Source organism: Gorilla gorilla, chromosome 2 (assembly GCF_029281585.2).
Source record: "Gorilla gorilla gorilla isolate KB3781 chromosome 2, NHGRI_mGorGor1-v2.1_pri, whole genome shotgun sequence".
NCBI lineage: Eukaryota > Metazoa > Chordata > Mammalia > Primates > Hominidae > Gorilla > Gorilla gorilla.
In genome coordinates this window covers 54,516,085-54,648,484 of record NC_086017.1, presented here as the reverse complement: position 1 = coordinate 54,648,484, position 132,400 = coordinate 54,516,085, and the positions used below count along the sequence as shown (strand labels likewise).

Genomic DNA, 132,400 nt, shown 5'->3' with positions numbered 1-132,400 from the left:
ACTATAGTAGTCCTCCCTTATCCATGGGGAATACATTCCAAGACCTCCAGTGGATGCCTGAAACCACAGGTAATACTAAACTTTATATGTAGTATGTTTTTTCCTATATGTACATACCTATGGTAAAGTTTATAAATTAGGCACAGTAGAGATTAACAATAATAATACAGTAGAACAATTATAACAATATACTATAATAAAAGTTATGTGAATGTGGTTTTGCTCACTCTCTCAAAATATCTTGTTGTACTGTAACTTGGGTATAAACCACAGAAGAAAAACCATGGAAGACTACTATAGTTTTATTAGAACTATAATAAAAAATGAAATGGGCCAGGTGCAGTGGCTCACACCTATAATCCCAGCACTTTGGGAGGATGAGGTGGGGCAATAGCTTGGGGCCAGGAGTTTGAGACCAGCCTAGTCAACATGTTGAAACTCCATCTCTACTGAAAATACAAAAATCAGCTGGGCACAGTGGCTCTTCCCCATAATTCCAGCTATTCAAGAGGCTGAGGCAAGAGAATCACTTGAACCCAGGAGGCAGGGGTTGCAGTGAGCCAAGATCACACCACTGCACTCCAGCCTGGATGACAGGGTAAGACTGTCTCAAAAAAAAAAAAGATGAAAAATGTAAACAAGGAATATGAAAAACGTTTAAAAGTTCTTAAATCTTGAAACACATCATATTGGTGAAGGCTTTACTGCAGGTGATATTTCTAGCAATGTAAACATAAAAGGTATCAGCCAGGAAGCACATCTTGTTATGAAAGACAAAGACCAAGACACGGTGGCACCTGAGATGTGCTTAGCATCCTTAGGGAAACTGCTTCCTAAGAACAGTGGGTTCTGTTAACTGCAAGATCTATTTTGCTAAGAGTGGTGAGTTTGGAGTCAAGAGAAGAGAGGCTCAAAGAAGAAAGACGAGGCCTGTTTCCTCATGCTGCTTCTAAGCAATGTTGAACATGTATTTGAAGCTCCAGAGTAAAAATAGTAAATTTTGGTGATGTCCACCTGCTAATTCTGCAGGCTTGCAGGAAAAAAAAAAAAAATGTGGATGTTTGCCAGCCTCCACCAAAATTTCAAAAGATGGCTGCCCAGGCAGAGACTTGTTGCAGGGGTGGAGCCGCCCCCAAAGAGAGCGCCCCCAGTAGAGCAACACCGAGCAGAGATGTGGAGCTGGAGCTACTGCAGAAAGTCCCAACCAGGGCAATGCATCGTGAAGCAAGGCCACTACTGAGAGTCCTCACTAGGGCCATGCATAGTGGAGCCATGGGAACAGAACCATCACCAAGAGCTACAGAATCACAGGCAGTATGCAGCACCTGCTGGGGAAAGCTGCAGGCACCAGATTCCATCCTGTAGGAGTAGCCATGTGGGCTGCACCCAGCAATGCCATAGGGGTGGGCTTGCCTGAGGCTTTGGCTGCCCAATCCCCACCCCAGTGTGTCCAGGAGGAAGCACATGGAGGCAAAAGGGATTATTCTCCAGCTTTAAGATTTGGCCAGGTGCAGTGTCTCATGCCTGTAATCCCAGCACTTTAGGAGGCCAAGGTAGGAGGATCACTTGAGGTCAGGAGTTAGAGACCAGCCTGCCCAACATGGTGAAACCCTATCTCTAATAAAAATACAAAAATTAGCTGGGTGTTGCTGGTACATGCCTGTAGTCCCAGCTACTCCGGAGGCTGAGGCAGCAGCGGCAAAATCACTTGAACCCTGGAAGCGGATGTTGCAGTGAGTTGAGATCGCACCACTGCATTCCAGCCTGGGCAATACAGTGAGACTCCGCCTAAAAAAAAAATAATGATGTCTACCCTCCTGGGTTTCAGACTTCCTTAGGGCCTGTTACTCCTTTCTTTTTGCCTATTTCTCACTTTTAGAATGGGAATCTGTCTTTTTCCCGTACCACCAATGTATCTTGAAAGTAAATAACTTGTTTTGATTTTATAGGCTCATAGATGAGACTCTGGACTTTGGACTTTTGAGTTGATGCTGGTTGTTAAGACTTTTGGAGTTACAGGGTTGTACGTGAGAAAGACGTGAGTTTGGGGAGGCCAAGGATGAAATGCTATGGTTCGAATATTTGTACCCTCCAAAATCATGTTGAAATTTAATCCCCAATGTGGCCTTTAAGAGGGTATTAGGTCATGAGGGCTCTGCCCTCATGAATTGATTAATTCATTCATGCATTAATGGGTAAATAGGTTCATGGATTAGTGGGCTCTCATGGGAGTGGGGCTAGTGGCTTCATAAGAAGAGGAAGAGAGACCTGAACTAGCATAATCAGTCCCCTCACCATATGATACACTGCATCAGGACTCCAGAGAGTCTCCACCAGCAAGAAGACCCTCACCAGATGTGGCCCCTCTACCTTGGACTTCTTAGCATCCAAAACTGTTAAGAAGTAAATCCCTCAGACCAGGTGTGGTGGCTCACACCTGCAATACTAACATTTTGTGGGGCTGAGACAGGTGAATTGCTTGAGCCAGGAGTTTTGAGACCAGCCGGGGCAACATGACGAGACCCTATCTCTACAAAAATGAAAGCATTAGCTAGGCACAGTGATGTGTGCCTGTGGTCACAGCTGCTTGGGAGGCTGAAGTGGAAGGATCACTTGAGTCCAGGAGGTCAAGGCTGTAGTGAGCCATGTTTGCACCGCTGAACTCCAGCCTGGGCAACAGAGCAAAACCCTGTCTCAAAAATAAATAAATTCCTCTTTTAAAATAAATTACCCAGTTTCAGGTATTCTAAGTAACAAAAAATGGATTAAGACAAGCTTGAACTGCTCATTATAAACTTTCTTTTCAACCTTTAACCTAATAGTTGGACATCCAGTTCTTTTTTATAAAACTCCTTATGTGATTCTCATGTATAGCTAGGTGTGAGAAACAGAGCCACTAATACCCAAACCACACCAACATTAATTAAATTGGAAACTCTGGTGGTGGAACCAGTAGTTCTGAAAGCTCCCAGTGATTTCAAATTGCAGCCAAGAGTGTGAACCACTGCCCTACAACCTAGGAGACTCTCACTTTTAAGAGGAAAGATGCTCTTTGCTAAGCATGAGGCAGGCAAGCCAAAGGCTAGGCAGGGAGGCAACTTTAGGAAATCCCATGAGAACTGGGCCATGTTAGTGTACAGTATTTCCCTTTTTTTGTGGCCTTCAAACTGGTAAAAACTTATCAAATGTGACAGTCAAGATTTAGCTAGTCTTTGGGAATTAAAGGTAGTAGCAAGGTCCTAGGTTGGGGTTGGAATTGGATAGGAGAGATATGAGCTCCCAGTGTTTCTAACACTGATGGTGGCGGCATTGCTTAGAGAGTTTCTGAAGATCATTCTCCAAAAAGAAACTAGGGTTCCTTGGAGAAATAGTTGATTCTGAGGGCTAAAGTGGAGATAGTAAAAATTGATCCTGGAACCTCTTGTGCCAAAAAATTAGGAGGTGTTTAAAAAATGATGAACGGCTGGGAGAGGTGGCTTACGCCTATAATCCCAGCAATTTGGGAGGCCAAGGCAGGTGGATCACTTGAGCCCAGGGGGTCAAGACCAGCTTGGGCAACATGGCAAAACCCCATCTCTATAAAAAGTACAAAAATTAGCAGTATCTAGTGGCGCACACCTGTAGTCCCTGCTACTTGGGAGGCTAAGGTGGGAGGATTGCTTGATCCCAGGAGGTTGAGGCTGCAGTGAGCTGTGATCACAACACTACACTCCAGTCTGGGAGACAGAATGAAATCCTGTCTCAAAAATATAAAAATGATGAAGGCATGTCAAAAGGATACAGGAGCCAACTAGCAGGAGTTACCAATGGCCAAATCTGGGGCAATTTGGACAAGGAATTAATGATAGTAGATAACAACTCATAAAATTCTTATTGATATAAACAATATATATATTTAACACATGAGAAGGGCTAGGTCTTCCTTATAGTAGAATTTTAATAAAGTTAGGAGGAATTATGGAAATAGAAACAGTATTTGGTAAATTCCACAGTAAAAAATTTTAGTGGGCTGAATGATGGTCCCTAAAGACAACAGGTCTTGATCCTGGAACTTGTGAATGGTAACTTATGTGGTAGTTTTTGCAAAGGTGATTAAATTAACAATCTTGAGATAAGTGGATTATCCTGGATTATATAAGTGGGTCCTAAATGCCATTACACTCACACCTTTCCTTATAAACGACAGATAGAGGGAGATTAGGCACAATAGGAAATGTGAAGATGGAGGCAGAGACTGGAGTGATGTGGCTATAAGCTGAGGAATACTGGCTGCACCAGAAGCTGGAAGAGACAAGCAATGGATTCTCCCCTAAAGCCTTTGAAGAGAACATGGCCCTGCCAACACCTTGATTTGAGCAGAGTAGCTGATTTGAAACTTCTGGCATCCAGAATTCTGAGAGAATAAATTTCTGTTGTTCTAAGCCACCAAGTTTGTGATAATTTTTTATAGCGGCCATAGGAAACTAATACACAAGTGCTGTTGGAAAGACTCATCAAAGGATGCCAAAATTAGTGGCCAAAATTATGCTCAAAACCAGAGTATTTTCACAGTCTCAAAGTATCTCCCCACAAGACACTAATTACAAAAGAAAAACTAGTGACCAGGCGTGATGGCTCATGCCTGTAATCCCAGCACTTTAGGAGGCCGAGGCAGGCGGATCACAAGGTCAGGAGATCGAGACCATCCTGTGAATGGTGAAACCCCATCTCTACTAAAAATACAAAAAATTAGCCGGGCGTGGTGGCAGGCGCCTGTAGTCCCAGCTACTTGGGAGGCTGAGGCAGGAGAATGGCGTGAACCCGGGAGGTGGAGCTTGCAGTGATCCAAGACTGCACCACTGCACTCCAGCCTGGGCGACAGAGTGAGACTCCGTCTCAAAAAAAAAAAAGAAAAGAAAAAAGAAAAGCTAGTAACATTACAGTGGAGAAACTAGGCAAACGTCACCTTAACTGCCTGATCAAAGTTAATATTACCAGTAATAAGTCATACTGATGCCAGACTCACGCCTGTAATCCCAGCATTTTGGGAGGCCAAGGCAGGTGGATCACCTGAGGTCGGGAGTTTGAGACCAGCCTGACCAACATGGAGAAACCCCATCTCTACTAAAAATACAAAATTAGCCGGGCATGGTGGCACATGCCTGTAATCCCAGCTACTTGGGAGGCTGAGGCAGGAGAATCGCTTGAACCTGGGAGGCAGAGGTTGCGATGAGCCTTTGCAGTCCAGCCTGGGCAACAAGAGCAACAGTCCATCTCAAAAAAAAAAAAAATGTCATACTGACATCATGACCTACTGATATGCACTGAGAAGGACACCTCACTCCCAAAGGCCACGAAGATCCTGCTAGGGCCTTCCTGATGTCCTTTTCAAGGATAGGGCACAAGGGCAACCGATGTCCAGTACTAAAGAGGTCAGAATCCTAGGGTATGGCAATGGCACATGAATGCCAATACAGACTCCAGGGCTTGTCTGGGGTCAAAAGGGTCAGTGTAAAGGTGTCAAATTATCCTCTCTTCTGATCGAGTCCTTTATTCTGAGATTATATCTTTCTTGTTTCTTTGAAGTTAAAATATACTTTATTTTATGAAATAATGATTTTGACAGGTGGTAGTTTATTGTACTTACTTTGCCAAAAGGTTTAAAAATCTATACCAGCGTCCAAAAAATATGTTGAAATTTACTGTCTGGGAATTCCAAACATCAAGTCCAAGTGTTGTCCAACAGAACATTCTGCCCTAGCCACCTATGGCTATTAAGCACTTGAAATGTGGCTAGAGCAACCAAGGAACTGAATTTTTCCTTCTACTTAATTAATTTAAATTTAAATAGCCACAAATGGGTAGTAGCTACTGTGTTAGCACAGTTCTAGGTATTAGTGGGATTTTTTTTTTTTTAATTGTTAGGAGTCCTGCAGCCCACAAGGGATTCCCTCCCACTTTGTAAAGGTCAGAGGTGTTCTGATGTTTGACACAAAACAGCACAACATACAGTCATATCTGGCTGGATGGCTCAAGACAACCAGGGCCACACAGTCACATTGGGAAGGAAGACACATGTCTGAGTTTCCAGGCGCCTGTTTCTGTGGCCCTTTCCCCACTCCTGGGCCTGCTCTCTCCCTCAGAAAGCAATAAACTCTACTACAGAAACTATCTTTCAACTGACACCTACTCTCACCAACCTATGGCTTCTCCCAGATCATGCATGGAGTCTTTCAGGGAGGAGAAAGAGCAGACAGAAGGCATCTGTCCAGGTTTGATGTTAGGAATCCTCCCCATTGGCCCCACAGTCATTCTTAGGCTAATGGCAGCTCTAGGTTTAATATGACTTAGGCATATATGGTCCTAGAAGCTGGGATAGAAGGGACCATTTAGTATCATCAATTTGAATGTTGTCTTAGAAAGTGGCAATGGCTAAGACAAGCCTGGTCCCTGGAGCTGTTGAGGGACAGCTGACTAGGTTCTTTAGCTACAGGATGAGACCCTGAACTTTATATTTTTAATCAGTTTCCCCAAATTCTCCCATGCATAGCCATAACTTTTCTCGCTACTCAGTTGATCATAGCCTCCATTTTCTCCAGAGCCTAGATCCTTCTTAATCTGCGGTGTAGGGTCCTAGAATGCAAACCATCTTCCCAGTTGCTCTGAGACTCTCAATCCTTACCAACCTTCTCCATTCTGCACCAATCCAGCTGGACCAGTCCACTTTTCCCCTCACACCCTGTGCAGATGGTGGCTTGGCATCAGTTTTCCCTTTGCCCTTGCTTCTCCCTGAGTCATCAAGTCAACCTGAGTCTCTGGCACAAATGCAGCAGGACCGTCTGCCTCTCAGAGGAGATTCTCTGTAACCCCATGAGCAACGGAAGCTGGACTTGGCAGAATGGAAGTGGTGATGGGCAAGGCAACAACGGAGCTATGGCCTGGGCTTTGGGGCAGGTAAAGGGTTTAGGGAATCCCAGCTGCAGGGGTATAAGCTTGGTGTCTTGACTTCTCCCTGTCACCTCATGTATCTAGTTACTGCTGTGCCTCTTTTGCAACTCAACATGTTCCCTGTCTGGCCTTGCAACTTCTACCTTTCTCTTCCCAAATATCATCCTATTTTACTGACCTGGCAAATCATCAGCCAAAGTTCTAGCTTTCTTTAGTAGCCGCTCCCATACAGTGAGAGGGTCTACAACAAATGACAGACATTTGGATTGGTTCCATTTTCTGGCTATAACAAATAAATTTGCTATGAACATTCACGTGCAAGTCTTTTTCTAAACATGTTTTCATTTCTTTCGGGTAAATGCCTAGGAGTTGAATATTGGATTGTATTGCAGGTATATAATCTTTTGAAAAACTGCCAATCTTTTCCAAAGGAATTGTACAATTCATTTTGCTTTCTGCCATCAGTGTATTAAAATTATTACTCTCCAAGTGGAGGCTCCATCTGTGAATAAGTTGTTGAGATTTCAAGTTCCAATACTTACTATCATAGCCTTTTAAATCTATAAGAATATATTTAAACTCATTTAATCCTTAGAAAATGTTCATGGTGAGGCATAATATAAATTATTGCATGTGAATTATAATGATATAATTAACATATGTATCTTTGGTGTTCAGTTTGGTAAGTTTTGACAGTTGTGTTTATCTGTGTAGTCACCAAACAAGAAACTATAGAACATTTCAATCATCCCAGAAAGTTCCCACGCTGAGTGTGTATTGGTAATTTATTTATTGCTGTGTAATACTTCATTATATGAATATAGCATAATTTCTTTTATTTTTGAGATGGAGTCTCACTCTGTTGCCCAGGCTGGAGTACAGTAGCACTATCTCCGCTGACTGCAACCTCCACCTCCCAGGTTCAAGCAATTCTCCTGTCTCAGCCTCCCGAGTAGCTGGGACTACAGGCGCACGCACCACTACACCTGGCTAATTTTTGGATTTTTAGTAGAGACGAGGTTTCACCGTATTGGTCAGGCTGGTCTCGAACTCCTGACCTCAGGTGATCCACCCGCCTTGGCTTCCCAAAGTGCTGGGATTACACGTGAGCCACCATGCCCGGCCATGCATAATTTCTTTATTCACCTATTGATAGACATTTGGGTTGTTTCCAGTTTTTCACTATTAGAATAAGGCTGCTATATACATTCTTCTGAAAGTTTATTGTGAACATGTTTTTATTACTCTTGGGTAATAAAGACTAGAACTGCTGGATCATAGGCTAAATGTATGTTTACCATTTTAAGAAACTACCAAATAGTTCTTCAAAATGATTATACCATTTTATTTTATTTATTTATTTATTATTTGAGACAGGGTCTTGCTCTGTCACCCAGGCTGGAGTGCAGTGGCACGATCTTGGCTAACTGCAGCCTCTGCCTCCCAGGTTCAAGCGATTCTCCTGCCTCAGCCTCCCAAGTAGCTGGGATTACAGCTGTGTGCCACCACACCCAGCTAATTTTTGTATTTTTGGTAGAAACGGGGTTTCACCATGTTGGCCAGGATGGTCTCGAACTCCTGGCCTCAAATGATCTGCCCGCCTTGGCCTCCCAAAGTGTTGGGATTACAGGCATGAGCCGTCATGCCCGGCCAAAATGAGTATACCATTTTAACTCCCATAAATAATGTTTGAGAGTTCCAGTTGCCACACAAATTCACCAATATTTCGGGTTGTTAGTCTTTGTTTTAGGGATTTAAGAATGTATGAAATGTATCTTGTTTTAATTTGCATATCTCCGATGACTAAAGATGCTGTATTATCATGCATGGTTCTCCACAGAAACAGAACCCATAGATGGGGGTAGAAAGAGAGAGAATGATACACATTGATTTTATTTTAAGGAATTGGTTACATGCTTGTGTGGGCTGGTGGCTGGCAAGTCCAAATTCTGCAGGGCAGGCCAGCAGGCTGCAGGCCCAGGGAAGAGTTGTTGCAGCTCAAGTCCCAAGGCAGTCTGGAGACAGTTCTTTCTTCTTCAGGGGACGTCAGTCTTTTCTCTCTTAAGGCCTTTAACTGATTGGCTAAGGCCCATCCATATTATAGAGGGTAATCTGCTTTACTCAAAGCCTACTGATTTAAATGTTAGTCACATCTAAAAACCACCATCTAGACTGATGTTTGACCAAACATCTGGGCACCATAGCTTACTTAGTCAACTTGATACATAAAATTAACCATCACAGACACTGAGCATCATATTCATGTGTTAATGGCTAGTTGTATATCTTTGTTTAAATGTCTCTTCACGTCTTTTGCCCATTTTTAATTGGGTTGTTTATATTTTTATTTTTCCTTAGTAGGAGCTGTTTATAAATCTTGGGTACAAATCCCTTGTTAACATATCTGTTATAAATATTTTCCCCGGCCGGGCGCAGTGGCTCACACCTGTAATCCCAGCACTTTGGGAGGCCGAGGCGGGCAGATCACAAGGTCAGGAGATTGAGACCACGGTGAAACCCCATCTCTACTAAAAATATAAAAAATTAGCCGGGCGTGGTGGTGGGCGCTTGTAGTCCCAGCTACTCGGGAGGCTGAGGCAGGATCGTGTCACTGCACTCCAGCCTGGGCAACAGAGCAAGACTCCGTCTCAAAAAAAAAAAAAAATTTCCCCAGCCTGTGGCTTGTCTGCTAATTTTCTTAAAGGTTTCTCTTAGTGACAGAATATTCTTCATTTTCATTAATTTATTGATTGTATGAAATTATTATATTTTTAATTTTATGGCTAATGTTTTCTCCTGTCCAACAAATCTTTGCCTACCTAATGTTTGCAAAAATAATGTTCTAAAATTTCATTTGGAGTTTTATGGTTCTGGGTTTTATGTATACATCTAGGATTCTTGTGTATTTCTTTTTTACAGAAGTCCTGGAGTATTATTAATAGTATCTCATTTCCATTTTACAAATAAAAGTGGGCAACGTTCAGAACTTTACCTAAGGCCATACTTCTAGGGCTCAAACTCTAGTCTCATTATAGCACATTTTCTGCATTCTCTAATATATGCCATGAAGCTTTCACTAAGCCCCCATCAAACCCAATGCCCTACAGAGTTTTTCTGAGACAGAGTCAGACTGTCACCCAGACTCTAGTGTGGTGGCAAGATCACAGCTCACTACAACCTCGAACTCCTGCACCCAAGCGATCCTCCTACTTCAGCCAGTCAAACACTGGAATTACAGGTGTGCACCACTGCCACCAGCCTACACAGATATTTTCATAATACCACCTTTACTACCCTAAAATGAAAATCCTAGGAAATATAAACCACCTACATATATACATTATTAAAAATTAATAAATCACCTAGCTTAATAGGAAAAAGTCTTAAAAACAACATAATTTATAATAAAAACGATATATATTTCAGTATGTACAGGCTTGGGCATGACTGCAATAGAACACATAGGGAGTAAAATGCTTGATCCTATGCAGAATCACTAAGAATGTGACAACTACATTGCAAATGGATTCAAGTGTGTTATGCTGGTTACTCAGATAACAGGTGGAAATTTTTCATTTTTATTTTTCAATTTTTGTAGGCACATAGTAGGTGTATATATGTATGGAATAAATGAGATATTTTGATACAGGCATAAAATGCATTAAAATCACATCAGGGTAAACAGGTTGTTCGTTTGTTTTTGAGGTCTTGCTTTGTTGCTGAGGCTGGTCTCAAATGCCTGGGCTCAGTTGATCCTCCTTCCTCAGCCTCCTAGCTAACAGGTGGAAATTCTGTCAACAATGTGGGGTGAGTTGGAAATTCAAAAAAATTTTTTTGGTACCAAAGAACTGTTGAGCAATTGTTTATTTGCTTTACTGAGCACACCTCTCATCCATTGTTGGTGAATTAACTAAACATCTGGGAGGTCACACTCTCTATCAAAGCTACCAAGGCACATACTTCTTCTTCTTCTTTTTTTTTTTTAAGACGTAGTCTTGCTCTGTCGCCCAGGCTGGAGTGCAGTGGTGCAATCTCAGCTCATTGCAACCTTCACCTCCCAGGTTCAAGCAATTTCTCCTGCCTCGGCCTCCTGAGTAGCTGGGACTACAGGTGCCCTCCACCATGCCGGCTAATTATTTTTGTATTTTTAGTAGAGGTGGGGTTTCACTATGTTGACCAGGCTGGTCTCGAACTCCTGACCTCAAATGATCCACCCACCTCGGCCTCCCAAAGTGCTGGGATTACAGGCATGAGCCACTGTGCCCAGCCTGGGAATTATCTTATAAATATCTCGCACATGTGCCTAAAGACAAGGATGCTGCATATGCAGTTTTGCTTACAACAGAAAAATAAAAGCCATTAAGTGTCCACCAATAGGGAACTAATAATGGTCTATTAAGACAATGACACACTGGGCAAGGGTGGGGGAAAGATCTTTATTTACTGATACAGAACAATCTGTGAGATGGATTAGTCTTTAAAAAATGGACAACTGTGTATATTATGCTACCATTTCTTTAAAAGAACAAAAAAGAAAAAAAAAGTAAAGAGAAGGAATCAAGGATTGAGAAAATAAGCCACAGCCTGGGAGGAAAATATTTGCAAAAGACCTATCTGATAAAGGTCTGCTATACAAAATATACAAGGAACACTTAAAATTCAACAATAAGAAAATGAGCAATCCAATTAAAAATGGGCAAAACCTCTAACAGATACCTCACCAAAGCTATACAGATGGCAAACATATGAAAAGATGCTAAATTCATATATTATTGGTGAACTGCAGATTAAAACAATTAATACCACTACATACCTATTAGAATAGTTAAAATCCGACCAGATGTGGTGACTCACACCTGTAATCCCAGCACTTTGGGAGGCTGAGGCAGGTGGATCACTTGAGGTCAGGAGTTCGACACCCACCTGGCCACCTGTGTCTGGTTTTCACAGATTTGGCATCTCACACCAACAGGAAGGTTCAATGGTGGGAAATTACCTGTATGTGACTTTGGTATTATATAAACCAGAACTGCAAATCTATAAAGATATAGATTTGAGATTCAATTCCGACATTACCTGCTTGACTTTGAGCAAGTCAAACATCTTCTCTTTTTCCTTGACTCTAGGATGTGAATAGTAACTCCTACCTTTCTTGCAAGGGTGCTTTTAGCGTTAGAGGTGCTTGTTTACATTAAAGAGCTTAGCATAGCCTAAAGCTCCATCAAAAGTATCCTTTGATTTCTTTGCTTTTTCATGGCTTTTAATGAGCCATTAGGCACTCCAACCCATCAGCATCCCCAAGACACTGTTCTCTCCTTCCTTCGACAAGTGGCTAGTTGTTAGTCAGTGGCATCAGTTGCTGGAACCTGGGATCTTAACATCTTCTACCCTCATCTTCCCTTAAGAGACCACATTTGGTGCTGTGCTCCTAGAACTCAAAACAAATACAGCCACATCCTCATCTACATGCTTATATTCTCCTCTATATTCCAGTCCTCTCTACTGTCATATGCCTTCTCCTAATCATCTGCTGCCAACCCTAAACACACACAGAAGTCCCACAACATGAGGTTTTATTCAGTTAATGTCAGGGAGGCTTTCCGTTTAATGGAAAAGTGAAACTTAGAGCTTAAAATCAAATTAGATCTAGTAATAGAAAGTATCAAAATTTAAATGAAGATCTTGAGGGTATCCAGAAATACACCCCACAACGTCCACTCAAATCCCAATCAGTACATTTTTCTCTGATTAAATCTGAAATTTCTCAAGGACAAACCAGTCTTAGATTGTATTATCCTATTTAAACCAAGACATTATAGTTTAAATAGACATCTGTAGATTAATCATAAAATCATAGCCCAATTAGAAAATGTTCTTAAGAAATAATACATTATGAGAACCAAACAACAATGCTGATTTACTTGTCAGATTTTGATATTGTAAATAAACTTTTAGAACAGCTAATTAATTAATGGCAGTTAACTGTCACACAGAACTCATTTTATTCTCAGGACAACCCTAGGAAATATCCACATTTTTCTATTGGGGGGAATGGGGAAACTGAGGCTCAGAAGGGATAAGGTTACACCCACTGAGCAGCAGATAAGGCATCAAACTCCAGACTAGGACACATTAGGACACAACATTTCTTGTTCAAAATACAAAATATTCATACTAGCTACAGATTGAGTCTTACATTCCTAGGAATTTAGGAGAAAAAAAAGGTGCTTCCATACAAATCTTCCCATAGTCATTATATTCCAAATTTTACTCTCCAGCATGAAGCCTCTGATGTCGAAGAAGTGCTGAACTGTGCCTAAAGGATTTCCCACATCCAACACACTCATAAGGTTTTTCTCCAGTATGAATTCTGTAATGCTCACTAAGGTGTGCTTGTTTGCGGAAAGTTTTTTCACACTCACTACACTTATAAAGTTTCTCTCCAGTGTGAGTCCTTTCATGTTCAACAAGGGAAGAGTTCTGAGTGAAGGCTTTACCACATTCAGTGCATGTGTAGGGCTTCTCTCCTGAATGAATTCTCTGATGCTGCATGAGACATGCACTCTGATTAAAGGCTCTCCCACATTCATTACACTTAAAAGGTTTATCTCCAGAATGACTTCTCTGATGACGAGTAAGGCATACGCTCTGACTGAAGGCTTTGCCACATTCTGTACATTTATATGGTTTCTCTCCAGTATGAATTCGCTGGTGTTTAGTAAGGGATGGGCTCTGACAAAAGGCTTTTCCACATTCATCGCATTTATAGGGTTTCTCTCCAGTATGAATTCTCAGATGCTGAACAAGAATTGCTTTTGTTTGAAAGGCTTTCTCACATTCATTACATTTATAAGGTTTCTCTCCGGTATGAATTCTCAGATGTTGAGTAAGATTTGACTGTTTACGGAAACAACTTCCACATTCACTGCACACATAGGGCTTCTCTCCTCTGTGAATCCTCTGGTGCTGGGTAAGAGATGATCTCTGAGTAAAGAACTTTCCACATTCACTACACTTTGAAGGTTTCTTCTCTCCCATGTTTCATTCTGAGTGATATTTGGCTGGAATTCATGCTGCTTGTAACACCAAATTCATACTTACAAGTTTTTTTTCCTCAAAGGTGATTATCATTAGAGTAATACAGTTCTCCTAGGAAAGGTTACTGTGTGTGTGTGCTCACACACATCACACATGCATTGCTGTCCTCTCATTCATCCCTGCAGGATTCCCCTTCCTCTTCCTTGTTCAGCCTGCATTCTCAACTTCTCTGAAAGTGAACCCCTGATGATCAGCCTCTCTGAAGAGATTAAGCAGTGACAGGTATTAGGAATTCTATAAAATTCCATATCACAATTGATTCTGAAACAATCAAATACTAAAAACTAACCCAGGTAATTTGGGATCATCCAGATTTGCACCCACAGTGATAAATAACTGGAAAATATGAAAGGAATAAGTATCCTAGACTTGGGCATATAAGTGTTACGGAAACTTACTGTCCGCTTAGTCTCTACTGCTCAAAAAACAGAGGAATAATAATTCTATTTCTTTAGGTTACCTATAATCATGGCAGGCTAGTCATAGTCAAAGAGTTTCCTTTCTAAAACTTCAAATGTGATCCAGGTTGTAACTTTCACTAGGCCTATCTCACCAATCCTTCCTCATCCAGTCGCCTTTACAGGTGCCTCGCTGGATCTCTCTTTCTCTCCAAAACATTCACCATCTATAGTTCTCTCCCTAGGCCCAAGTGGAAACCTATAGGTTTGAAAACTAGAGTCCTGCTTACTGAAAGAAAGTAAGATATCACTGTTTTGTTTCAGGAAAATTAGAGAAGTGGTCCTTAAAGAAGAAGGTTTAATTGGACAGTAACTTGAGTACAGCATCATGGTCCAGGTGCTGGCCCTCACCTTTGTAGCCAAAGAAATCTGAAATATACTAATCAGATTTATAAGGGGAATGAGAGAGAAAATAAAGTCACTTCATTTATTTACAATGAAAAACTTCTGTGCTTAATATAGAGCTGGTTAACACATTCTCTGGACTTTAGAAAAACAGTATGTGAACCAAATCACTGTCATTAGAGCACTCTCTGGGAAACAAAGAACTGGAGAAAGAACAAAATATTTAATTGATCATAACTAAATGATTATCAAATTTTGAAACCCTGGTGCCCTAAATAAGCCACACAGAATTAAAGAATGAATATTCAGGTGTTGCACGTCAGAGCAATCTCTTCCCTAGTTGGTGCTGGAGACACTAACACATTCTTCTTCTCTGAGGCCCATTTTTGTCTGTTTTCTAATCATGTAAATTACACAACTATATATCCTCACTTTAAAATATTTAGATAATATAGAAGTATATAAGATAGGCCAGGCATGGTGGCTCGCACCTATAATCTCAACACTTTGAGAGGCTGAGGCAGGAGGATCACTTGAGGCCAGGAGTTTTAAGAGCAGCCTGGGCAACATAGTGAGATGCTGTCTCTACAAAAAATAAAAAATTAGCTGGGTGTGGTCATGTGCACCTGTAGTCCCAGCTACTCAGTAGGCTGAGGTGGGAAAATCACTTGAGCCCAGGATGTTGAGGCTGGAGTATGCCATGATCATGCCCCTGCACTCCAGCCTAGGATACAGAGCAAGACCCCTTCTCTAAAAGAAAATTTTTGTTAACAAAATAAGCCTATTCCTTTCCCCAGAGATTATCAAGTTTGAAGTATCTTCCTTCATTCCTTTTTTCTTCATATTTTTCTATACACATATATCACTTGATTCTCTTTAAATAAATGAAATTGTTCTACAGGTTCTGCTCTGCAATTTGCTTTTATTTCCCACTAAAAAATGTGTCTTAGAGATCACTTCATGTTGGTACATATGGATCTATTGGGGCTGAGAGTCAAATGATACATACTGCTATATCTGTACAAATTGTTCACGACTACCTGCTTGGGCAATGCCTGTACCATACTGTTTGTTAAATATGTGGACTATCTTACCTAAACCTATCTTTATCTGATGTATTAACTTACAACATGGATATGCTATATACAAAAACAAACTCCAGTTGGTTTAAGCAAACAGATGTAAAACCAAAACTCTAAGCACATTTTTAATTCCTTTACTCTCATTTTTCCAAAATAAAAAGGTTTTTTTCTTATCATACAAAGAATGCATGCTCATTCTATTAAATGGTCAGCTACTCCGAAGAGGAAATCACTTGAAACCCAGCCACAGAAAATAAGAGTTAGTATTTTAATGGATCTTCTTCTAGGTATCTCTTGATGCATATAAACGTAGATACGTACATAAGTGTACATATATTATGCATACATATTAAACTAGACCAAATTCTTCAGGACACAGTCATATTCTCTTCACAGAGTTCCCATAACCTAAGAATACAATTTACCCAGAATTATTTTACTGAGTTTGACAGACACCCAGGCTCCATGTTGCCTTTTGATAGCCAGTGACAATGTCAGCTGCAATAACTTAAGCTCTTGTTCTAAACACGGCCAGAAGCCCATTCCATATTCTCTGAGGAAATACCTAATCACATTTGCAATGGGTTTTCCAATAATTTACTACCCATATTCCTTGATCCAACCACTACACCATTAAGGCATCATACTGAGCAGTTCAGTAAGTGGTTTAAAGATGTGCTACCAGATGACTGTAGAGTCTTCAGTTCAGGTACTCTGATAAGAACTTAGTGCACTCTAGGACCTGTCTCATAACCAATTATTCCATAGCCGTTTTCACAGTGGGCCACTCTCACTGATTTGAGTAAAATGGTATCCATTTCTGTGTGGTTCTGCATTTTCTGCTGGGTCCACATTTAGTGGACATTGGTGGGTCCCACTATAGGTCTGCCATCACTTCTGATGGCAGTCTCACAACCACCACCATCCTGGGCTCTCTAGTTAGAGTTAACTTACCAAGAGACAGGTTGTTAGGAGCACAGGCAATACTGGCTTTTCTCCTGGGGGCTCTTCTCTTGAAGAAAGGCAGGAATTTGAGGCACTGAGGGAGGAAAAAGAGCCACTCATAAATTGCCAGCCTACTTCCTACACCTTCTGGATTCAGGGTAACTCAAGAACATCCCATCTCTAACCAAATGACCATTTTAAGTTCAAATGAAAGAATATCGTTATTATCCTAGAGGAGTATCTCCAATGACAAAAATTAGTGAGTTGGCAGACTTCAGAGAGATGTGGCAATGTACAAAGAGGGCAGGTCCTTCCTAGGACTAAGCATCTGGGGGTAAAAATTTCTTTATACGACATCAGGTTGGAGCCCAATGGCTCCCCTAAGCCTACTAGAAAAGCCATTGATTTCAAAAGTCAAAGGCTGCAGGGCTACAATAGAGGGCAGTAGGACCAGTAATGGACTCAGTCAAGAGGTGTGGATTCTAGTCTCAGCTCTGCCACCAATTTGTTCAATGACCTAACACAGGTCACTCAGTCTCATCCATTTCTTATTTGTTAAATGAAATTGAAAAGCTAGATAATATTTAAAGCTTCTTGTAATATCAACATTCTACAAAGCTTTGATTCTATATACAGATGGGAAAAGAGCAAAAACCTCAAATCAAGCCCTTCCAGTCCATCTTTGATTGAGTCTGTTTATTCATTTATTTGAAAAGTACTAAATGAGCTAGCAGTGAGGTGAGTGGGTCTTGTTAAGAACGGGCTGAATAAACAGCAGGGAAACTTCCTGTCAGTTATCCTCCTACAATTAGAATTGGGGGAATTTCTCGAAAATAACAAGAGGATTGCCTTTGTGTAAGGAGTATCTGCTGTAAGATGTTAAGGACTCTTCATAAGGGAAAGGTTTCAAGAACCCTCCTAATGCAAAGAACACTGTATTCAAAGGCAGGAACCTGGTTTCCTGTCTAACACATCCCAATCCACTAGCACCTCTTAACTGACACTGAACAAACTGTTTAATTATTTTCAAACGTCTCTTTTATTTCCTCATTTGGTCAAATAAGCCAGCAATTATTTTCAAGCTTGCAGTCAACCTTTAATATTTAGCTCAAATGTGAAACTTCACACCTCTTCCTTGTGGGAAAATTTTGACTTTTCCAAGGCCCTTCCTCGTCTACATTCTCAAAGAATTTTACAAGTTTCTACTGTAGGACTTTCTAGTCTGATTACATTCTGTCTTCCACCAGCAAACTTACAAGTATGGCATGGGCTCCAGGACTAGGACTTTTGAACAAGTTACCTAACCTTTTTTTGCTCCAGTTTTTTCAACTGTTAAATGGAGACGACACCAGTAACTACTTTATAGGGTTGTCGTAATGAATAAGTGGGTTACTACATGGCAACTACTTAGAAGAATGCCAGCTGGTAAGCATTCAATAAATAGTGCCTGCTGTTAAAGTATCGAGTCTACATGTCTTCATACGGTACCCATTTTGTTGTTGTTAGAGAAGAATAAATAATGAAGCGAAGGCACTAATTCTTGCATATACTTACTTCAACCCGCACAACTTTGGGAAACGGCAAGGCAGGAAACAGTATTTACTTCTGGAAATCAGAAAACTAAAGTGCCCAGAAGTTCACTGACATGCTCAAGTATGTATAAATCGAACCCAGGTCCTCCGACTCCCAGCCTAGGGCTCTCGAACAGCCTCTCCTTTCTTCATAGCAAGTTTGCCGTAGGCCTCGGGCCTCCGCTCCAAAGGCCCTCCAGGAAGGAAGACGCCCTGCGTCCCGAGGGAGGCGCTGGAATCGACCCGCGGCAGCCGGGCACAGCAGAAACCGCTCACCATGCGCTTCCCGCGGCGCTCCCCTCTCGCAGCTTGCAACACTCAAGTCCCTGGGTGCTGCCCTGCGAAAGGGAGTTAAGTCCCGGACGCGCCCAGCCGGCGTGACGTCAGCAGTCCGCGCCTCGGCTAATAACAACTACCGTCTCCTCTCTAGGAAGGTGGGAGCGGCTTCCGCTCGGTGGTTCCTTCCCGCACGCAGCTACGGTTTTCGGTGCTGCGCCGGTTAAGCCGGCACCAGAAACAACCTGCGAGCCCACCTGACGTGCGTCTTCCAGCACAGGGAAACGGGATGGAAGTCAGAAGGGTCGCCCACAAGGAGCTCTTACTGTGCATCAGTTCATCCTGCAAGTCCGCCACATTTAGCTTCTTATGTTACTGTCCTTTGGGGATTCTCAAGGCTTTTCACAAAACTGGCTTCCACCTTCCTCACACACATCCTCACCTGCAAGAAAACTGACCTCTTTACAGAAACCCCTGACACCTTACTGACCCAGGATCTTTGTTCAGGTGGCCAAAAGAAAAAGTTCTGCAGGCCAGGCGCGGTGGCTCACTCCTGTAATCCCAGCACTTTGGGAGGCCGAGGCGGGCGGATCACCTGAGGTCAGGAGTTCAAGACCAGCCTGCCCAACATGGAGAAACCCTGTCTCTACTAAAAATACAAAAATCAGCCGGGTGTGCTGGTGGGCGCCTGTAATTCCAGCTACTCCGGAGGCTGAGGCGCGAGAATCACTTGAACCTGGGAGGGGGAGGTTGCAGTGAGCAGAGACTGAGCCACTGCACTCCAGCTTGGGTGATAGAGTGAGACTCTGTGTCAAAAACAAAACAAAACAAACACTGCTTTGGGCTCAAATCCCTGATTCTCAGTGTATGAACTTTGCAACTTTACCTCTCTGTGCCTGCTTCCTCACTTACCAGGTATAATAATGGTACCACAGGGTTGTTGTGAGGATTAAGTGAGGTTAATACGTGTGAATTACTAAGAACATCTAGTATTTTTTAAATCTTCAGTAAATGTTAGGACTATTGTCTGTGTCTCAAATCCCAGCTCCAGTACCTATTGTTCTGCCCTGACTTCACTGACCTTTCAGGGCCTCAAGGTAGCACACCCATCCCTTTCTACAAAACTTCAGATCTTGCTGGCTCTAACTCAGGAAATATTTGCACACATGGGCTCATCTTGACAGGTAAAGTCCAGAGATAAAGGCATGAGTGGAGAGTACCTTATTCACTTCCAAGCATTCCTACTGATCTGCAATCTCAGGACAATGGGGCTGTGTGCACACCATCATATCCCTAGTGTGCAGCATATAGAAGTGAACACTTGCTGTATAAATTAATGAGATGCAGCAGAGAAATTATCCATTCCAAGCCAGGCATGGTGGCTCACACCTGTAATCCCAGCACTTTGGGAGGCCATGGGGGGCGGATCACGAGGTCAGGAGTTTGAGACCAGCCTGACCAACATGGCAAAACCCCGTCTCTACTAAAGATACAAAAATTAGCCAGGCGTGGTGGTGTGCCCCTGTAATCCCAGCTACTCAGGAGGGTGAGGCAGGAGAATCGCTTGAACCTGGGAGGCGGAGTTGCAGTGAGCCGAGACCATGCCACTGCACTCCAGCCTGGGTGACAGAGCCAGACCCCATCTTAAAAAAAAAAAAAAATCCATTCCAATCTTCAGATTGGCTGTTTTCCCAAAATGGAGTCCCTTTTGGACACAAATCAGGAATGGTGGTGCCACAGACTGAGGCCATCGCTATCTTTGGCTAAAAAGTGACCCTTTGTAAAATTCAGTTGACATGCCATGTAACAATAATGTTAAGTTTCCCTCTCCAGGTGTCACATTCTCAGCACTTCTTTGGAATCAGATAGCAAGTTCTTCCCTCCAGCCCTAACATCTCACAGGCCAGAGAGCCTAGGTCTAATTATTCATTCCCCAAACATTAGGCTTCAAAAAGTCTCCGAATCAGCAGGGTGTAGTGTGTGGAGGACATTAAGTCTGGAGGGAGGTACCTGAGGTTACTAGAAACCGTAATCTGGAGTTTAATAGCAGTTTGGGCTGAGCTTCTTTCAATGAGGTGGAAAACGGATGGTAGGGATGGACACCAAAAACATTCCAAAACACTAAAATAACCTTAGCCCTGATGTGGCCACTGGATAAATGAAACTAATGCCACATATCGTCAAGATTAAGTTTCTGCCTTATATAGAAAGTAGGGGTCAAAAGGTATAATCAACTTACTTGTCACCCTCACACTCAGGAAAGTCTGAGATTCTGAGAACAAAAAGCTTCTCAATCTTATACAAGTGAGCTCCTCACATCCTCAGGATAAGGAAAAGATTGGCGCACTAAGTGGTCAATTCTAGGCTGGATGCAGTGGCTCAGGCCTGTAAGGGAGTCCGAGTTAGGAGGATCATCTGAGGGCAAGAGTTAGAGATGAGCCTGGGTAACATAGCAAGAATCTGTCTGTACCAAAAAATAAAATAAAATAACTTTTTTTTGAGACAGACTCTCACTCTGTCACCCACGCTGGAGTGCAGTGGCATGATCTTGGCTTACTGCAACCTCTGCCTCCTGGGTTCAAGCAATTCTCCTGCCTCAGTCTCCTTAGTAGCTGGGATTACAGGCACGCGCCACCATGGCTGGCTAATTTTCGTATTTTTAGTAGAGACGGGGTTTCACCATGTTGGTCAGGCTGGTCTCAAACTCCTGACCTTGTGATCCGCCTGCCTTGGCCTCCCAAAGTGCTGGGATTACAGGCGTCAGCCACCGCACCCGGCCAGAGAATAAACTTTTTAAAAATTAGCCAGGCATGGTAGCTCACGCCTGTAGTCCCAACTACTTGGGAGGCTGAGGTGAGAGAATCGCTTGAGCCTGGGAGGTCTAGGCTACAGTGAGCTAGGATCACGCTACTGCACTCCAGCCTGGGCAACAGACCAAAACCATCTCAGAAACAACAAAAAAGTAGTCAGTTCTATAAAAAATAAAGAGGCATATGGACTAGAGGTATGACCAATACAGGGAAAAGTAAATGAAATGCAAGGACACTGCAGTTTAAACCTCATCTGACACTGGTTGTGTGGTCTTGAGCAACCCCAACCACATCTTTTCTCTTTTGTTCTGAGGATCTGACGTGGCTCCATCCGTGTCCTTCTAAAGTCATGAATTAAATTTCAGTGCACAATAAGCAAGACACTCAAATTCCTTATCATCCCAGGGCCCAAAATCTCAGGAAGTGCTTCCACTTTGGTACTTTTTTTGTTTGTTTTAAGAGAGAGGGTCTCACTCTCTGACACGTAGGCTAGAGTGCAGTGGCATGATGCTAGCTCACTGCAGCTCCCAACACCTGGGCTCAAGCGATCCTTCCACCTCAGGCTCAGCATCCAGAATAGCTAGGACTACAGGCATGCACCACCATACCTGGCTTTTTTTTTTTTTAGACAAGGTCTTGCTATGTTCCACAGGATGCTCTTGAACTCCTGGCCTGAATCAATCCTCCCACCTCAGACTCCTGAGTAGTTGGGATTACAGGTGCAAGCCACCATGCCTGGCCCAGTTTGGGATTTGTAAACTGCAAATGCCCTCCTGCTAGGCCAGCATTACTCTTCAGTTCCTGCTATTTCATAGGTATTCCAGTTGACACAGGTGAGTTTCTGCAGTTGCATGCATTTTCCTCCTCCTGTTGACCCTGACATCAATATAATTGAAAGCGTTTAGTTAAATTGTGATAGGACTTTTAAATCTCTAATTGAAAAATACTGTTTCTTATGGGATCTTCTGTTTAATACAATCTTAGGGAAAGTTTCAGAACTGTTGCTCCTGGCAGACACTTCGTGGACACGCATACTCACCATGCCTCCTTCCTGCTGACAACTGGGGACTTAAGTCACAACCTGCAGACTAGCACAGAGAAATGTCTGACTCTTCAGTTGAGTTCAACAAATGCTTATTGAGCACCTCCTAAGTACCAGGCACTGTTGATACAAAGGTAAAGAAATTTCACATTGTTCCTTCCCTAGCAAAGCTGACAAAGGGAAAGATGTGTGAACAAACCATTATAATGTAACATAATAAAATGATGAAAAATACAAGACAGAATAAAAAATACATGAGGTTAGAGACAGCTTTGAGATATTGCCTGAGCACACTCGTAAGTGAAAAATGGGAGTTTTGCAGGCAAGCAGAAGCAGGGAAAAGGAACTGAGGCAACAGGAACACTATGTGCAGAAGTGCCAAAATACAGTCCAGAGGTGATATTCCAGAATCACAGGAATTTGAACTATGGAATAGAACATGCCAGGCAAGGAATGGCAGCTAAGGATGGCAATTCAGGCATGGGTCAGATGAGGGGCCTCATCTGCCTCTTTAAAGGACTAGTGCTTTATTCTGAAAACAATAAGCAGCCAGTTATGCTTATAAAGATCAAGAAATGTGAAAGATGGCCTAGTGGGGCGAGAAACTGGAAGACTGGTAGATAAATTTTAAAATAGGAAGTCCAGGCACAGTGGCTCATGCCTATAATCCCAGCACTTTGGGTGGCTGAGGCAGGCAGACTGCTTGAGCCCAGGAGTCCGAGACCAGCCTGAGCAACATGGTGAAACCCATCACTACAAAAAAATATAAAAATTAGCCAAGGATAGTGGCACATGCCTGTAGTCCCAGCTACTTGGGAGGCTGAAATGGGAGGATCGCTTGAGCCTGGGAGGTGGGGTTTGCAGTAAGCAGAGACCATGCCATTACATTCCAGCCTGGACAACAGAGTGAGATCCTGTCTCAAAAAAAAAAAAATTAAAACTAAAAATAAAATAGTCTAGAAAATAAATTAGGGAGTAGGGGACTGGACTACAATAACTGCAGTGGAGATGGCTTCCAGAGATAGGAGATAACTTCAACAGGACATAGTGGTTGAATGGATATGAAGATTGAATAAGAGGGAAAACTGAGGGTGAGGGCAATGACTAGGTTTGGGGCCATGCTGGAGAGACTAGGTACATCATGGGCCAGCAACTGAGAGAAAATCGGGAGCACATAAGTCCAAGTGTGAGAGAGAATATGGGGTCAGGGTAGTGGAAAGAACAGTTATTTAACTTTCTGTTTCCCCAGAGGGTAAAAACATGCCATATTTTCTCAGCCTGAGAATTAAAAATTCAGGATCAAGTCTGTTTCACTTGAGAAAATCTTTCCCACAAGAACTTATGGATATCATTTTTTTTTTTTTTTTTTTTTTTTAGAAAAAGTCTCACTCTGTCTCCCAGGCTGGAGTGCACAGGCACAATCTCGGCTGACTGCAGCCTCCACCTCCCAGGTTCAAGTGATTCTTGTGCCTCAGCCTCCTGAGATATCTTTAAAGTTTTCTTGTTTCTTTAAGAAAACTCTCCCTAATCTCCACTCATAATTCTCAAGATGGTGTACAAATATTGCTATAAATAACTATTCATCAGGAAGTTCCAAGAAAGGTTCTGTTGGGCAATAGTTGATATAATTCATGAAATAAATATTTACTGAACATGTATTATGTGCCAGTAATTAATTATGCAGTTTTTATCTAGGAGGTATAAATACATTTTTGCTTTTGGTAAAATAATATTTTCACGAACATACTTAGAAAGCTTTTACAGCATTATTTTTACCCATAGTGTATTAATTTTCTCAATTATGACTTCACTGGTGGTAGGTTTTAAGAACATAATCTTCATAGAAAGTGAAAAAGATATATATTTATACCATACTCCCATTAATGGTAATTCATGGCCCAAACCTATCCTTACAAGGCAACTGCTCTAGAAAAAAAAAAAAAAAAAAAAAAAAAACGAGTTCCAAATAACCAAGCATTCCAGAATCAACTTAGTGTTTTTAATAGCCATACTTTAAAAATGCTATAAGCTTCACAGCTTAGAAATTATTTTAAATACCAATCAAAGGCTATCCTCAATCTTCTGGAGCTCAATTTCTGGGTAGCAGTTAAGAACATGAAAGGAATTTGGGAAATAAAGGGAAAACTATGTCATTTCTCTCAAAAGAATAAAACACTGTCACAGTCAGTAGCAAAATGTGCTATCCTGATTTTCAGGGATTTGAAAAAGATTCTTTTAGAAGTCTTTCCAAAGTCATTCCACGACAAATGTCAACACTTTCTTAAGCGGCCCCAATGTTCAACCAACTGAAAATTCTTTCTTCTTTCATCACTAATGCTTTCTCCTAAAGACCAACAAACTAAGTATCATTTTGTTAGGACACTGTTAGTCCTAGTGTGTCTCTCTCCTCTGGTCTCTGTACACCAACAGCCTAGGCAAACTTACAATAGACAGGTGTACACCTTACTACAGGCAGGGTTATGTAGGTGACTTGCTCAGTCACATGCAGGCTTCCTGTTCTCTTATCACTCTAGCAGACCATTTCTTTCCTGGGTAACCATATTTCCTCTGAGATAGATATTGAGTCTTCCTGGTTCTCTGAACAGGTATGACTGCCTCCCATAAACCAGTATCATGAATTCTAACTTGGTCTCCCATTTCATTCTTAGCTCTGAGTCACCTCAAAGCTTGGAAGAATCAGGAAAAACCAGGAAAGACCTTCACCCTGATAATGAAAGAAAGCCTTCTTTACTGGCAGATCTATAGAGGTCAGCCCAGTTGTTGCTTTATATCTCATTTTTTTAATGAATGGATATGGATTTTTTTTTTTTTTTTTTTTGGCTCTTACTTGTTTCTGTCTCCTTTTCACAGGACCACTTCCACAGGTTGGGAGCCTCCCCCATGGTAGCATGGTCAGGGCTGCCTCAAATCTGGAGGCTAGACTTAGCACTACATCAGAGCTGTGCCACTTCACACTGACAGGCAGTGTTTAAGAAAAACATCTCAACCTGCAGCCAACGAAAATGGGTGACAAGTCAGAATGTGGGGCAGGATGTAGTAAAGTGAACAGAAGTGCTAACAAATGCCTCCTCAAGCTGTAAGAGTCACATGGGGAGACAGTGGCAATGTGTAGGCTTTATCTGAAAAGCAGAAATTTCTTTCTACCCTGTATTCCCAGATGCCCACCTCAAGTAGGCTCTGCATTCCCTAAGCTCCCACCTCCATTTCTGGAAACATTCCTCCCAGAGTACAGTAGCCAAGGCTCCTTCATCCTTCCCTCCAGGAACTCTACCTGCCCCTCTACTCCCAGTCAGATTCATAGTCATCCTCGCTAAAGAAACTGTCATAACCTAAATGGCAGCATTAGTCACCACTGTGAAGTTTCTGATGTCTGAAAAGGACTGAACTATGTCTGAAGAACTTTCCACACTCAATACACTCATAAGGCTTCTCACCAGTGTGAATTCTGTAATGTTCACTAAGGTGTGCATACTTGCGGAAGGTTTTCTCACACTCACTACATTTATAGAGCTTCTCACCAGTGTGAGTTCTATGATGTTCAGTAAGAGATGAGCTATGAGCAAAGGCTTTCCCACATTCTTTACATTTATAGGGCTTCTCTCCAGTATGAATTCTCATATGCTGAGTGAGGCAGGTGTTCTGATTAAAGCCCTTTCCACATTCATTGCATTTATAGGGTTTTTCTCCAGTGTGACTTCTCTGGTGCCGAATAAGGCAAATGCTCTGAATGAAGGCTTTACCACATTCACTGCATTTGTAGGGTCTCTCCCCTGTATGTATTCTCTGATGTTTAGTGAGTGGGGTGCTCTGAGTAAACGCTTTGCCACATTCTTTACACTTATATGGTTTTTCTCCAGTATGAATTCGCTGGTGTTTAATAAGAGATGGGCTCTGACAAAAGGCTTTGCCACATTCTTTACATTTATAGGGTTTCTCTCCAGTATGAATTCTCTGATGCTGAGAGAGGTTTGCCTTTGTTTGGAAAGTTTTCCCACATTCATCACATTTATGGGGTTTTTCCCCAGTGTGAATTCTCTGATGTTGTGTAAGATTTGAGTGTTTTCGAAAAGAAGAGCCACATTCACTGCATATGTAAGGCTTCTCACCAGTGTGAATTCTCTGATGATGAATAAGGTGTGTATTCTGACTGAATGCCTTCCCACACCTATTACATTTATAAGGTTTCTCTCCAGTGTGAATTCTCTGGTGTTCAGTGAGATGTGAGTGATTGCGGAAGGAATTCCCACATTCATTGCATTTATAAGGTTTCTCTCCAGTGTGAATTCTTTGATGCTGAGTAAGAAATGATCGACATCGAAATGTTTTCCCACACTGCTCACATCCATATGGTTTCACTCCAGTGTGGATTCTTTGATGTTGAACAAGGAATGAACTACGACTAAAGGCTTTCCCACATTCCTCACATGCGTAGGGTCTCTCTCCAGTATGAGTTCTCTGATGTTGGGTAAGGGATGAGCTCTGAGTAAAGGTTTTTCCACATTCATTACATTTCCAAGATTTTTTCTGTGTGCAGAGAGTTGGACATTTACTTTGGTCTGAAATATCACTGGTTTGTATATTACTTGTTTCCCACTGATGCAGACTCTCTTCTGTAGAAACCCTGAGACGTGTAACAAGGCTTGAGGTCAAAACCAAGCTTTTCTCAAAATTATATCCTTGACTAATAATTTCAGGGGGTGCTTCTTTGTGGATGAAAGTTATTCTCCCAAAACCTCCTTCCTGGAAAAGGCATGATTCAGCAATCTCCCTAGGAGAGTTTTCCTTCATGCCCTCACATGCATATTTTTCTTCAAATGTAGAATCTTGGTATTCATCCTCTTGGAACCTCTTTACTACTATCCCTGATGAGTCCATTTTACAGACATCCTGCTCTGGAGCAGGCTTGTTCTTGTTTACCCAGCCTAAAAGAAAACAGCAGAATGAATATCTCCTGTACAGGGCAGAGCGAAGGCCCCTGAAACTGTAAGACCTTAACTTTTGGCAGACCTCAGTAATGGCCTATGATGAAGGGCCAGTAACAGCAAGTGTGGCAAGTAAGTTAGAGTTGTAACTGGTAGAGATATGCATTAGGGTAATGTGATCACCATTAACGAGGAACTCCCATGGAAGGGGTAGCTACAGACACCCAAGGAGCAAGAGAATGAGACAATGGAGATAAATGAAAAACAACACCCAACACGCAGGCTGAGATTAGGGCAAGACAGGAAACATGAATGGTTTGTATCCAGAGTGGAGAGTGGGAGAATGTAAACAGGAAAATGCTAGAAATGAGAATGATAAAATTAGTACTGGGGAAAAGTTGGCCCCAGACATGTTCACCCACCCCTGTCCCCAACATCCCTATAAGAGACAGTTATTTTATCTCCTAAGCCTCACCCAGCTTGTCCTCTAAAATTTCCAAAGGCTTCCTGTTGGCTGACTATTTCTCCCACTGCTTGTCCCTTGCTCACTCACCTGGACAAGTCTCTCTTCTAATGTCTCTCTCTTCAGCTCCTTGCATATTCAACATCCACAGATCGTCTCTTCGCTTTGATTGGAAAACACTTCAGGTCTGGAAAACTGGGAACCCTGCTCATGGGGAAAAAAGGTGCAGGGAGGGAGGGAATATTACTGTCCCAGTAAACAGAACAAAAACAAAGAGCTGTTGCCTAGGGACACTATCTAATAACACACACAATAACTCTCAGGATAACAATGTGGAAGCAAAAATCAGCATTGGCTTGTAGCCTCCTAGGTTCACACCCCATTTGCCAGCTGTTCAAGAAGTGGTAACATCAGACTAACATACTATCAAATATTTAAGCACTTGATAAGTAAATCAGAATGTTATCCATTACCTTTTTATAATTATAAAGATTAAACGAATAGGAATATTCACATCAATTGGTACACTCTGGCCATCATACAATAATCTATATGAAAAGCCAGTTAATATAGTTAAAAGTTGTATAGCAAAATGTCCTCATAGCAAAGCTTGTGCATTAAGTCTGATTTACCCACTTCTACCAAATGCCAAGGAGCTGAGATAGTGTTAGGGAATGCTATCTACTTGATACAAACTAGAGACACACTGATTGTCCCTTCTTCAAGATGTCATATCAATTAAACAGTTTTTCTTCAGGTATAGCTCAGTGTCAGAGGACAGGCTGCAGTTAAAAAGAAACAGAAATAAATTTAACTGTGAAATAAGTTTTGACTTACAAAAAAGTTGCAAAAATACCAGTTTCTGTAAATGCTGCTTCTTAAAAATATCAATACCAAAACTGTTCATTCAAAAATATCTCTCCATTTAACCTTGAAGTGAGAAGCAGAACTGGCAGCATTATTCAAGGAAAAAGGGAAGATCCAGATATGATTTTACCAGAGTCAAGAACTTGGAAGACATGAAAGAATAAAATAAGTCTGCTCAAGTACATAATAAGCTTGGTCTTGTGGACTTCTCAGTGAAGTCTGTGCTTCTGCATTGAGTTTTAAAGATTTAAGAAGATCCTTGGCCGGGAGCAGTGGCTTACGCCTGTAATCCCAGCACTTTGGGAGGCCGAGGCAGGTAGATCACCTGAGGTCAGGAGTTTGAGACCAGCCTGGCCAACATGGAGAAACCCTGTCTCTATAAGAATACAAAAATTAGTTGGGCATGATGGCAGGTGCCTGTAATCCCAGCTACTTGGGAGAATGAGGCGGGAGAATCACTTGAACCCAGGAAGCAGATGCTGCAGTAAGCTGAGATTGCGCCATTGCACTCCAGCCTGGGCGACAGAGCAAGACTCCATCTCAAAAAAAAAAAAAAAAAAAAAAAAAGATGATGATCCTACCTGGTTTTCCTGATTCTGATTCTCATTCACAGGAAGAACATAAAGGAACCTGTAAGCTACTATACAATCCTACAGAGACTCAGAGACTCATGCAAGCAGAGTTGCATTTGGGTGACTAATCAGTGCTAGATGCTGGAAAAAGAAGCCAGACACCCTATCTGGCTCCAACTTGTGTCATAGCTGGACAAAGACATTAAATGAATCATTTCAAATATGGGAGTTACAAAACTGCAAGTATGGGGTGCTACAGAATGTAAAGCACAGGGGACCTAATATAGTCTGGGTCCCCTTTAGACGTGTGAAAGGGAAAAGAAGAGAGACAAAATGACCATACAAAAGGAATCAAGCTCAGTACTTTGGAGGAATAAAGGAGACATAGTAATGCCCAAGTATTAAACACCAGAAATGAGACATAAAAGCCTGAGGCAAGCCAGTTCAAACAGAACCCTAAAAAACATTTTAAGGACTTTACCCTAAAGTGAAGAGAAAGCCATAATAAGGATTTGAAACAGTTTGATAGAATACATGACATGATTAGATCCACTGTTTTAAGGAAACATATTCCTCTGTCTACAGCAACAGATAATATGCATAGTGGTGAGGAGTGGGAGGGCAAGGTGAAGGCTTGAAGATCCCTTGTGAGGCTATTTCAGTAGTCCAGTATGGGGACTGGATTAAGAGAAAGGATCAACCAGAATGAATGAATATTGGTGGGAAGGGTGAGAGAGGGAGATGTCAAGGATAATTAGCCAGTTTTGGGAGATGACAGTGATCTTTAGTGACACTGGTACACTGGTCTGGAAAGGAATAAGTTATCTTTAGTCTCAAATATCTAAATAGAAAGTAGAACAGGGCATACACAGCTGAAAGAGAGGAGAGAGGTGTGGCCTGAAGAGTTTTAGACATAAAAAAAGTACTTGAAATTACAGGAGTAACAGATAAAATCTTTAAAGCAATGTGGCTAGGAAAACTCCAACAGTGAGTCTAAACACTTAAAAGATCTCTAATCCCAGCAAGGTGAGGTAGCTCACACTTGTAATCCTAGCACTTTAGGAGGCCAAGGTGGGAAGATCACTTTAGGCCAGAAGTTTGAAACCAGCCTAGGCAACATAGAAAACTTCACCTCTATAAAAAAACAAAAATTAAGTTGGGTGTAGTGGTGTGTACCTATAGTCATAGCTACTAAGGCGGGAGGATCACCTGAGCCCAGGAGTTCGAGGCTGCAGTGAGCTATTAATATGATTGCATTGGCCAGGTGTGGTGGCTCATGCCTGTAATCCCAGCACTTTGGGAGGCTGAGGCAGGTGGATTACCTGAAGTCGGAAGTTCGAGACCAGCCTGACCAACATGGAGAAACCCTGTCTCTACTAAAAATACAAAATTAGCCAGGCATGGTGGCACATGCCTGTAATCCCAGCTACTTGGGAGGCTGAGGCAGAAGAATCCCTTGTACCCGGGAGGCAGGGGTTGTGGTGAGGATGGATCGTGTCACTGCACTCCAGCCTGGGCGACAAGAGCAAAACTCCATCTCAAAAAAAAAAAAAAAAAAAAAAAAGATTGCATCACTTCACTCCAGCCTGGGCAACAAAACAAGATCCTGTCTCAAAAATAAATTAATTAAATAAAATATCTCTAATCCTCTAAGAGATGTAAATAAAAATAATTTAATATATGATAAAAGCAGCATTTCTAATCACAAAAAGATAGATAATTCATAAATCAAGTTGGCACCATTGCTAACTACCTGGAAAAAAAAGTGCGATTACTATATCACGCCACACACCAAAATAAACCCAAACCAATTAAAGGGTTAAATATAAAAAATAAAACCACAAAATAAAGTATGACCAATAATTCATTCTAGGGTTAGCACTTTCAAGCATGATGCAAAATGGATAGGACAAAAATTGATAAATCTGACCACATAAAAACAATACTCTGTATATCCAAAATTCATAGAAAATGAAGAAAAACAAGCTTCAAAAAAGTATTTTTCAGTTATATATCAAGGGATAGACAGACCTAATAAAGACTTCTTACAAATGAGTAAGAAAAAAAGATGAACTGAGAGAAAAATGGAAAATACAAAAAATACACCAAGAATTACAAAAGGCCAATAAACATATCAAAACAATGTTCCATCTTTATGGTAAACAAGTAAATGGAAACTGAAAGAATGAAGAATCAATTTTTACATCAAACTGGAAAATCTATTTTTAATGCTACACTCAAGATTCACAAAGGTGCAGGGAGTTTCTCACATACCGGTGCGAATGTAAGTTGGTACCATCTTTCTGGAGCTAATCTGGCAATATAAATCAGGTGTGAAAGTTGTAGCTTCAGTTATAGTTAGGATGCTGTGATCAACATTTTATGGATACAGGAATTCAGAACAGAATGCTCATTTTGTATATACACCACCTGTAGTGTACCTCAGAGTCATCAGTATGCCATAAAAAATGACTATATTCGGCTGGGCGCAGTGGCTCACACCTGTAATCCCAGCACTTTGGGAGGCCATGGCAGGTGGATCACCTGAGGTCAGGAGTTCGAGACCAGCCTGCCCAACATGGTGAAACCACGTCTCTACTAAAAAATACAAAAAATTAGCCGGGCGCAGTGGCAGGTACCTGTAATCTCAGCTACTCAGGAGGCTGAGGCAAGAGAATTGCTTGAACCCAGGGGGCAGAGGCTACAGTGAGCCGAGATCACGCCACTGCACTCCAGCTTGGGCGACAAGAGCGAAACTCCGTCTCAAAAAAAAAAAAAAAAAAAGACTATATTCTTTGACCTAGTAATTCTACAAATAGAATTTTCTCAGAAAGAAGTAAATTTCCAGAGAGAAGAGAAACAGAATTCTTCTGTTACTTGTAAAAATATCCCCTGAAATGTACATGGAAATAAAAGTTTTTCTACTGGTGGACACTGAGGATTAGCAAATTATGGTACTTCTAGTTGGTGAAAATTATTTAGACATTAAGATAATTAAAAATGAAAATATGTGTTTATTGGGAAAAAATATTTATGCCATATGTTGAAAAAACCCAGTATAGTAAAATTTCAAGTAGTTAAAATATACATGTGTCGTGCTTGTGGTTTCAGCTACTCAGGAGGCTGAGGTGGAAGGATCACTTGAACATGGGAGGTAGAGGTCGCAGCGAGCTGTGATAGCACCATTGCATTCCAACCTGGGTGACAGAGTGAGACCCCTCTCAAAAATTAAAAATTAAAAATACATCTGAATAAGATCAAGAAGGAAAAATAATCATCACTGTGGTAAAATAATGAATTGTGAATAATTTCCTCAAATGTCCTCTATTATCTATATTTTGCTCTACTTTAAAAAAATAACAAATCTATAAGAATATATAACAAATTATTTATTGTGATCATATCTGAAGAATAAAATTATGGTAAACTTTTGCCTTAAGGCCTATCTTTTTGTAATGTTTGAAAATTTTCCCATAGGAATAACTAACTTCTGTAATCAAAGAAAAAGTGAAAAAGCATAATCAGAGATGGCCAGAGATTTATGTACAAAGATCACACTATTACTACAATTGTTAAATAAACAGGCAAATAAACATTGATAGACTAGCAAAGATAGATTATGAAAGTATCAAAAATCATAATTTCAAAGAATATTCATGAGAAAATATAATATGTTAAAACAGGAAGATACAAAACACTAAAAAACAAGAAATATGCACACATATACTGGCATTAAGCACTCAATAAACAGAAACTATTGTTAATAAACAGATAAAACACACACATTTAAAAAAGAGATAAAGAAAACCCACCAAAATATTAACACATTTATCTCTAGGTCAGTTAATGGGTCACTTTAGTTTGTCCTTTATACTCTTCTGTATTTTTACTTCTCCTTCAATAAACATATATTACTTTTATAGGTAGAAAAAGTTACTTTTTAAAAACCCAGAAACAAAAACAAAAACAAAATGCCAGATCCAATGGCTATGGTATTGGCCTCCCATTCACAAGATGATAGTAGACTGGATTGGGACTCAGGAAAGTTTGCTCTGCCAATAGCCCATGTGAGTGGGCCTACATGACAGGCTATTTATCTGAAAAGGGTGACAAATTAGACAATATTTACGGGTCATTCCAGCTCTGATAATCTGTGAATCCTTGATGAGTTAATTCACATAAAGCATTCAAAAAGATATCTACTCGATGGCAGGCACTCAACAGGGGTTAGATGCTATTATGGTTGATACTAAAACCTACGGAGAAAGAAAGACATCTTGGTGATGACCACATCCTTCCAATCATGGATCATCTGAGCTGTCAGCAGTTTGTCAATGTCAAGGGTCAGCAAACATTTTCTGTAACAGGCCAGAAAGCAATTTTTTTTTAGGTTTAATGGGTTAAATGGAAAATATAGTCTCTGTCTCAACTATTCAACTTTGCCTTTGTAGTCTGAAAACAGAAATAGACAATATGTACTGAATGAGCTTGCCTGTGTTTTAATAAAACAGTTTTACCAAAAAAAGTGGCAGACCAAATTTGGTCCATATTTGCTGACTCCTAGGTCTATAAGTTGCCCAGAAAGTAATGTACAGGTGCTTCTACAAATGCCTATTGTGGAATAATCTGGCTGTTAGTGATTTTAAGATGCTAAAAAGATCCCTCTGCAGATCTGGGGAAAGCTGAGTATTATGGTGAAAGGTAAAAAGGAAACAGGCTCTTAATAGCCCTATCCTGCTAACCTGTTAGAGAGCTGGCTTCCTCCCTCTACCTTGTAAGCTTTTCCCCAGATGCCACCTCCTTACCCCTCAATAATTAGCTAAAGGAATCTAGGCAAGCTAGATGAAGTTTTTCAAGAATTTTTAACAATCCCTCCAACGAGACCACATTGAAATGTACTCTCTGAAGCCCTTCTTGGTCTGCATTTTGGCACCAAACAGTGCACTCACCCAAGCTGTGGCAGTACACTTTATCTCTTATGCAGCCTTGGGTCACTTAGCAATGTGATCTGGGACAAGTTTTCTATTCTCTCTGTACCTCAGTTCCCTCACTTAAAAACTACACATAGGCCTGGCGCGGTGTTTCACGCCTATAATCCCAGAACTTTGGGAGGCCAAGGTGGGCGGATCACTTGAGGTTGGGAGTTCGCGACCAGCCTGACCAACACTGTGAAACCCCGTTTCTACTAAAAATACAAAATTAACCAGGTGTGGTGGCGCATGCCTGTAATCCCAGCTACTCGGGAGGCTGAGGCAGGAGAATCGCTTGAACCCGGGAGACAGAGGTTGTGGTGAGCCCAGATCACCCCGTTGCACTCCAGCCTGGGCAACAAGAGTGAAATCCCGTCTCAAAAAAAAAAAAAAAACCAAAAAACAAAACTGTACACGCAATACGCTGTTGTGAAGATTAAATCAATTCGCACAAATGCTTCAAATAGTGCCTGGTATACAGTAAGTGCTAAATAAATGTAGTTTAAAATATTACCACCAAAATCTGCTTATGCCCTTATCGTCCTACACAAGACTGGAAGCATCTTTACATGTGGCAGTCTCCGATGTTACTCTTTTGTAGCCTAGCCACTAAATTCGGGGTAATGTTTGGCATATAATGGATAGTAACCCTTCATTGGGAGGCATTAAGGTTTGCATACATGCTATCACATACAAGCTGTCAACTGAGCTTTGTGAAGAACCAAGGCACAGACTTCTAGACAGTACTTTAGAGATTTCTGTACCCTCCAGAATTGTAACTCAGGTCTCAAGACTCCCAACGAGTGCACTTTACGCTATTTGCCGTCTCCTATAAAAACACGCTCTAAACAAGTTTCGGAGCTACAGGATCAGTCGGGGGAAGAAACTGGTATCTGATCCCCAGGACCTCGTTTCCTGACATGGGTCCTAGGTCTGTCTTGATCATCTATCCATCATTCATTCACTCATTCATTCATTCACTCCGCCATTTTCCTAGGCATCTCCTCTGTGCCAGGCACTGTGCTGGGCCTTGGAGTCTGCAGTGCTGAGGCTACAGGCTGGGCGGGCCGAGCCGCTAGGAGTGCCCTAGGTCCGGGCAGCACGCGTGGGCAGCAACTTGGGGAGGGCCGAGGCCGGGGCTGACTTCCCAGATAACCCTCCAGCCCGCCGCCCCAGCAGTGGCTCGCCGGGGGCCTCTCTTCTCCCCTCCCTGGGTCCCAACTCGCTCACTGTGAGATCCACCGACTCTCCGCGGAGCGGCGCAGGCGCTCCCAGAGGTGGACTAGGGCCAGGACACCAGTCTTAACTTCTGAAACCGGAAGAATGGTGGCGCGGCCGGTAGTGCGTCAGCAGCGAGCTCGCGCATCCATTCTCTGATTCTCTAGGAAGCGGGAGGAACATCTCTATGGGACCCTAGAAGAAGGCGTTCCCTCCAAACCCAGCCTGTAACTCCAGCTTTGTTTCCCGCCAAGCCCAGCCTGTAACTCCAGCCTTGCTTCCCGTCAAGCCCAGTCGCGTTCCTGATATCCCATTAACAACTATCTTGGCCTGAAACACAGTGGCTACCTCAACCCTCAGGAAAACTGTAGAGGGAGACGTTGGGGATGGAAAGGATGCTGGGTAGGAGCCGGAATGGGCCATCTCAACAAGAAACTAGTATATTCTATCTGCTTAAAATAGTCTCTATTAAGAACCTTGAGTGATCCCCTGTTATGTTAGAATAAAGGACAAACTCCCAATCTAGGCCCACACAAACTGACCTCAATATCAACATCTCTTATTTGGCTATCATATACATTCTGCTCTAAAGTTACTGAATTCCCATTGGCCCCCTGAAATCCCTTACCTGTTCCTGACTCTAGATCTTTTTCCCAGGATTTTCCCTTTGGAATACTCTCCCTTCCTTCTACCTGCTCTCCCTAACCTCAGCTATCCAATTTATCCTGGTTCTTCAAATCCCAATGCCAATTCTCACTTGACCACCTAGACTGTTGCCCTTATGGGTCTTTACACTCGCCTATCACTATTAGTTATTCTAGCTCTAGCTAACCTTCTATTCAGTGCCCCCCTAAATGCATACACTTGTACTTCTTTCGTAGGTATTGTTAGGAAGATACACACAAGTAGCATCCCACCCAAGGACAACTGTGAAAGACCCAATCAATTCATTTTTATACAACTCTAATCAGCTATATGGAGCTATTATTTATCATTATATCTCAATGTTTAGCACAATGATTGGTAGAGAAGGCATTCAATAAATACTTGTTGAATTCATTAATCAGAAACAGGTGAAATTTAGATTATTGGCATGTTTGATAAACTGAAAAATGAGGATACCATAGATTAAATCCAGAAAGCAAGCTCTCTGCACATCTGAAAGGATGTACCACCTAGCTGGCATATTCCCATTTCTTCGGCCCACTCTATCCAATTGTTATCTCCCTTGGTAGAATGTAAGCTGTATGAAGGCAGGGGCCTTCTCTGTTTCGTTCATACTATATCCCTAGCACCTAGAGCATGGCTGACATACTAGGCATTCAATCAATATTTGATGAATGACTAGGTCACCATCAACTTCCAACAAGTTACAGGAAATAGTTACTCCACATAGATGTATATTGTTTGTTTGAGAGCTAAAACTGCTGGAAAATTATCTTTCTTCCCCCAGATTACCTAAAGTGTACATTCCAGAGATGAATGTTGCTTCCCTGTGAGAAATAGAAACTCCTTCTAAATCATATTTACCTGACCCCCACCAAAAGAGATTATATGAAGGTATTTTCCATTCTGGGTGGCGGGGTGGGGGACGGGTTGAGAGGAGAGGGCAGGGGAAACTGGTGCAGAGGGGGAGGCACCAGGGAAGGTGGTAGGGGCCTGGTGGGGGCATCTGGTGGAGCTGGGGTACCCAGGCTCAGTCCGGAGGAAGCGAGGCTGCGCTCGCTGGGCAGTCGGAGGGGACGGGACGCACCGGAGGGTGGGTGGACTCGCCCTGTAGGTGACTGCGCCGTCCAGGCCCGTCCTGCCTGGCCTTAGGTGTCCTGGATGAGGCTGCCCCGTGCGCCCCCGATGATTTTATAATCAATGGATAAAGTGGGGAAAATGTGGAATAACTTCAATTACAGGTGTCAGAATCTCTTCGGTCATGAAGGAGGAAGCTGTAGTGAAAATGTTAACATAAACTCCGACAAATGTCTGTCTGTCAAAGAGAAAAACATCAGCATAGGAGACTCAACTCCTCAGCACCAAAGCCGTCCCTTAAGAGAAGATGTTGCCTTACAACTGGGATTAAGCCCTTCAAATAATTCTCCAAAGAGAAATCAAAATTGTGCCACCGAAATTCCTCAAATCGTTGAAATAAGCATCGAAAAGGATAATGATTCTTGTGTTACCCCAGGAACAAGAGTTGCACGAAGAGATTCCTACTCTCGACATGCTCCATGGGGTGCGAGGAAAAAACATTCCTGTTGTACTAAGACCTAGAGTTCATTGGATACTGATCAAATGTTTGGTAGAACTCGAAGTGGACTTCAAAGGAGAGAGAGGCGCTATGGTGTAAGTTCTGTACACGACATGGACAGTGTGTCCAGCAGAACTGTAGGAAGTCGCTCTCTGAGAAAGACGTTGCAGGATACTGTGGGCTAGTGTTTTCCCATGAGAACTTACAGCAAGCAGTCAAAACCTCTCTCTTCCAATAAAAGAAAAATCCATCTTTCTGAATTAATGCTTGAGAAATGCCCTTTTCCTGCTGGCTCAGATTTAGCCCAAAAATGGCATTTGATTAAACAGCATACAGCTCCTGTGAGCCCACACTCAACATTTTTTGATACACTTGATCCATCTTTGGTTTCTACAGAAGGAGAAGAAGATAGGCTTAGAGAGACAAGACGGCTTAGTATTGAAGAAGGGGTTGATCCCCCTCCCAGTGCACAAGTACATACATTTGAAGCTACTGCACAGGTTAATCCATTATATAAACTGGGACCAAAGTTAGCTCCCGGAATGACTGAAATAAGTGGGGACAGTTCTGCAATTCCACAAGTTAATTGTGACTCGGAAGAGTATACAACTACCCTGTGTTTGCAGTCACGGAGGTAGAAGCAGCGTCAGATACCTGGAGACAGCCATACCCATGTTAGCAGACAAGGAGCTTGGAAAGTCCACACGCAGATTGATTACATATAGGTCTCATGCCTGATTTGCTTCAAATTACAGGGAATCCCTGTTACTGGGCGTGGTGGACCGTTATGAAGCAGAAGCCCTTCTTGAAGGGAAACCCGAAGGCACGTTTTTGCTCAGGGACTCTGCACAAGAGGACTACCGGAAACTCTGTGAGTTTCCGCCTCTACAATAGATCCCTGCATGCCCGAGTTGAGCAGTGGAATCACAACTTTAGTTTCGATGCCATGACCCGTGTATATTTCATTCCTCCACTGTAACTGGACTTTTAGAACATTATAAAGATCTCAGTTAGTGCATGTTTTTTTGAACCATTGCTTGCTATACCACTAAATAGGACTTTTCCTTTTAGCCTGCGGTATATCTGTCGCACAGTAATCTGCAGATGCACTACGTGTGATGGAATTGATGGGCTCCCTCTACCCTCAATGTTACAGGACTTTTAAAAAAAGTATCATTATAGAACGGGCGCAGTGGCTCACGCCTGTAATCCCAGCACTTTGGGAGGCCGAGGCGGGCGGATCACGAAGGAAGGAGATCGAGACCATCCTGGCTAACACGGTGAAACCCTACTAAAAATACAAAAAAAAAAAAATTTAGCCAGGTGTGGTGGCGGGGGCCTGTAGTCCCAGCTACTCGGGAGGCTGAGGCAGGAGAATGTTGTGAACCCGGGAGGCGGAGCTTGTAGTGAGCCGAGATTGTGCCACTGCACTCCAGCCTGGGCGACAGAGCGAGACTCCGTCTCAAAAAAAAAAAAAAAAAAAAAAAAAAAAGTATCATTATAAACACAAAGTTAGAGTTTGCTGGTTAGAACGAGAACCAGTCAAGGCAAAGTAAACTCTCCTGTCCCCAAAGGGTGTTAACTAGGTCCGCTTTCATGTGCATCAGGCAGTACACCGACAGCAAACACACGTAGCAGTGTTAGGCTTTTTCATACAGTATGTAAGCTTAGTGTTAGTATCTGTCAGATGCGACCTGCTGTTATTTGTTCAGATAAACATGGTGCCTATTGGAACAACAGAGGATAGAGCTACAGGTGTTCAGTAAGACTACAAACACATTTTGCCAATTTCACTAACAATTTGGTTTTTAATGGCTGTAGTATTTGAGTGAGGCAACACTGGGGCATTTGTTATGAAGAATTCTATTTCTTACTGAGGAACAAATTATTAATATTGAATGAGTATTTCAACAGTGTGACTAATGTTTGAAATTATTTTTTCTAAGAGTTTTTCTACAATCTTCCAAACGTAATGATGTTTGTATTTACTATAAATCAAGCTTTGGAAGTCGAAAAAATAAATAAATAAAAGACTGCCTTCATTTTAGAAAAAAATGCAATTTTCTGGCCACAAGGGCATAGTGCAGTTCACTTAACTGTTGATGTAGTTTATAATCAGACGCCTTTTCTCTTCTGCAAAAGGTACTGTTAAGTAAACCAGATTTTCTAAATAGCCATTCTTAAAATTTCAGACTTACAAAGCTAGTAGTAGAATTTTATTGAAAGGCCCTAGGTTTTTTTTTTTTAATGAGTGCTTTAACTTAAAACAGGCATTTGAAATACCTGCTGCAATGCAGTCTTGCGTGTGATTTTTTTTCAGTTGATGTACAGTCTAATTGTTTCATAAAAGTTGGATCTTTTCCTATGTCCAGGATGATTTTGTGAACTATGAAGTACATGAGACTAGAAGATGCCCAAGCAAGTCAGATAATAGTAACTATAATGGTTGCTGGTTGCTGATATTGAGGTTATTGTTGAACTGTAATTAATAATTTGGATGGCAGTATTTATCTCTTTTTTGTAAACTCTCATACCTGAATTGCTTAAGTATAATTTATAGAATTTCAGTGCAGTTAATTCTTTTTTTTTTTTTTTTTGAGACGGAGTCTCTGTCGCCCAGGCTGGAGTGCAGTGGCGCGATCTCGACTCACTGCAAGCTCTGTCTCCCGGGTTCATGCCATTCTCCTGCCTTAGCTTCCCGAGTAGCTGGGACTACAGGCGCCGGCCACCACGCCCAGCTAATTTTTTGTACTTTTAGTAGAGACGGGGTTTCACCGTGTTGGCCAGTATGGTCTCGGTTTCCTGACCTCGTGATCCACCCGCCTCAGCCTCCCAAAGTGCTGGGATTACAGGCGTGAGCCACTGCGCCCAGCCCAGTGCAGTTAATTCTTAATGGAAAATCAGAAACCTAAATTGCAGATTTAAAAGGTACTGTACAGCCATTATATCTGTAAATAACTTAGCACGTTTTTGTCACTTAGAATAATATGTGCTACTACGTGAGTGAGCTCTTTTGGAAGTTATATCAAGTTCTAGTGTTTGTTTCTTAATAACTGAACTGAATTTGCAGTCCTAGACATTTTGCACTAAAGTAGCCGAATCCATTCTTGTGCCTTTTTGTTAATGTGCTCTGTGTCACTGGTGAGTGCTTCATAGTTTCCTTACCTGCTGCTACAGAATGTTATTTTACATCTTTATGGCTATCGCCAAGGCTGCAAAAAAGAAAAGCTATATTTGAATACAACACTAACCCTTTGACTGCAAATGTACGTTTCTGCTTGCTGTGCCTTGTTATGACTGCTTTTTTGTGCTAATAAAGTATGTTTGGTGTAAAAAAAAAGAGATTATATGAAGAATATGCCATAGGGAGGTCTGCTGTTTTTCTATGCAAGATGTAACTATTAGTAAGTTTGCATTTGCTTATCCAATATCCATTCTCCCTTTCTTTCTAACATTCCATCGCCATCTTACAGACAAGGGTAACAGGCTTATAGAAGTTAACTCAACCAGTGTCACACAGTTTGTACATTTCAGAATCAGGTCAGAAAGCTAGAACTTTGAATTCCAAGCCCAGTGTCCCTTGAAGGCTACCTCTTTCCTTTTCATCATTTCAGTTGTCCTTGTCTAAATTTTCTCCTTTTTCCCCACACCATCTGTAAGCGAGTCAGAACTATATCCATGAATTTTAGATCCACTGGCCACCAGTTTAACAAGGATATCATGGCAAGTACTGCAAGTTGCCCATAAAATATCTATTCTCCTCATCCTCCTTACTAGCCAAACTGAATTTTGTTCAGAGTGGCACTGTGCCCAGATTTCTCAAGTTCTTTCTCAGCTAAAGCTGGCCATATGATACATCTCTAGCCTAGAACATATAAATGGAGGGCCAGGCATGGTGGCTCATGCCTGTAATCCCAGCAGTTTGGGAGGCCGAGGCAGGCAGATCACCTGAGGTCAGGAGTTCAAGACCAGCCTGACCAACGTGGCAAAACCCCATCTCCACTAAAAGCATAAAAATAAGCTGAGCTAACTGTAGTCCTAGTTACTTGGGAGGCTGAGGCAGGAGAATCGCTTGAACCTGGGAGGCAGAGGTTGCAGTGAGCAGAGAATGTGCCACTGCACTCCAGGCTGGGTAACAGAGCAAGACTCTGTCTCAAAAAAAAAAAGAAAAAGAAAAAGAAAAGAAAAGAGGAAAGAAAGAAAAAAGAAAGAAAGAAAGAAAATATAAATGGAGAGCTTATAGCTTATAGATGCGCCCTCCAGGAATGTTGCTTTTTTCCTAATTAGAAAGAACAGACTTAATTGGAAAATGTTTTTTGTCCTTTGCACTTTCTCCTTCTCCTTTTCTGGAACACACTTATGAACCTGCTGATGCAGCAGCCATCTTATAATCCAGAAGTGTCAAGCATGAAACTACTAAACATATTATAAGGTGGCAGGACTTGAGGAAAAAATGAGCCTGGTTCTGGAGCTGCTATAGCAGCCCTCAACTGCCTCCCCTGGGAACCTTGTTAAATAATAAAAAATAACCTTTGGACTATCCACCAAGTTGGATGCTAAATGCTTTCCCACCTGATTACCTCTCCAAAGGGAATATATAAAAAGGGACATTCTACAGACATGAAAGTTGTGACTTTAGGAGAGCTAAAACTGCTAATAATTCATCTTTCCAATCCAACAGATTATAGGAAATACATAGTCCATACGAGTGAATTTCCCTTCTTTTCTTTCTTTCTTTTTTCTCTCTTTTTTTTTTTTTTCTGAGATGGACTCTGGCTCTGTCATCCAGGCTGGAGTCTAGTGTCGTGATCTTGGCTTCTTGCAATCTCTGCCTCCCAGGTTCAAGTGATTCTCCTGCCTCAGCCTCCTGAGTAGTGGGGATTACAGGAGCACATCACCACACCCGGCTAATTCTTGTATTTTTAGGAAAGACGGAGTATCACCATGTTGGCCAGGCTGGTCTCGAACTCCTGCCCTCAAGTGATCCGCCCGCCTTGGCCTCCAAAGTGCTGGGATTACAGGTGTGAACCACTGCACCCAGCCGAATTTCCCTTTTTGGTGAGCTACCACTACTGGAAACTCAGTTTTTCACTCCAGCAGATTACATGAAGAAAAGATTGTTTAGAAATATATATTATTAACCTAAGTGATAAATCCTTACTAATAACTCATCTTTCTTCTCCATGAAGGTAACACAATTTACAGAGGCAGTGCAAGATTAAGATTTTTTGAGGCTCTAAATATGAAAAATGCAGTGAGCCACCTGAACTTCATTACACAATTCAAAAGAAAATAACCATATGTTTAAGGAATTCAATCAAGTTTTGAATTTTCTCCTACTTCAAAGCATTTTTTAAAATACTAAATTCTTTTTGTTTTTGCTTTTTCTTTGGGTTCCTGCTTGGTTTATAGCCAAAAAACATGCTTGATCTACTTTTTTTTGAGCAGTCAAGCACTGAACACAATGCACTAAGAAGAATATTGCTTTTCTGGGTGAAATGTAATTCTTCACAACTTGGCATTTTTCCCATGAAAGTTGTAAGAGTTACACACTCCACAAAGCTATGTCACTTCTCTGCATGAGACAGAAATACACCTAACTTTATTCCCCTCTGCAGATTATGTAAAGAAAGCAAGGCCCAAAGTTGTATGTTTAATCTCTGACAAACAAGTATTTTTATCTTTGTCTTCTTACATCGGGGTACATGTAGTGCCCAATGCACAGTACTGTATTATTACCTTTCTCCAGGAAATACAACTGCTGGTAACTCAGATTTCCTCCCCAAGAAAATTATATGAAATGTAGAATACAAATGTGTACATTGGGTGACACCTGATTGCGTGAACTACACTCTGTACAGCATTGCACATTGCTTCTCTGGTTGATGGATTGGCAAACTGTAGGTCAAATCCAGCCCATTGCTTGTTTTTCAAAAAAAAGTTTTACTGGAACACAACTATGCTCGTTCATTTCCTTTCTTTCTATTGCTACTTCCACACAACAATGGTGGAATTGAGTACTTGTGACAGAGATCACATGACTCTCAAAACCTAAACTAATCACTAGCTTTCTGTAAAGGGCCAACCCCTGCTACTGTGAAATCCAAGGTTTGGTAGCTCAGCTGCCCTCCCAAAGCATACTACAGGACACACTCACTACACAGAAATATATGTTGGTTCCTATGACTAGTCCTTCTAATGGTAACTTTGTTTTCCTTCTTAAAGAAGCAACATAAAGTTTGGTGTAGAGTATATTTAGTGAATTAGTAGTTGCCAAATTCAACAAGCATTTTCTCCCTCTTTTTCTTCCTGTCAAAACCCCATTTTGTTTTGACAAAACATGGCTTCTTCCATGCAGCCATGGTCGTCATGGAAACAACTTAATCCCAACTCCAGAGGGGTCTCTTGATTCACTTAAGAGTAATGCAATTCCCCTTGCCTATGACTGCCTCAGAAATGGGCATATATCAGTTAGCTTTTGCTTCTTAACGAACCACTCCTAAACTTAGTGGCTCAAAATAACAAACATTTATTACTTCTCATAATTCTGTGGGTCATCTAAGTGGTTTTCATATCTGGGCTGGCTCAAAGTCGGTTGTTTAGGACAGCATGGCCTCATTCTCACGTCTTGTTGGTTGGTGAGGGTTGGGGTGGGGGGCAGTGCTCAGCTGGGATGTCTTGTTTCTGCTCCACATGGTCACTTGTCCTCCCTCAATCACAGGCTTCTTAACATGGTAGCCTCAGAGTTCCACAGATCAGCAAAAGATGGCAAGCTCCAATGTACAAACACTTTTTAAGTCTCCGCTTACAACAAATTTACTAATGTTTCACTGGCAAAAACAACTCACATGCTGAGACCATGTTCAAGGGGTAGAGAAATAGACTCTACCACTTAATGGGAAGAGCTGCAAGTGACATTCCAGAGAGGTGGGGGGAAAATGTATAGTGGTTTTTGTCATCTGTCCAGGACGTATGACCCATTTTGGGCTAGGGAGAGAGAAAGGAGGCACCTGAAAAAGATTTTTTGGCATTCTGAGCAAGCATACAGAAACAGTTCTGTCTTGTAGGGGACAAAATTGTGAGTGGCTATCAGAGACAGAACACCATAATCATGTTGCTCTCTGCCTGGGGATGAAGCCAATACCTAGAGGAGGGCAGAGCAAGAAATTCAAAGTGAAACAGAGCCAGAGTTACTGGCCTTAGCTAACCCTGAAGCCCACCCTCCCTTGGTTGTTCAGTAACCCATACCAAACATTTCCTTCTTCATTAAGCCATTTTGAGTTGGGCTTTCCATTTATCAAAGATAGCATTCTCTAAACTTTCCACTTTCAATAGCACTTGCCTAGGACTGCTTTTTCTTAAGAGACAGAGTCTTGCTCTGTCACCTAGACTGGAATGCAGTGGCACAATCATAGCTTACTGCAGCCTCCAGCTCCTGGGCTCAAGGAATCCTCCTGCCTCAGCCTCCTGAGTAGCTGAGACTGCAGGCATGTGCCACCACACCCAGCTAATTAAAAAAAAAATTTGTTTATAGAGGTGGGGGTCTTAATATGTTGCCCAGGCTGGTATCCAACTCCTGGACTTAAGCAATTCCTGGCTCTTAATGAGTTGACAGATGTTACTGATACTGCTCTACTGATCAGTTGTTGATATTCTAGAAGTCAGTGCTGAGTTTGAACTGACTAAAGAATTATCCTTTATGAGTAATACACACATAACAACTGCAGGTAAGAATATTTTCAACGAAGCTGAGAAAACACCAATTCAGTACAACCTAAAGTAGAATCTGCTAAGAGTGATACAAATGACAGTAAAACAAAACAAAAAAAAATGTGTGAAGCAAGAAAGTCTTAGTCAATAAATGCACAAAGCTTGTGAGCATGTAGGTTGTTAAAAACACATGGTTATTCATAACAGATAGTGTGTGGAAATGCCTTAGATATGTTGTTGAACCAGTAATATCAACAGTGAGCTTCATTTGCTCTTGTAGACCAAATCATTGTCAGTTCTGTATATTTTTGTCAGAAATAAAAGCTAGATATCCCAACTTGCCCTACTATATGCTAGTTGAATGACTTAGGAGTGATAAAGTTTTATTATGATTTTTTGAAATCAGAACTAAGATTGAATTTTTTCTAAATAAGAACCATCTTCAACCATTATCAAAACTGAATGGCAGCTGGGCGTGGTGACTCACACCTGTAATCCCAGCACTTTGGGAGGCTGAGGCAGGTGGATCACGAGGTCAGGAAATCGAGACCATCCTGGCTAACACGGTGAAACCCTGTCTCTACTAAAAATATAAAAAAATTAGCTGGGCGTGGTGGTGGGCGCCTGTAGTCCCAGCTACTTGGGAGGCTGAGGCAGGAGAATGGCGTGAACCTGGGAGGCGGAGCTTTCAGTGAGCGGATATTGCGCCACTGCACTCCAGCCTGGGTGACAGAGTGAGACTCTGCCTCAAAACAAACAAAACAAAACAAAACAAAACAAAATGGCTTTGGAAACTGGATTTTTGTTGCAGACTTGATAATGTTTCCCAATGAATTACAAGGCATAACAGTTCTTATATGTGAAACTTATACTGTAGTAAAGTTATTCTGACAACTGACATAGTCTGAATCACAAGCAAAATCAAGCTGCTCTATATGCTTTTTTTGGCTATTGAAAGTTAAAAAAAGAAGTGAGATCTTCACTCCTATCCAAACTGGCTGCAGGCATGTTTTTTGAACCCAAATCACAGTTCCAGAAGTAGTTTTCAGATCACAACTTGATGCAAGTGCAAAGGAAATAAGAAAATTTCCTTCCTCCCTCCCTCCCTTCCTCCTTTCCTTCCTTCCTTCCTTCGTTCCTTCCTTCCTTCCTTCCTCCCTCCCTCCCTCCCTCCCTTCCTTCCTTCCTTCTTTCCTTCTTTCCTCTCTATCTCTTTTTCTTTCTTGCTTTGTGGAGACCAGGTCTTGCCATTTTGCCCAGGCTGGTCTTGAACTCCTAGGCTTAAGTGATTCTCCCTCCTCAGCCTCCCAAAGAGAAATTTTCATATTTACAAATCCATTTAAGAGGCAATTGAAAAAACATTTAAATTTTAATTTTAAAAAAGAGGCAGTGGAGTGGCCGGGTGCGGTGGCTCACGCCTGTAATCCCAGCACTTTGGGAAGCCAAGGGGGGCAGATCACGAGGTCAGGAGATCAAGACCATCCTGGCTAACATGGTGAAACCCCGTCTCTACTAAAAAAATACAAAAAAATTAGCCAGGCATGGTGGTGGATGCCTGCAGTCCCAGCTACTCTGGAGGCTGAGGCAGGAGAATGGCGTGAACCCGGGAGGCACAGCTTGCTATGAGCTCAGACTGAGCCACTGCACTACAGCCTGGGCGACAGAGCGAGACTGCATCTCAAAAAAAAAAAAAAAAAAAGGCAGTGGAAAAGTTTCCACAAACCTTTGTTGGGGAAATATAATTAAAAACAAATCCTTCTTCCAACCCAGAAATTCTCTCTACAAAGGTAGCAGGGAAAGAATACACTATTAAAGAAGCATTAAACTAGAATGTAACACATATCACAGGCGACCTACAAAGAGATTGAAAAGGCAGAAAGAAATCTCGCCTCCTTATATAGCCGAACAGATACAACCCATTACATACATGCTTTCAAGATAAACAATAACTAGTCTTCAAATAAGAGGACTTGGCAGCACCTTTTGTCACATGGTTTTTCCCAACTTTATTGTGGTAATTGGAGTGACCATCTATGTTAGCTAATTGGCTTTATCCAGAGGAAAATCTTCTCAACTTTTTATGGCAGAGGTAGTTTTGCAACTTCAAGCAGGGCACCCACTGAAGCTAAGCTCTAATTTTTGCTATTCAAAGAGATGGCTTTCAGGTCCTCGAGAAAAACATTCCTTGGTCATGGAGCTGAGAAAAGGCCAGTTGGCAAAAGTCCTGCCTAGTCGTCAAAAGGCTATATGTACACATATATTTCAAAGAAAAGAGAAAATACTTACAAGTTTTCTAAGGTAAATGTCCTGAGAAAAAGGAGGGGAGGGAAATCTCTTCTCCTCTTTTCATCAGAGTAAATTGAACCTCTTATTTTTAATTTGCATTTGCCCTTATATTTTCTATGTGAAAAGACATTTTCTTTTCTTTTTTTTTTTTTTTTTTGACGGAGTCTCCCTCAGCCACCCAGGCTGGAGTGCAGTGGCATGATCTTGGCTCACCACAACCACCATCTCCTGGGTTCAAGTGATTCTCCCATCTCAGCCTCCCGAGTAGCTGGGATTACAGGCACCCACCATCATGCCCGGCTAATTTTTGTATTTTAGTAGAGACAGGGTTTCACCTTGTTGACCAGGCTGGTCTTGAACTCCTGACCTCAGGTGATCCATCTGCCTTGGCCTCCCAAAGTGCTGGGATTACAGGCGTGAGCCACCGTGCCCAGCCAAAACACATTTTCTGGTTTGTTTGTTTTTGTAATTTAAGACCAAATAATTTATTTTGGGAAATTTATTGTGAATAGACATTAAAAATAGGTTCATTTGTGCAAAGTAATCTAAACAATGAATGTTTGTGCATATATATATATACTGATATACATATACGCACATATACACATACATAACACAATTCTGTGTGGGAAATTCATTAAACAACGAGTAGAGTCAACAGTTTGAGTCTCTCAATAACTTAGTAAAAAGCAATATTGATCTTTATAAAAATAATTTTAAAACTTTTTTCTGTTTGTGAAAAATAAGATATCAATTTGAAAATTACTGTCAGACCATGAAGGCAAATAAGAAGTAATATAATCTATCTTCATTTATAGATGAGGAAGAAAGTGACTCCAGAAAAGTTAAATAAAACTTTCTTAAAATTATGTAGGCAGTTAAGTGGCAGAGCTGGGTTATTAATCTGTTACTCCTCACTTACAGTTCAGTGGTTTGGTTTTTTTGTTTGTTTGTTTTGTTTTTTCTGCTCCTACTGTTTCCATCTCAGCCTTAACATTTCCTTTTATTCTTCATTTGAGCTAAGCATTCTTTTCTTCTAAAGAAGACCATCGACTTTATTTGAATCATAAGTCACACACACACACACACACGCACTCCTGCAGAACAATCTGGAAAATCTGAACACACTGGATATCTGATGACAATAGGAATGATTATTAAAGATGTGAAAATAGGGCTGGTCGCGGTGGCTCACGCCTGTAATCCCAGCACTTTGGGAGGCCGAGGCGGGCGGATCACGAGGTCAGGAGATCGAGATCATACTGGCTAACACAGTGAAACCCTGTCTCTATTAAAAATACAAAAAATTAGCCGGGCATGGTGGCGGGCACCTGTAGTCCCAGCTACTCAGGAGGCTGAGGCAGAAGAATGGCATGAACCCGGGAGGTGGAGCTTACAGTGAGCCGAGATCGCTCCACTGCACTCCAGCCTGGGCGACAGAGTGAGACTCCATCTCAAAAAAAAAAAAAAAAAAAAAAAAGTGGAAATAGAATTGTGATTTCATTTTTTTCAATAGGTTTTTGGGGAACAGGTGGCATTTGGTTACATGAGTAAGTTCTTTAGTGATGATTTCTGAGATTTTGGTGCACCCATCATCCAAGGAATGTAACGGTGCCCAACGTGTAGTCTTTTTTTTTTTTTTGAGACGGAGTCTCGCTCTGTCGCCCAGGCTGGAGTGCAGTGGCGCGATCTCAGCTCACTGCAAGCTCCGTCTCCCGGGTTCATGCCATTCTCCTGCCTCAGCCTCCTGAGTAGCTGGGACTACAGGCGCCTGCCACCACGCCCGGCTAATTTTTTGTATTTTTGTATTTTAATAGAGACGGGGTTTCACTGTGTTAGCCAGGATGGTCTCGATCTCCTGACCTCGTGATCCGCCCACCTTGGCCTCCCAAAGTGCTGGGATTACAGGCGTGAGCCACCACGCCCGGCCCCAGTGTGTAGTCTTTTATCCCTCACCCCCCTCCCACCCTTTCCCCTAAGTCCCCAAAGTCCATTGGACCATTCTCATTCCTTTGCATCCTCATTGCTTAGCTCCCACTTATGAGTGAGAACATACGATGTTTCATTTTCCATTTCTGAGTTACTTCACTTAGAATAATGGTCTCCAGTTCCATCCAGGTTGCTGCAAATGCCATTATTTCATTCCTTTTCATGTCTGAGTAGTATTCCATGGTATATATATCACATTTTCTTTATCCACTCATTGATGGCATTTGGGCTGGTTCCATATCTTTGCAATTGGAATTGTGCTACTATAAACATGTGTGGGAAGTATCTTTTTCATATAATGACTTCTTTTCCTTTGGATAGATACCCAGGAGTGGGATTCCTGGATGAAATGGTAGATTTACTTTTAGTTCTTTAAGAAATCTCCACGCTGTTTTCTATAGTGGTTGTACTAGTTTACATTCCCACCAACAATATAAAAGTGTTCTCTTTCACCACATCCACGCCAACATGTATTATTTATTATGGCCATTCTTGCAGGAGTAAGGTGGTATCACATTGTGGTTTTGATTTGCATTTCCCTGATAATTAATGATGTTGAGTATTTATCCATGTTTGTTGGGTATTTGTGTATCTTCTTTTGATAATTATGTATTCATGTCCTTAGCCCACTTTTGGATGGGATTGTTTGTTTTGTTCTTGCTAATTTGTTTGAGTTCCTTGTAGATTCTGGATATTAGTCCTTTGTCAGATGTATAGATTGCAATGATTTTCTCCCACTCTGCGGGTTGTCTGTTTACTCTGTGATGAGTTCTTTTGCTGTGCAGAAGCTTATAGTTTAATTAAGTCCCATCTATTTATCTTTGCTTTTGTTTGTTGTGTTTGCTTCTGGGTTCTTGGTTATGAAGTCTTTGCCTAAGCCAATGTCTAGAAGGGTTTTTCCAATGTTATCTTCTTTTTTTTTTTTTTTTTTTTTTTTTGAGACGGAGTCTCGCTCTGTCACCCAGGCTGGAGTGCATCTTGCTTCTGCTGTTTTCTCAAATGGCAAGGTGCCATATTTTATGATAGTGTGTCATGAACCCTATCTCAGCCAACGAAGAATAGATAACCTAATTTTCCCCAAGAGTCTGAAAATGTTAAACTTTACCTGAGTCTGCTCTCCTGGAAAACAGTGACAATTAAAAATCCCCACACCCTTTAGTGTTCTAGGAAATGACTTCCTGCAAAGAGCCATCCTTCCCCATATGACTTATATGAGACTCACAGATAGCCCCACCCCCTTGTTTGTCTAGACACAGACCCTCCAGATGATTTGCTTTACAAGTGATTAACTGAACTGTTTGTACCCATGACCAATTTGGACAGCATACCTGCTAATTTAACTTGACCAAGCTTTAGTTAAGCTCCTCTCCCTCCCGTAGGTCCTTAAGTTTTGACCTATCTTAGGCCTGAGCCAGTAATGAGATGTAGAACAACCCCTCCTTATTATAAGAACATGTGATGGTTAATTTTAGGTGTCAACTTGACTGGGTTAAGGAATACCCAGATAACTGGTAAAGCACTATTTTGGAGGTATGTCTGTGAGAGTGTTCCTGGAAGAGATTGGCATTTGAATCTGTGTTCTGAGTAAGGAAAATGTGCCCTCACACAACATGGGTGGGCACCATCCAAAGGGCTGAGAGCCCAGGTAGGACAAAAAGAGAGAGGTGAATTCACTCTCTCTCTCCTGGAGCTGGGACACCCATCTTCTCCTGGACCTGTGAGACAGGAGTAGCACTGGGCAGTCACAGGAGTATGGAAAAACCTGAACAACAGCTAAAATAAGAACTAGGCAAAGAAACCACAGGATAACAGAAAACTCAAAATAAGGGAGAGAAAATGGCCAAAACCCTGGTCAGGCTGACATGTCCATGACTCTTCTTGGCAAACCCAAATAAGTGAGAAAGGGGGTGGTAATGGGGGGAATAGGGGGCTGGGAGGAGTCTCTGAAATCCCTTTCTTTTCCAAAATACTGAATGATTATTCCACCCCATAATTAAAGAAACACCCATAAAATTAGAAACTCGTTGTGTGTGACTCATTCTCATGAGCGCACTCACACTTCTTTCTTAAGTGTGTACTTTTGTTTTGCAATAAAAGCTTCTTGCCTTTCACTTCATTCTGACTTTTCCTTGAATTCTTACTTGCAATGGTGTCATGAAGCTGGAAACCAGCTGGAGCTAGGGTCTCACTGGCATCTGGAGACCCTACTAAGCCCTCCAGCAACACTAGGACATTAGAACTCCAGGTTTTTCAACCTTCATGCTCTGGGACTTGCACCAGTGGCCCTCTCAGTTCTCAGGCCTTCAGACTTGGACTGAGCTATGCTACTTGTTTCCCTGGTTCTCCAGCTCACAGATGGCATATCGTGGGATTTCTCAGCCTCTATAATCATGTGAGTCAATTTCTTTAATAAATTCTTCTTATATATCTACACATCCTATTGGCTCTGGTTCTCTGAAGAACTCTGGCTTATGTGCTCACTGGTAATCAGCTGACTTCAAGGAAAGACATTTCCTGATTAACTATCCAATTATGACACTGGCTCATTCATTCCCTTACACCAGTCTGCTCTAACCTAATTTATTCCTACCTATCAGACATACACACGAGTGTGTCATGTCAATTTACCATTGCTATGGCAACACCCAGGAGTTACCGCACCTTTCCATGGCAATGACCCAATGACCCAAAAGTACTACTCCTTCCCTAGAAAGTTCTGCATAAAATTCTTTTGTGCCTGACCTTCGAGATTGTGAAAGTTGTCAAAATCAAAATGGAGTCACTTGTGTCAAGCCCTAACAAAAAATAAATAAATAAATAAAACCAGAAGGTTAAGAAGGGAGGGTCCTCATGCACATATGCCTATGTTATGAAATATTACAAGAACTTTCTATGCATAGGTGCCCATAACAAGAACTTCTGACAAGGGCTTTCTAAGCTGCAGCTTGCTACGTGAGTAAAAGGAAGCTACCTGGATGCACAAGAACACTTGCTTGACACACTCTCTCTGTTAATAAACTGGCATCAACCCCTGTGATAAGTCTTGTAACCAATATTCTCTTTGTTTCAAAACAAATTACGTATGCTTCCTTTTTGCCTTTAAAAACTTTTCCTTGCTTCAACTGATGTAATGCAGGTCTCAATTAATTGAATAACTGTCTTTGTTTTTTGCTTCTGTAATACGTTTTTCCCTGCACAGATGTTCTCCTGCCCCACAAAATGCTTAAAAGGTAACTTAACATTTTGTTCAGGGCTCAGCCTTTGGATGTTAATCCGACTGGGCCAGTGCACCTAAATAATAAATATCCTTCTCAACCCCATCGTTCTCTCTAATTTTTTATCAATCCCGCTACACAACCTCTTTGGATATGCCAATGGTCTGCATAGCCCCCATATACTGGATTTGTGAATCCCCTGTGCACTCCTGAATAAACACCTTATCTTTAGAGAGTCTGTCTGTTATTTGGGTTGACAAGATGTTTGTGGATCTTATGGTCTAAGCATTCTCTCTATTGCAATAGTCCTCCTCTCCCTATTGTAGTAGTACCTTTCTCCCATTTGCAATTGTCCTTTTGAATAAAGCCTGTCTTATCTATGTCTGAGTTTGTTTTTTATTTGACAACTCAAGTAGCTTCACAGTGATGCAAGGCAGGCAAGCCTCAAAGTGGAGCTTAGCCCACAAGGGTTCCTGGCTTTGCCCAGGAAAGACTTCAAGGACAAGCCAGAGGTAGAAGAAAAAACCCCTTCAAAGAGGCGGTGTTACAGCTCTGTAACTGCTCCTGCAAAGGAGGGCTACCCTGTAGGCAGACAGTAGCAGCTCAGGGCAGTTTTGCAGTCATATTTATACCCATTTTTAATCGCATGCAGATTAAGGGGCGACTTATGCAGAACTTTCTAGGGAAGGAGTAGTACTTTTGGGTCACTGCCATGGAAAGGTGCAGTAACTCCGGGTTGTTGCCATGGCAATGGTAAATTGACATGGCACACTGGTGGGTGTGTCTGATTGAAAGCTGCTTCCACCTGGCTCTGTTTTAGTTCGTCCTCAATTTGGTCAAGTGTCTGACCCGGCCTCTGGAGTCAAGTCCTGCTTGCTACCTTAGCAGTTCCATCCCAATCCTACTGCAACGGGTTGGAGAGCATTGACTAGAGAGAATTTTCTAACTTGAATCTTCTAACCTGAATCGTATCTTCCATAAGCACCTCTCAAAAATAAAGGAGCTGTAGAGAGACACTTTTACATTGTAAAAGAAGTAAAAGTTAAACATGCCAATATCTAAGACTTTAATTTTTCCCCAACATTCTCTGAGGCCTTTGTGTAGATAGTAGATTGTTCTCCCACCCCTAAACACATTGCAGATTTTTAATTGGAATGGATAGCTCAGATGTAGGAGACCCAGGTAAGGAGGCGTCGAGGTCAAAAGACCTCCGAGATTCCTAGAGCGGTCGGCGAGGGGCCTGCAAGTCGCCCCGGCCGCACTTCCGGGACGGCCCATCTTCCCTGGGTACTGAAGCTCGCGAGAGGATCCTGGGGGCAGGCGCGTCGCGGTGGCAGTGTTTCTTGGGTGTGCGGGGCCAGGCGACCCGTAGCCTCTGGTGAGCGAAAGAGACCGGGGCCGAGCGGGCGCAGGCTTGCCGGGGCTGCGGGCTGCGCTGGCGGCGGGGCCGGGTGGCGGTAGTGGCGGGAGTGACTGGCGGGAATCCCCGCGGCCCCGGCGCTTGGGCTTACTGTGCACTTGATGTAAGGGGAAAGTCGCTCGTCAACTGCTTGAAGGGCAGTTTTGCGGTCATATTTATACCCATTTTTAATCGCATGCAGATTAAGGGGCGGCTTATGCAGAACTTTCTAGGGAAGGATTAGTACTTTTGGGTCATTGGGTCACTGCCATGGAAAGGTGCAGTAACTCCGGGGTGTTGCCATGGCAATGGTAAATTGACGTGGGCACACTGGTGGGTGTGTCTGAAGGGCTTGTTGTTAGGGTGAACTGGGGACTAGAAATGGGATGCGGGCGGGAGGAAAGTAGTGTAGGTGCAGGTGGCAGTCATAAGTGTCCCATAAGTCTGAATGTCTGAATGTCTGAACTGTGTAGATTTAAGGAGCATTAAAGAGGCAAAATAATAGCAAGTGCTTGTGTAATGCTTAGCGTGGGCCAGGCACTGTTCTAGATGCTTGTTTCATTTAATCCTGACAGCAACCCTATGAGGTAGGTACTATTATTCCTATTAAGAAAAAATGAGAGGGGTTAATCTGCCTAAGCGCAAACAGCCCCTAAGTGGCAGAGCCAGCATGGAAATTCAGGCCCTGAGGCTTTTTTCAGGCTGTGTTACCAGCTCTTCCTCTCAAAGACGACTTTGAAGAGTAAGGGAGAGAAAAAAGGCAAGGACTCTCTCAGGTTTCTGGCTTGTGACAGGATGGACGATGGTATTGTTAACTGAGATGAGAACATAAGAGGAACAGTGGGACGTTTTAGGAGAAAGATGATCAGCTTAGCTTTGAACGTGGTCAGTGATGTCACGTTCCAGAAGACATTGGCTGATGTCTTTGGGGCTAAAGAAAAAATTGATGAGATGTGAAATTTGGAAATCATAACTAACAGGTGATAGTTACGACCAAAAGAGTGAATGGCAGAACTTAGGGCAGAGACCGCAAAACTAGATGCTCATGGGCCAGATCAGATTCACTGATGTGCTTTGTTTGTCCTGAACAGTAGTTTTGAAAAATTGAATTAGTCACCAGCTTTTCATCATTAGATGCTATGTGAAAATCTAGATTTGTGGTGTTTCTTGGAAGTCTGGAAGATTTGGCAACACTTGGCTCACATTCTTGTAAGGCATTAGGCTAGAGTGAACAGCAGGCGCCCCCTTAGAGGGGCATGCACACTCCCGTTCGTCTTCCTCCTCCCTGTTGTTTAATATAGTCCCACTCTTTTCATTGCTTTATATTCCCTGCCTGGTCCCCAAGGCATGGGTCTTTAACCTCTGACTTAGATCTAGAGTGAGAGGAAGAAATTGGTTAAGATAGAGTCCCAGGGACACTGTCATTCAAGAATATAGGAGTCAATAAAGCAGTTCGAGGGAATATAGTGGTTTATATACTACATAAGAATCAAATAGGGAGAACTGAAAATCAACTCTTAGATTTGACGATTAGGAAAGAAAGCACTGGCATCTTCAGATTGTTTCTATAGAGTGGTTGGGACTACAGACTGTGTGCAGTGGGTTGAGGAGTGCCTGAAAGATGAAGCACTGAAGTTTTTTTTTTCTTCTAAGGTTTGGATGAGAAGAGAAGACATGTGGCCTGAGCTTGAGAGAAACAAGTGGTAAAAGAGGGTTGTTTTTAGAGTGCGTGAGGTTTGAGTATGTTTATAGGCAACCAGGAAGGACTCAGGAGACAGCAAGAGGTTGGTGGTACAGGGCAGAGAGGAAGGGATAATTAGTGGAGTTTTCTGAAGAATCTGGAAGAATGGGATCCAGGGCTCCGGTGGGAGACATGGCTGTGAACAAGGGAGACACCCGCTCCTTTGAGAGGTGTGTTCTTGTTCAAGGCCTCTTCAGTATCTTCATTCTCCTTCACAGGTTGATCTCCACATACTACAGAAGTCACATGCCATGAGAGACCTCTCATCACTTGGGAGGGAACATAACAATAACATTTCTTTTTTTTTTTTTTGAGACGGAGTCTCGCTCTGTCACCCAGGCTGGAGTGCAGTGGTGTGATCTCGGCTCATTGCAAGCTCCGCCTCCTGGGTTCACACCATTCTCCTGCCTCAGCCTCCCGAGTAGCTGGGATTATAGGCGCCCGCCCCCATGCCCGGCTAATTTTTTGTATTTTTAGTAGAGACAGGGTTTCACCGTTTAGCCAGGATGGTCTCGATCTCCTAACCTCGTGATCTGCCCGCTTTGACCTCCCAAAGTGCTGAGATTACAGGCGTGAGCCATTGCACCTGGCCAACAATAACATTTCTAACCAAACAGACACTGAACATAGAAAAAGCCACTGCTGGTAGGAACTTGAAAAGCAAAAGTGGGAGAACTGATGAGACAACTTCCTATTTTTTTCTCGTGCTTTTTCTAAAATTTGCCTAAATATTCAGAAATTTTAGAGCCAGTATGATTTCCTCCCCTAAATGTTCTGGGTTTTTCCCTCAGCCCTCCTCATTCCCCTCATCTCTGGTGGTAGTGACAGTGCCAGCTTCCCACAGTCACCTGTCCCTTGGCTCCTTATACCCAGTGGGAGTAGGAACCAAAACAAGCTCCATCAGTGGAGATGAAGAAAAGAAAATCCCTGTCTGCTGTACTCTGGGGCTTCCTGCCTGTCAGGCCCAGTGCATATCATTAAAGAAGATATGCAAAGGGTTCTGTCTTCCTAGAGTCAGATTTTTTTGTTTTTAGAATTTTTAGTAGTCGTAGAAAAAACGAGGGCTAGAAGAGATGTGAGCCATCATCTTGTCCAGCAGTGATGCTTTTGGGACCCACTGGCAGGACTGTCAGGCAGCTAAGCAGGTAGATCAGGGGCCTGCTTACGTGTTCACCAGAGCAGCTCTGGATTTTATATCCTAGAATTTATAAAAGATTGCCAGATTGATTAAAAAGAAAAGAGGTCTTCTGCTAAGCAAGGTTTTGGCAGACATCCCAGCAGTTTCGGCCTCAGACTCTCTTCTTAGAACTTGGGAGTCAAGGCCTGGCCTTGGATAGCTGGGCCAATTATGCTGGGGGCCCCCAGCTGGCCATTTCTCTTTGTCAACAGTGGTTTCTGATGTCTTCCTCCTTAGTTGACCACCCCTTGCCTGTCCAGGAGCCACAGAAGTTCAGGAAGTGTCCCAGGGCAGGCCCTCACCAGAGTGAGGGTAATGTTTACAATCATCACAATAACGGAAACCTTTTTCCTAGTGGCAGGACCAGGGACAGTAAAGGAGAAGAAGGACTACAGGGATGCCTGGAGCTAGGTGAAGACCCAGGCCAGGGTAACAGGGGGTGGGAGTTACCTCCAGACAGGCCTGTTGTCAATAGGCCAGGGAACACTTGACTTGCAGGAGGTGAACAACAGAATGTTCAGACACCAGAGAGAACATCCCTATGTGAATTCTAGACCTTTTAAATGAAGTGTGAAGGTTTTAGTGTGGCATTCCAGGCCCTACCTGATTTGACTGGTTTCCCTTTCCAGCTTTGTGTCCCACTACACTCCAAATGACACTGACAGACTTCTCCCAACAATCTCTGCTTTTCCATTATTGTGCCTTTGCCCATCTTGTTTTCTTTACCTGAAAGAAAACCTCCATGCCCAACCTCCAAGCTTTCTACCCTTTCAAATCCTAGCTCCTTTCAAGACCCAGCTCAAATGCCACCTCCCAGGAAGTCTTAGTCAATTGCTGTCATGCCCTCTTGAGCTATAAGTTGTCTTTTCCTCACCAGCCTTCTCTTAACTCAATTCGACTTGTACTTTAATTATCTCTTTATATAACTGTCACCCCACTGGACTTTTAGTTCCCGGGAGACAGGCAAGTCTCGGCTAGCTAATACTTTTTGTTAATTTGGATGAAAACTTGAGAGAGATGTCTTGACCTCCTTCCCCTCCTCACCATTCCCTGGGGAAAGAGGACAGGGACTCCTTTCCCTGTAATGAAGTTTAGTCTCCAATTTTTCTCTTCCTCTTCCTTTATTTCACAGTCCTCCACAGCTTGAGATAGGGCTGCTCTTGGAATTTTTTCCCTCAAACCTCATTCTCCCTGAGGATTTTTTTGAGGCTCGTTGGCTGATGTGGCCCCTACTAACACAGAGGCAAGGAGCAGACATGGGCAAAGAGGTGGGGTGCCAGGATGCCTTAGGGTCTTGCTAAGTGGGACAGTCGCATGATGGAGATTTGAGGGTGTTATTATGAAGATCCCCAGGAAGGAGGAGACCTGGGGTCTGGGCCCAGCTCTGCTCCCTGCCTGCCTGCCATGGAATGTGGGCAGGTTGCCTCACTGCACCACATCCAGTGGCTAATCTGAAATGAAGGGAGAACATCAACCCTCCTCTTTGTCCCAGGCTCTTAAACATGGGAGTTGAAGGTGATATGGTACCCACTTCTTGTCTTCTGACCCAGAGGAAGTAGCATCTCTCCTTTGGGGGTTAGCTTAGTTCCCATAGGACACCCTTAGAGAATCTGGGTCAGGGCGGCTGGGCGCGGTGGCTCATGCCTGTAATCCCAGCACTCTGGGAGGCCGAGGCGGGCGGACCACGAGGTCAGGAGATCGAGACCATCCTGGCTAACACGGTGAAACCCCATCTCTACTAAAAAATACAAAAAATTAGCCAGCGTGGTGGCAGGCACCTGTAGTCCCAGCTACTCGGGAGGCTGAGGCAGGAGAATGGCGTGAACCTAGGAGGCAGAGCTTGCAGTGAGCCGAGATTGCACCACTGCACTCCAGCCTGGGTGACAGAGCGAGACTCCGTCTCAAAAAAAAAAAAAAAAGAACCTGGGTCAGGGCTGCTGGAGAGAAGTCAGAGGCAACAGCCACAGAATTGAGCCTGGAATTTCTGTCTCTATCTGGTGGCAGCAGCTCCTTACTGAGGCCCCATTTGGCACCTGCTCTGAAACTGAAACTGGAAGCTAGAATTTGGTGGGGATCACCTGAGTACAGCCCCTGTCACCCTTGCCATTCAGGTTTGCCTTCTCTGCAGAGGCAGTGGGGTCTCTGCTGGCTCTCAGTGCTGGGGAGGGTCTGCGGCTTCAGGGATTTTACAGCATGGAGAGCCCTGAGGGTCTTTACACTTCGGTATAAGATACTTTTCAGTCAGCTCTGGACACAGTTGCAAAGTACATCTTCACAGCCCTGAGAACTCAGGAGGATATACTATATTTGGGAGTCTCCCCAAATTCTGAGGCTTACCAAGCCTGAACAAATTGTTGAGTGGGTGAGTGGCTCTCTTCAACAAGTATAAGGCTGACCTCAGTGATGATGGCACAGAGAATTAGAGGTTATGAGAGTTTATTCCAAAACAGGAATGAGAAAAGAGTTTATTTTTATTTATTTTTTATTTTTCTTGTATCTTAGATTTCTTGAGACAAATCTTGCTCTGTTGCCCAGGCTGGAATGCAGTGGTACAATCACAGCTCATTGCAGCCTTGAACTCCTAGGCTCAAGTGATCCTCCCACCTCAGCTTCCCAAGTAGCTGGAACCACAGGTGCACACCACCATGCCCGGTTAATTTTTATTATTTTTTGTAGAGACGGAGTCTTGCTATGTTGCCCAGGCAGATCTTGAATTACTGGCTTCAAGTGATCCTCCTGCCTTGGCCTCCCAAAATGCTAGGATTACTGGCATGAGCCAAGAGAAGAGTTTTAAAGTAAAAATAGAGATTAGAGGAGGAGTGGAAAGGATGACAGGAGTTGAGGAAGAAAAAGGGAGAAAAGAGGAGGAAACCAGAAGGGAACAGGAGAAGTGAGGGGAAGGAAATAATGCATAAGAAATGGGAAAAGGAAAAAGGGGAAGGAATGGGGAAAAAAAGCCCAGAAGGCTCTTTCCAAGCTCACTTTCAGCAGAAATATGAAAACTTTCCCTCAGGTCTGTACATCTTGAGTTCCCCATAATACAGGACAGCCTCCTGAGCTCCACCTGGCTGTTTGAGAACCAAGCAGCACTCCCAAAGGTTGTGCAGCACTTTGAGGTGCAGCTTGGCTCAGAAACACAAGAACATGGATAAGGAAAGGTGTGAGCAGTCCGTGGAATCAGGCCATTCTCTGTCCCAAATTGAGAGGTCTTTATAACCTGCCAGAGCCTCACGCTGAGGAAAAGGAACATTTTCATCCTTTGCAGTGTCTGTGAATGCCAAACACTGCTGCCTCTCTCCTCTGCACTTCCTGGCTATCTGCTGACCTTTTGCAGTCACACTAGGAGTGTACATGTGCTATTGATATGTAAGCATCACAAATGTCTAGAGTATACATTAGTATCACTTAAAGATGTTTTGTCTCCACCATAGGAAACAGGTGATATTTCTGTTTTCTGTATCTCTTGTTAGAATATGAAACCAAATCAGATATCAAGGAGTTTGTTCCAAAGCAGGAAGTATCAGAAGAAACAGATACACTGAGCCACCTCCAGAGCACTCTGGAATAATGATTCCCAAGAATGCAAGATTGGAGCATTCAAAAATTGGGAAGACAGTTTGAATATTCATCAGAGAGATCCTTCCAGGGAGATGCTGAGGACGAGGACTAGAAATATAAGGCCAGCAGAAATCAAGGATGTAAAAATCTCCCTAGAGAAGGAAAGCCAGAAAGGTAAAGAATTTGATAACTTCTTTAATCTAAGCTCAAAAAGTATTTCACATTCGAGAATTCACAGGGAGAAGAACAAGGGGCCAGTTTCAGAAGTCAAAATACAAGTCACAACTTACGAAAGGCTTCAGAGTGTAGCCCCTCTGGCAGCCAGGTTTAGAGAAGCCCTAGCGGGGAAGGGAAGTGCAAAGAGGCATCAGGGAAGCCAGGCAGGACCCAGAGCAAGGAGAAGGAAGAGAGTTTCCACAGGTGTTGCCTTCAGAGACAGGAGTGCCCTTGACAAGGAAAGAGGGCAACAAAACTTCCCAGGAGAGAAACCCTTTATCTGTAAGGAGTGTGGAAAAGCCTTTGGTCAGAGTGCAAGCCTTATCGTGCACCAAAGAATTCACACAGGGGAGAAACCTTTCCTATGTAATGAATGCGGAAAAGGTTTCAGACAGAGATCACATCTCATACGACATCAGAGGATCCTTACTGGTGAGAAACCCTATGAATGCCAGGAATGTGGGAAGACCTTCAGCCAGAGCTCAAATCTCATAGTTCATCAGGGCATCCACACTGGAGAGAAATCTTTTGAATGTGGTGAGTGTGGGAAAGCCTTCAGCCGGAGTTCAGGCCTCACTGTCCATCAGAGGATCCACACGGGGGAGAAGCCATTTGAGTGTAATGAATGCGGCAAAGCTTTCAGTTGTAGTTCATACCTTATTGTGCATCAGAGAATTCACACAGGGGAGAAACCCTATCAGTGTAATGAGTGTGGAAGAGCCTTTGGCCAGAGCTCCCATCTTATTCTCCATCAGACAACTCATGCCCAGAAGAAACCTCAGCTGGCTACTTGGGTTAGGGCCCACTGTTAATGGGGCAGAGTTGAATGGTCATGTTATATGCTTACCTTCAGCCAGGCCAGCATCTCATAAATACTAGGAAGTATGTGAGAGGTCATGGACTGTTCATTGCTGGAAATCTGGGTCCACAAACTCACTCTGCTTGTATGGTGTTTTATTCACTTGCCTTGTTTTTGTACGTGTGCCTCCAGTCAGATTTGGAGTTCCAAGAGGTAGATGCCAGGTCCTGTCTTCCACTTTGATTGACAGGAAACTGAGGAGCTCTTCATTTCTACAAAGTTGATTAAATTTTAATTCATTGAGAACTTCCTCGTATCAAGAAACTCTTAATCTGATAATCTTGCAAGATCTCACCTGCTTTGAAGATTTGTAATTTTTCCAATGTAACTCCAGCACATTAAAGCTTACTTACTTTTCATTGTTATTTCAAAGCTTTAATGTGCTAGAGTTGGGAAGCTTAGAAGGCCCACTGTGAGCAGTACTAAAATTTAGAATGTCACATCCTCATTCAAATGTAGGCTGCCTTTAGGAATGACCAAAACAGCGAAGGATACATAGGATGATAGAATCATGAATCAAAGGAACCCTACCAGACCAGAACTGCAGACCAAAGTTAACAAGATGAAGTATTAAACCCTGTCCATAGGGCTAAGGAGTCTGAGCCTCTCAGAACAGAAGTGTTCTGTCAGAAACACTGCAATCCTTGACCATTAGACATGCTAGAGGGGTGTCTTTAAAAATATCCTTCTCTCTCATCTTCAGTTGCTAGCTGCTCAGGGATGAGATCTTAGTCTTAGGGCCTGTTCTCTTCTCTCTAGACCATAGAGCTTGACTTTTCCTTACAAGGAAATAAAACAGATCATGTGTGTGTATAAAATTAAAAAGTAATATCCTAATCATCTGCCACTTACACAAAAAGAAATTTATTACCTTTAGACTAAAGGAAAAATATAATAGGAATGCAATATGTCTCAGTATGTGCAGTCATGTGTCACATAATTATGTTTTGGTCAACAACAGACCACATATTTGATGGTAGTCTCATAAGGTAATGGAGCTGAGAAATTCCTATGGCCTAGTGACTCTGCAGCTGTCATAATGTGGTAGCACAATGCATTACTCATATGTTTGTGGTGATGCTGGTGTGAAGCTGACCATGTTGCCAGTTATATAAAAGGATAGCACATGCAGTTATGTACAGTGCATAATACTTGATAAATAAATGACTGTGTTACTGGTTTATGTATTTTACTGTGTTTTTCATTGTTATTTCAAAGTGTGCTCCTTCCACTTATTTTTTCAAAGTTTACTGTAAAACAGTATGCTGTGTTTGACCAGCAGCAGCCTCATCTATCTCATGTTTACCACATCTCTTGACTGCATCATTTCCTCTTGTGCTTGATTTAATCTCATGTTTTGTTCATCATGTCCCCTAAGCATTCAAAATCCATGGCTAATTTTGCCAGTAAGAGGCCATGTTGAGTAATTGACCTGGAAACAAAATTAAAAGTGATTAAGGACTGTGAAGGTGGAAAATCAGGGATGGTTATTGCTCACCAGTCAGGCGTGTCCCATTTTACCATAGCTGCCATCCTAAAGAACAAGAGCAAAGTGATAGAAGCTGTTAAAGGATCTGCTTCATTGAAGTCAATGAGACTAACAAAAATTTGAGAAGGGCCAATATCAGATATGGATAATATCTGATATTGACCTAGATTGAAGACCAGACACACAAGCATGTCCCTCAGCACCATGACAATCACAGCTAAAGCAAAAAGCTTGTTTGTTACGTAGATAGAAAAGGCTGGACCTGACTATATTGTTGAATTTATTGCCAGCTCTGGGTGGTTTAAATGATTCGAGAATTGTTATTCATTACACAATTGTGAAAGTGAGTGCTAAGTCTACAAGTGCTGATGTGAAGGCAGCTGAAGAATTTTTGGAAACTCTAGATAAGCTGATTGTGGGGGAAAATTACTTGCCAGAGCAAATCTTTAATATGGATCAAAGCTCCCTATTCTGGAAAAAGATGCCTGAAGGGACTGTCATCCATAAGGAGGCCAAGTCAGTGGCAGGTTTCACGGCTTTGAAGGACTGGATAACAATGTTTGGGGCAATGTTGCTGGCCACAAATTAAAACCCTTTGTGATTTGACACAGTGAGAACCCCAGGGCCTTCAAGCGTATCAATAAGCACACACTGCCGGTGTACTACACGAGCAATAACAAGTCATGGATGACCCAGCTTCTCTTCCAATATGCCCTCCTGAATTGCTATGCCAGTGAAATGGAGAAGTACTGTTTGGAGAATAACATACCTTTCAAGATTTTGCTTGTTGTTGATAATGCTCCTGTACATCCTTTTATTGGTGATCTTTGTTTTAATATCAAACTGGTGTTTCTCCCTCTAAACATCAACTCTTTGATCCAACCAGTGGATCAAGGAGTTAGAGCAGTTTTTAAGGCTCACTACCTAAAGCGGACGTTTCCCCAGGCTATTGCTGCTATTATCTGAGGGAGACACTGAGAAGACACTAATGCAATTCTGGGAGGATTACAGCATCTAAGACTGCATCAAGAACCTTGCTTAGGCTTAGGGTGATGTCACCAATGAGTGTATGAATGGTATCTGGAAGGAGACACTCAAGGTTTGTTCATGACTTCAGAGGATTTGCCACGGATGACCGGGTTGCAAAAATCCACAAGGCTGTTGTTGAGATGGCAAACAGCTTTAACCTGGGTGTGAATGAGGATGACATTGAGGAGCTCCTAGCGGTGGTTCCTGAGGAATTGACTAATGAGTTGTTGGAAATGGAACAGGGACACAGCTGAAGAAGAGGCAAGAGAAAACAAAACTGCAGAAAACCACCATCAAGAAAATTCGCAGTAGGGAGTTTAGCAGAAGCTTTTGCAGACCTCAAGAAACTCCTTAAAAAGTTTGGGCTGGGCGTGGTGGCTCACTCCTGTAATCCCAGCACTTTGGGAGGCCATGGCGGGAAGATCACGAGATCAGGAGTTCAAGACCAGCCAGACCGACATGGTGAAACTCCATCTCTACTAAAAATACAAAAAAAAAAAAAAAAAGCCTGGGTGTGGTGGCACGCACCTGTAATCCCAGCTACTAGGGAGGCTGAGGCAGGAGAATCACTTGAACCTGGGAGGCAGAGGTTGCAGTGAGCCGAGATCGTGCCACTGCACTCCAGCCTGGGCGACAGAGCAAGACTCATCTCAAAAAAAAAAAAAAAAAAAAAAAATTGAAAACATGGACCCCAACACCAAAAGGTTTTCATTAATAGAAAGGAATGTTCATGGTGCATTATTTGTTTACTGGCAAATCTATGATGAAAAAAGGAAATACCAAGCAAACCACCATGGACATATTTCTGAAAAGAGGGACACCTCCTTGAGAAGAGTCCCAGGCAGGTCCTTCATGGGTATTTCAGAAGAGGGCATTGCTATCATAGGAGATGACAGCTCTGTGCATGTTACTGCCCCTGAAGACCTTCCAGTGGGACAAGATGTGAAGGTGGAAGATGATGATATTGATGATTCTGACCCTGTGTATGCCTAGGCTAATGTACTTGTGTCTTAGTTTTTAACAGAAAGTTGAAGTAAATAATTTAAAAGAAAAATGCTTATAAAAATAAAATATTTTTGTATAGCATTACAGTGTGTTTGTGTTTTAATCTAAGTGTTATTACAAAAGTCAGAAAATTTTAAAAGTTTATATAGTAAAAAGTTAACATTAGGTTAACTTATTGAAGAAAGAAATTTTTAAGTAAATGTAGTTTACTCTAAGTGTACAGTATTTGTAAAGTCTACAGAAGTGTACAGTAGTATCCTAGGCCTTCACATTCACTCGCCACTCACTCACTCACTCATCCAGAACAACTTCCAGTCCTACAAACTCCATTCATGGTAAATGCCCTATATAAGCATACTATTTTTTATCTTTCATACCATATTTTTACTGTACCTTTTCTAAGTTATTTTTAGATATACAGATACCATTTTGCTACAATTGCCTACAGTATTCAGTACAATAATACACTGTACAAGTTTGTAGTCTAAGAGCAGTGGGCTGTACCACATAGTTAGGGTGTAGTAGGGTGTATATCATATAGCCTAGGACTATACCACAGAGCCTAGGATGTACTTAGACTTGCCATCTAGGTTTGTTTGAGTACACTCTATGATATTCACGCAACAATGAAATCACCTAACAATGCCCTTTTCAGAACTCTCCATTGTTAAGCAGCACAGGACTGTATTGTAATGCTGGTTGCTGCCCACTGCTATGAGTTTAGCCCTCCAATTAAGTCAGGAACTGGTCCTCTCTTGGGTGTGGATCTATAGTCCCCAACACTAGAGGGTCAATTTTAGAGATTTTTAACAAACTGGAAGGTTGACTTTCAAAATGTCTCCAGTTACTTCCAGGTCAATTCCAGCATGAGATATACTTTATCTTTCAATCACTAGTAGGCAAAAAAGGGGTGCTAGGAATCAGTCACTGGCTTGACTTCTGGCAACAAGGAAAATTACAGTTGCAACATCTGTCAGCTCAAACTGCATGGCGTCCGTCACAGGGAGTTGAAATTTCAAAGTGTAATAATTTTTTTAAGTATAATAATAAAAAATGTCCATCCAAAGTATAAGAAAATCCTTATTTCTTACCAAATCCCCCTTCTTTTGGCAAACACCAGGGCCCTTTTCCTTGTTAAAACAGCCTATTTTAACAAAGGCAAGGTGTAGGGTGTGCACAGAAACCCAGACATTCATGAAAGCAACTGCTAATCTTGTGTGTTTACACAATAAGCATCTGAAATGAGCTGTGTGACTCCTTGGTTTTGGTTTGCATGAGACTTACCATCTGTGTGAAACTGCTAGTTGTCTTGGGCAGACACCTGGCTAAGGATTGCAGGCCTGAAAATGAAGGGAAGTTAATTTTTTACTAGAACAAAAGTTCTAGTAAAAAGGGTTTTGCTTTGGACATAAGGGCAAAGCAGAACTAAGTGGTGAAAGGACCAAAACACCTCTGCCTGAATGGAGACGGTGGCCAGGGAAGTGACCACTGCAGCTGTGCATGGCTCGGTGTGGGCTACAGGCGGAGTATCAGGGAGACAGTAAATTGAATGGAGCGATGTCCACCCCTGGTGTGGGCTGTGGTGTCCAGACTCAGCAGCCACTCAATGCCCACAGCCCAGTCCCTTCTCCACTTACTGCATACCTATGGGCAAACTTCTTAAACTCTCTGTGCCTCACTGTCCCTGTCTATAAAATGGTGATATTAACTATCTAAGGGATGCAGTGAGGATTGAGTAAAACACATTAAGAAGAGCACTGCACAGAGTAAGTGCTTAGTAACTACTATATAAAATAAAACAATTATTATTAATTTGCTTTCCTGCTCTGAGACATGGCCTAACAGTAACTTATCTCTAGGGCAGGGCAGCAGGGGATAACCTGTACAGCCAGAGAAACTGAAATTACCAGGTTTCTCTGGGGGTGGGTGTTGGGGGAGTCCAGGGACTGGGTGAAGTTAATGTCTGCTGGAAGGTGGGAAGGGCCAAGGGTTTACTCTGCCACTCATTTTAGAGGAGCTGCGCCATTCAGGGTAGTGGCAGAGGTAGAAATTAGAGAGTAGAGAGATCCATGTCCTACCAGAGGCCAAGCAGCTCTGGGTAGAGACTGGTCTCTTCCCCACAGAGTTATTCTTTGATTCTCCACTCCTTGGCCTGCATACTGGTTATTCTTGTCTGCACCCGAGATCCGTCATCTACCTCATTGCCCTGGGGCAGACATCCCTGTGGGTGGCATCACCCTGGGTCCCTTACTTCTGGCTTCCTAGTGGGATGCACTGGTATGTCAGAGGGAGGCATGAGAATGGGACGGGGTACTTCTGTCTGCTACCATGGTTCTGGCAGTGGCTGTGTCCCTCTGTAACCACAGCTGCATGGCTCCAGCTACACCATTTCCTTCCGTGCCCTTTCAAGCTAGGAGTGGCAGAGGCTCTAGTTCTTGCTGGTATCTGGTGTCTCCCCATCCCCTCCCCAAACCTCTGTAAATCACCCTTTCATTAAACTGTCTCCTTCCTGCCAGGTCCCAGCAGACTAATAATTGCTGGCAACTAGGGGATCTGGAGAGCTGCACTGTATATTTTATTTACTAGACCAGGCTGCATGACATTTTAAGCTAAGCACTGCTTAGTGATGGGGGAAGCCCAAACCTGTTCTTTATTAACAAAACATCCACACTGCAAAAGGAGCCAGTGCTAGGAAGGGTTTCAGACTAGCTGTACCTTACATCTCACACAGCATGAACCTTAGCAAGCACCCAGAGTGTCACTGGCATGCCTTCCATCTATCAAGCCAAGACAGTACACTGTTCCCAACATGCTTCATGCTTTCCAGACAAGTCCTTCTCCTAGACACAACTCCTCTCCCATCAGGTTTTGGGACTCCTACTCACCCTTCGAGGTTGGCTTGAATGCCACTTTTTTCATGATCCACCCCAAATCAAAGCAGCATCCACCCTCGTCTGAACTTCCCTGCAATTATCCTCAGCTGTCCTCCCGCTCAGCATGTTCTGCCTTGTGGTGGTCTTACTTCCCCTGCTGGATTGTGTTAAGAGAAGGACCAGGTCTCATTCCCTGTGGGCCCCTTAGTTCACCTAGCAAGGTGCCTTTTACATAAAAGGTGCTCAGTAAATTGCTGAATGAATGGACAATGACTAAAGAGCATCTTTGACCTACTTCAGCTGAGCAAGGTCACCTGTGGTAGGTACCAAAGTCTGGGAAGAACCAACTGGATTTCCCCACCTGCCTCCCACGTGGTCTCCCTTGTCTCCTTTTCCTCCTCTTTGTCCGTCTACCCTGAGTTCCCATCAGCTTCATTCTCCCAACACTTCCCTCCTCCGTCTATTAGTCCTCATTCTGACAATGGCTTCAAAGCTCTGAAATCACAAGCGGCAGAGAGAAGAGAGCTCAAAGCCCCTCATGTCCAACTCCTGTCCTGCACAGGTGTGGAAAATGATGCTCAGTGGCTTGCCCCGGGTTAACCTGGTACACGAAGCCCAGTACCATGTGCAGGGCTTGGCCTTGGTTGGTACCACCCACACACCGGGGCTTTTGTCCTGAAACTTCTCACCTCCCCATGTGCCTGTCAAGCCTGCCACTCCTAGTGACTGTACAGCCAGTCTCTCCCCTCACTGGGGCCCACCTGGAGGCATTCCTTGTTTGCTTAGTCCCCTCCCTGGGCTGTCCCTCATCCACCTACTGCCAACCCATTCTCCCAGAGCTGGCCCACTAAAGCTTCACCCATTTCTCCTCCCTGCTGATCTTGCTATCTCTGCACACAATTCAGCACTTTAATCTCAGCTTGTCACCTACTGTCCTTTACTCATTTGTGTGTTTACTGTATATGTATCTTCTCTCTCCAAAGACACCGGGAGGCCCTTACAGGAGCCTACCTTAGCCTGAGAGCTAGGTCGATGACAAGGGCTCAGCTTGCTCTCATGTGGATTCAGTGCTGGACCTGAAGCCCTGACCCATCAGCACTGGGCTCTGACCGGGGAAGTTGGCTGGTATTTCTTCCAGGCATGCTCCCAGGTACCAGGCACTAGGCAACCATGAGGGGCCCTTCAGGACATGCTCTGCCTCTGACTGGTTGGGTCATCTCAGATGATTTGCAAAACTCTGAGTTGATTTCCTCACCCTGGAAAGGTGGGAGCCCTGGCCGAAGGCCTTTCCATACTGGGTGCAGCAATAGGGCTTCTCCCCCGTGTTGCTCTACCAGTGAACCAGGAAGCACGAGCTGCAGCTGAAGGTCTTGCCACCCTATGGGCACATGTGTGGCTTCCACCCTGTGTGCACGACTAGGCTTGGTCCCTGACTGAAGGCCTTGCCACGTGTGCCACAGACAAAGGGCTTCTTCCCCATGTGTACCCTCTGGTGCTAGGTCAGGTGGGAGCTCTGCATGAAGGCCTTGCCACACTATCCACACCCACACGGCTTTTCCCAGGTGTGGATTATCTGATGCACGATGAAAGTGGAGCTATGGCTGAAGGCCTTGCCATACACAGTATATGTTTAGAGATTCCTGCTAGGGGCAGCCAGGCTGGAGTTGTGGCAGACCTCTTTCCTGAGTTCCTTACAGTTCCGGCCCCTCTCTCCTGGGAGACATCTTTTCTTTTGTTGGGGCCTGCCTGGTGTCTGGCTTGTCTCTCCTCACTTGCTTGTCTGCAGGCTGTTCCGAATGCCCTGTTCCCCTACTTCCCACTTTTCATGCTTCTAGTCTTCCAGAGAATTCTCCTTTCACATTTGTTTTTTCCGGAATCAAATCTGCCTTTTCAACTTTGGTCTTGATATCTAAACAAGACATAGAAGATAACAGATATAACAAAAGCAAATAAAAATAGAATCAGCTTTATATTCTAGATGGGAAACATGAAACTATAGTGGGATTTGAGGGAATTCAATAAGTAACACCCTTCTCTTCAGAGGCAATATAGCATTGAGACCAGGGGTGTGGTCTCTGGGGCCAGACTGTCTGAGACCAAATCCTGTCTTTGCCATGAACAGTTATGTGACCTTTCTGTACCTCAGTTTCCTACCTGTAAAATGGGTTAATACTAGTACCTATGTCATAGTGATGTTGTAAGAATTAAATAAGTCAATGTACATGTACAATGTACATGAGTCAAATACAATGTACATGAAGTGTTTAGCTAGGTATTAGCTATTATTATAATTTTATACTCAATATTCGAACCAACTGAGAAATAATATGGGGAGACCAACATATCACTTTTATTAGTGAAAGCCTGATATTGGTGAATGTGGCTGTATCTGCAGGCAAGTGGGGTTATGAATCCCAGGATTAGGCAGCATTAGCCACCCAAGGACATAGTGCTGGCTGCCATGGGTTTGCTCCTGAAACACCTGCAGCACAAACGGCCAGGATGGAATGCATTGTTTCTGTGAAGATGCCAGACCCCAAGGGAGAAGTGGGAGGAGGACTGGCTTTCCAAAACTCACCAGTCAAATAAAATCCCTTTTTGTAGTGTGGCAAGAGTGTGTGAGGATCAGAGTAAGGCCCCAAGTGTTACACCAGTGAGCTTCCTGAAATATCAGGGGTAGGAAGCACAGTACTTACAATCATAATTGTCCTGTATGTATACTATGGTTTCAGAGCATGGGTAGAGAAAAAGAAAAGAAAGAGTAGTCAAAACAAAACAACAAAAACATGCATTCTGGGAAAGAGCCAGGGATGGCACTGTCACCAAACATTTGTCTGATGAGGGCAATGCCTGCATGCATAAAGACTGCCAAGCTGAGAGGGGGAGACAGAGGCGCCTTGGAAACTGGCCAAGGCAGCAAGTGGTGGTCAGAGATGGGGTGGGCTGTGGACATGGCGTCCTGGGAGTCACAGAGCTTGACCAAGTCACCTTCCTGGCTGGAGAGAGGCAGGATGAGAACTTGTGACTCAAGAGAGAATTCAGGGATCTATCAGATAAAGTGGGGAAAGGGAGAACAAGGGTACTGCACAGAGGGAAGGGTGTTGAGGGCTTCCAGGTTTGGCAGTAGGGGAGCCAGAGAGATGTGGCTCCCTAGCCTCACAATCCGCGAGCTCAGTCCAGGCAGGAAGAGAAAGCACAAAGAAGCAGGGCAAAGCAACCCTCTGAAGTGTGGGGAGGGACACATGCAGGGCCCTTTCCTCCCCCTAAGCTACAGGAAATACAGCAGGAAAGAAGGACCCTGTTCTAGGAGGTCTAGGAGGAGCAGCTCAGGCTTTTGCTTCCAGGAGGCCTGAAGAAACAGAGGAGTGTGGAAATGCTAAATAGCAGAGCACTGTCCCAAGGGCAGAGATGGCCATGGTCCACTCTAGGCCCTAGCCCTCCAGTTAAGATCTTGATATGATTTGGCTATGTCTCCACCCAAATCTCATCTTGAATTGTAACTCCCACAATTTCCACGTGACATGGGAGGAACCTGGTGGGAGGTAGTTGAATCATGGGGGCAGGTCTTTCCTGTGCTGTTCTTGTAATAGTGAATAAGTCTCACGAGATCTGGCAGTTTTAAAAATGGGAGTTTCCCTGCACAAGCTCTCTCTTTGCCTGCCACCACCCATGTAAGACGTGACTTGCTCCTCCTTGCCTTCCGCCATGATTGTGAGGCTTCCCCAGCCATGTGGAACTCTAAGTCCATTAAACCTCGCCCAGGCTGGAGTGCAGTGGTGCAATCTCTGCTCACTGTAAGCTCCACCTCCCAGGTTCACACCATTCTCCTGCCTCAGCCTCCCGAGTAGCTGGGACTACAGGCGCCCGCCACCACGCCCGGCTAATTTTTTGTATTTTTAGTAGAGACGGGGTTTCACCATGTTAGCCAGGATGGTCTCAATCTCCTGATCTCGTGATCCACCCGCCTTGGCCTCTCAAAGTGCTGGGATTACAGGCGTGAGCCACCGTGCCCGGCCTAAGCCTCCTTTTCTTCCCAGTCTTGGGTATGTCTTTATCAGCAGCATGAAAGTGAACTAATACAGATCTTTTCTCCTATTCCCCAACCCTCTTCTTGGCTTCCTTGAACTTTCTGGTTGTACTCATGCTCTTCAACAAAGATTTCCTATCTCTGTATCTTTCTTCTCACCTTCTGCATGGCTTGGAATACCCAATCCTTGTCCTCTAAAACTGCTCATCCATCCACCCACCCATTCATTCATCCATCCACCCACCCACCCACCCATCAGGCCTGGCTCAAGTCACCTCTCCTTTAGGAAGCCTTCTCCCATCCTTCCCACAGCTCCCAGTGACTGCTCCCTCCTCTATCCTTGACTACCTCTGCCATCCATCCCCATTTCTTTGGCAATGACCTTACATGTTTTGGTGAATTAGATTTCTCTTTCCCATGTATCCATCTTATCTTCACAACTAGGCTGTGTGTTTCTCCAGGGCAACATCTGAATCCTATCAGCCCTGTAGCATTCTTAACCTGGTGCACTTGTGCTAGTATCTGTGAAGGCACCATTCTGGTTTGCACAGTCCCTGTCCTCACATCTGCCAACAAATAAAATATGTTTATCCTGCCTCCCTTGGGCCCCAGAATTAGCACTAGTGCACATCTGGCAAAATGCTCAGGATGGCTCTGAATGACTGGTTTTGGTGTGAAGGTCACCCTGAGGACCACTATGCTTGCCAGACAGCCACAGCTAACCAAGGGGAAAGAATTTTGGGGGTTTGGCTCTTTGGGGGAGTTATTAGAAAGAATTTGGGATCATGACCCAGGAAAACAACCTAGGCAAGTTCTTTGTCTAATCAATGTGAAATTGTGGTGCCATGATGGGCTGGCAATGGGTGTTTGGTAGACAGAACCCTTGTGGCCTCCAGCCTGGCCTGCCTTCTGCAGCCAGGTCTGCTCACAGAGCTGGGGGACACATTCTCTCTGGTGCTTTCCTCCACGGACAGCTCAGCACCTTGGAGTAATTCAGAGATGTCTGCTAACTGACCAGGAGGGAAATGGCTTTTCCCAAGACATACAAAACCTGTCTGGCAGCCTTGGGGATGGCTAGGCCCTGAAGCCTGGATTCTGAGAGGTGCACTCTGCTGAGAGTATCAGAGGCCCACATTTCTGAGGTGTGGTGGTTAAGGCCAGGTGGAAAGTGGCCTTACCCAGGCTGGCTGAAGCCTCTCAATTCAGCCCTAGCAGCATTTCTTCAACAGTGGCCCTTGGGGCAGGAAACAGATGGGTCCCAGGCAGCAGGTAGCCTTAGAGGGCTGAAGTCAGAGGAAGCTCCGGCCCTACTCTCAGGGTGCCTTTCTCCCAGAGCTCATGCTGTTGTCAACAGGCTAGTACTGAGACCTGGAAAAAAAATTCTGGAGACAAGTCCACTGATGGCCTTGGGAGGGGAAGCTAAAGAAGGTCACAGTGCTGACCCTACCTTCTCCCGCTCCTTTTGCTGGTGGGCAGTGGCGAGAACCCATAGTAAGTAAAGGTAAAGTTTCAGGGAGGGTCTGGTGTTTAAAGGCAAAAAAGACTGAGTCGTCATCTCCAGGAGGGGACCCTGGCCCCATGCAGCCCACAGAAGCATCCCTCCCAAAGAGCATCCCTTCTCTTCTTGGACAATGACCCCACCCTGGTTAATAACCACAGCGATATCAAATGACTGAACTATTTACAGCCCTGTCCTGTCCGAGTCTCCTTTGATGCATACCACCCAGTGAAGCTGGCAGGGCAGGAAATGCTGCTTCATTTGACAGGCAAGGACACTGACTTCTCTGAGGTGACCTAACCAGTCAGAAGCAGAGCAGGTCCTGAAAGGCCCCTCATGGCTGCCTGGTGCTTGGCATTTGGTAGCAGCTGGGCAATTGGACACTGAGTGAATAAGAGAGAATGAAATTAGCCTGGTGCATCTCTCACACCTAAGGGCCATGCCTTACCTGGGAATAAGGAATGGCTTATGAGAAAGGTGGCTTATGAGTTGCAGCCCTACCCTGGCAACCCCTGGTCCTTTCACCACACTCTTCTAGGGCCAGCCATATTCCCACCTCTCACCTTTGGTTGTGGCCCACCAAGCTAAGATGGGAAATGCCAGCCCTTAGCCCTGGTGGGGGTGTTCCCAAGGCAAGAGCCACTGGCCCGGGGCTGCTCCTCCTTCAGGCTTACAGGGCTCATCCTCATCTGTGTGCACCTCACTCTCATTCGAACCCGTGATGGAAGAGAGAAAACCCTTTGGTTCTTTGGGATCATCAGGTGTCACCTAAAGGGACAGTAAATACTGTTCGCCAGAGACCTGGCCCATCCCAGGAGGATTATCAGCTCCTTAAGGAGGCAGGGGCATCTTGGGACCAGGCCCCTGTGAATGCAGTTCATGACGGTGGGCACCTATTCTTTCAAAGGCCTAGCTTTGCCCACCAGGGTGGAAGAAGGAAAGGTGCTCCAGCCCACCCCAGCCTCTGGAAGCCACTCTGGCCTCCACAGCTGTCTGGGACCAGAGACCATCCATCCTGCTCCTTCCTCACAGGGCTTGTGTTGGGGGAACAGGTGTGGTCCAGACCCTGCCAGAGACTCTTATTTCCAGAGAAAACTCCCCATAGCTTCTTCTGGCCCAAGGGGTCACAGAACTATGTGGCTCCTTCTTCAGCACGTGGCCCCTTAGGCTCTATTCTAAACAGATTCTCCCCCTTGGGACCTGAGTGGTGACTTCACATCTCACCTTCCTCAGACAAGGCCTCTGCTTATCATCCGCTAAGCATCCACCACAGAACAAGGCTCTGGAAGCACGGCTGAGGCCCATGTGTAAGGCAGTCAGGGGCAGGCACCCCACGCTGCACTATGAAAGTAAAATGTTTTCCAATCAGGTAAGGCTTGGTTTTCTTTTATCCATGCCTCTCCTGTCCTCCAGAAGGCCACAGCAGGCCTGTGCAACCAGGCAGCCTTTTAATTGTTACAAAGCCATTTCCTACCCCTCATTTCACCCCAGCCTCACAATGGCAAGAGAGGACTTATGTTAGAGAGCTTAGGGATCTGTCCTGGGTTGGGAGGTGAGGAACAGGGCCAGCCTAGAATGCCCTCTTCCCCACCTGCCCTCAGGAGTATGGTCTGGTTTCCGCCCTGCCCACCTAAGGCCAGAGAAAGCAGTGGGCAGCACGAGGGTCCCAGGGTCCTGGAGGAAGCCACCCTTTTCCTCCCTGGCTCTTCCCTGAACTGGGCTCCTCCTCCAGGCCACCACATCTGATCCTGACTCCTACCCTTGCTGCCCACCTGCACATCGCTGCTCTTCTCCTTGCACATTCCTGATTCTTCCCCCATCCCCATAGCTGCAGCCTCCTCCTTCGCCTCCCACATCTCAAGCTCTAGCCCCTCCTTCTCTTTCCTTCCCCCAACACCACCCACCCCAGATTTGGGCCTGTCCCTAGCCTCCAGGCCCCCACCAGCCCCAACCCCAACCCATGCGAGGGTACAGCCCCTTCTGTTCTCCCTTTCTCGGACTGCCCATTCCTCCCTCAGCTTGCTCCGCTCTTCGCTGGGCTCCCCGGACACCCTGGTTTTGACTGGCTCAATGAGTCTGGCGAGGGCAGAAGGCCCTGGTGCAAGCTTCTTGCCCGGCTGCTCTAGGAAGTTGGGAGATGTCTTCGTCTATGTGTTTTTCCCGCTTGGTTCCTCCACCTGGATGCCAGAGGAAAAGGGGCGGGAGGCAGGGCCAAGACCTGACTCAGTCCTTATCCACAAAGAATTTCAAAGGGACAGATCTCAAAGGACTAGAAATCATGGCAGAACATATCATCTTGAAGAGGGGAAGTCCTTGATTTGATATTAAATTTTAAATATCCAAACAGCAAAATTAAGTACGACAAACAATAAACCTGGGAAAATATTTGCAACACATATAGCAGATAAGGATAATTTCTTTATAGTTTGTACAAATTGATTATTAAAAGGATGAACAGAAAAACTGCTAAAGAACGCAAATAAGCAAGTCACAGAAAATAAATACAAATGACTTTTAAACATGGGCTATGGTACCCAGTTTCACTCATAGTTGAATGCAAATTAAAATATGAGAGCATTTTTCATTTATGAGATCAGAAACAACACAATAGTTTCAGAGGATTCAGGGGAATGGACATTTTCATACACACACTGGGAACTACATTTCCAATTTCTATCAAAATAACAAATGCACCTACCATTTAATTTCATCAATTTATCCAGGGACAGTGTGCGGGGATATTTGGCACAGTACTGTTTGTAATAGCAAAAGGCAGAAAAGAACCTAGAGGCCCATCAACAGGGGGACTGTATGAATTATGGTACATTCATACAATGGATATCACAAAGCAGTGAAAAAAATGAGGTAGATCTTACAGGCTAATAGAAAGCCATCTCCAAGACACTGAAAAAAGCAAGGTGTAGACTGTATCCTAAGCTTTTCATTTTTTGTGCGTGTTTCTTTAAGGGGGATACATAAGGTTGTAAATGCTGGGACTATCTTGACGAAAGATCAAGACATTTAAAAATAGCTACCACTGGGGTAGGAGACTGGTTGTGTGGACTGGGAGGGAGTCTCACATCTCTTTGTATGCTTTTGCACCACTGACCTTTTTACTACAGGCAAGAACTGCTCTTTCAATTTAACAAAGAACTCTTACATGTGGAGAGGAGTCCTTGGGGGTGCACTGAGAAGTTCACCTGGGAGAAAGGGGCACAGACTTGTACATCAGAGTTGTTCTAATCCTGACTGGGACTACTGGCTTTGCAAATGGCATAAGAGAACCTCCCTCCTCAGGTGAAGATTAAATGAGATATAACACATTTGGCATTTAGTATGGTGCCTGGCACACAGGAACCCCTCAACTAACAGTAGTGATGATTACAGCCTTGCTATTGGTTCAGTAGGGTGACTTGCCTTGAGGGAACCCCAGTCCTTGGAGGGAAAATACCAGAGATCACAGGAATCCTGGAAAACCACACATGGTACAAGTAGGGAACCTAGTCAGTGTCAAGGTAGCCTACTATAGCCAGGTAGCCTGCTACGAGTTGGGTTGTCTCCTCCCTTGTCTCCAGCCCTTCCCAACATCAGAGAGGCATTAGCCACTGTGAAGACAGGGTAGCTCCAGAGAGCTGCAAGGAAAGCAGTGCCTCTCGGACCTGGGCCTGGCCTCATTTGTCATGTCGTAGGTCTCACCAGGATGTAGAGGCCCAGACTTCTGGCTTGGGAATTTGCTGCTTGATCTTCCGTGTCCCTTAAGGTCTGCTCATTTTATCTTCAAAACATCACATCTATTCCTTCTCCTCTGGCCCCTTCTAGTGGCTGGGTCAGAATCCCACTGTCTCTCTTGGGCTCTGAAAAAAACTGCCAATATGGTCTTCAGGATTCCTTTCTCCCCTCACCAGCTCAGCCTCCACTGTCCAGCCAGAACAATATCACAAATATATATTCTTCTGCTGAACTCCTTCACCTGGTATTAGGTTCTTGGTAACCATAAAATGCTAACAATGGATAAAAATAGGGACCTTACTTCTCCAGACCCTTATTCTATTATTCCCCACTACCCATTTCACACTTCACAAGAAAGTCTCACCATTCTGAACAAGCCATGATCTTTCTCTTTTATTAACCTTCCCCTCCTGATCATAAAAGTAATACAGGCTCATTGTAGAAAATGTAGACAATGCTGAAAATTTAACCAGTTAACCCCCAATTTCTTTCTTTCCTATGCATGTGCATCTTAGAAAACTCGGCTCTCTGTACAGTGTTTTATTTTGTACTTTGCATCATTTATTTAATATTACTGTGTGCTATTATCATATCACTATTCTTTTAATTATGACCTTTAGTGGTTGCACAATATTCCATAGTATTATATTTAATCATTCCCCTATTGTTACTTAGGTTAGTCACTATTTTGTGAAATGAGTAACATCGACAAGTATATTAATCATTGTACAAATATTCATTCTTAAGATAGCTTTCTAAAAGTGGTACTGCTGTATCAAAGGATATCAACATTCTTTTAAAAATGGTTTAACTTCCCCTAAAATAACAATGAGTAAAAATGGTTAAAATGTGTAACGATGAGGCTGGGCGTGGTGGCTCACACTTGTAATCCCAGTACTTTGGGAGGCCAAGGTGGGCGGATCACCTGAGGTCAGGAGTTGGAGACCAGCCTGGCCAACATGGTGAAATCCCATCTCTACTAAAAAATACAAAAAACAATTAGCTGGGAGTGGTGGCATGCGCCTGTAATCCCAGCTACTCAGGAGGCTGAGGCAGGAGAACTGCTTGAAACCGGGAGGTGGAGGGTGCAATGAGCCAAGATTGCCCCATTGCACTCCAGCCTGGGCAACAAGAGCGAAACTCCATCTCAAAAAAAAAAAAAAAAAAAGTATAACAATGAGATAAAAGGAACAAATTTCTAGAAGATGGAAAATGAATGATGTGGTAACTAAGACAGCTGGGTGGAGGGAGTAACAGCTTGGAACTCTTGCTGAGGGCTATCCAATGGAAGGAGGTAGCTGATCTACCCTGCCCAACCCCAGAGACTTGGAATTTTGAAACCCCAGGTGCAATGAAGGCTGGGAGGCAGAAGTGGATCTAAAAATAAGGGCATTAAATGGAAGTCTGTAATAACACTTGGCTTCCTTCCCTCCACTTCTAGAAAAGCACTTAACAGCATCTAAACCCCAGACAAAAATATCAGAGGATTTTTGCTAATTAAATGTAAGAGCCCAAGGCAAAATATTCTGTATTCTGGCATTTAGGGTTCTCCAGGGAAACAGTGGGCAAATCTCACTCCTACACACAGAGGTCTCAATTAGGCTTTTAATTCACAGACACACTCACGTGCACACCCACACGTATATGGGTGTAAGAATCACAACACATTTGAGGAAAGTCTAATGAGAGTAAACAAGGTAAACAGAGGGAAAAAAGGACCCAGTGGCAGGGGCATGAAGGGAATGAGATAATTCATGTGACAGAAGACACTTTTAAGAAAAGGCTCTCAGAAATTAAACTAGTTATTGTTAAAATTATTACTGTTAAAAATATTATTCATTAGAAAATAATCAAGGTACTCTTCTCATAGTGGCACAATACAAAGAAATGGAAATAATGAATGCAGCTAAGGATCAATCCACAAGGTCCAACATTTGATTAGCAGGAACAGGACCTCTATAAAGAGTAAAAACAGAAGGAAAAAAAAAACATGGAAAGGGGGAATAGTCATATAAATAATGAGAAAATTTCCAAGAGTAGGAGTACCTGAGTCTGTAGATTGAAAAATTCCACTGAGCATTAGGGAACTGAATACATCAAAGATAAAGAAGAGACTTTAAAAGCTTCCAGGCATAGGGGTGGGAAAACAGATCACTGTAATGTAAATACTATTTACTGATTGTCAAATAAATAAGTATCAGATTGGAATCAGGCATCTCATTAGCAGCAGTGGATGCTGTAAGTCAGTGAAGCAGTGGCTACAAACTTCTAGGGAAATTTTTCAACCTAGAGTTCCAGAGCCAGCCAAACTACCATCAAGTGAGAGGTCAGAGAAAGACATATAAACACTCGACAACTCTGCCTTCCATGTACTCTTTCCTGACAGGAGACTTGACATGTACTATAATAAAATGATGAAGTAAATAAAGAAAAAGGAAGACACAGAATTCAGAAACAGTTGAGTCCAGTGTAACAACAGAATAATAGGCAGAAAGGTCATCAAAAACAGACTAGAGCAGGAGGCTGAAAGCAGAATATACAGAGAGAAAAGAAGTGAATTCAACAGAGTATTTAATTGAATGGAGAATTTGAAAATGACTGCAAGTGTGTGGAAAGCAACCAGTACAAGGTAAAAGGAAAGGCAACTAGAAACTTCCATAAAAACAAAAAGCTGATCCCAAAAGGAAATATAAACACAGTAAGCTAAGATCTGCAATCAACAATATTCACATGGTCGTAATAATGTTCATGCTGTTTATTTTCAGCTTTTGAAATCAATCAAACAAACCATAAAATCCTAACTGGTTACAGAATAGAATTTAAGAATTATCAGACTTGACAATGTAAGAGACAACGATGTGGAAAAGGGAAAGGGCAAGGAAGGGAAGGGTCCCTCCAACATACCACAAAATGGAGAATTGAGATATGGTTTATAGTTAATATAATAAACTAGATATGTAAATATAATAATTTATTATTTTTATAAAATTCTTGCTCCTTATAGAAATATAGAAATTGCTAAAACAAACAAACAAAACCCCTCTTAGTAACCCATAATCCTATTATCCAGAGTATATGGGTTTGAATGTAAGCCTGGAATTAACTGTCAGTATGGCTGTAAGTCATTTAACCACTTATAATATTTTCTTTTTTCCTTCAGGTAATTTATCTATATACTTTTAAATAGTATATAGTATATATAAAAGCAACAGTATATGAGAACTGTATTATATACACAATTTTTAATCCAGACTTTTTCACTTTAAAGCAAAAAGGTAAATCTCTGGACACATAGCATATCATGCACTTGTATATGCGTATTAATAAATATACTTCTGAATACGCCTTTAACCATAACGCAGTCAGGGGTTTCCCAGAGATGGAACTTGAACCAAATATAAAGAGAAACTAAGCTTGCAAAAGTAGAAGGGGACTGAGTGGGAAGTAGTGATGAGGTATTATAGGCACTGAGAAAAGTGTGAGCAAAGGCACAGAGAAGAGCAAGCACGTGCCTCTAGGCTGCAGTAAAAGGTGCCTGAGAGTGAAGAGATGAGGCTGGAAAGAGATTATGAAGAGCTCAGTAAATCACGTTAGGGATCCTGATATTTTTCCCATAACAGACATGACAACAGGGATAGTGGACCAAGTTTGCTTTGGCAGTCCAGAATCTAGCATGACGTTCACCACAAGGGAACACAAAATGTTTTTGTAATGAATGATGCTTAGGAAGGCAGAAATAGCTTCTGGACATTCAATCTGCATGCCCCAGGTGGTGGGAATAATGTCATTTGATAAGGGAAGGAATCTAAGAGAAAAACAAATTTTAAAGGTTTAAAGAATGTCTGGGCAACATTCTTAGTGATTCTGTAACCTAACCTCATTTAAAAAAAAAAAAGTCACTGGTGATTATGTAATACATCCCCAGATTCAACTTTAGGCCCTAAATGTATGTATTGTCTTCAGGAAGCCTGCATAACCTCCAAGTAAGCACAAGATTTAATCTGCAACGTACACTTCTTAGGGGAAGAGGATCCACAATCTCCCCAGGATTCCCAAAGGGGCTGCAGCCCCAGAAAGGTTGCAGTACCTACAATGGATGAGCAAGTGGAGAGGTGACAGATGTGGGAGAGGGACAACTACCTGAGACAGGGAGGGGATACAGAGCAGATGAACAATTAGCTTTGTCCAAAGACACCTCTTCCTAAGCCTGGTGGAATTTATGGCTGTGTTTGAGTGTGTAACTTCGTGTTAGGGATTGAAGTCTTTCTCCTGTGCTCCCAGAGTACTGTATGTGATTTCGCCATCAGTTTTGCATCACTGTGCTCCACTTAATACATATCTGTTGGTCTCATTTGAGGATGAGGACAGATTTCCTGGCCCTACTCTTAATGCCAATCACTAGGCCTGCAACAGAGCTCTTAGCCTGACAGCTAAAAGTCTGATAGCTCTCAGCAACTTGGGAAAATGGGGCTTCAGAGTTCCTAACCACTCCTAGCAAGACTACCCAAAAAAGATGGGAGATGAGCCCAAAGAATAGGAAACTAAGCAAACTGACGAAAGGTGGTCACTCCTCCCTTATAAAACATAAAGAAAATGGCAGGCTGCAATTTATTTTGAGGACTGGAATCAGGAGGCAGAGTTATTAGCTGGGGAAGGATCTGATCTGTCTAGTAATCAATCCACTTGGCTCACATGATTTGTGCAGAATCAGAGGCCCTGAACCTGGATGCAGATTTGTGGAAACTGAGATCTGAAGAGGAAATCCAAGTAGAAATGTAAAAAGTCATAATACATACCAAAAGCATGTTATGTAAAACTTGGTTTGCTCATATAAATGTTTGGTATATTCACTTAAATACAAATAAAATAAGCTAGGTGGCAGAATCCTCTAACATCCAATGGTTGGCAGAGGCACTGATGGACACCTAGTTCAGCTAGTGTAAAGTAAGTGTCCTGTTCTGCTAAAAATACATAGAATGCTTTGCACGTACAGATCCTTACACGGGAGCACCCCCACCCCCTCCACCTTTGATCACACACATTCTTGGCCTACAGCCTTTACTTTTTGCTACAGTGGCTCATAACCTTTGCTTGCCATTGTAATCCCCTCCAGAGTTTTAAAAAATACAGAGGTCTAGAAATGGAGATTTTAAAAAAGTGCCCAATGTGATTCTAACATGAAGCCAAGGTTTAAAACCACTGCTTACTGCAAGGTTGGGTCAGTGAATCTCACACCTAGTTTTGCATCATAATCCCCTGCGTAGCTTTTCTGAACTACCTATGAGTGAAAATCACAATCATCCATAACTGAATACTATGAGGATAAACATATGTGATAGTAGAATGGTTTAACTGTCTTAATGGTCATAAATCCCGGCAGGTATTCTTTAAGCAAAGTAGTTTCTGTCTTTTGGTGGGTCAAGGTCACAGAGTTATCTCAAATCTTCAGACCTGCTCTCCTGATATTCTCAGCTTCCTGATAAGGCAGGGGGAAAAAACTAACTTATTCCTACTCTCAGCAGAGACAGGGGGTGGTTTATTTGGGTCTCTCCATTCCGTCAGGGAGACTGGAACAGTCACTGTTAGGATTGGTGAGGGCATGAGTATTTGATCCTACTTTTGAATCCTTTTGATTTCTTGTATTTGTGTCTCTATGATTTAGAGTGAAACTGGGAAAGTAAGTTGCATATGTTTTGGAAAAAAAACTAGAGGAGGGAGGAAAAAGGAAATTAATAAGCTTTCTTGTGTATGCCTTCTGTATGTGAAAGTGCACTGTAGGCCAGGCATGGTGGCTCATGCCTGTATTCCTGACACTCTGGGAAGCCGAGGCAGGTGGATCGCCTGAGGTCAGGAGTTTGAGACCAGCCTGGCCAACATAGTGCAACCTCGTCTCTACTAAAAATACAAAAAAGGCTGGGCGCAGTGGCTTACTCCTGTAATCCCAGCATTTTGGGAGGCCAAGGCAGGTGGATCACGAGGTCAGGAGTTCAAGAGCAGCCTGACCAACCCCACTGCTACTAAAAATACAAAAATCAGCTGGGGGTGGTGGCGTGCACCTGTAATTTCAGCTACTCAGGAGGTCGAGGCAGCAGAATCACTTGAACCCGGGAGGCGGAGGTTGCAGTGAGCCAAGATCGTGCCACTGCACTCCAGCCTGGGCAACAGAGCAAGGCTCTGTCTCAAAAAAAAAAAAAAAAAAAAAAAATTGGCCAGGCGTGGTGGCACGCACCTGTAGTCCCAGCTACTCGGGAGACTGAGGTAAGAGAATTACTTGAACCTGGGAGGCAGAGGTTGCAGTGAGCCAAGATTGTGCCACTGCACTCCAGCCTAAGACTCCATCTCAAAAACAAAACAAAACTAACACACAAAAAAAGTGCTCTGTAAACTAGAAAACACTATGTGATTAATATTTAGTCTTGCAGAAATGTGATAATAAATGCATGGGACTTCTGCATGAGAGCTGCATCAGGCTCAGCATTTATGATAAATGCTCTTGCATGCCCTGAGGCATTGGAACAGCATGGAGGGACAGAGCAAGAAATCAGGAGACCCAAATTCTAGTCTTAGGTTTGCTGATTTCTGGTCACAGTGCCTAAGGCACACTCCAAAAATCTGTCACATCAGCTTCCTCACCTGAAAAATGGGACTACACACCCCTTTCTTTGTCTCTCCCACAGGTCTGCATGGGGATTACAGGTGTTTGGCAAGTGGCATGGCAGAACAGAGAATCTAGATTCAGGACCTGGACTTGGATATAAGCTGTCACTTGTTACTTGGCCTTGCACTAAATGACCATTCTCAGGTAAATGGGCAACCACCTGTTTCAGTGTTGTAAGGACTAAGGTAGGTGATCTATGTGAAAGCGTGAGATACGTGCCAGGTATCATGATCAATACATAAGGGTACACAACAAAGAATGAAAGTTCTATATAAATACAAGGCAATATTATTACATAACTCTACCTATTGCATAGTTTTATAAATCATTTTTCCAGGAGTAAAGGCTGAATGGTAACAAAGATATCTTACCTTGGCCAGTTTCTTCATCCTTCTAAAAGTTTTCAAATTCCAATACCTCTGAATTTCTCAAAAAATCAAATTAAGACCTTAGGAATCTTACTTCCACCTCCCCTCTCCCATCACTTTCCCTCTTTGGTCTTCTCAGAATGAGAAGAGCTCCACTATTTCTTCTAAACACCATCCAGAATCTGAGAATGAAACCCAAACTGAGACCCCTGGCTGGACTTGAGCAGAATGACAGCAGAGACAACTGGGGCATGCCTCTAGGCAAGCTTTATTCTTTAACTCCTTTATCCAGGAAGGGGCTGTTAGTTGCATCTCACCCAAATGGAATGCGATGGGAATTGGGGGCTTGAGTTGTTTGGAGAAGGAGCTGTTGATCTTGGCAAATGAATATAGCTGGTGTGTGGTGTCCATCAATCCTTGAGTGCTTGGCCATGGAGACTAGGGAATGGTCAGAACAGACCCAGAGGTCCCCAGATCTTTACAATACCAAGGTTCAGGAGGTATAGACAGTAAGGAAAAAGTCCATTTCCTATTTCTGTCCATTTTCAGTAAAGTTTTTGTTTTGACTGGCTTTTAAAAAATTACCTAGGAAATGGAAAGCTTATAAACATTCGTAAGTGAATTGTTGAACTGCTACCCCAAGTGGTTTCCTTACCTAGTCACCACTTAACCAGAAATATTAGAATACACGGTTCAACCAGAATTCAACCAGGCAGATAACCTGCCTGTTGCTCAAGCAATCATCAGAGTTTAAAAAAAAAAATTAAGCAAAAAAGACCTTTCCCCAAATAGCATCATTACCACTTAGCTTTGTATGACCCATTCCTAGGAAAGCCACATTCCACTTCAGAGAACATGACCGCTTAAGGTACAGTTAAAACAAAGTCCTTGCCTTTAGGTGCTTACTTTTTGTTTTAAATTAGCCTCTGAAATGCTTTTCTTGTGTCTTGTGCTGCATTCCTGAAAACTCTAACTTTTAAGGACACAGCCCTCACTTTTATAGAGGAGGAAGAAAACAGCAAAGAGGTGTCTCATTAGGGAGGCAGAAGGTTATGACCAATGCTGGAGGTCTTCCTCTTCCTTGTTATTCAACAAGATGGGTTCTATGGTGTCGCATGAGGTGTGAGTTGGAAATGAAAGCTGCACCACACTTCTCACATTCATAGGGCTTCTCCCCAGTGTGGGTTCTCTGGTGCACGGTGAGGCTCGACCTCTGTCTGAAGGCCTTCCCACACTCATTACATGTGTAAGGTTTTTCTCCATTATGAATTCTCTGATGAATAAGTAGGTATGAGCTACATGTGAAGGCCTTCCCACATTCATTACACACGTAAGGAAGATCTCCACTGTGAATTCTCTGGTGGACAATAAGGCAAGAGAGCTGACTGAAGGCTTTCCCACATTCGCTGCAGTCGTAAGGTTTCTCTGCAGTGTGAATTCTCTGGTGCACAATAAGGTGTGAAAAACAACTAAAGGCTTTCCCACACTCTTTACACTCATATGGCTTCTCACCAGTATGGCTTCGCTGATGTACAATAAGATTTGCACTCTGGGTAAAGGCTTTGCCACAGTCGTTACAGGCAAAGGGCTTCTCCCCAGTGTGGATCCTCTGGTGGACAATGAGGTTTGAGCTCCTAGTAAATGTTTTCCCACATTCATTACATTCATAGCATTTTTCTGTAATGTGGACTTTCTGGTGCCGAGCAAGTTGTGAGCTGTAACTAAAGGCTTTCTCACATTCATTGCACTTAAAAGTTTTTTCTAAGGAGTGGATTTTTTGATGTACAGTCAGATTTGAACTCTGAGTGAAGGCTTTCCCACATTTTGAGCAAACATAAGGTTTCTGTCCAGTGTGGATTCTCTGATGCACAACGAGGTTTGCACTCTGAATGAAGGCCTTCCCACACTCATGACATTCAAAGGGTTTCTCTCCAGTGTGGATTCGCTGATGCACAACGAGGTTTGCACTCTGACTAAATCCTTTCCCACACACGCTACATGTAAAAGGCTTTTGTCCAAGCTGGGTTTTGGGATTTTTAACAGCGCCAGAATTAAGGCTGTATTTTCCTCCAGATTTCTTACATTTCTGGTTTTCCTCTTCTTTGAAGCTTTCAGGTAAGTGACAGTCATTCACTATCAGTTGTCCGAAATCTTTCTTTTCCCTCTTTATTCTCTGCCTCTTTAACATGTTTCCCTTTTCACAAGCTTCTCCTAACTCAGGTCCTTGAGGATCAGCTTTCTGGATTCTTTCTGATATGATGAGGGGTTTTTCAGCTTCCTCACATATCTCAGTTTTTGGAACCAGTAACTGTAGGTTCTTGGTTTCAGCACCTGAACCAAGAAACAGAAAATACAAATGTTAGCTTTCTCTGCCCTAGAAAAAGAATAGGATCATCAAGTCATAAAAGGAAGTATGTGATTTCAGCACCTCCACAAAATGGCTTCATCAAAGAAGAGAATCCCATCACATGTTACCTCTCCTCTCTAGGTTCTTCAGCTGGGGCTTTGCCCTCCCCTCTACCTACGGCAGAACCCACTGACTCATGGTCTTTCCAGCACTTCCACTTGCCTCCATTAGACACTTAACCCCGCTGCCCGCTGCCTCATGCCAGGGAGGGCCAATCTCCAGACAGCGCTCCTGCTGGCTGTATGATGACTGCCCTTGCAACAAAGACCAGTTATGAAGGACACAAGCCTCTCCCTAGGCTTGCCTTCTTACCTTAGCTACTTAGTGTGGATTTGCTTGCAACCCACCAGTTAATTAGGGTGATTTGCTACCTGTAAACAAAGATCTAGCAACTGAGGTTTCTGTGTCTGAGGATGCTGGATATCAAAGAAAGGATAAACATGGACAGAAAGGGTAACACTGGCTGCCAAGAAAGCCACAGCAGCCAAAAGCATATGAAACACTGCGAGGTCCTGCAGCATACAGGTTAAGAACACGGATTCTAGAGCTAGACTGCCTCGTTTCAAATCTCTGCTCTGACACTAACTAGCTCCATGACTTTGGGCTACTTAACTCCTGTGTGCCTCAGTTTCCCAATCTCTAAAACAGGGATACTAATAGTATCTACCTCATAAGGCCGTGAGTAGATTAATGGAGTTACTCTATGTCAACTACTCAGATATTGCCTGGAATACAATCAGTGTTCTGAATGTGTGCAGCAACTTTCAGGCTGACTGATGATGTTGTGAGGGGCCAGAAGGAAAGATGAACGCTTAGGGGAGGGGAGCTGCTATGGTGATAGACAGCTACACTAGGAGAATTAAAAAAGAAACTGTACATGGCAAACTCTTACCCTTGTGTCAGGGGAACAGCTTAGCATTGTGTCAAGGAAAGCTGACCTTGTTGAGTTATGGCATAGCCTGCTCCACAATGCCAGAAAATATCATGAGAACATCAAAACACCCTGAAGCTTTATGACACTGATTAGTCTCTGGATGCTTTACATTGCTTCAGAACCTAATGGTGTCAAAAAGGGGTCCTGCTATCAGTAACATCATAGTTCTTTATGTTTGTCTCCTCTGCACCCTCACTTTCCTTGACCTTGAAATGTGCACCCATGTAACCCAGTTTTGGCACAGTGAACCCTTAACAAGTGTTTGTCAATTAAACCAAGCTCAAGAAATAAGGCAAGTGAAATAAAGGGTAACAGGAATGGGTGGCAAGCCTGTAGAGGAGGGAGGTATTCCCACTGGTGATGTCAGCTCAGAAATAAGCAGTGGTGCTGTGAGCTTCAGGTTATAACTGCTGCTACTGCGCAGGGGAGAGACTACCACCCATGAGAGGGAAATATCCTACAGGATGACCATCCAACCAATGATATGAGTGGGTGGGACAAGGATGTTGGGGTGGTACAAAACAATATTGGGGGCAGGAAAACAGCCTGGTTTGATTGCCTGGTTAAGACTATGATAATCTGAAATTCTATCACAATCATTCAGACAAGATGAGCAGTGTCAGAGGAAAGAAATGCCCAAGTGCTGGATACAGTAGAGCCCCAGATATGACAAACAATAAATATCTGAAATGCTGGCCAGGCACAGTGGCTGATGCCTGTAATCCTAGCACTTCGGGAGGCTGAGGCAGGCAGATCACCTTAGGTCAGGAGTTTGACCTCAGGCCTGGCCAACATGGTGAAACCCCATCTCTACTAAAAATACAAAATTAGCCAGGTGTGGTGGTGCATGCCTGTAGTCCCAGCTACTTGGGAGGCTGAGACAGGAGAATCACTTGAACTTGGGAGGTGGAGGCTGTACTGAGCTGAGACTGCACCACTGCACTTGCACTCCAGCCTGGGCCAGACAAAGCAAGACTCTTTCTCAAAGAAAAAAAAAAAAAAAGGCCGGGTGCAGTGGCTCATGTAATCCCAGCACTTTGGGAGGCTGAAACGGGTGGATCACCTAAGGTCAGGAGTTCGAGACCAGCCTGGCCAACATGGTGAAACCCCGTCTCTAGGAAAAATACAAAAAAAATAGGTGGGTGTTGTGGCAGGCACCTGTAATCCCAGCTGCTCTGGAGGCTGAGGCATAAGAATCAATTGAACCCAGGAGGCGGAGGTTGCAGTTAGCCGAAATCGTGCCACTGCACTCCAGCCTGGGCAGCAGAGAGAAACTCATCTCAAAAAAAAAAAAAAAAAATCTGAAATGCTAAACTTTTTCTGGTTATTTCTATTCCTACTGTTCTGCTAGCTCCCTCTTTTTAAAAATGTTCTGTTTTTCTCTCTGTAGTTTACTTGCTTTTATATCTTTTCTTCTGCTGCTGCTTATTTTTTCCTGCTATCTCGACCCCCTACTGACTCTTCATCTCTCTCCTCTCCTGTTTTTTAATTTTTTGTGTGAAATATTTTGAATTTTTCCATATACAGTTTCATGCCTCTTCTGTTTTTCTTTTGCTGACTGCTTGCTTCTCTTTGTGTTCTCTACTGTTACTTTATCACCTACATCCCACTTTATTCTCCTCCAATCCAACGTCTCCTCCCTTGATTCTTTTCACCTCCTCTTTTGCTTTAACTCCCCATCACTAACACCTGGGCCTCCCATACCGCAGCTGGGCATCTCTCCAACAGAAACAGAGCCCATGAAAACTTTAGTTCATAGCTGCACTGTCTCCCTGACCTTCACTCCTACCCTCCTTACTGGGAGATTTAGAATGTTGGGCATGAAAAATGAAGATCAGTGGGAACTACTAAACTGATTAGAGCCAATAACAGAAACAATTCCTTCTATCTGAATAATGTCTCATGTCAAAACCATTACAAAACCAGGTGCAACTGTAGCCTAGAACGTTTTCATGCAAGTGATTCATTACTGAGTAAAGTAAGACCTGGGGTCTCGGCAAGTGCCTAAGAAAAGAGAATTAGGGTCCATCTGGTGTAGTCAAGTTCAAATTTCTTTGGGTAAAAAGATTAATCAGCAAATAATCCGGGCATATAACCTTGGCTTATTTGAAATGGTATTTTTCCTTTTTTTAAAAAACATGTAGGATTACTGTAGCTCTAGAGAAATTAAATTAAGTACAGAAATAATGAAAAACTAAAACAAAAACTAATTTGTGACCAACTAGAACACAGGCATAGCCATAGTTTTGAAATCAATACTCTTCTTTCACTCTTTTTTTTTTTTTAAGATACCTGAAATGCTACATAAGCCTGCCACCTTAGATGGTGACTGTATTCTGAGATAAGAAGGGTAATTTGATTTACTAAATTTATAAGTCCAATTCATTAGATTTATAACAGCTGTGTTTATCAAGATTTTATTTACAAGATTTGTAAGTCTGCCCAGTTAGGTGTTTGGAATGTTTTAAAGAACTGAAGATATCAAATTTGTAATTATGTTTTATATAAAGAAATTTGATAAGCAGGTAGAATTAAATGTTTAAAATTTTTAATTAATTTATTTTTTTAGACAGAGTCTTGCTCTATTGCCCAGGCTGGAGTGCAGTGGTGCAATCTTGGCTCACTGCAACCTCTGTCTCCCGGGTTCAAGCGATTCTCCTGCTTCAGCTTCCCAAGTAGCTGGGACTATAGGCACGCACCACCATGCCTGGCTAATTTTTGAATTTTTAGTAGAGACAGGGTTTCACCATGTTGGCCAGGCTGGTCTCGAACTCCTGATATCAGATGATTCACCCGCCTCCGCCTCCCAAAGTGCTAGGATTACAGGCTTGAGCCACTGCGCCCGGCCAAAATGTTTAAAAAATTTAATCTGTAAAATTTGAAGCTTAACTGAACATAAGTTAAAGAAAAAATACAAATGTTCTCACTTTTATACAAATATTTCTAGATGTATGGATGAAGTAAAAAGTTATGCTTAATGGCTTAAAAATTGGTTTTTAAATGAATAAACTTTAATAAATTCAACATTAATTAAAATATGAAAACTACAGTTAAAACTTGCTCAAACGTTAAAAACCCAGTAACACATCACAATTTCCAAAGCACTTTCATTTATATTATACAATTTCATCATGAAGATGAAACTGTTCTCCTTCAGCTAAAAAAAGAGCAAGGTTGTGTCTTATTCATTTCTGTATCTCCAGCACCTATCACACTGCCTGACACATAGGAAGGAGGCCGCCAACAAATCCTGTACTTAATGAACACACCCAATTTGTAGAACAGGAAATGGAGGTCCAGAGAGAGAAGGGACTTACTCAAGGTCACAGAGTTATTACAGGCAGGGCAGCAACCCCACTCAGATATCTCTCACACGTAGAGCTCAGTGTTCCCACCATCGCCTGCTGACATCGCCATGGAAATAGTGTTGGCAGTGTTCCTGCCATCGCCATGGAAATAGCTGGCAGCACAAAATACTAAGTCTTGGGTATGAACATGGTCTTGAGGTAAGAGGCAAAGTAGGAAAAGGGAGCCCATTCCTGATGAGGTTCAGCTGTTGGGGTTAAGACTATGAATGGCTGATAAAGCTCAGAGACAGAAAATAAGTGACATGCAGGCGAATGCACCAGAGAGAATGGAACAGAAAGCAGAAAGTGGGGAACAGAAGCTGCTAAGAGTTTGGGAATAATTAAATATGAGACAAGAAAATCTAGGTGGAGATCCTTGTCTTCCCCATAGCACTGGTTTAAGAAAGTGACTTGGTCCCCAGATGCCTGAGGAACTGGTTAGGGAGGAGAGTGGATTCAAAATATTCAATATCTGGCAGACTCATAAAAAGAATAGGGCTTGGCAATCAGCCAGTAAGTGCTTTGAAACACAGGACTCATGGCTACTGCATTCTTGACCCTCACTTATATGTCACTCCTCCACAAGCAAGCTTCTGCCACTGCCAGTGAGATCTTTAGAACATACTACCCTTTCTCTAGTCCTAGCTTAGAGAGAACAAATTGATAAGCCATCAGTACCCTTCACGAAGACCTAGTTTTGAACATCATTATGGTTGACACAGCTGCTCAAAATCCTCTATAATTTGCACAAAGATCTATGAAAACAGAACATCTCCAGGGCATTTGCTCAAAATCACCACAAAAGTTGACTGTTCCTACCTCGGCTAGCATCTCTTGCAGGCTCACCAACCTATGCTAACTAAAAAGTGTATAAAGAGGACATGTACCTACATGTGTGCACAGAGATGAAACTCATTGAACAATAAATATCACTAAAAAGTGAGTTTGGAATTCACCTATTGTATGGTAAATACACCTGATGGCAACACCTTAAGCATACCCTGAGAATGATCCTGTATGGCAGACACACCTGAATATAGTTTGGAGTTCCAAGCAAAGGAATCCAGAAGTGGCCAACCTGGAGATCCATTCCTCATCCATTCCCCACCCCTTTCAGTGGAATGCGGGCCTTAAAGGGGATTGAGGCCCCTTGTTTTGGGTTAAATTAAGGCTGCCAGGTGGAGGTCATTAGGGGGAGGGTGTTAAGTGAAAATGCGACATAAACCGCATGTCTTTTGCAAGCAGTTGCAGCTCTCCTGTCCAGCCTGTGCCACTGGGCCATGTGGTTCTCCCGTGCCCAGTCCACTGCCTCTAGACTGTCTACCCTGTACATAAACATCTAGTAAAATTCTATGTTGTTTGCTGGCTCTGGGTCTCCTCTTCAGCCTCTTGAACCTGGTACCATATTGGTGTTGATCAGGTTTCAGCACAACACCTATGTTTGTCTAGTGTCTTGAGCCTGTGTGCAAAATAAGCCACTTCCCATGACAAATGCACAGGCATTTCAGCATTCCTCTTTCCAGCTTTCCTTGACACTTTCAATACCTCAGTACTCTGTTGGTCAACCTAGGAGACTGGATGCCCACCAGTCTCTGAAAAGATTTTGAGAAACCCCAATGGTCAGATTCAGAATCAGGGAACTGAACCATACCTAGAAAGTTCATGGTCCCATGAGTCTCCAGTATCTCACTCTTGGCCAGAGTCCCTGGTAATGAGTAGCTGCCAAGGGTTGAAGCAGCAGGTGCCTCCTGAGTTGCTTTCAGGACTACCGCCATATCCCAGGATATGTTCTGACCCTAGAGACAAGCAGGCACATGTTTAAGAGGGAACTGGTGGTAGGGGGTAGTGTGGTTACAATTTTGAGAATGAGAACATAATTATCTATTCCTGGAGGCCATAGAACAATTTTTAAAAACAGAAAAGGAAGCCAGAGTCTCCTCCAACCCCCAGGGTGAGTTGGGCAGAGAAACAAGCTAGCTACTTTCTTCCTTATTACTTTGATTGCACCTCACTGCTCACTCCAGAATCTAAACCTAGCTTACCAGTGAGTACATGATAAGAGGAGAGAGCATACGGGAAGAATTTTCAGAGTGAACTTTTGTGGGATCTAAAGATCAAAGCAGCAAGGTTTTGATGATATTATTACAGAAAGGCTCTGGGGGAACCTCTGCCCTCATTTGACTAGTATTGGTAAGGGGTGTGTTTGAAACATTAAGGACAGCACAGTGTACAGCCTCATGAATCAAAGTGTGGTGCAAAGATCAGCAGCAGTATCTGCATCACCTGGAAGCTTGCAAAACAAACAAACAAACAACACAGAATCTCAGACCACCCCCAGACATCCTCAATCAGAATCTGAACTTTAACTGTTTTAACAAGAACCCCTAGGTGATTCCTATGCACATTAAAGTTTTAGAAGCTCTGGTTAGCATTGTCAAAACCTGACTGAAATTACCTGAAGAGTTTTAAAAAACATGGATACCCAGGTCCCACCCTTAGATTCTTTTTTTTTTTTTTTTTTTTTTTTTGAGGCAGGGTCTCACTCTATTGCCCAGGCTAGAGTGCAGTGGCATGAATTCGGCTCACTGCAACCTGTGCCTCCAAGGCTCAATCAGTCCTCCCACCTCAGCCTCCCAAGTAGTTGAGACTACAGGCACGTGCCACCATGCCAAGCTAATTTTTTGTATTTCTGCATTGCAAAACACGAAGTATGCAATGTTGCTCAGGCTGGTCTTGGACTCCTGACCTCAAGTGATCCTCCCGCCTTGGCCTCCAAAGTGCTGGGATTACAGGTGTGAGCCACTGTGCCTGGACCACGGATTCCGATTTAATAGGAATAGAATACAGTATGGACATCAAGATTTTATAAAAAGCTCTCCATGTTCTGTGTAGCAAAATTTGAGAACCACTGGTTTACAGAAAGTACTGAATGTCACATCAATCAGAAGGGAATGTTTCTATCCTATTACAAAAGACTGGAAGCTAGAATCGTACCCAAGAAATAAGACTCCAGGTGTGGAAGTAGAGGGGCAGAGTCCCCTCTTAAACTACTTGAGGTCTTCAAGTATCTCCTCCCCTCTTCCTCTCAGGCCCCTGTTTACCTTTTCTTCCTCTTCTGATCCATCAAGGCCTGTCTGAAGACCCTGCACTGGGGCCCAGACTTTGATGTTCTCGGAGTGCACTTGTTGGCTGGATGCCTGACCTGGGAAGTTTTCTTCTTCTTCCTCCTCCTTTTTCACCTTCACTGGGCCCCATGGGGCTAGGGCCATGGCTTCTCTCAATTCTGCAGTCATCTTCTCTGCTCAGCAGGGGAACTTCTATAGCTGGGAGCTGCCCAGCAGAGGTCAAACCCCATCTAAGCTTTATGTTTCAAAAGCTTCTTCTTGAGTTTCTTCCCAGGGCCAAGATGAGTACTGCCTACTGAGAAATCAGAAAACACTGTTAGCACCAAGGAGAGATTTGCTGGATGCCTCTTAGCAAATCTGCCGGATGCCACACCGGCAAATTTCACCAGCGCCTGGCCAGGGGCCAATGTAGGACATGGAATCCTCTATTCCTCCCTCATAGGATGAAGGGGTTGGACTGTAAATATGTAATATCTTCCCATAATAACCACATTGCAAACAGCTTTATATAATGTTTATTGATTTTTTCCTGATTAAAAGTTAACTTACTTTTATTGTAAAAACTTAAAAGCAGCAAATGATTAAGAAAAATCATCTCGGTCTACCTCCAAAGAGATAACCACTATACATTTTAAGATTTAAGATATTTCTTTCAAAGGAAAATCTCCAACCATACTACTAATAATTATGATTTTACAAATTCTTGTTTTTGACTATGGGGATACATATTTTCACAATTATCATCATAGCATTTTTAAAAAAAGGATTTTACAACAAAAAGATTTTTTATTGCCAAGGATACAAAATAATGTGAACAAAAGGATCCCAAGAAAAAGACTGGGAGTCTTTATACCAACGTGTTAGCAGTGGGTAGTTAACTCTGGATGGTGTAATTACAGGTAGTTTTAAGGTTCTTTTCATTTTTTTAATTTGATTTTTACATTGTCCATAGCTTCCAAATGTCCTGTGAGATAAAATATTACACTTAAGATTTAAAAAAAGATTACTTTCATGTTGCCATTCTTCATGCTTATTTTAAATGCTACACAATAACCTATGGTGTTGATAAATCTTCACTCTCATTGAAAAAGGATCAAGTAATACAGAAATATATAGAATTAAATATATAACCTACACACACTACACACACACACACAAAGTACTTATCAGTTTAGATGGGAGTCCTAACCCATTTTCTCTGCATTTACATACTTATATGTACACCTTCACACATATTGCTTATTTTTCAAAAACATACTTTAGATCATCACAGTTATATACTGTTCAGCAACCTGCATTGTTTTTAAACTCAATTTCCATATTTCACAATAGTCTTAACAATCTTTCAATACAACACATGTAGAAGTACCTCATTCTGGCATAGTATTCTAAATTGTGGCTATATTATCATTTACTTAATCATATTCTATTTATGAACCATTTATTTAGTAAAAGTTTATATTTCCATTTTATTAATATTTAAAAGTTTTTCTTTGTAAATATTTTTTTTTTGGCTGAATTATTCCTTTAGAATAATCAGAGAATTACTGGTTCAAGGATTTGCTGGTTGATACGTACTGTCAAATCGCTTTCCAAAAGCACCATGCCAATTCACACCCCCACTAATTGACAGTAACCCTTTATCACAGCTAAGCCAGCAGGGTTTTTGTTTTTAACCTGTGAGCAAAATAACCTTACTAGTTTGATTGCTTATGAAGAGACTGAAATTTTTCTTTCTAACCCCCTTTGAATGTTTTATTGGAAAAGGGTGCGAAATCTTATTCAATCCCCTGTTGCTGCTATTGAAGTGATCATATTCTTTTCCCCATGTCAACTTACTGGCCACTTACTGTATACACTGAATTTATTAAGTAATGCAATACTTTCATTCCTGTGACAAACCTTAATTCTGGAGGACTATTCTTTCCATCACTATCCGAATTCAATCTGGTATGAAGGTCCTTAAGACTAGTTCCACCTTGTGTATAAGACTGCCTTACAGTGAGTACTCTCATCAGACTTCTGATCAGATTCTGACGGACCTCCGGTCCCAGACGGCACAGGGCCCTCTATCAAAGGCTCCCTTTCAATGTCCTTTCTCTATTTCCAAACGTGGCAATCCATTCTCTCCACGTATAGGCTCCTCGCGGCCCTGTCCCTGGGACCTATCTGGCCCCTTGGCCGGTCTGTGTCCATCCTCTCCCGGACCAGGCCCCAGGTGGGCAGCAGCCGGGATTCCGAGGCGGTGGGGAACTCACTGCCCCCCGCACCCCGACAGACAAGGCTGGTGTCCCCGGGGAAAGGACGCAGGGGCCGCTCCTAGGGCCATGGCCCCTAGGAGAGCCCCTTTTTCTCCCTTGACGTTCGTGCCCATCCCCTCCGACCCCACTCACTGTGCGCAGCTGAGAAGCCCGACCTGAGTTCACCGGCTCTGCAGCAAGAGGCTGGCTGACCGGGACTTCAGCTTCTACCGGCACAAGAACAATGACCGGACAGGAAGTGCCTCGGGATGGGCTTCCGGCTCCCCAAGTCGCCAAGCCGGCCTCTCTAGGAATCTCGGAGGTGCTTTCCTCTCGATGGGTGTCCAATGTCGCCCCCGACCAGGGATGGGGCAGAAGCGCTTAGGAGGATTGTGCTGTTGGAAGCTCTAAGTGAGCCTCAGGGAGGGGCGCATCCCAAGCAGGGATGAGACACTCAGGCGAGGCGCGCACCCAAGAGCCTGAGGCTACACAGCATTAATCTGTAGAAAGCCCTGATAATTTCCCCTCAAATGTTTTATTTTGAAAATATCAGAGTACAGAAGAGTTGAAAGTATGGCACATTGAATACCCGTATTTTCCATCTGGACTCAACAATGAACATTTTGCTATGTTTGCCTGATCTCTCAATACATATTTAAAATCATTTTTTTGAAAGTTGTAAACATCAGAACACTTCATTCCAAATACTTCAACATGCATCCCTTAAGATTAAGAATATTCTTCAAACTACCACCACCGTCACAGGTAAGAAAATCAACAAAAATTCCCTAATACCATCTAATAACCAGTCATATTCAAATTTCCCAACTGTCCTAAAACATGTATTTTATAACTTTTTTTCAAATCAGTTTCACAAACTTTAGTTGGTTACAGCTCTTTAGTTTTGGGTTTTCGTTGCCATTGTTGGTTTTTACTTTTTATTTTGAAATGACAGAATCACAGGAAGTTGCAAAGATAGCACCCTTCACCCACTTTCCCCTCATGGTTACATCTTACATAATATGAAAAAGGAAATCAACATTGGTACATATGTGTGTATAGGTAAAGCACCTATAGATTTGTGTAACCACCGCTGCAATCAAGATACACAAGTGTTCCATCACCACAAAGACCTTTCTGGTGCTACCTCTTAATAGTTCCATCCAACCCTCTCCCCATTTTTCCTCCCACCATCCCTAACCTTTGGCAACCATTAATCCATTTTTCATCTCTATAGTTTTATCATTTTGAGAATGTTATATGAATATTTTCATACAGAATATGGCCTTTTGTGATTATTTTCACTCAGCATTAATTCCCTTGAAATTTATTTGAGTTGTTATGGATATCAATAAGTCAATTTTATTGCAGAGTAACAAGTATTCCATGGTAATACATAAACCACAATTTGTTTTAACCACCTAAGGAAGGATATATGGGTTGCCTACAGGTTTCGACCATTACAAATAAAGCTGCTATGAACATTCGTATACAGGTTTTTGTGTGAACACAAGTTTTCATTTCTCTGGGATAAATGCTCAGGAGTGCAATTCCTGAGGCATGACATATACATGTGTGGTTTTACAAGAAACTGCCAAATTATATTCCAGAGTGGCTGTACCATTTTACATTCCCAGCAATGTATGAGATCCTGTTTCTCTTCATCCTTGCCAGCAGTTACCACCATTTAAAAAAAAAAAAAGTTAAGCTATTCTGATAGGTGATATCTCACGATTTTACTCTGCATTTCCCTCATGCCTAATGATGTTGAACATCTTTTCATTTGCTTATTTGCTATCTATACTTCAGTGAAATGTGTCTTTTGCTTATTTTCTAATTGTATTTACTTACTACTGTTAAATTTGGAAAGTTCTTTATGTAGTTTACATACAAATCCCTTGTTGGATATGATTTGCAAATATTTTTTCCCAACCTGTAATATCTTTTCATCTTTGTAAAAAGGTCTCTTACAGGGTAAATTATCTTAATTTTGATGAAGTCCAATTTAACATTTTTTTTCCTTCTAAGGAGCATGCTTTTGAGTCATCTGAGCCTTCTTAGCTCAGTCCTAGGTCCTGAAGTTGTTGCTTTACTGCCTATGGATATCCAATTACTCCAACAGTATTTGCTGAAAAGGCTATCCCTCCTCCATTGAATTGCTTTTGCTCCTGTCAAAAATCAACTGGCCATTTATGTGAGTCTATTTCTGGTTCTTAGTACCTAACGGCTCTTTAGTATTATCTTTTAAAAACAAGCCTCCTCATCCATGTTTTATACCTTTCATATCGAAATTTTCATACATACACAAAAGCAGAGAATGGTATAATAAACTCACAGCAGACTCAAGACAGCTTGAACAATTTTCACTCCCCTCTCTTTTTCATAATAATAATATTTTGAAGAATCCAGGACAGCTTTCTTATACAATATTCCACGTTCTGGATGTGTCTGTTTCTCATGGTGTCTTTTATTTGTTCCTCTGCCTCCTGTATTTCCTGTAACCTGGCAATGAGGTCCAAGAAGCTTGATTAAATTCAGGTTGAACATTTTTCAGCTTATTACATCACAGAAGGTGGCACATTATGTGGGCTGTCTCAATCTAAGCAATGTGACATTTTGTTACTCGGTGAAGAGGTAAATGACAGCATTCTCCATTGTTGAAGTACATATGTCCTTTGTAATTATTATATAAGCTGGGATGATTCTTCAACAACCTGGATGAAACATTTTTATATTCATTATCTCATAAGAACTTTGTGAGGTAGATATTCTTCCTCCTGTTTAACAGATGAGGAATTCAAGTCTCCAAGAACTGAAGAGATTTTTTCTGAGGCAGATGGCAAAACCTGAACCACATCCAGGTCTTAAGACTTTAAGCCTTAGGCCCCTTCCAGTTTTCACTCTTGGCTACCTTTCACTCTAATGAGGAACCAGCCCCCAAGAAACTGTGGGGTTGAATTAATAACATTTATGATAATCAACACACCACTTTGACATTATTAAAAAATACAATCTTCATATTCAGGTATTATTCATAGTCCAGCTACAGAAACAGAACTTTGAGAATTACAACATAAAAATTACCAACTTAAGAATATAGACTGAGTTAAACCCACAAGTGTACTCAAGGGCACAGAATGGTTCACAGGGGGTAATGGGCACTGACTGCCCACAAGTGGATTCTGCATTGGCTTAATCAGTGAAGAGCTTGGCTCCATGTGAAAAATTTATGTCCCAGTAAATTTAGTGCTGGGACAGAATGTTGTTTCATTAGTAACAGGCTATCATTTGACAGCAATGATGAAATATTGATTAGAATTCACAATGACTGTGGCAGGGATCATCAGCTCAACTGCTGGGTCAAGGATTTTTTTCCCTCTGAATAGGGAAAGCAGGGTACCACTGCCCTTCCATTTTGACACTCTCCATCTGTTAAGTTTCAAATTCAAAAGCTGGGAAATAAATTGTTTCCCTTGGCATCACTGTTAATGGCTGGCCATAACATTTTTTTCCATATACATAAACTAGATATATAATCTATTAACTCCCTTAGATATTTTTAAAGGTAAATTTAAAAAAAATTATTCTTAGAACACTAAATTCCAGTTAGCTATTCACCATACTTCCTCTTATGAAAATGAGTATCTTTTAGGTTCCTGGAATCCCCCTCATTCTAATATTGACTTAATACACAAACTTACATGATCCCATGTTCTAAACTTTTACCATAACCTCTTTTATCCAACTTTATTGACAACTGAATGATTTCAAAAAGTACTTTCACAAAGATCCTTTCACTTAACCCTCACAACAACCCTGTGAGGTAGGTATCATGTCGACATTTGACTGACAGGAAACTGAAGCTTTAGAGGCTGACTTAATAACATCGCATGGCCATTAAGGGAAAGCCAGGAATCAAAGGTAGGTCTTCTGATTCCAAATCCAGTGCTCTTTTAGGTTGCCCTCATCAGCAGACTCTTGTCCGCCCAACTTCACACCTGACATTCTGGATCATACTGTCTGTCCAGGTTTTCCACAGCAGTGACACTATCTTTAAAATGCATACTATACACATTTTAAAAAACAATGTCCACTTTTTATTATTAAATTTTTAATTTTATTAATAAATTTATTTTTATTTACTAAAGATGGGTCTCCCCGTGTTACCCAGGCTTGTCTCGAACTCCTGGGCTCAAGGGATCTTCCCACCTCGGCCTCCCAAAGTCCTGGGACTACAGGAGTGAGCCACTGCACCCAGCCCATGTCTACTTTTTATTGTTGGTCTCATTTACAACTATGTTATTAGATTTGGATTATGTTTTTGTAGACTTGAAAGTTGGGATGAACTTTATTTTTTCAGACAGAGTTTCGCTCTTGTTGCCCAGGCTGGAGTGCAATGGCGCGATCCTGGCTCACTGCAACCTCCGCCCTCCCGGGTTCAAGTGACTCTCCTGTCTCAGCCTCCTGAGTAGCTGGGATTACAGGTGTGTGCCCCCATGCCCGGATAATTTTTGTATTTTAGTAGAGACGGGGTTTCACCATGTTGGTCAGGCTGGTCTCAAAATCCTGACCTCAGGTGATCCACTCGCTTCAGCCTCTCAAAGTGCTGGGATTACAGGCATGAGCCACCAAGCCCGGCCTATTAACTTTCTTCTATATGCTACTCATTTGTCTAGTAAAGAGTAAATAATAAACTTTTTCCTTAGAAGAAATATATATCATTTGTCCAACAGTTACTTAAGTAGGCAGGGATTCTATTCCATTTTACATATGACACTAGATTTTCTGAATCTCAATCTTGGACTCATTGGTGTTTTGTAGCCAAGAGAATTCCTCAATGGTATGGATTTTCTGTTGAAGATGAAGGTTGGAAGTCTGAGAGAATTCTTTTTCAGACACATCACATTCACAAGGTTTTTCATCTGTGTGGATTTTCTGATGTACAGTAAGGTTTTTTCTTTGCCTAAAAACTTTACTACAATCATTACACCCATAGGGTTTCTCCCCTGTGTGAATTCTCTGGTGGCCAACTAAATTCCTCTTAGAAGTAAAGGATTTCCTACACTTCTCACACTCATAAGGTTTTTCCCCAGTGTGCATTCTCTGATGTACAACAAGGTTTTTATTCTGACTAAAGTCTTTTCCACACTCATTACATTTATAAGGTTTCTCTCCAGTATGGATTCTTTGATGTACCATAAGATTTCTACTAGAGGTAAGGACTTTCCTACATACATGACATTCGTAGGTTTTTTCTCCACTGTGAATTCTTTGATGTTCAATCAGGTTTCTGTTGTAGGTAAAACCTTTTCCACACTCATTACACGCATAGGGCTTCTCACCAGTGTGGATCCTCTGATGGGCTATAAGGTTTGAGCGGTAACTGAAGACCTTCCCACAGTCATTGCATTTATAAGATTTTTCCCTCGTGTGAATTCTCTGATGTCCAATGAGGCTTTTCTTCAGAATGAAGCATTTGCCACACTCATCACACTCATAGGGTTTCTCACCACTGTGGATTCTCTTATGCTCAATGAGGTTTCTGTTTGAACTGAAAGCTCTTCCACACTCACTGCATTCAAAGGGTTTTTCTCCGGTGTGGATTCTCCGATGTACAAGCAGGCTTGAATTGTAACTGAAAGCCTTCCCACAATCCTCACATTTGTAGGCTTTCTCTTGTGTATGGAGTTTCTGATGGACCATAAAACTTTTGCTCATAATAAAGGTTTTCCCACACTCTCGACATTCATATGGCTTCTCCCCATTGTGGAGTCTCTCATGGTCAATGAGGTTTCTGTTTGAACCAAAGACCTTACCACAATCTTTACATTCATAGAGATTCTCTCCAGTGTGGAACCTTTGATGTAAAATGAGGCTCTTCTTCAGAATAAAAACTTTCCCACATTCATTACATTCATAGGGCTTCTCCCCATTGTGGAGTCTCTGGTGGTCAAAAAGGTAAGCACTTTGAGTAAAGGCTTTCCCACATTCAGTGCATTTGTAAGGTTTCTCTCTGCTGTGCATCCTCTTATGGTCAATGAAGTTTGACTTAGAACTGAAAATCTTCCCACACTTTTTACAACCAAAGGTTTTCTTTTCTGTGTGGACTCTCTGATGTAAGAGGAGGCTTTTGCTTCGAATGAAAACTTTTCCACATTCTTTACACTTGTAAGGGTTCTCTGCACTGTGGAGTCGCTGATGGTCAATAAGATAAGTGGTCTGAGCAAAGGTCTTTCCACATTCATCACATTTATAGGGTTTTTCCCCAGAGTGGATTCTCTGGTGCAGAATGAGGCTCTTCTTCAGAATGAAAGCTTTCTGACACTTATTACATTTATAAGGTTCTTCCCCTTTGTGGAGCCTCTGATGGTCAATGAGGTAAGCATTCTGAGAGAAAACTTTCCCACATTCATTACACTTATAAGGTCTCTCCCCTGAATGGCGCCTTAGATGTATAATTAGGCCTGAGTGCCTATAGAAGCCCTTTCCACACTCCTTACACTTATAAGGTTTCTCCCCAGTGTGGATCCTCTGATGGTTTAGAAGGTAAGCACTTTGAGAAAATGCTTTCCCACATTCATTACATTTATAAGGTTTCTCCCCTGAATGGTTCCGTAAATGCATTAGAAGGCTCGAACGCTGAATAAAGCCTTTTCCACATTCCTTACATTTATGAGGTTTCTCACCAGTGTGGATTCTCCGATGGTTTATAAGATGGGAGATTTTATTAAAATGTTTACAACACATATCACATTTATAAAACTTCTTTCCTTCAGTACCTATTAAACTTTCAGAAATAGCTGAACCGAAAGTCAAGCTGTCTCCTAATTCCTTCCACTTTTGGCCTTGTTTCTCTGGTGGAGTCCTTTTCTTCTTGTCTCGTTCACAAAGGGAAACTTTCTTCACTGTATCTGCCCTTTCATCTGTTTCATTTCCCCACTGACTTGCCAAAACTTGCCATTCACACTCTTCTTCAAAATCAAGGACCTGGGGAACACTTCCTTGAAGTCTTTTTGATGTTCCTTTATGAGAGTCTGCTCTTTGAGAACTACTTGGCTTTGATGTCACCTCCTCATTCTCGGTCATGGTCTCCCATTCTGGTAAAAGGAATTAAAAATGCAAATGTTACCACGTCCCTGTGTTTGGAAGAACAGGATCTTCAAATGACTTTAAAACATTCTAGGAAGGCACACTTTAATATGCATACAAAAAGGAGAAACTTTTCATTAAAGGAAGGTACAAAGAATAACGCTACACTGACAAGATGTTGTAAATGGATTCACATACAACTCAGGTTGAGACATTTTTAAGTGCTTTGTCTTCAGGAAGCAGATAGAAAAATACAAATAATGCTGAGAAAACAGAAGCAAGGAAAACCAGAGAGAAAACACAGGATCTTATGGAGGTGGTTCACATCTAAGGAACTTGGATAGAAGAGCAAGAGCAAGAACCATTGGATTAGAAGTAACTTTCTTTATTATTTTCTTCATGTTAGAAAGATGGAAACTTTAAGGGAAGGAAAATATATGTAAGGACTCTGAAAGGCAATTTTTAATTTTTGAAAAGTCAAAGGCATGAATACTTTTTAACTGGTTGAAAGCAATTAACCAACAGAAAAGAAATCCATTGAAAAGCAACTTAATTCTTAGAATTCATATAACTCCTACTCCGTTTAAAATTAAGAAATGGAAATTTTAAAATTCATTTTAAAAAGTCAGGTCTGTTATGAACTCCCTTAATTACACATAAAAGGTAAGAGAAGAAATACAGAAAAGAAAAGGGAAAATAGAATAAAAGTATGAAAACATCTGTAAAATGATGAGGCTAAACTAATCTCCAAGGTTCCTATCTACTCCAATATTCTCAAATATTTTAAAATATGAACAGTATGAAAATGTTTTGGAAGTTTACTTTCAAACTACCCAAGTGTGAGAGAAATTATGAGCCAGTTCCCCCAAACTGTCTAATAAGTAAAGTTATGTGAATAGCAGTAACATCATCTTCTCTTTGAATATAACAATACTTTTCTTCTATCTAAACAGAGAGAGAAGACAAGAGTGCAGCCATTTTATTTCATTATACATTTCTTTAAGTTTATGAAAGGATGAAGATGGCAAATATCCAGCAAATATTAACTTGAACTACAGACATTCTTAGGTCAGGCCCTCATATCTCATCTCAACTGCCCTTCTCTCTAGGACTCAGGCAGGACTGCCAATCACACTACCCAACCACCTGGCTGCAGGGATGGGTATGTGTCTTAAGCCTATCTAATGCTGGTACTTCAGTTTCCTTATTCACAGTGAGGTTTCAAACATAAGGAGAGGCCGGGCACGGTGGCTCATGCCTGTAATTCCAGCACTCTGGGAGGCTGAGGAGGGCGGATCACTTGAGGTCAGGACTTTGAGACCAGCCTGGACAACATGGTGAAACCCTGTCTCTACCAAAAATACAAAAATTAGCTGGGCATGGTGGTGCACACCTGTAATTCCAGCTACTCAGGAGGCTGAGGCAGGAGAATCACTTGAACCAGGGAGGTAGAGGTTGCAGTGAGCCGAGATCACACCACTGCATTCCAGCCTGGGTGACAGAGCAAGACTCCATCTCAAAACAAAACAAGAACAAAACAAACAAAAAACAAAGAGAATGCTGATGGAGATGATGGCTGCTTCTATATAATGAAACATTTCTATATAAGGAAATGAAGTGTTACAAGTAGTTAAACTGAGATGGAAAATGGTTAAGAAATTAGCAACTCTTGTATCAGTAGCTAATTAGCTGGTTAAACTATTTAATATTTTTAGCTTAGGAATCAGACTATATATGGGCCTCTTGAGCTTTTGAAGACTTTGTAGAAAAATGTCAGAATGACAGAGGGAGCTGGTTACTTTCCGTAACCTTTGGTGAATGAAGCCTGCAAGAAAGAGACACAGGCTTTCCTACCACTGACACCCCCCGCCTTTCATCTGCCCTAATCCATGCCTATCTTCTGTCAATGATCTTTCCGATAGGTAAATTTGATCCTGTCACTTACCTGCACAAAACACCTAACTCTTCATTGCCTACAGGAAAAAGCAGAAATAACCAGTGGAGTCAAAGGGATATCTTCACCCACTGCCTGTTTTTCTGGTATCAACTATCGTCAGTATCTCTTATGCCCCTAGACTCTAGCCACACTGAACTACATGCAGCTGCCCAAACATGTCATTTCTTGCCTATCACTGTCCGTGTCCTTTCCTCTTCCTGAATTGCTCTTCTTCTTTCTAACTCACTACCCAAGCCCATACCTACACCCTTTAAAACTAAGTTCTAAAGTCACTCTCTGGACATTAACATTGATCTTAAAAAAATAAAAAGGAGTATAAATGATACTATCAATGATACTGTGCCAATAAATTAAGACAACTTAGATGAAATAGGCAAATTCCTAGAAAGCCACAAATTACTAAAACTGACTCAAGAAAAAAATGGAAAATCTGAGTAGATCTGCAACAGGGAAAGAAATTGAATCAGTAATTAAAAAAAAAAATTACCCCCACCCCCTGCCTGCACACAAAAGCCCAGGCCCAGGTTGCTTCACTGGCAAATTCTACCAAACCTTAAAAGAATACATTTCTTCACAAATTCTTCCAATAAACAGAAACATTTCCCAACTAATTCTATGAAGCCAGTGTTGCCCTGATAGCAAAACCAGACATAACCATCACAAAAAAGAAAACTATAGATAAATATAGCTTATGAATACAAACATAAAAATCCTCAACAAAATGCTAACTAACCAAATCTAGCAGGACATAAAAAGAATTATACACCATGACCAGGTGAGATTTATCACAGGAAAATAATGTTGGTATAACACTAGGAAACCAATTAATGTAATACACCATATCAACGAAATGAAAAACAAAAACCACATCATCATGACAATAGATAAAACACTCCATGGTGATAAAAACACTCAACAAAGTAGGAATAGAATTTCTCGCCAGGCACAGTGGCTCATGCCTGTAATCCCAGTGCTTTGGCAAGCCAAGGTAGGTGGATTGCTTGAGGCAAGAGTTTGAGACCAGCTTGGGGAACACGGTAAGACACTGTCTTTACAGAAAAAAATAAAATTAAAATAAAAACAAATAATTAGCTTGGTGTTGCCTGTGGTCCTAGATATGTGGGAGGCTGAGATAACAGGATTAGGAGGATTACTTCAGCCCAGGAAGTTGAGGATGTAGTGAGCCGTGATCGCGCCACTGCACTCTAGCCTGGGCAACAGAGTAAGACACTGTTCAAAAAAATTAAAATAAATTATATTTCATGGTGAAAGACTGAATGTGTTCTCTCTAAGGACAAGAACAAGAAAAGGCTGTCTGCTCTTGCCACTTCTAGTCAACATGTACTGGAGGTTCTAGCCAGAGCAATTAGGCAAGAGAAAGAAATAAAAGGCATCCAGATTGTAAAGGAAGAAGTAAAATTATCTCTATTTGCAGATGACAAAATCTTGCATATAGACAATCCTTAGAAATCACTAAAAAGCTATTAAAACTAATATATAAGTACAGCAAGATTGCAGAATACAAGCTCAACATATAAAAATCAGCCTGACATAGTGGCACACACCTGTAGTCCCAGCTATTCAGTAGGTTTAGGCTGAGGACTGCTTGAGCCCAGGAGCTCAAGGTCAGCCTGAGAAACGTATAAAACCCCATCGCATTAAAAAAAAAAAAGTGGTATTTCTATGCATTAGTATTAAATAATCCACAAAGAAAATTAATAAAACATTTATAATAGTCTCAGAAACAATAAGATTAGGATAAATTTAACAAAAGAAGTGAAAAACTTATATTCTGAAAACTACAAAACATTATTGAAAGAAGCTGAAGGCCTAAATAAATGGAAAGAAACCTCATGTTCAAAGATTAAAAGATTTAACATTGATAAATGGCAGTACTCCTCAAATTGATCTACAGATTCATTGCAATCCCTACTAAAATCTCAGCTTGCTTCTTCAAAGATATTGACCAGCTGATACCAAAATTAGATGGAAAGTCAAGAGACCTAGAGTAGCTAAAACAATCTTGAAAAAGAACACAGTTGGAAGACTCACACCTTTTTATTTCAAAATGTACCATGAAGCCAAAATAGAGAGGGTGATACTGACATAAGGGTAGATATATAGATCAAAGGACTAGAATTGAGACTTTAGAAATAAACCCTGATATTTATGATCAACTGCTTTTTTAAAAGGGTGCCAAAACAATGCAATGGGGAAAGCACAGTCTTTTCAACAAATGGTGCCTGGGATAAATGGTGCCACATGCAAAAGAATGAAGATGGATCCTTATCTCACACTATATAAAAAAATTAACTCAAAATGGATAAAAGACCGAAATGTAAGAGCTAAAACTTAAAAGAAAACATGGACATAAATCTTCCCGGCCCTAGATTAGTGATGGTTTCTTAGATATGACACCAAAAGCAGAAGCAACAAAAGAAAAAAAAAACTGGAATTCATCACAATTAATGACTTTTGTCCTTCAAAGGATACCATCAAGGGAAAAGTCACCAGGCCCAGTGGCTCATGCCTGTAATGCCAGCACTTGGGGAGGCTGAGGCAGGAAGATCGCTTGAGGCCAGGAGTTCAAGACCAGCTTGGGCAACACGGTAAGACTCTGTCTCTACAAAAAATTTTAAAATTAGCCAGGCTGGTGGGGTGCATTTGTAATCCCAGCCACTTGGGAGGCTGAGGTGAGAGGATCGCTTGAGCCCAGGAATTCAAGGCTGCAGTAAGCTATGATCACACCACTACACTCCAGCCTGGGCAACAGGGCAAGACCCCACAGAATGGGAGAAAATATTTGTAAGTCATATATCTGTTACGGGACTTATATATAGAATATATAAAGAACTCTTACAACTTAGTAATAAAAAGACAAATAACTTAGTTAAAATATAGACAAAGAATCTGAATAGACAGTTTTCTCCGAAGACATACATATAGTCAATAAGAACATAAAAAGTTGCTCGACATCATTAACCATCAGGGAAATGCACATCAAAACCACAGTGAGATATCATTTCAGACCCACTAGGATAGTTAAAATAAAAAAGACAGATAATAAGTGTTAGGGATGATGCAGAGAAACAGGAACCCTTATACGCTGCTGGAAGGACTGTAAAATGGTGCAGTTGCTTTGGAAAACAGTCTGGAAGTTCCTCAAATGATTAAATACAGAGTTATCATAAGACCTAGCAATTCTACTTCTAGGTAGAAATGAAAACATATATCCACACAAAAAGTTATACACAAACGTTCATAGCAGCATTATTCATAATGGACCAAAAGCGGAAGTACCTAAGTATTTATCAACTGATAAATGGGAGATATATCCATTCAATGGAATATTTGGCAATAAAAAGGAATAAAGAACTGATACCTGATACAACATGGATGAGCCTTAAAAATACTATGCTAAGTAAAAGAAGCCAATCACAAATGACCACATATTGCATGATTCCATTTATATGAAATGTTTCAAATACACAAATCTACAGAGGTAGAAAGTAGATTGGTGCCTGCTAGGGCTGGATTGGAGGAATGAGTTAGGTGAAATGAAGGTGGACTGCTGAAAGGTTCAAGGTTCCTTTTGGGGTTGATGAAAAATTTTTTTCTTTTTTTTTTTTTTTTTTTTTGAGACGGAGTCTTGCTCTGTTGCCCAGGCTGGAGTGCAATGGCACAATCTCGGCTCACTGCAAGCTCTGCCTCCCGGGTTCAAGCCGTTCTCCTGCCTCAGCCTCCCAAGTAGCTGGGACTACAGGCACCCGCCACCACACCCGGCTAATTTTTTTGTATTTTTAGTAGAGACGGGGTTTCCCCGTGTTAGCCAGGATGGTCTTGATCTCCTGACCTCGTGATCCGCCTGCCTTGGCCTCCCAAACTGCTGGGATTACAGGCATGAGCCACCATGCTGGCCAAAAATGTTTTAAAATTATTGTGGTGATGGTTGCACAACTCTGTGAATACACAATAACCACTGAACTGTACACTTTAAATGGAGAATTTTATGGTATGTTAAATATACCTCAATAAAACTGTTATAAATCTTTCCCTCCTGGTGGAGGAACTGGGAACCATCCATCTCCTCCTCCCACTGTCCCAATCCTTCCATCATTCCCAGGCTCCTATGGGCTCACACAAACTTACGCACCCTTTTATTATACAGAATGTGCCAAATTGTATTGTAATTATAAGTGGAAATGTCTATCTCTCCAATTCGAATGTACTTTAAGGCAGGGGCTAAGCCTGACAGGGGAGGTACTCAATATTTCTTAATACTTTCCTTCAAGTTTTAGTCCAATCTCCTAAATAAACATATACAAATATTTTACATACTGAAGTAGTATGTACAAGTTATCTGGGAGTCTACTTTTCTACCACAGTTTATCGATGCATGAAAATTGAGTACACAGAGTTGTCATAATATTTGATAGTGTCATAATATATTATTAGGTCAAAACACCATGCTTTGCTTAGTACTTTACCTTAGGGAATTTGTTTTGCCCAACTTTTAACCATCATAGTTACCTGGGACTATTTTTAGACATATAACTTTTATTTCCTCTTTCTGAACCATTTCTTTAATGTATCTCAAATCAGAGTTACTAAGTCAATGGGAATAAACATTGGGCATCTGCTTGCCCAAAGCCCCAACAACATCGGAGTGCACATTTTTTTTTAAATTTATTAAAGTAGGTTCAAGTTTCTTTTTCTTCAAAGAGCTAGAATAATCAAGCAATTACATTATTTTATTGTTTTTTTTTTAGTTTAACTCTTAGACCTATCTGGAATTTATTTTAGTGTACAGCATGAGGTATGGGTCCATGGTGAGTGTTCTTCGTAAAATTAGCCAATTAATCCATATAGTCTATTTTAAAATTTTTAGGAAAGATTGATTATTGAGTAAATAGCTTTGGAACTACTGAAAGCTACTTGGGTTAAAAAACAAGCTTGGAGGGTGGTGCATGCCTAGAGTCCCAGCTACTTGGGAGGCTGGGGTGGGAGGTTTGCTTGAGGCCAGGAGTTTGAGGCCAGCCTGGGCAGCATAGTGAGACTGCCATCTCAAAAAGCAATAAAACCCCTCCACAAGATGTCTATGTCATTCTATGTATCAAGATAAATTGATAAATATCAAGATGGATTAAAGCTTAAATGTCAAAATAAAATGATAAATAAGAAAATACAGCTGGGTATGGTGGCTCACGCCTATAATCCCAGCACTTTGGGAGGCCGAGGCGGGTGGATGACCTGAGGTCAGGAGTTCGAGACCAGCCTGGCCAACACGGCGAAACCCCGTCTCTACTAAAAATACAAAAATTAGCTGGGCCTGGTGGTGCATGCCTGTAGTCCCAGCTACTTGGGAGGCTGAGGCAGGAGAACTGCTTGAACCCAGGAGGCAGAGGTTGCAGTGAGCTGAGATCACGCCACTGCACTCCAGCCTGGCCGACAAGTAGAAACTCCATCTCGGAAAAAAAAAAAAAAAATAGAATACAGGTGGGTTTACAAAATAATTTTATGAGGAAAAAGACCACTAAGACCATAAAGGAAAATACTGCCAAGTTTGACAACATAAAGGATTTTCTAAGGCTTAAAAAAAAATTAATAATATTGAAAGGCAAACAAATGGGAAAAACATATGCAACAACTGACAAAGCATTAGCAGTAGTTCTACATATAGGAAGTATATGAATAGGAGTAAAGTGACCAATAAACATATGAAGAGATTTCAATCACACTAATAATGAAAACATGAAAAACAAACAAACAAAAGATGGTATTCCTCATCTACCTAGCAAAGATTTAATTAAAAGACTGACCAAATCATGAGCATATCCAGGGAAAATTGGCTCTCCTGTGTGTTCTTTCTGTGGGAGTTTAATTCAAGTATCATTGGTAGAAAATAATTTGGTAATATGTATCAAAGTATAAAATCTACAGACTGTTTCACCCACCACTGCCACTACTGAGATACTAAAGGATACAGTCTCAAAAGTGTGAAAATGTACAGTTTAAATTATTAAAGACAATAAAATAAAGTTGCTAGGTACAAAATTAACACACACAAAAAGTACTTTCATATATGCAAATGACAGTCAATTAGAAAATACAGAAAAGACTCCAATTCCAAAGAATAAATATTACCAGAAATATGGAAGATCTAGGCAATTTTAAAACATGCCCGATGCATACAAAGGCAGTACAGAAAAAATGGAATGTTATGTAATGTTCTTGAATAGAAACATTCAGAATCATAAAGCTGTCAATGTAAAGCATGATACACAGACCATGCAATACTCTGCAGCCATTTAAACTGATACTGTAAATCTGTATTTCAGTCAAAGTTAGTTCCTGTGGCTGATTACCCAGTTCTGAACGTTGATTTCTCCAAAGAGAATTCTACTCTTTTTTTCAAGTTCCAGTATAAATGCTACCTCCTTTATGGCCTTTGCTAATCCCTAGGAATGAAACTGATTGCCCCGTTTTCTGCATTTCTGTCACACCAGGTTTATGCCACTCTTGTACCAATTATTTTACTCTGCCTTGTATATTTAATATCTCTGTAATCATCTCCTAAACCATCGTGAGCTATTTAAGGGCCAAATCACATCATTTTCACAGCTGTACCATGACAGGTATTTAATGTCTGCTGGAAGCAAAAATGGCTAAAAATTGTTTTGAAATATTCTTTTATTATTTATCAAAGAAATCTATTTTAGAATATATATAACTTTAAAAATATATTAGCAACAATTTAGAATTGTGGGATTACTCAGTACAAATGAAGGCAGAGCAAAAGGAGTGTTCTTATACACCACTTCTAAGAACAGAGAGGACAGGGATCGCTACAGAAAGTAATTTGGCAATATGAAGCAAGAGCCTCAAAGCCATTCAAACACTTATGCCCAGTAATTGTACCTCTAAAAATAATAAAACATTTTAGAAGGCCTTAGGCACAGAGACAGATGATTATTATAGCAGTTATCCAAAATAAGGAATGGCTGACTGAATTATGGTACAAATCATATAGCCAATACAGATAATAACTGCAAAGAGTTTGTAACATGTGAGAACACACACAAGGAAAGCAAGCTATAAAACTGTGCACAGACACACACACACACACTTTGGAACAATGTAAAAAATCCCTCAAACATATAGAAAAAACAGAAAGGTAATATATCAAAATGATAATAGTTATCTGGAAATAGCGATGTTAAGGAAGGTTTTCTTCTTCTTTGTAATATTCGGTGTTTTCCAAAATACGTATATGCTACTTTTATAATCAGAAAACAAATAAAGGCTGGTGAAATAAAGGTAAGCATCATAGAAAGAAGAATCCTTACCTAGGGAGGTCACATTTCCATAATTCTCCAGCATCACATCCCAGTACAAGGCCCTCTGGATTGGGCCCAGACATGCCCATTCCTCTGAAGTGAAGCATACTGACACCTCCTCGAACATCACCAACTCCTGAAATAACAAGTGTGTGTGAGATTACCAATGCCCAGGAACTTGCCTGTCGAAAGGTTCCCTTCACTTCTGGGGAAGGGATACACTGTGAGGCCATGAGTGCATAACAGACATCAGGGAGACATAAGGAGATCACATGTAAAGTCTGTCTTCCAATAGCATAGACCTTGATTTAGAAATGGGAACTGACTGGACATTGAAGCACAAGGATGAATGAGGGCACTTCAGCCACAGTTACGCTGTGCAGATGGGAAGGAAAGAGGATGCAAACCTTACCTGGGGCTGGGCTGTTAGGAGCATAAGTGCCATTAATTGATTTCTTGGGTTCTCTTCCTGGGAAAGGGCAGAAGCTTCAGGGGCAGGAGAATCTGAGGAGGGAGAAAAAGCTGCATATGGGACCTACAAACCTTTTCTGAGTGACCCCACTTGCAGAGCTGGAATAACACAAAGAGTAGCAATAAGAATGATACAAGGCAGGGCGTGGTGGCTCACACCTGTAATCCCAGAGCTTTGGGAAGCCGAGGCGGGTGGATCGCAAGGTCAAGAGATTAAGACCATCCTGGCCAACATGGTGAAACCCTGTCTCTACTAAAAATACAAAAAAATTAGCTGGGCGTGGTGGCACGTGCCTGTAGTCCCAGGTACTCGGGAGGCTGAGGCAGGAGAATGGCTTGAACCCGGGAGGCGGAGGTTGCAGTGAGCCGAGATTGTGCCATTGCACTCCAGCCTGGCAACAGAGCGAGACTCCGTCTCAAAAAAAAAAAGAAAAATGGCCGGGTGCAGTGGCTCACACCTGTAATCCCAGCACTTTGGGAGGCCAAGGCGGGCAGATCACAAGGTCAGGAGATCAAGACCATCTTGGCTAACACAGTAAAACCCCGTTTCTACTAAAAAAAAAAATTAAAAAACTAGCCGGGCACAGTGGTGGACACCTGTAGTCCCAGCTACTCAGGAGGCTGACGTAGGAGAATGGCGTAAACCCAGGAGGCGGAGGTTGCAGTGAGCTGAGATCGCGCCACTGCACTCCAGCCTGGGCGACAGAGCGAGACTCCGTCTCAAAAAAAAAAAGGGATGTATACAAGCTCAGAGGGGCCCAAGAAAGAAGGAGCGAACAACAGAACAGCAGAAAGAAATTGGCACTGTAAGAGACTCCTAGACAGGGTAGCAGAGGAAGCAACTCCCTGGAAGTAGGGGGATGAGCCACAGAAAGGGTCCTTGAACAGCCCAAAACCCAGAGCACTGAGTAAATACCATGCTGAGGATCCTGGAGGTTGAATGCCACTAGGTCAGTAGGAGGATGCGGGCAAATTTCAGCTGCTATGTGGCTGCCAGGAAGTACAGGAGGAAGTGTTGTTCCTGGGGCACTCACCGCCTTCTGGAGAGTGTCCTGATCCTTGACAAGGACTGGAACCTGGAAACAAGTAAAATAAGCTAGCTCTTCTTGTTTCTTAAGAAAATGGACTCACCTAAGCACTGTGGACCTCTTTCTGCCCACAATCTACAACTGTGAGATCAGAGAGACCCACCTCAAGTATGGAGCATCAAAACAGCAGTAAAGCTTTGCATTGAGAACAATGGAGCTGCCCTCGAGCCCCACTCATGGCACTGGTGACCTCTCCCAGAGGAGACTGTACACAACGGTGGGAACAGAAGCCAGACCTGGGTGTGGGTTAAGGAGGGAATGGGAAGTAATAAGCAGTAATTAAGAGCATGGATTTTAGCTTCAGACTTAAGTTTTAGATCGGACTTCAGTCACATCTCTTCTACTTATTTACCATCTACTTATTGACCCCTTTACCTAGCCCTTTGTGCTCAAATACAACTAACACTAAAATTGGCACCAAGACACTTGGTTTTGCGGCCAGCTAGACGTCTGCCTCAGTTTCCTTATCTCTCAAATGAGGATGTATTAGTAATTTGTAATGAAATATATAGCTCTAAAATTGTTCACGTTATTATTAAAAGAAACAAGCCCATCCTTAATGCCACACCCAAGTTTGAGTTATGATTCAGACGTCTTATACAGAAATGTTTCTAGTGAGCTACAGATGTACAAAAAGAAATCTCACACACATGAGAGGCTACATTAAGATCCCAATCTAATGGTCAAGGATATAAATCTTATCAGAAGCAAATATCTTAACCCAATCCCTTGGCTTGCAGATCCCTAGTAGGGCACACAAGAGGAGATCTTACCAAGATTTGGAAAGCTTCATTCTTGTTATGCTACTGCCATTTTATTTATTTATTTATTTAAAGACAGGATCTCACTCCATCACCCAGGCTGGAGTGCAATGGTGTAATCATAGCTCACTGCTGCCTCAACCTCCTGGGTTCAAGTGATCCTCCCACCTCAGCCTTCTAAGTAGTTGGGACTATAGGCACTCGCCACTACATCTGGCTAATTTTTAAATTTTTTGTAGAGATGGTGTCTTCCCATGTTGTCCAGGCTGGTCTTGAACTCCTGGCCTCAAATGATCCTCCCACCTCAGCCTCCCAAAATGCTGTGGCATGAGCCACTGTGCCTGGCCTGCTATTGCCTTTTATACTCTAGGCTTACATCACCATTCCAAACAGAATTATAGAAACAATACATAGGCTTCTGTTTAGGGAAAAACTTATTAACATTTCTTCTTCAGGTTCTTGGTCCAAACTCAGCATTAGCAAGCATTACCCAAGGGACAAAACAGTCAATGTTTTTACGCTGCTTCTCAGTTGGACCCGAAGACCTCAATGTAAATCCATTTCTCTACAGACATATTCTATGGTCTGAATACTCATGGACCTGCTTTAATTATCATTAAGGTTGCTAGTGTGCTATTAATTTTTGATGAAAATCACAGGATCACCCTCTAGCCTAGCCTCAATTCTTTCCTTCCTTTCATCCCAACACCCACCGCCCCTCCCTGCCTTTCTCACTTGTATTGCTGGTCCATCAAGGTCTTTCTGCAGCTCCTCTACCAGGGCCACAGCCTCCTCGCCACTTCCAGGGCGATGGAGCTGTACCCAGGTCCGAATCTCCCCAGGCAGGATGCTCAGAAACTGCTCCAGCACCAGCAGCTCCAGGATCTGTGCCTTGGTGCGTGCTTCTGGTCTCAGCCACCGGCGACAGAGTTCCCTGAGCCGGCTCAGGGCTTCCTGGGGTCCAGATGTCTCATGGTAACGTAATTGTCTAAAGTGTAGGTGGGAGGTCTCCCAAACAGAGGAGCTACTTCCTTGGAAGCTGGTTCCCCATTTCCAGGTATCATCCTTCCCCTTCACAAGGCCCTCTTGTCTCAGAGCATTGTGGGCTAAATTTTCTCTTGTCATTGTTGTTTTTTGAAAAAGGCTCCTCTCCAGTCCAGGTCTCCTTAATCCTTGACTTCTTCCTTACAGCTTGGAGAGTATCATCTACAAGACCTCAAGAAATCATTGTTAAAGTTAGCCCAGAGAAACAACTGAGCTTTCCAGGCCCCAGTCAGCTCCCAGTCAGCTCCCAGTAATAAAGAGAACCTTTGTGAGTGCGAGGTTCCAGGCTCTAGAGAGTGCTTCCTCTGACAGAAACCCCCTGCCTAAGGCTCTGGGACACAAACACTCATGTTACCCACGAGACTGCTGAAACGAAACACATGAACTTCCTTTGGTCTTTGTTCATAGGATCCCTTCAGCAAATTACAATAGACTCTTTACCACTCTAACAATGAGCATCCTGACTACTCCTGTGTAACCTGGAACAAGTACCTCACTTCTGAGCCTTAGTTTCTTAACCTGTAAAATAGGGATAGTAACAGTTCCTACCTTATGGGGTTGTCATGAGAATTTGATGTATAATACATTTCAAGTTTTTGAACAGTGCCTGGTATACAGGTTTAAATGTTACTTATTACCCTTCTGTAACTAGTACTCTTTCCTATGTTCCACAGAGTTAACAAGTAACCATTAATCATGATACATATGAGAGAAAATCCTAACCACCTCCTCAATTAACAAAGAAAGGATGAATTAAATTCTGTGTAGTTTTGCTCTACATGCCTTTAATTCTCTGAAAATTGTTCTTTCTGTTAATCAAAATATTTGGATAAATTTGCCTTTTCTTCTTTTCCTTTCACATCTAGTCCCACAGATGGATAAATATGAATAGGGTTTTATTATACAGAACTTAGACTTGCTCTCTAGAAATCATCTGTTCTTTAGAAATAACATTTTTCTAATTATAAAACCAGAAAACACACAAAACCAGAAAACAATCACTGCTATTATTCTGAACTATGTCCTTACCATAGTTTAATTATCATAGATAAATTCTAACCTTCCCCTATTATTAATAAGGTCACAATGGCTATCCTTGATAACAAATTTTTAGTTACATCTCTGCTTATTTCTTCAGGATAAACTCCTAGGAGAAAATTGTTGGGCTGAAGGATAAAAACATTTTTAAGCTTTTAAGGTCATAACAGTTATATCACCATCAGTGACATATGAAAACCTCCTCTTTATTTGAACACACAGACCCTTAATGAGAGCTTGCTTATAACAAACAGGGGAGCCAGAAATATAAACATAATTTCAATATAATGTTTAAGTACAAGTAATAGGAGAACATAAAACTACAGAAAGGATTCATGAAAGGAAATTTTTTTTTTTTTTTTTTTTGAGATGGAGTCTCGCTCTGTCACCCAGGCTGGAGTGCAGTGGCATGATCTCGGCTCAGCGCAACCTCTGCTTGACGGGTTCAAGCAATTTTCCTGTCTCAGCCTCCCAGGCAGCTGGTACTACAGGCTCGCACCACCATGCCCAGGTAATTTTTGTATTTTTGGTAGAGACGGGGTTTCGCAGTGTTGGCCAGGATGGTCTCAATCTCTTGACCTCGTGATCTGCCTGCCTTGGACTCCCAAAGTGCTGAGATTACAGGCGTGAGCCACCATACCCAGCCATGAAAGGTACTTTTGGATTCGGCTTTTAAGGAAAAATAAAAGGATCATTGGACTATGAGGAAAGCCATTCCAGGAAGAAAGAAACTCTATTTTCAAAAGCAAGGAAGGACACATAACTCTGTGAAGGAAGACCAGAGAAGGAAAGTAAACTTCAGAGGCAAGAGTGTAGGTGTAGAGCAGAGAGGTGAACAGAAGTTAAATTCTAACTACTGCTCTTGAGAGGCAGTATTCTGAGGAGATGATCCTGTCCTGTAAGTGAAGTGATTTTACTTACATTTCAGCATTAAAGAGGCTTTACTTTACATTTTTCCTTATTTTTAAAAATAGTAATATATTCACTTGGTTCAAAATTTAAAATTATAAAATGTATACTGTGTAAAGTTTCCTTCTCCGTTAGCTTCTTATCTATCTTTCCAGTTATTTCTGCATATGTGTGTGTACATATATTGTTTTCTAGTTCCCTTTTTTTCACAAATGGTAGGACACCATGAATGACGTGCTACATTTTCCTCTTCTCAATACACAGCCCCTCTCCGCATTTTTATGGATGCATAGATGTATCATAATTTATTCATGCCAGCACTGATGGAATGTTTGGGTAGTTTTCAATCATTTCTTATTACCAACAATATAATCATGAATAATCTTGGGCATACATCAGTTTGGATGTGTGTAGGCATATATAAGAAAAATTCCTTGAAACAGAATTGCTGAGTTAAAAGGTATATACATGTATTATTTTGATATTGCCAATTTGACCTCATTAGGATTGAACCAATTTATAATTTATACTCCCATCAGAAACAGCTGTATGGGAGTGCCTTTCCTCACTTTCACCAATATGGTTCTCAAAGTTTGTGCTCTTTGCCAAATTTTTGACTTGCATTTTGAACGAATTAATATAGAGTCATTTGTATATTTTTTAAAGTAACTATTCATATATTTTGCCCATGTTTCTATTGAGGTGTTGGGTCTTGTTAATTTGTACACACTTTTATCACAGGAAAATTAGTCCTTTGTTTACAATGGCAGCTGCAAATTTTTCTCAGTTTGTCAAGTGTCTTTGGACTATATATGCCATGTGACTTTGCTTAAAGTGTTTTTTGCCATGCAGTCAATCTTTTACGACTTCTGGGTACTGTACCACAATTAGAAAGACCTTTTTCACTCTAAGCATGAAGAGAGTCTTAAGTGGTGTCAGGACTCTATTAGTGAGAAATGGTGGGGGTGGGAGGGCTGGATATCAAGAAAGGTCAGTTAGGTTTTTGTAATAGTCTAAACACATGACTTAAGTTCTAAACGAAGTAGGGACAAGGCAATTGAGAAAAACTTGGCAGTCCTTGGTAACTGATCTGGGGGTGATGGAAAGGAATTTTTAAAAAGAATTTTGAATAATTTTCAAATAACATAAAAATAAATTCTTAAACATACATTTTATTAGCTTCTCACACAAGGTTTTCAAAGCAGAAGTTAAAAAGAACGAAAGGATCAGAGGAGCGAATCCACTCAAGGCCACTTAGCTGAGACATGGGAGCAAATTCTGAATTCAGGGATTCTAATTCCAGAAGTCCAAAACAATTCCATCTACGAAGAAACTTATGAAACCCAAACAACCCAAACTGTTCTAAAACAACAGTTTCCAAACACCAGTCCACGACAAAGCTTTAATCTGGTAAGCTGCAAAAAGAGAAAACCAGTAACAATCGTCGCTGACAGGTTGGCAATGAGAGTGTGTGTGTGTGTATGTGTGTGTGTGTGCGCGCGCGCAAAGGCCAGCATTTATTCTGAGTTTACGGTCTTAGTACTTTGTGTTAAAATGTATTGCCTGAAGTAATGTTGGTATGGGTGGTTTCAAGTTTGAGTTTTTCAAGTTTGATTTTTAAATACCATTATATTACAAAACTAAAAGACTAAAAAAGCTAAAATCGTTCCACTCCTTAAAACAAACAAACAAAAAAATCCGTCCTCAAGAGTCTGGGCGCCACCGGTAATAGGGAAACCTCAGAATGTTTCTGTGGATTAGCCTTAGACAAGACTGAGGAAGAGCAGAAAGGCCTGAGCTGGGGGAGCAGGCTACTGAGGCAGCTTTTCTCAAAGGGCCAGCGGAGTCCGTTAGACGGGAGCACCGGTCCACAAACACACACAGACTCGGAGCTGCTGTCCTCAGTACCTCCCCCGGGCCGGCTGCCTGCCCAGCCGAGGCCACGACGTCGAACCCCAACACGAAGCTGGCGACGGACCATGCCGGGGGTCAGGGCCCGGGAGAGGCTACCGAGGGCTGTGCAGTCCCAGCAAGCTCAGGCCCGCGTCCCGGGCCGCCTTCCCTGCACGCCCACCCGCCCCCGAGCCCACCCCGCTCACCGGGGGCTCCCGCTGCGGCTCCAGCCTTGGGTACCGCCGCCTCGGCGCCAGGCCGCTAGGAGATGGCACAGGAACGAGCCCTTGCGGCAGCCGAGGCACAGAATAATGGCCGAGCCGAGAATACTGCGACTTCCGGTTGCACCCCGCCCCTCATCCCGGATCTCTAGGAAGCCACATCTCTATGGTTCGTTTCTTTTCCCAGAACTGGGGAAGAGAGGCGGAACTCCTGAGCTCTTGGGTACTAGTGTTCCTTACATCGAACAAGAACTGGCCGCTGTTTCAGACCGGAAGGGTGCAGAGATGAAAGACAGGACCCAGGGTCTCAGGATGCCTGTTGCCTCCTAAGAGAGTTGGACATTTCTGTTTTGATTTGCATTTCAATTGAGGTTGATAGGGAGTAACCTTCATGTCTGAATGACCTGGTAGGTGACTTTTCTGGTCTCTTCTTGAACTTATGCAATTCTCACTATAAATAATAACATGACTTATAAATCACCCTCTTGTGAATTCGCTTACTGTGGTGTATCTCTTGCCCACATGATGACATATTGGAGCTATGATATTAAATAATAATCAAGTTGAAGGTGCAAGGTAATGTGCAAATGGTAGGGACATCTCTCCCCTGAAAGAAGAGGTTATTCTAGCTGTCCATCGCCCTGGGTAAAGTCAGGTGTGTATAAAGGAAACTGGAACTCTGATCCTCTCTTTGGTCTTCAGTCTCTTAAGTTTGGACTTCTGGAATTGACACCCCTATATGGGACTATGGCTGAAACAAGTCTCCAAAAGGGCAAAGGCCATGTCTGCAGGGATCCCATGTATTTAGCACCTAGTACAAAGCTGAAGCCATATAGGTTGTAGATGAATGTTTATTCAATGAGCAAGGTTCATGTTATTCTGTTTATGTCTTTTTTTTTTTTTTTTTGAGATGGAGTTTTGCTCTTGTTGCCCAGGCTGGAGTGCAGTGGCGCAATCTTGGCTCACTGCAACCTCCACCTCCCGGGTTCAAGCGATTCTTCTGCCTCAGCCTCCTGAGCAGCTGGGATTACAGGCACGTGCCACCATGCCTGGCTTTTTTTTTTTTTTTTTTTGTATTTTTAGTAGAGACGGGGTTTCACAATGTTGGCCAGGCTGGTCTTGAACTCCTGACCTCAGGTGATCCACCCCCACCTTGGCCTTCTAAAGTGTTGGAATCACAGGCGTGAGCCACCGTGCCAGGCTTATTCTGTTTATTTCTTTATGTTCTCTCCTGGCATTCATTAAACAACATACTTAAACTTCAGCCTTGATTCATTCATTCATTCAACTACTGAGTACTTGCCATATGCCAAATACTGTTCTGGGCACTAGGGGCATAAATAAAGAGGTAAAGTCTCTGTTCTCATGGAGCTTACATTTCTAGTGGGATAAACAGAAAACAAATATAAAAATGTGTCAGGTAGTGGTAAATGCTAAGAAATGTGAAAGCTGATCATAAGAATTGGGTCATTTTTGTCATACCTAATAAAAGAAAGTCGAGAAATTAGCTGGGGGAAGCACTCAGGGTACACAACATTGCTCCAGGAATGTTATTCTCTGTAAGCTTGACTGCTGAAACTGCTTATTATAAGCCAAAACCAGTTTTATCTATAGCTTCTGAGATAAGTTGCTGCAACTCTAGGACTAATTTTGCCCACCGCAGTTGCTCACCAACTGGAGCTTGCCAGCTCCCCACACCCTTACTAGTGCCAATGAACTTTCTCAAAGAGCAATATGTAACATTCCTCCTTTTTGTAAAACCTCTAACCTTCTCTTTGTTCTTCAGAGAGAGCACCACTTTCAGTTCAAGCCAGAGACTATCTCTCCGAGTTTGTAAACTGATGTTGTGAATAAAACTTTCTTTTCTTTCTTTCTTTCTTTTTTTTTTTTTTTTTTGAGATGGAGTCTCACTCTGTCGCCCAGGCTGGAGTGCAGTGGCGCGATGTCGCTCACTGCAACCTCCACCTCCCGGGTTCAAATGATTCTCCTGTCTCAGATTCCTGAGTAGCTGGGATTACAAGCGCACGCTGCCACGCCTGGCTAATTTTTTGTATTTTAGTAGAGATGGGGTTTCACCGTGTTGCCCAGGCTGGTCTCAAACTCCTGAGCTCAGGCAATCCACCCGCCTTGGCCTTCCAAAGTGCTGGGATTACAGGTATGAGCCACTGTGCCGGCCAACTTTCTTTTCTACTATCTAGCCATCCTGGTGGTCCTTTGGATGACATAAAAAAGGGTAAGGAGGACCCAACAAAGGAGACTGAGAAGCAGCAGCCAATCAAGTAGAAAGAGAAGAAGGAAATAGTACTTTATGGGTCTCAAAGTATGAATTAGCAGATTTTGAAATATTGATCAATGTGATTGCTGTTCCCCCCACACTAAATTATAATTTTACTTGTAAACCAAGGCTCCCTTCTCCTCCCCTGCCCTACCTAGGTAGACAGGAGTTACACACTATGGGACTGGAAACAAAAGTGACAAAAACGATAGTGAGTTAGGCCATTAGAAGCCTTTAGTAAGGTGAAAAACATTCTTGCCTTGCTGGGAAAGAAGAAAGGAATGGGAGGAGCCAAAATGACCAACTAGACTATGGACTGACCAGTGAGCCTGTAATCATTCACACTCCTACTAAGCAATGGCCCGGAAGCATGTAACCAAAGAGTTGTCAGCTGGTAAGAACCACCAGTTGCCAGTGGCCAGCCCAGAGCCTCAGTTTTGTCACTCAGTTTGTGCCCTGAGATTCTGCCCATCTGACAAAGAACTTGAAGCACCCTCACCACTGCCCCAAGATGAAAGACTTGGTAACCTTGTGGAATGATGGTGATAGGAAAGGAACACCCTATCTTTGACCAAGGTGGAACTATACAAAACCTGTTTAAAGTGGGCCAGAGCTCTGGGACAGTGGCATAATACAACACATAGCCTTTGTTTTACATACACACACATTCCTGGTATTTAAAATCCCCAAATGTACTGGTGAAAAAAACTAAGCAAACAAGAAATAAATGAGTTTGAGATAGGCATAAGAGAAGAGGCTGGAAGCAGAGGACTGACATTTCAAGATGGGCTAAGATCTTAGACTATTGATCAACTAAAACGGAAATCCCAGTCTGAATGGAAAGTTTGTATTTCTCATCTTTCTATAAAACCCCACTTTGCCAGAGTTGTTTTTAATGCAAATTGGAATGTGATTGACCTACGACCAAGGATTATATGTATATAATATACATGGCTAAGAAATCTCAAGACATGCAATCTGAAGACCCAGAAGAGCTGAAGGTATAGTTGTAGTCCAAGAACTATAGGCCTAAGAAGCAGAAAAGCTGCTGGTGTAACTTCCAGTCTGAGTCCTAGTCGGAATCCAAATGTGTTAGTCTGTTCTCGCACTGCTATAAAGAAATGCCTGAGATCGGGCACTTTATAAAGAAAAGAGGTTTAATTGGCTCACAGTTCTGCAGGCTGTACAGGAATCATGGTACCATCTGCCTCTGGGGAGGCCTCAGGGAACTCATGGGGGAAGGCAAAGTGGGAGCAGATGTCTTATGTGGCAGCAGAAGGACCAAGGTCGGGGGAGGAGGGAGGTGCTACACACTTTTAAACAACCAGGTCTCACTCACTATCTCAACACAGAGCCAAGGGGTAAAGCCATCCTTATGATCCAATCACCTCCCATCAGGCCCCACCTCCAACATTGGGAATTACAGTTTGACATGAGATTTGGGCGGGGACAGAAATCTAAACCATATCACCAAAGGTGGGAGAAGACCAATGTCCCAGCCAGAAGACAGGCAGAAAGAGCAAATTCTCTCTTTCTCAGTCTTTTCCTTCTACTCACATCTCCAATGGCTTGGATGAGGCTCACTCATGTTAAGGAGGGCAATCAGTCTACAGATTCAGATATTAATCTCATCCAGAGATACCCCCACAGACACTCAGAATAATGTTTAGCCAAATGTCTGGGCACACTATGGCCCATTCAAGTTAACATGTAAAATGAACTATCACATATGGATTCTTCCAAATACAGTTCAGGGCATTAGTTATTTAAAGATTTTCTAGGCACTGAAGGGCATCCACAGTGGTTAGATTAGGCTAGTGTCACTTAAAAGGATCCATTTCAGATCTGAATGTCTGTCTTGGACAACTTCACCCCCTTATCTTTACATCCTCAGAGAGGGATCTTGTAGAAATGAGGGAGTAACAGCAAACAGAAAGTTGGAGAAGGGGACAGGCCACCTGTGAAAGGCCAATCATGCTGGGAGCAGAGAGGGGTAAATCCAGTCCAGACTGGAAAGCTTGAGGGAAGACAGAACAGCCATATTCTTTGCAATTTGGAGGGAGGTAGAAATCCCATTGCCTGTCCTTTTACCCTCATCGGAGTCCTACCTGGAGAGGCTGTAAAAGGCACATAGTCATTGGTAGGAGTAGAGGGATCACAAAATCAGAGGACCTGAGCTTGGAGTGCCTATGGCTTTGACAGGAGCTTTAGAATCTGAAAGGCTAAAGGGGCTGTTATGGCCCTAGCAGGAAAGGAAAGGAAGTGGGATACTGGGGGATCTGCTTTCATCTTTCTGTAGCCTTTCTCAAGGGCTAGATGAAAATGAAAATCTCAGGTTGTTCCGAATTGGTTTCCAGGCCAGCCCTCTATTACTAGGCTGATGATGCTACAACGAATCAAAAGATCATTGACCCCTGATAGAGGTCTTTACTAGTGCCAAAATCTACCCAGCTGCACTTTCTGCATCCCACTCCCAACACACACACACACACACACATACATGCACACACACACACAGACTCAATTTTCAACAGTATATAATTGGCAATCACAGAACATTTCAGTTGAATTAAGATAGAGTTCAAACCAGAAGAGTGAGGCAAAGCTAGAATATTAGAAAAAAAATAAAGCATATAAAAATTACTTGCTATGTGTCAGCCTCTTTCACATGGTTAATTTCATTTACTCCTTACATGAACCCTTTGAGACAGATAATATTGTGACAGTTTTGATGATACTGAAACTAAGGGTGAGTAAGTTTAAGTAATTTGTTAAAATACCTTCCTAATAACCAGTGAGGCTTTGAAATCCAAGGCAAATGCTGTTTCCACCACTATATTTAGGCTTTTGTACACCCAGAAGCAAGAAAATCATTCAGGAGAGTGAGGCAAGACACAGGTAGGGAAAAGGGGGAGAAAAGTCAGGACAGCCAGCGTGAAGAGTGTCTTCAGCCTCCTGAATTCTTTAGCTGTGGTCGGGCCTTGGACAACTCATGCTAATTTGAATGCAAAGAAGCATTAATATGTTGTGTTCACTGGGAATGCATCTAAGGCTTTGATAATTGTTAGGGGTGGGAGGCAGGGAGGCCTGCTATCTTGGCTTATACCCACCTGGACTTTTATATAGAAGGTCATGACTCTTGAATACATTCTGCTCTAGAGAGGCCCAAAAGTGGTAATTCTAAAGTCAGTCTAGTATCTCCTAGCCTTAGAGGTGTCTGGGTGTCTGGGGAGTAGAACAAATGTAACTGAGGCCCTTCCCAGTCCAAGATATTCTGCAGATACTTTACTTTTGGGTACTGGAAAACAATGGAAGTAGTTACTACACAGGTAAAGGGAATATTTTAAAACACTAAAATTCTTTGATGCTAAAAGCATAGTAAAAGAAGCGTCTGCTTATTACCTAAAACAGATGTTCTTTGTATTTTCTACCACAGTCACCTCTGCCCACCTCTGATTTTCGTGCAGCTGTGGGAGAATGGATGTAGCCATCCTGACAGAGTCCTGTCTCAAGCATACACCATAACATCTTAGGCTATTTTGTTGAAGGCTTCCTCTGGAAGTTCAGAAGCCTGTTCAGCCAGGTCTTAGGCACAAACTGGAAGAAGTGGATGAGAATAACATCCCCTCAGGCAAACCTGAAAGAATGATAAATAAGAATTGGTACACAAATGCCCCAACGTCCTGTCCTTTGACAAGAAAAGTCTGAGCTATGTTCTACATGGGCCCTTAGAGGGCCCCTAGTGAAAATGAGCCTCAGTTGCCCACAGTGGATCCAGCTCAATAACTCATTCTTTGTTGGCTTTCGACCTTCCCTGTCTTATCCTTCCTGCTCACTCCCTCTTGCTCCTTAAGATCACCTTCAAAATAATCTACTCCACCTATATCCTTGTCTCAGGCTCTGCTGTTGGAAAAACCTAAACTTATAATCAATCTTTTAAATTCAAACAAGGTTGGGGGATTTGACAGTGCCCAATTTTGTGAACACCCATTTATTAGTCTGGTTGAAGACTAATTATCTTTTTCCAGAGGAGGCTCCAGAAGCCAATCCTTTACCTTCTTTCTAAGTAGCTAGGCCTTTACACGGATACACAGACAATGAGCTATTTAGTACATCTTGTCTTCCTGAATTATACACTAATGAGGAAAATGGAGGATCTTAGCCAGAGGGGAATTGTGAGTTCAAAGTTCTCACCACTGTGGGAAGAGATGCAAGCTCTACAGGCTAGACCAGATGGTGGAAAACTGGGCCTCCCGGAGACTACGCCTTGATGCAGGGTAGTCCAGGAGCCAAAGCAGCAAAAGTAAATGAATCTTTGTGCCGGTGTTCCACTGTAAATACAACCCAGCTGCTCCCAGCATTTATTTTCTATTTCTTTACTTCCCACCACTATCCAGCTTCTTCACTCTGAATCTTCTGTCCCTTTCATTAGTCGTCCTTATTACAATTTCTGTCCCCTCATGCTTACTGCTTGCTGCGGCTCCTAATGATGTGGCTTCTCTCCATCCACAATTTCTGCTTCAGCTCCTGTTCTTAATTTCCTCATTTTTGCCCTACTTCCAATTCAGAATTTCCTTAGAAAGAGATTCCAATTGTTAGAGTCATTAAATATTGTCTTTGTTTGGGCAGAGCTTTGACCTCAGGCCACACTCTGCAGGATAATTAAAAGGAACCAACATATTCATGTTTAGTAATCATGACCATAATTACTCTGCCTTCTCCCGTATTTGACTTGAGATGTTTGCTGTCCCTCTCTCTGCAACATCTTTTCAGAGAACTATGGAACCATACAATGTTATGGTTGGAAATGAATCTACAGTTCATCATTTTACTAAAGATCTTACCTCTGTAAGACCACATCATCCTTTGTAAACTTGTCACTTGCCCTTCAGTTGGCTTTCTAACTTCGTTGTGATGGCTCAGTATCTGTTTGTCCCTGATATCTTCTTTTACCTTCCACCAATAAACTTCTCTCCCTCTTTTTTTCCTGCCCATGGAGAAAAAATTGAGCTACTAACACTTCACTCTTGTTCTAAATATGTCATCTCCTTCTACACCCATAATCTGACTTTTTTTTTTTAAGGTCTCTTGATGATACTGTTTCCACAAGACAAAAAAAATGAGTAAAACTGTTTTCTGCTTACTTTTGACAGCAGATGAGAACAGAATAGACTTGATTATGAAGCAGGAAATTTTTAAAGGATTTATCTGATGGAACATCAAGAGGATTCTTTCTTTCTTTTAAGAGATATGAGGTCTCTGTCATAGTGGCACAATCATAGCTCAGTGCAGCCTTGAACTCCTGGGCTCCAGCGATCCCCCTGCCTCAGCCTCCCAAGCAGCTGGGACTACAGATGAATATACCATCATGCCCCCAGCTAGTAAGAGGGTTCTATGTGTTGATTCACTGGGAAACCAGAGACTAGAGATACCTGTGAAGACACTTTCAAGAAGTTAGAAGAATTACCCTTGAATGAAGAAAGGAGCTGACTAGAAGTAGTTTATTGAATAACACACAAAGATTGTTTCAAACCTACAAAAGATAAATGTGAGGAAGATAAGGGATTTGGGGAATCCTCCTATGTCCTCCAGTCTGGCTATACATTAGGATGGAACAGAAATCCTACCAATGTGATGAATGTGGCAAAGCTTTCAGAGTGCATACCTCAATGGCCATCAGAAAACCTATACTGGAGTGAAACCCTGTGAATGAATGAGTATTATAAGACATTCAGGTAGAATTTTCCATTTTTATGTCAGACATTTTTATCTCTAGAAATCGAATTTTAATTTTTTTAATATCTTTTGTGTCTGCTAAACAAATTCAATCTTTCCCCTTGATTTTTGCTTATATAGTCATAATATCATTAATATCCTTGTTTGTTGATTCTTTGTGTCAGTTCTAGGTCAGTTTTGAATAACTGATTTTTCTCATCAATACAGGTTGTATTTTCCTATTTGTTTACATGCCTAGTAATAACTGTATGTCAGACATTTTCCATTTTACCTTGTTGGAGACAGAATACTTTTCATTCCTATAACTATTCTAGGGAGTGGAGGATGCAGTTAAGTTACATTAGGTCAGAGAACATACTTTGTATTATTTAAATCCTTCTGATGTATTAAGGTTTGTTTTTTTACCTTGTATATGATTTGTCCTGGAGAATGTTCCTTGTGTGCTGGAGAGGAAGGTATATTCTGCTATTCTTCAGTGGCATGTTCTAGGGCTATATTAGGCCTAGTTGGTTAATAGGGTTCAAGTCCTCTATTTCCTTATTGATCTTCTTTCTGGTGTTCAACTATTATTGAAAATGGGCTATTGAAGCCTCCAACTATTATTGTTTGAATTGTCTATTTCCCTGCTGCATCTCTTTCAGTGTTTGTTTAATGTATTTTGGGGGTATTTCAGTAGCTGAATATACATTTGTCATTGTTATATCTTCCTGATGAATTGACACCTGTATTGTTATAAAATGCCCTTTTTTATCTGAAATAGTATGTTGTTTTGGTTTTAAAGTCTAATTTGTCTTGTATATAACCACTCGAGCTTTCTTATGGTTGCTATTTGCAAAATACATCTTTTTCCATCCTTTTACTTTTAATCTCTTTGTATCTTTGAAACTAAAGTGTGTCTCCTGTAAACAGCATATAATTGGATCTTTTTTTTTATCCAGTCTGACAATATCTGCTTTTTCATTGGATTGATTAATCCATTCACATTTAATTTTATTATTGATACAGGGTTTCTTTTTAGACCACATTTCATCTGGAAGAAGATATAGTTGGATTTACGTCTGCCATTTTACTTTTCTTGTTCTCTTTATCTTATTATTATGAACCCATTCCTTTTTTTTTTTGACAGGGCCTCACTCTGCCCCCAGACTGGAGTGCGGTGACATGATCATGGCTCACTGAAGCCTTGAATTCCTGGGCTCAAGTAATCCTGCTGCCTCAGCCTCTCAAGTAGCTGGGACTATAGGTATGCGCCACTATGCCCAGCTAACTTTTTAAAATTTTTAGTAGAGATGAGGTCTCACTATGTTGCCCATGCTGGTCTCAAACTCCTGAGCTCAAGTGATCCTCCCACCTTGGCTTCCCAAAATGCTAGGATTGTGCATTTTCTGCCCCAATCACAGAATCAACCACTTTTTCAAAGGGCCCTAGTTCCCTTTAGAGGGAAATGGTGTTTCAGGACTGCAATTTTGGTGTGAAGGGTGCTCAGTGCTCCTGGTAGATCTTTGTTTCTAGGTATTTTCAGTGGAAAGGGCGAGAACAAATTTTTTCTTTTTCTTTTTAGTTGGCACATAATAATTGTACATATTTATGGGACACAGGGTGATATTTTGATATGTATATACAATGTGTAATGATCAAATCACAGTAATTAGCATATCCATTACCTGAAACATTTATCATTTCTTTGTGTTGTGAACATGCAAAATCCTCTCCTCTATGTTTTTAAAAATATACAATAATTTCTAGTTAATTATATTCACCCTACAGTGCTGCAGAACACCAGAACTCCTTCCTCCTATCTAGCAATAATTTTGTGTCTATTAAGCAATGTTTCCCCATCTCTCCCCTCCACTACCCTCCATAGGCTCTAATACCCACAATTCTATTTTCTACTTGCATGAGCTCTAAATTATTTTTACCTCCCACATATAAGAGAGAACATGTAGTTATTTATCTTTCTGTGCTTATTTTGCTCAACGTAATGTCCTCCAGGCTCATCTATGTTGCCACAAATGATAGAATTTTATTCTTTTTATGACTGCATAGTATTTCATTGTGCATATATGCCACATTTTCTTTATCCATTTGTCTGTTGATGGACACTGGGTTGATTTTATCTCTTAGCAATTGTGAATATTATAGTTCTGTAATAAGCATGGGGAAAAAGTATCTCTTCGATATTTAGATTTCCTTCCTTTGGCTAAATATTCAGTAAAGGCATTACTGTATCATATAGTAGCCCTATTTTTAATTTTTTGAGAAACCTTCACACTGTTTTCCATAATGGCTGTACTAATTTACATTTCCACCAAAAGCATATAAAAATTCCTTTTGAGCTGGGTGCAGTGGCTCACACCTGTGATCCCAGCACTTTGAGAGGCCAAGGCAGGTTGATCACCTGAGGTCAGGAGTTTGAGACCAGCCTGGCCAACATGGTGAAACCCTGTCTCTACTAAAAATACAAAAATTAGCCAGGCCTGGTGGCAGGCACCTGTCATCCCAGCTACTCAGGAGGCTGAGGGAGGAGAATGACTTGAACCCAGGAGGCAGAGGTTGCAGTGAGCTGAGATTGTGCCATTGCACTCCAGCCTGGGCGACAAGAGTGAAACTCCATCTCAAAAAAAAAAAAAAAAAAAAAAAAGGCCGGGCACAGTGGCTCACACCTGTAATCCCAGCACTTTGGGAGGCCGAGGCAGGTGGATCACGAGGTCAGGAGATCGAGACCATCCTGGCTAACATGGTGAAACCCCGTATCTACTAAAAATACAAAAAAAAAAAAAAATTAGCTGGGCGTGGTGGCGGGTGCCTGTAGTCCCAGCTAGTTGGGAGGCTGAGGCAGGAGAATGGCATGAACCTGGGAGGTGGAGCTTGCAGTGAGCCGAGATCGCGCCACTACACTCCAGCCTGGGTCACAGAGCGAGACTCCATCTCAAAAAAAAAAAAAAAAGAAACAAAAAAAATTACCTTGGAATGCTCTCCAGCATTTCTTATTTTTTGTCTTTTTGATAATAGCCATTCTAACTGGGGTGAGATTATATCTCATTGTGGTATTGATTTGCATTTCCCTGATGATTCATGATGTTGACCATTTTTTCATGTATTTATTGGCCATTTGCATGTCTTCTTTTGAGAAATATCTATTTAGATCCTTTGCCCACTTTTAATTGGATTTAGGTTTTTGTTGTTGAGTTGTTTGAGCTCCTGGTATATTCTGGATATTAGTCCCTTGTCAGATTAGGAATTTGCAAATATTTTCTCCCACTGTACAGATTGTCTTTCCACTCCATTGATTATTTCTTTTGCTATGTAGAGGTTTTTTTAGTTTAACACTGTCCAATTTTTTTATATTTTGTTGTTGGTGCTTTTGAAGTCTTATCCATAAAATCTTTGCCTAGACCAATGTCCTAAAGCATTTCTCCTATGTTTTTTTCTGGTAGTTTTATAGTTTCAGGTCTTACATTTAAGGCTTTAATCCATGTTGAGTGTATTTTTGTATATGGGGATAGATAGGGATCTAGTTTCATTTTTCTACATATGTATATCCAGTTTTCCCAGCACCATTTATTGAAGAGGGCATCCTTTCTCCAATGTGTGTTCCTGGTTCCTTTGTTGAAAATCAGTTGGCTGTAAATACATAGATGTATTTCTGGGTCCTTTATGCTGTTCCATTTGTCTATGTCATACTATAGCTTTGTAGTATATTTTCAAGTCAGGTACTGTAACGCCTCCAACTCTGTTTTTCCTTGATAAGTACTGGTTTGGCTATTTGGTGTCTTCTGTGGTTCCATGCAAATTTTAGGATTGTTTTCTATTTCTGTGAAGAATGTCACCAATATTTTGACAGGGACTGCATTTAACCTGTAAGTTGCTTTA

The 132,400-nt window shown here is 42.2% G+C and overlaps 5 protein-coding genes, 1 long non-coding RNA gene and 1 pseudogene across 16 annotated transcripts; 3 read left to right on the top strand and 4 right to left on the bottom strand.

Moving 5' to 3' along the window:
* Positions 1-11,344: 11,344 nt before the first annotated feature.
* Positions 11,345-18,805, bottom strand: ZNF501 (zinc finger protein 501). Its single transcript, XM_019023932.3, is given in 4 exon segments — positions 11,345-13,957; positions 13,959-14,224; positions 16,865-16,949; positions 18,410-18,805. Coding segments are annotated over 2 exon segments (804 nt in total). The 5' UTR covers positions 14,000-14,224; positions 16,865-16,949; positions 18,410-18,805; the 3' UTR covers positions 11,345-13,194.
* A 17-nt stretch (positions 18,806-18,822) lies between these two features.
* On the top strand, positions 18,823-32,827 carry LOC129532742 (uncharacterized). The gene is made up of 3 exons (XR_008678643.2): positions 18,823-19,617; positions 22,497-22,688; positions 32,511-32,827. It is a non-coding gene; the product is annotated as an uncharacterized lncRNA (long non-coding RNA).
* Positions 24,540-35,702, bottom strand: ZNF502 (zinc finger protein 502). Of its 3 annotated transcripts, XM_055383640.2 has the most exons (4): positions 35,600-35,702; positions 33,660-33,757; positions 28,051-28,164; positions 24,540-27,497 (listed from the first exon to the last, which is right to left on the bottom strand). In XM_055383640.2, exons 3-4 carry the CDS (start codon positions 28,103-28,105, stop codon positions 25,918-25,920), a joined length of 1,635 nt encoding a protein of 544 aa, XP_055239615.1. In that variant the 5' UTR covers positions 28,106-28,164; positions 33,660-33,757; positions 35,600-35,702; the 3' UTR covers positions 24,540-25,917. The 3 variants fall into 3 exon arrangements, with proteins under 3 accessions (XP_055239615.1, XP_055239617.1, XP_018879475.1); XM_055383642.2 differs by lacking the exon at positions 33,660-33,757; XM_019023930.4 differs by lacking the exon at positions 35,600-35,702 and having other exon boundaries at positions 33,660-35,588.
* Positions 35,703-37,453: 1,751 nt separating this feature from the next.
* Positions 37,454-39,009, top strand: LOC101136087 (suppressor of cytokine signaling 5-like; annotated as a pseudogene).
* A 15,298-nt stretch (positions 39,010-54,307) lies between these two features.
* On the top strand, positions 54,308-108,426 carry LOC115934057 (zinc finger protein 239). Of its 2 annotated transcripts, XR_008678642.1 has the most exons (3): positions 54,308-54,407; positions 84,307-84,431; positions 108,243-108,426. XR_008678642.1 is itself a non-coding variant. In XM_055383639.2 (2 exons), exon 2 carries the CDS (start codon positions 60,997-60,999, stop codon positions 61,930-61,932), a length of 936 nt encoding a protein of 311 aa, XP_055239614.2. In that variant the 5' UTR covers positions 54,308-54,407; positions 60,817-60,996; the 3' UTR covers positions 61,933-65,180. The 2 variants fall into 2 exon arrangements, 1 of the variants encoding a protein (XP_055239614.2); XM_055383639.2 differs by lacking the exons at positions 84,307-84,431; positions 108,243-108,426 and adding an exon at positions 60,817-65,180.
* Positions 84,901-97,126, bottom strand: ZNF35 (zinc finger protein 35). 4 transcript variants are annotated; one of them, XM_055383636.2, is made up of 4 exons: positions 96,371-97,126; positions 94,445-94,763; positions 92,995-93,139; positions 84,901-86,986 (listed from the first exon to the last, which is right to left on the bottom strand). In XM_055383636.2, the coding sequence occupies exons 2-4, from the start codon at positions 94,634-94,636 to the stop codon at positions 85,740-85,742; spliced, it is 1,584 nt and encodes a 527-aa protein (XP_055239611.2). In that variant the 5' UTR covers positions 94,637-94,763; positions 96,371-97,126; the 3' UTR covers positions 84,901-85,739. The 4 variants fall into 4 exon arrangements, with proteins under 4 accessions (XP_055239611.2, XP_004034013.2, XP_018879593.2 ...); XM_004033965.5 differs by having other exon boundaries at positions 96,862-97,126; XM_019024048.4 differs by having other exon boundaries at positions 94,445-94,760; positions 96,862-97,126.
* Positions 97,225-120,746, bottom strand: ZNF197 (zinc finger protein 197). Of its 5 annotated transcripts, none has more exons than XM_055383633.2 (6): positions 120,502-120,737; positions 116,147-116,626; positions 114,479-114,638; positions 113,504-113,595; positions 113,101-113,227; positions 97,225-99,210 (listed from the first exon to the last, which is right to left on the bottom strand). In XM_055383633.2, the coding sequence occupies exons 2-6, from the start codon at positions 116,534-116,536 to the stop codon at positions 99,176-99,178; spliced, it is 804 nt and encodes a 267-aa protein (XP_055239608.1). In that variant the 5' UTR covers positions 116,537-116,626; positions 120,502-120,737; the 3' UTR covers positions 97,225-99,175. The 5 variants fall into 5 exon arrangements, with proteins under 5 accessions (XP_055239608.1, XP_055239607.1, XP_018879590.2 ...); XM_055383632.2 differs by having other exon boundaries at positions 116,147-116,617; positions 120,502-120,736; XM_019024045.4 differs by lacking the exon at positions 97,225-99,210 and adding an exon at positions 100,817-103,805 and having other exon boundaries at positions 120,502-120,746.
* Positions 120,747-132,400: the final 11,654 nt, after the last annotated feature.

Coding starts and splice junctions, on each gene's coding strand:
- ZNF502 (XM_055383640.2), bottom strand. CDS start 28,105: ATGTTGAATATGCAAGGAGCTGAAGAGAGAGACATTAGAAGAGAGACT. Junction 27,498..28,050: donor TAGAAGAGAGACTTGTCCAG/GTGAGTGAGCAA, acceptor GTTTTCTTTTAG/GCTGGGTAAACAAGAACAAG.
- LOC115934057 (XM_055383639.2), top strand. CDS start 60,997: ATGCTGAGGACGAGGACTAGAAATATAAGGCCAGCAGAAATCAAGGAT.
- ZNF35 (XM_055383636.2), bottom strand. CDS start 94,636: ATGACTGCAGAATTGAGAGAAGCCATGGCCCTAGCCCCATGGGGCCCA. Junction 93,140..94,444: donor GATCAGAAGAGGAAGAAAAG/GTAAACAGGGGC, acceptor GCTTGTCTCTAG/GGTCAGAACATATCCTGGGA. Junction 86,987..92,994: donor TGGGACCATGAACTTTCTAG/GTATGGTTCAGT, acceptor TTCTTGGTTCAG/GTGCTGAAACCAAGAACCTA.
- ZNF197 (XM_019024045.4), bottom strand. CDS start 116,536: ATGACAAGAGAAAATTTAGCCCACAATGCTCTGAGACAAGAGGGCCTT. Junction 114,639..116,146: donor TTGATGGACCAGCAATACAA/GTGAGAAAGGCA, acceptor ACTTGTTTCCAG/GTTCCAGTCCTTGTCAAGGA. Junction 113,228..113,503: donor TCCTAACAGCCCAGCCCCAG/GTAAGGTTTGCA, acceptor TTGTTATTTCAG/GAGTTGGTGATGTTCGAGGA.